General features: G+C 44.9%; 1 protein-coding gene and 1 long non-coding RNA gene across 2 annotated transcripts; both read left to right on the top strand.

Moving 5' to 3' along the window:
* The first annotated feature begins 40,830 nt into the window (after positions 1–40,830).
* LOC115395836 (uncharacterized) lies at positions 40,831–55,042 on the top strand. The gene is made up of 3 exons (XR_003932318.1): positions 40,831–40,872; positions 54,722–54,834; positions 54,998–55,042. It is a non-coding gene; the product is annotated as an uncharacterized LOC115395836 (long non-coding RNA).
* Positions 55,043–56,119: 1,077 nt separating this feature from the next.
* LOC115394987 (ribonuclease inhibitor-like) lies at positions 56,120–99,451 on the top strand (the record flags this gene model as incomplete). Its single annotated transcript, XM_030100328.1, has 10 exons — positions 56,120–56,217; positions 56,314–56,943; positions 57,476–57,649; positions 57,904–58,086; positions 58,360–58,542; positions 60,335–60,517; positions 63,756–63,929; positions 75,072–75,245; positions 75,500–75,682; positions 99,319–99,451. Coding segments are annotated over 10 exons (2,115 nt in total), but the record flags the coding sequence as incomplete, so codon positions are not given.
* Positions 99,452–132,625: the final 33,174 nt, after the last annotated feature.

The raw sequence follows: 132,625 nt of genomic DNA on the forward strand, positions 1-132,625 counted from the left end.
GAAATGAACAACTTAAATGAACAGATCAGCAGTGAAGCTATTCATTCTCAATCTGAGAACTGACAAATTTAAATGAAGAGATCTGCCGTGATGCTATTAAATCTGAATCCGGCAATTGACAAACTTGAACTGAATAGATCAGCAGTGAAGCTATTCATTCTCAATCTGAGAACTGACAAATTTAAATGAAGAGATCTGCCGTGATGCTATTAAATCTGAATCCGGCAATTGACAAACGAACTGAATAGATCAGCAGTGAAGCTATTCATTCTCAATCTGAGAACTGACAAATTTAAATGAAGAGATCTGCCGTGATGCTATTAAATCTGAATCCGGCAATTGACAAACTTGAACTGAACAGATCAGCAGTGAAGCTATTCAATCTGAATCTGAGAACTGACAAACTTAAATGAAGAGATCAGCCGTGATGCTAATAAATCAGAATCGGAGAATTGAACAACTTAAATGAACAGATCAGCAGTGAAGCTATTCAATTTGAATCCGACAACACAAACTTCATCACAAACTACATCTCTATTCTTCAAAATTTCAGTTTCCTTGTAGCCGATCTGCGATTTAAACTCTGAATTTGGTTGTACACATAGTCTTTGACATTTTTCCATGACCTCTCACGCAGGGCTTTCTCGGCTTGTACAGCTCGCAGACACTCCTCTTTGCCAGGAACTCTCTGGTCTGTCATACATTTTCCCAGGTGCTTTTTCACTGCCATCCTTTCTGCATCACTCCATGGTCTTCTCGCTGTAGTTTTGGGTGCCTCTACAAATGACAAAGAAGGGAATGTAGATTTTGTACTGTTCAAAAAATAGACCACTATACAGATTTCTTGACTTGGCTCGTGCACAGCTCGCAAACAGTCATGTTGAAACCAAGCGCCAACCTCCACTCATAAAAGTAGGAAATGCAAATCGAACATATATCTGCATATATGACAATCTGGACCCTGGGCTGTCATGGAGGAGAGGCGTGAGTGGACCATGATGAAATCTTGGTGAAACTAATTAGTTTTTGGATTATTAAAGCCGTTTTAGGAGTGGCGTTACTGATGCCCCGTTTGCTAGACATATACGGATGTCTACTGCTCCATTTTGGATCTAAATTTCACCCGAAGCACTGTTCGGATCAAAAAAGCTTTCTGGGTGAGGATATTGTTCTACTGCATTCTATAAACAACGTGAAAGCTGTTTAAACCATACTTACCCTTTAAACAAAGCTCTGCATTTATCGTATTCATAGCAGGTTTGTTTGATTACTCAGTGGAAGTGAGATTCAGGTGTAAAGCTGTTATATAAATCCTTATGTAATTTCCAAACTTGTTCTCCTCCTTTAAGGACATTTATCTTTTTTCCCCATGGTTGTGGAGATTCATTGTCTGTATAATACAACAGCCAGAAACTTACCATCCACATTGCAGGGGTCTGATCTCTTTCTGGGGGGGAACAGGTCCAGACATCCATCTGAAAACCAGAGCAAAGAACGATGTATGCGACACTATACTGTGGAGTTAAGAAAATTATACTGAAAACATGTAACTATCTGCAGATTGACGGCATGAGGTTTACTGAGAGTTGTGAAATGTTAAAACATTCTTTAAAAAAGTAAAGAAAAATTAAATTAAAAAAGAACATACCGTCAACCATCTCTCTGGCTCTTTTCCGTCCTTTACATGGAACAGTTGCTGAAGTTGACGAGGGATTTTCATCTGTGAAAGATCAAGATAAATTATAAGTGCTTAAATCCTCATGTTAAGACATTCGTTGGTCAATATAATTTTTGTCTTTTACTTTTTATTTTATGGTCAATATATTTTATTCTTCCAAGCTGTGCTGGCGCCCCACAAGAGCTTACTTCTCTCCTTCAGCTATCGTGGGAACAACTGTTCACGTTATATGGCCAGTAAAAGCCAACTTGAGTGTGTTGAAATAACTAGTATTTGTTGACTTGTGCATAATTAAGAAGAAATTAAATGATGTTGGAATGCATACCTTGACTGTTTTGAGACAAAGTGCCCTTTCAATTGACACTTGAAAACAGTGTCACTTAGTATTTATAACAAATCCTGACTTTTAATGAAGCTAATGTTTTAAATATACACACAGCTGATAAACTGTGATCGAAAGCACATAATGGTGGCTTTAGAGAAGAAATGTATGGAACAGTATTAGGGCAATGTTAGATGGAGGGCATGTTCACACCGAGTGGGGTCGAGCCAGGACCCCTTTTGGGAAGTGTGAATTTGTAAATCAGCCTCCTCATTAATAACTGAATGGTGTTCTCATCGTCAAACCAAAAGGGCGTCAAACCAGACAGAAGCAAGTCGGGTGCCGGAAGCAAACGCGATACGTGTTCCAAAATAAGCGATTTCAAAATAAAATCTGTCGTGTTCTTGCCTCAATATTCTATTTTTCTACTTCGTCTGCTAGAACACAGAACAAACAACGCAATGCAGTCATTATACGCTTTAGAAGAATGAACGCTTTTGTACCTCGTCACTGCAGGAAAATCAAACAACTCAAAAATGGCACAAAACGGCTCTCTGACCGGAGCGGCTCTTTGCTGCCAGATTGGGTGGGTTTCCGCCAAATCAAGGTTCTTTTTTGAACACGTCGGATGGGTTGATGGAATGATTACGTGTTTATGAAGTCTTTTTTTAATTATACAAATACGGTTTGAACGTGCATTTTCAACCGAGATGGCGGTTTGGGCTGCTTTCTATTGAGTTAAACGGGTTTATGTTGGGAGATCGACATATCTGACAACCTCCTCCAGTGGAGTGCAGAGGCACCGCAGACGGTGCTGGGGTGATTCCGCTCTGTAGACGGAACGCAGCCAGAGCGGTTGTTCTGTTGTACATGATTTTTCTGCAGGCCATACAAATCCCTGACTTTCAGAAGAAAGCACATAATGGTGGCTTTAAAGAAGAAATGTACAGAACAGTATTAGGGCCATGTTAGATGGAGAAAACATTTTTTGGGAAATTGAGATTAAATTCAAAATTTTGACAAACTTGGATACTTTCACTTTTGTCAGCAGACCTTCTCCTCCCTCCCGACAGAGACTGTTGTCTCTGTTTAAGAGTTTTTCACTCTCAGTGTTTTTCTGTGTGGAGCCATCAGGCTGTAGCTCTGTCTGCCGTCACTTTTACCATCATGTTTTGTTTGCTGTGGCGCTCACAAAAACCGGCGCAACCTGCGCACAACACAGTCACAAAATCTGGCTGCTGCGCGGATGTCCGCGGATCGATCTGCGCGGACCCTAGCGGACAGGAATTCATGACGATTTTTACATCACGCGGACCAACGCGCAACGCACACCCATGTGGACATGTGAAGCATGGACGGGCCATGCAGCATTTAGCCAACTAGTAAAATACTAAACGTTTAATAAATGAGTAGGCGGTTAAACAATTAAACGATTAGCCGTGCACATCCCTAATACTGACATCTACTAGGAAAAAGAACCAGCAGGGTTGTTTTGGTCCGAAGGCAGGACATATACAACAGAAAGAAACTTACCATCCACATTGCAGGGGTCTGATCTCTTTCTGGGGGGGAACAGGTCCATACATCCACCTGAAAACAAGAGCAAAGAAAGATATATATGTCACACTATACTGTGGAGTTACCCCTGATACACACTGGATGCGGTCCAGCTGCGCAACGGACAACGCAGCTAATCCGTAGTCATTAAAATCAAAGCTGTGGTGCACACCGGCCACGGTGCGGCTGCGGAGTCCTTGCGGTGCTCCGGAAACTTTCTGCAAGGATCCTATTTTCCCGCATGTCGCAGCCCTACCGCATTAATCTAGACAGAAGCAAGTCAGGTGACGGAAGGAAATGTGATACTTGTTCTAAAATAAGTGATTTCAAAATAAAATCTGTGTCGTGTTTTTGCCTTAATATTCTATTTTTTTGCTTCTTCTGTAGAAAACAGAACAAACAACGTAATATAGTCATTACACGCTTCAGAAGAATGAACAGTTTGTTCTTCGTCACTGCAGGAAAGTCAAACGACTCCAAAATGGCACAAAACAGCTCTATGACCAGAGCGGCTCTGTGTTGCCAGGTTGGGCATGTTTCTGCCAAATCAAGCTTCTTTTTTGAACACGGACGGGTTGATGAAATGATTATGTGTTTATAAGATTTTTATTATTATACAAATACAGTTTTAACGTGCATTTTCAACCCAGATGGCGGTTTGGGCTGCTTTCTATTGAGTTAAACAGGTTTCATATTGTTAACGCGGGGGGAAGCGACAGATCTGGCAACCTTCTCCAGCGGACTGCAGAGACACCGCAGACAGTGTGAATCACAGTGCTGCGGTGATTCTGTTCCGTAGACGTAACGCAGCCAGAACACATCCAGTGTGAACCCGGCGTTAAGAAAATTACACTGAAAGCATGTAACTGTACCTGCAGATTGATGGAATGAGGTTTACCGAGGGTTGTGAAATGTTGACATTCTTAAAAACAAAAAAGTAAAGAAAACATTAAATCAATAAAGAACATACCTTCAACCATCTCTCTGGCTCTTTTTCGTTCTTTACGTGGAACGGCTGCTGAAGTTGACGAGGGATTGTCATCTGTGAAAGATCAAGATCAATTATGAGTGCTTAAATCCTCATGTTAAGACTCTGATTAAACAGTTAATTTAACCATTAGCACGTTTTTATAAAGCCATAAAATCATCTAATGTAATTTAGAAATGTATTTCGTATTTGGAGTCTAAGTGTGGGACAAAAATCTTGACAAGCCCACTCAAGGACATCAACTGCCACAAAACCACTGCTTAGAGTGCATATTTAATTAAAGGGGGAGTATTACGTGTTTTATAGCCCTTTAGTATCAATCCACAGCATACTCAAGCAACAGCTTTGCCCAAAGTTGGATGGTGAAAACTGCATGTGTCCCAAAAAAAAAAAAAAAATTCAAATTTGCCTCAACCTCCTCAGCTTAGCGACACGCCCCCTCAGAGCATCCATCTTGGCTATATGCGGTGTATTTCCCCGCCCCTCTCTGAGAGTGGAGAGGGGCGGGAGAGAGAGCTGTGCAGACTACGTTAGAGCTGGGGCGGAGCCGTGCGGCATCGAGTGTTTCAGCCTCAACATGGCTGCCAGGGGAGATTCAGGGATTCAGGCTCAAATATGCATGAATGGTTCAGGAAACAACTCCATGAATCTTTTTAATGGGGGGAAAAACACTATAGCATTATACAAAGCTCATAAAAGTGGAGTTTGCATAATACCCCTCCTTTAAACTAATTCAAATATGAAGCCATTTATTTTGGATGTTGTTTTAATCTAAATTGGGTGGCTGTTATGTTTACCATTTTAGGATACTGAGGAGAATACGGATTTTTTAAGTGAGACATGGTTCCAAGATTGACCTCAATACATACCAATCATTTTCATATATCATTTTAACTCACCATCCATATCTGAGGTCCCATTCTCTCTGCAGGGACTGGGCCTCTTGTCAGTAGAGAGGTTAGAGTTTTCATCTGAAAATAAAAATCAACTAAGTGAGACATTATAGTGCTGAAAGACAAGACAGAATTAAAGCAGTCAACTGTATCTGCAAAAGAAGTTAAATTGGATCTATATACACAGGGTTCATACACATGTTGCAAATGTGTTATAAAAAAATCAATGCAATCAAAATAGCCGCACATTGAATTATGTGCACCTCTGACACAGACATGTTTAACATGAACAGAATCCTAAGACACATAGCCTCACCTTTCTCTATGCCTGGGATCCTTTTCTTCTGTGGGCCAGTGTCAGAAGTTGATGCAGGACTTTTGCCTTTGAAAGGATATAGATTTCCAGGGATATTGTGAGAATAATGTGCATGATGGTAGTGAAAAATCAGGACTAAACTGTGTCAGCTGTTCATGCGTGCATACATACCACTAACAGATACGTTGATGGTGTTGAGGTTCTTTCCCTTTAAAGTCCCAGTGCCTTGCTCCATTGCAAACAGAAGTTTACTTATCTTTGCAATTTGAAAGGTTTTGTCCGTCTGTCTGTAAAAGTCCCGATGAACTCTGATGTCATGCCCCATAAACCTTGCTACTTGCTCCAGCTCTTGTTCACTTAGGTCCAGAAGTTGGCAGAGAGTGGCAACCTGCTTTCTTAATTTTGTTGATCTCAGGAGCTCAGGGTTTTCTGCTTTGCTTTCCTCTGCATATTTTCGCAGGCAGTCACATCCACGTATGTTTGTCATTGCACCAGGTCTTGCAAAGAGATAAGGGTTTTCAGCAGGTACGCCAGCTTCATTCCTTCTTTTAATCAACAAGTCAATCGACTCCTTCATTCTCTCTGTCAAGAAAATGGGTACTTTCCGGCCTCTTTTTCCTCTGACCTCTATGCGGGTTAGAAGCTTGCTGAGCTCTTTCTCTAGTGGAGACAAGGTTTCATAGATGTCCTCGTTTATGGGATTTGTGCTTGCTGACATGTAGGTGCCCAGAGTCAGGCGTGATGCCTCCCCTTCACGCCGCTTGTTGAATATGATGACCTGTGCCAGAACTGTCTCATTCAACATCTTGTAGGCTGTTAGACTTGACTCCTTTGTTAGTTGCTCCTTTGCTTTATCTTCCTTCATCCTCAGATGATCCCTCAGAGTCATCACATTTTTGGTAAGTGGGATATCATCTTGCTTGTTCCATCTCTTTTCTTGAATTGTTTGATGAGCACTAACAGAAACATGGGTCCTCCAGTTCTTTTCCAAAAGTTCCAGAAATTTTTTTGCCTTCTTCTCAGCCAGTTCATCATCATTCATGAGTGTTTGTCCAATCAGGACCTCCGCCGCTCCTTTGAGACAGAATCCGATTTTGACAGCAGTGGATGGTTTTCCATACTCATTTTTGCCTGGACTAAACTCTGTAAGCTTCTTCGCGACACTGACAACAAACTTAAATCTTGATGGCTCACACAAGTCCTCCAGACCCTTTACAGTCTTATCCATGTCTTTAGCAACCAACATCAATCGGCCAAGCTCCCTCATTCTCTGTGCAATGTACTGGTATCTTGATTTCACTTGTCCATGTTTTGCAAACAGTGCTTCACCATAACTGCAAATCAAAGAGTCTGTCCTGATATGAAACGATACACCATCTTGACGCATGTTATTAATGATCTTCTGACATCCAGTTGAGGAAGTAGTGATTGGAAGAAGGCGTGCAGCACGACGTTGTACATCTCTTCTTTTCTTTGTTTCACTGTCTGTCGTACAAGATTTTTTACTTCCGCATGAGGACTGATGTTTCCACAACTCCTTTTTAATAAACATCCCATAACAATATGTGCAGGGTAAATAATCTTCAACCGAGGCCTTCTGAGAGGGCTGCTTGCATGTCACAAGTTGTCCCCTGCCTTCTTCCAGGACTTTGGCGTTGTGCTTGAAATCCCCTTTATTGCGAAGCTGGTCGAGAAGAACTTTTCTGTCTTTTGATCTCACTGGAAAGCTGAAGGCGTATGCTACATCCTTGATCTCAATATGTTTCCTCTCCAAATGCCTTGCGATCTTTGAGTGTGGCTTTCCACAGAATAGACAGTAATGCTTTTTGTCCCATGATCGTTTGCCATTCTCCTTTTTTGTGCAGGTTTTTACAGTCACACTTTTCACTTTGTCTTTGTTCATCTTTTCTTTATCGTTCTTTCTTTTCACATAAGTCAAGGGGTTTTTGTGTTTCTTAGTGCTCCACTTGCCTGTTTGTTGATGGTGTTCTTCTCCTGAATCTGTATCTGGACCTTCAAGAGCTTCATCGCTGGATGATTCCTCAAATGAAGGTTTAACATCCTCATCATCAGACGATGATTCAGTCTGAGCAGGGCTGTACTCTGTGTCCGATCCCATATGGCTGGAAAATTCAGATCCAGAGGACTCAATCTCCAACTCCTCACGGATATCATCCAACTGTAAGCAAAAATCATTTGCGTTGGAGAAAAAGTAGTTCCATACATTATAAGTGTAAGTCTCACATCTTAAAGGAATACTCCGAAGATTTTGGACCCACGCCCTATCCCTATCATTTACAAAGTGAGACAAGCTCATAAATACCTTTTTTGTGTCTGTGTGTCCAGTCGCTGGATCCCAGCTGTTAGCATCGTAGTTAGCTTAGCTCAGCTGCTGGAGGTGAAGAGGAAACGGAGCCGGATTGACGAAAGTGGACAAAATCCTCCTTCCAGTGGTCCAGGGGACGGCGTATTAGCACGCGAAGTAAATCTGAATGGTTATAAAACATTTAAAAGACATGTTTTCCTTTTCAATCCATTAAAATAGCGTGTTGATACACACAGATCTGCACAAGCATAGTGCTCTGCGGAAGGATATACCGGCGCTCAGCAGCTTCTACTGCTGTGCTCCGGTATATCCTTCTGCGGAGCACTATGCTTGTGTAGGTCTGTGTGTATCAACACGCTATTTTAATGGATTGAAAAGGAAACACATCTTTTAAAATGTTTTATAACCATTCAGATTTACTTCACGTGCTAATACGCCGTCCCCTGGACCACTGGAAGGAGGATTTTGTCCACTTTCGTCAGTCTGGCTCTGTCTACTCTTCACCTCCAGCAATTGAACTAAGCTAATTATGATGCTAACAGCTGGGATCCAGCGACTGGACACACAGACACAAAAAAGGTATTTATGAGCTTGTCTCACTTTGTAAATGATAGGGATAGGGCGTGGGTCCAAAATCTTCGGAGTATTCCTTTAACATGTTGTTGCTACCAAATTAACACTTCAAAATATAAAGTGATTCTTATCTGTGCAGATTACCATGCTGAAAAAAACATGTAGATATCATGAAACAGTTGATTTTCAGTAAAAATCCAAAATCAAATTAAAGAAAGAAACAGTCTTTTTCATGCCACACAGGTGAGAGTCTGATTTCCTCATTTAACCATTCTCTTAACTGTGAATAAGTATGGTAGATTGATTTTGTAAAGTTACTTACTTCAGTGGGCCTCCGGGTCATTGTGTTTTTGACCTGACAAGAGAAAAGATAGTATTTCAATGTGTCTCAAACAGTTTCAACAAATTATTACAATCACAAGTAACTAGTCACCTCTAGAAAGTTTTACTACAGTTTTACATTGACATCTTTCTGCTACAATCATCTTCATACAACCATAAAGAAAAATTGATCAAGGCTACATTGTTAAAAAGGCACCGTCTTGTATATAATATGTAAATGACTGTAAAAAAAAATAAAACATACTTGTCATCATCATGCAGTGTAATCTGCATGCTTTCATTTACTGAGTTTGCCTGATGTAATTAACATAATGATGTAATCCATCAGGAAATGGGCTAGTTCTGTTTATAAATTACAGATTCTTAATTTTCCATGCAGCCACTTTATGAGCCAGACACAGATCTGCCATCATTTAAATTTCTGAAGCCTTATTGAAAAACAGGTACATATAAATGTTTGTTTGTTGGTTAGCAAGGTTTGTTGGTTTGAAGTCTTTTTGTTCTGAACACTTCAAGGTGTTTATAATGATTTTGACCTGGATTGCTAATTTGTTTATCACACCAACAGCTTTTGTCTTGTCTGTGTAACACACAGGCCTGTGTCTGATTGTTTAGTTAAAACAGCAGCAGCAGCAGCATTGCATCTCCCTCAGTGTTTCAGAATGACTAGCATATTGTCCACACTATAAGGCTCACTGAATTATAAGGCACACAGTCAATGAATGGCTTTAATTAAAACTGTTTTCATATATGGCAGGGGTCGGCAACTAGATTTGGTCAGATGCTAGCGGTGGCAGTGGCTCACGGCGGCAGCGGCTAACGCCTGGTTCACACAGGACGCACGGACGCGCCGCGTACCGAGTTTCAGATCGGTGCCCCTGTTAAACCTATCTGACGGTTCACACAGGAGGCACGGCGTGGAGCGCGGCCGCTCTGCTCCTCTCTATTTTCTCCGCGCGCGCCGTGTAGCGCCAGTTGTCAAGTTGGACAAAGCAGATCGCACTAGACGGGAAGTCGGGAACGGAAAATACGAGAGAATCCAGTCAATTTTCAAATTAAAATAAAGTAAATAAATTATGTTGCTTTTCGGTTTTCCTTTTCAGATAAACACACACACAGGGAGAGAGAGATTGAGAGAAGGGGGGGCAGAGATTCACGTGATGTAAATGAGAAACAGGAGGAGGGTGGGAGACGCAGGAGCTCTCCACAGGTTACCAAAAGTCAGAATCACATCAGGTAGACAGAGGTAAAGCACTCGTAAATGTGGAAAACTGAAAAAAGGCGGAAACAACCGATCACTGCCGAGCTCGGTCGATTCTTGACCAGCTAGCAGAGCGCAGCAGAAATAGCTTCCTGTGTGAACAGTCAAGCGCCGCGCGCGGTGCCTCGGCGTCCTGTGTGAACCAGGCGTAAGGGCCAGCACCCACATACTGCGAAACGGCTCCGCTGCGCCGCGCAGTTCGCAGCACTCCGCAGCAATTACGCACCCATTGAAATCAATGAAGTCGCAGGCAGAGCGCGCCCACTGCCTGCGCGAGTGCTGCGTCGAGTGTCCGCCCGCCGTCGGACTGCGGACAGCTCTCCGCACAAATTCAGTCCAGGTCTATTTTTGCCGGAGGCACAGCGGAGCTGGAGTCAATTTCCCATGTCAAAGCAGCAACAGGAAACCAAAAGAGTGCAACATCCGTTTTATCAAAACAAATGACTACAAAAGTTGACTTTTTTTATATTCTTAGGCGTATTATATATATATATATATATATTTATATATATATATATATAAGCTGTCACGCATGTTTTTACATGTAAATAAAAGCGTAAATATACACTTTTATGGATGAGGGTTTTATTTTGAAACCTGAACACGCTCTGGCGTTGCAAAACAAAGGAGTAGTGGAAGTTTTTAAACTCCAGCAGCATGGTTGATGAAGAGAAACTGATCCTGGAGGAACAAGAGCATAAAATCCTCTCTGACACCAGTAATATTTTTTTATAAAGACACCAGCAGAAAGAAGAACACTCGGGCAACAATAGCTGAAGTTATTGGCGTGAGTGGTGAGTAAATTGTAACGATATAAAGTGCCTGATCAAACATGTTTTCATGGAGATCGTCATGGAAACATAATCCATCAAAAGGCGGAGTGCTGTGGCGCAGCCGCACCGCATCAGGTGGGCGCTCTAGTACGGATGCTTGAGTGCTGCGACCTGCGCGGCGCAGCGGAGCCGTTTCGCAGTATGTGGGCGCTCGGCGTCAGGTGGACGCACTCGTACGGCTGCGTGAGCGCTGCGACCTGCGCGGCGCAGCGCAGCGGAGCCGTTTCGCAGTATGTGGGCGCTCGGCGTAATGGTATAAGCGGCTAGCGGCGGTGGCTAACGGCGGTAGCGGCTAACGGCGGAGCTGGCTCACGCGAGCGGCAGCGGCTAGGCTAGCGGCGGCTAATCCAGACCGCGGCTTGATTCCAACACACGCACACACGCACGCACGCACGCACGCACGCACCCCCCTCAAGCCGGAGAGCCGCTAATGCTAGTGGCGGCTGGCGCTAGCGACTCTCTTTTTTTCCAGACACTCATATAAGAGCCAGTTTTACTAATATTATCCTGTCCACACTGAAGTTAACTTTAAAGATGTGTGCAGCCACACTGCTGAACAGGAACATTATGGAAACATCGCAACCGTATCCATTCCAATATAAAAGGGGAGGAAAAAAATCATCCACTTTCTGAACGAGCAAAATACATAGGCTATTTGTGATGTAGGTGGTTACATTCTGGGTTGAAATGTGTTCAAAAGTCAGGAAGGCAATATATCAAAGCGAGTTTGACTGAGGTGAAAGTGTCAAAGTCAAAGTCAAAGTCGCTGCTAGCCTAAAGCTAGCATAAAATGACATGTAAAAATTAAAATTTACAATATTTCAACACTTACTTGCTGGCTGATTCTTTGAGAAAAACGTGTTTCGCAGTCTTCATGATGCTGTTGTAGTCGCTGAAATCTCCTCTTGAACCGCTCCAGGCTGCTTTCCCTCTCCAGACTTCTGCCCCGCTCCTTCGACATGCTCCTTGAGCTAGCAGGCCCACAACACGTGCTGCAGAGAAGCTCAGCCGAGTAAAGGCGGCTGTCGCTCTGCTCTCTGCCCATCCCCCACTCAGGGGGTAAGCGACTCCTCCCTATTTAATTGAGGCCACAGACAGGCACAGTGCACCACAATATCAGCACTTTTCACCTCTGACTCTCAGGCCTCTTTACAGGCTGCAAGCTTCTACTCAAGTGGAAGAATTTCATTTATCTGCACAAAGTAGTGGAAGAACTGACATTACATTGTTTTGATACTGTTAGATTACTAAAAGCCCTGCATTAAAATTTTTAAGGCAATATAAAAAAAGCAAGTATCAAAAATAAACTACTGAGCCTCTCATCCTTTTACTATGTTTGTTTTCTGCTTTGTATTCATCATTTTATATTTTAGGATTTTTAATATTTTATTCTATATATTCTTATTGCATTAATGTATTATTCCAGTGTTTCACATGGAAAAGAGCTTGTAACTGCTGAATTCCTCCTAAGTTATAAATTAAATTTTATGTAAATTCAAGTATGATTAAATTTAATTAAACCCATAAAAAAATACCTGTGCTCACAACATTTATAAGTGATCAGCAAAATTTACATTTATCTATGAAGTGTGTTATTAAAAATACAATCCTAAAGTGTAGGTAATGTAAATCTTTAATACAGTAAAGGTGCAATAGTAGTACAGCCAATGGGCAATATCTCAATATTATATTTATTATATTATACCATTGTCGAGATATGAGATACTCTGTCTTAGGTTGTGGATACTGAGATATAGCAGTAATGGTGCACTTTTTCGGTTTTACAGGCAAAATAAAGACTGAAATACATTAAAGTAATGTAAGTTTCTCAACTTACTAGACTGCTCTGCCTCTTTCAATGCTTTCTTTGACACAGGTATTCATCATATTCACATCATTGATTATACTTTAGGCAATATCTGACAATAACTGACAGAGAAACAAAACATTTAAAATCATAATTTAAAATACATATAAAAAACAGACCAAAAATTACCAGTTTATGGGGCTTCATAGTGCAACAATTTGAAATTCTGACCCTGCGCCAGGGGTCACAGGAAGGCCATAGATAGTGTTGTGCCAGTTCATACTTAAAAAGAACTAGCTCAAAGTTCAGTTCACATATCTAAAAATGAACTAGTTCACGTTCATTTGTTACTTTTGTTAGTACTCAATAAAACCCTCTTCTTAACCATCCACCACAAGTCACTGCTACTCCAAAACTAAACAAAACTCTTTAACCTGGGTGAAGCGGATTATACAGCGTTTTGTGACAGGCACACAAAGTCTCTGTAGGAACTTTCAGGTCTTTAGCTCTGCAGCAGCAGTCCTCAGCACTGAGCTGAGTGTTTTTATCTGCTGATCTCTGCTCAAATAATGTCCCAACATCTCCATGAGACGCTGCTGAAGGAGCAGCTGCTCCCCCGGTCGGAGCACCGCCGCCGAGCGCCACGTCTCGGTGTGTGCTCTGCTCCGCATGCCGATGTTTCGAATTAACTGGTGCCCATGTTGACTTGTGACCAATACATGACTGAAACATGGAGTCGTTCTGGCGAACATCGGTTATCGACAGTTAAAGTGAGTATACGTTTAAAGTCTTTTGTGAGTCTTACTTTAACAACTGCTGTTATCAGCATGTGTTTACACAGACCTCCACCGTCATTCGTTAACACGAGAACCGGTTAATCCATAACACCGGCCGGACGATCGCTCGTATTCTGCCACGGAGCTCTTTATACAACTCGCTGTTTCAAAGTTTGCTTCCATCTCGTTTCTCCAGTGTTTGATCTCTCGGGGTTTTTATTAAAAAAGTGTTTTTCAACCACCGTCGTATTTTTCTGCTTGTTTTTGACTGGCCTTCTTCCCGTATACTTCACACGTCATCACGTCATTACCCGCAACGCTGCCCCGTCCCCGCTGCCCTCCTCTGTGCCGTAAAACCGGACTTTTCAAATGAGCGTGAACGTGAACTGTGTGTGCCACTCATTCTTGCCAAAGTGAGCGGCGCTCTCGTTCATGTTCATGATATGAAAACTGAATCGCTCAGTTCGCAGTTCACCGTAAATATGAACGTGTTCAGTGAACGCCGTTCATTGAACTCGTTCATGCACAACACTGGCCATAGAGACACCAAGCCACCACAGTTCAGCTACAAATATAGCCTAGTATAAAATACTAAAAGAACAGCCCCAGGGCCCCAGTAGAAAAATATGATCAAGTGCTCATGTTGGTAAATCAGTGTTGTTAGACTCTTAGACACTGAGAGCCTCATCCTCTGGATAATGGTTGAGTCACGTGGGTCTGCTCTCTGTTCTGCAGCTTAGACTGCTGTTTGATACAACAGTGAGCATGACTGCCTGGAGTGGGGGAGGGGTAAAAGGCAGCACTGAGATGCTTCAAGCTTGCAAGAAAATTGGAGGGAAAACTCCTTTTCTTTAATATTTCACAAACGCTTTGAGCCAGAAGACTGAAACCTCAGTATGTGCATCGTGACCAGGGTGTGATGAGTGTGCTTAATTTCAGACCCTAGCGACCTTCAGAAGTGTCAAAGGTCAGGCAATCAGGGTGGAGGAGAGACCTCATCCTCTGGATAATGGTTTAGTCATGTGGGTCTGCTCTCTGCTCTGCAGCTGAGACTGCTGTGTGATACAACAGTGAGCATGACTGCCTGGAGTGGGGGAGGGGTAAAAGGCAGCTCTCGCAAGTGGAGAAGAGTAACCCCTCATGCACACTGGATGCGGTCTGGCTCAATAGAAAGCAGCCCAAACCGCCATCTCTGGTGAAAATGCATGTTAAAACGATATTTGTATGATAAAAAACACGTCATAAACGCATAATCATTTCATCAACCTGTCTGACGTGTTCAGAAAAGATGCTTGATTTGGCACAAACCCGCCCAATCTGGCAACACGGAGCTGCTCCGGTCACAGAGCTGTTTTGAGCCATTTTGGTGTCATTTGACTTCTCAGCAGTGACGAAGTACACAACTGTTCATTCTTCTAATGCGTATAATGACTACAAGACGTTGTTTGTTCTATATTCTACCAGAAGAGGTAAAAAAAATAGAATATTAAGGCAAAAACATGACAGATTTTATTTTGAAGTCACTTATTTTGGAACACGTATCGCATTTCCTTCCGGCACCCGACTTGCTTCTGTCTGAATTGACGCGGTAGGGCTCTGGCGTCGGGAAAAATAGGATCCTTGCGGAAAGAGACTGGAGCTCCGCAGAGGCTCCGGAGCCGGACCGGAGCAGGACCGCGGCCGGTGTGCATCACAGCATTGATTTTAATGACTACGGATTAGCTGCGGTGTCCGGACTGCAGCCGTTCCGGAGCCAGACCACATCCAGTGTGCATCGGGGGTTAACTACAGAGTGATAGGGGGTCAGATGCTACCATGTAGAAGTATGCAAGTATGCCCCTGTAATGTCCAAAAGGCCAATTAAGGTCAAAATCTCACAGATTCTTAGATCAATTTGGACCAGTGTGCACATGCTTGATATTGGGTCCTAAAGCAATACTGGTGTACGTTTTCAAACCACCTGGACCTACAGCGCACAATAGGAGCAAAAAAGACACTGGAACAGGGGCCTTTTTTTAAGATGGAAATGTAAAACAAATGAAAAACAGTGTGAGAACATCAATCAAAGTGCACCAAAGTGCATAAAGTCATAGAACAGGGTGTGCTGAATGCTCTGGGAGCAAGTCTGCAGTGAAAACACCTTTGAAGGGATAAAGGGTCACTAAGTCTGAAGCTTTCAAATGAAGGAGACATTTTGTGCAACAATTCCAGTCTCATTAAAGTCATTCCCAGTGGAATTCAAGTCTGGTATTGTGTGGGACTATTCAGAGCAGTCACATGAAGCACTGTATGTGTTTTCAAGGGTCTAACCCCATGGGAACCCGCTTTTTTCAGCAGTGAGGCCTACTAGTAGTGATGAAGCCTGAGGGCTTCAAACATGTAAAAAAAAAATTTCTGCTCAGTCATTTTTGGGTCTAGTGACACCAAATCGAACACACTCCTACTAAACCACCCCCCGACCTTGCATTTTTTTTTTCATAGAGTTAGCTCAAAAGGGGCCCAAGCACAGGCCTGTTTCTCACTCGACGATTAACCCTTTAATGTCTAAATGCAGAGCCTCATCCTCTGGATAATGGTTGAGTCACGTGGGTCTGCTCTCTGTTCTGCAGCTTAGACTGCTGTTTGATACAACAGTGAGCATGACTGCCTAGAGTGGGGGAGGGGTAAAAGGCAGCACTGAGATGCTTCAAGCTTGCAAGAAAATTGGAGGGAAAACTCCTTTTCTTTAATATTTCACAAACGCTTTGAGCCAGAAGACTGAAACCTCAGTATGTGCATCGTGATCAGGGTGTGATAAGTGTGCTTAATTTCAGACCCTAGCGACCTTCAGAAGTGTCAAAGGTCAGGCAGTCAGGGTGGAGGAGAGACCTCATCCTCTGGATAATGGTTTAGTCATGTGGGTCTGCTCTCTGCTCTGCAGCTGAGACTGCTGTGTGATACAACAGTGAGCATGACTGCCTGGAGTGGGGGAGGGGTAAAAGGCAGCTCTCACAAGTGGAGAAGAGTAACTACAGAGTGATAGGGGGTCAGATGCTACCATGTAGAAGTTTGCAAGTATGCCCCTATAATGTCCAAAAGGCCAATTACAGTCAAAATCTCACAGATTCTTTGATCAATTTGGACCAGTGTGCACATGCTTGATATTGGGTCCTAAAGCAATACTGGTGTACGTTTTCAGACCACCTGGACCTACAGCACAAAATAGGAGCAAAAAAGACACTGGAACAGGGGCCTTTTTTTAAGATGGAAATGTAAAACAAATGAAAAACAGTGTGAGAACATCAATCAAAGTGCACCAAAGTGCATAAAGTCATAGAACAGGGTGTGCTGAATGCTCTGGGAGCAAGTCTGCAGTGAAAACACCTTTAGCCCCTTTCAGCACGGCGCAAAATGCAAGAAACTGAGGAGCGATTACATAAAAATAAAGGATCACAACAGCTGCAGTGGGATCCTGAGGAAGAACCGGCGGTGTTTTGATGCCATGGACCGAATTTATGAACATAGACCAGCGAGTGAAGCAGAGGAGGCTGTGAGGACGGAGCGGCCGCCCGGCTGAGGAGGAGCTGATGGTAAGTTTTAAAACTCTGAACTGTACAACCACCAGTGTTACCATGCAGTTATCTACCTCTGAAATCTGAGGTTTCTGTCTTAAATTTGTCTTAAATAAACGCAGCGCGCTAGCTGGTTAGCATTAGCACGCGGCTAGGCTAGTTAGCTTTGCACCCAGCTGGACATCATATTCTATGTAGCTTGTCTGTTGCATTATGTGTGGTTTGTGTAACGTTTCCGCAGGAGGACAGGAGTCACTCCTGGACCAGGAGTCGTCGTCATCTGGGCCCAGGGTGGAGAAGGGTGATGTAGCATCTTCAGGATGGAGCATCCACTCCACCTCCACCTCCAGCCAAACTGTTTTGAAGCCCCAGCAGCTGGGAGGTGAGCAGCAGCCTTGTTCATGCTGTAGTTAATGCAGGAAAGGATTCAGCATCTATACTGGTATTCTATCAAGTAGAATTCTATCAAGTATCACATAAATACGTTCACCACTGCTGCTCCAGCTGGATCCAGGGCCCAGTGTGCAGTACTGCTGATGCAGAGCACTGAAATAAATCTATGCTGCTGTTTCTGCAGCTCCAGTTTGCTCTGTGAACTGTGGATGTTTACGCTGAACAGCTGTCTCTCGTCCAGTGTTACAGTGAACACAAACTGGTGAAGTAGCAAAAACTGCTGGACAAACGACAATAGATCATATTGAATGAATTACAGAAGTGCAGAGCAGTCAGCTGATCGGCCACACTCTGCAATTACACCCTGGGAATAACATACAGCAGGGGTCGGCAATTAGCGGCCCGCGGGCCAAATGTGGCCCGCCGAACCGTTCAATCCGGCCCGCGAGAGGATTCCAACACGCGCGCGCACAAACCCACACATTCCGGGCCCTCCAGCGGACGCACGCACCCCTGTTGGAGTGCGATATCTGTCATTGTGTTGCAATAGACAATCTTTGAAAGATATGTTGTTTAGTTGTGGTTTCCGGTTTGTCACTGAAAAATAAAGAGGAGTGGCACCTCGTCTGGTGAACAGAGAGCGCAAGTGAGTGCGCGGCGAGCAGCCAGCAGCGAGCGTTTCCAGGGAAAAATCAGTGCGCCCATTGACTTGCACTGCCACTCGCTGCAGCCTGCCACCCACCGCTCCATTGCTCGTTGCTCGAGATGGTTGAAATAGTGAATTCGCGCCAGGCCAGCCTATCAGCGTGGAGGTCTTCACAGACGTGCTGACAGAGGGCAGCAGGACTCCGACCACGCAGAACAGTTGGCATGATGCCAAGGCGAGCGGCGTGCGCGATCTCACTTGTTCACCGCTTCTGGTGGAAACCAGGTCAGCCTGAAGCAGCGCTGGAACTGGCCGTCCGGGCGCAGCTCCTGCAGAAGACGGTGGAACTCACCGAGCTCTGACCGCCTCCGGAGGGCAGCAGGCAGCCAGAAGCGATGCCGGCGCCTCGCTGCAGCCTGAGGTGACTTCCTCATGTCAGATACAGAGCAGCGACGGTGGCAGGCGGAGCATCTCAATCTCAATGTTTATTTGTAAAAGCACTTATCATATTCATAAAAGTGCTGAACAGTAAAAACAGTCATAAAAAAAAAAGAGTAAAACCCGCACCATCGATCAGAATGTGCGCTCGCGCACACACACATACACAGAAAGCCGGGTGCACACAGGACTGCGGGACAAACATCAGAAAAATCCTGCCCACTGCTGCTGTACAGGAGACGTGATGAGGAGCTGTGATGTATGTGCAGGATGTTTTGTGTGGCATATTTGTACCAGCGTGACGCGTCCCGTGCCCCCCCCCAGCTCTCCAGTCCGCGAGCTGGAGACCCCTTGGCCCGCGATTGAAGTGCCCCCCAAAAAAGTGGCCCGCCGCCAAATGTAATTGCCGACCCCTGACATACAGCAATGTCACTGTCCAGGAACGTCTCCACCAGCTGCCACCACAGGGCCTGATGGGTGGAGGCAGGGTGTGGGTGGCAGTGTCTTGCTGAACTGCTCTCTTTCCCCCTTTGCTTTTTACCCAGGAGGAGGCTGGAGCACCAACCAGACCTGACGGAGCCCCTGAGAGAAATTCAGGCTTCAGGTGAGCTGGGAGCTGCAGCGTGATGAACGGCATGTCCAGCAGGAGCAGCAGCAGGAGGAGCGGCGTCTGAACCTGCAGTTCCTTGAAGGTGAAGCAGGGCAGCGAGGCTGAATGAGGCTGATTTGGCCTCTCAGCCAACGTAGCAGAGCCAGGCCTTCAGACGGGTCTCTCTGCTGGTCCAGACTCCCGAGAACCCACAGGAGCAACTCAACAACTGGTGGTGTCGATGTCCTTTCCAATAAAAACAGTTTTCACCCCATATGTGTCTGAATTCACTGGTTCCTGCTCAACACAAGCTCAGCAGTGTTTTTGCATTTGGCATTTTTTCTAAGTAGTGGTGCTGAATGGAGATGAAATAACTTCATTTGTAAAGGTTGTATGTGGTGATATTTTGAATATTTTATATGGTGATTATCATGATCTTCAGACATTTCTGCACTGTGACACGTTACAGTAACGGTGCTTTATGGAAACATACACTTGAGTCTGACTGCTGGTTGAAGAGCGAAAGGTAAGGTGGAGCCAGAGTCATCTCCATGTAGGGAGAAGCCAGTACTGACTTAATATTGCCCTGTTACGGCTTTAAACACAACTGTCACTAAATACAGCCTTATAAAACAATTCTCCCGTCATCAGCCAACTCTTCTGAGCTGGCCTCATGTTGACGAGCATGTAGTCTATGCACAATTCCTAAGACTGGTTTGAAACTAAACCTATAACCCTTTAAGCTCGGGGCCATTTTCCCCTAAAAGTTCAACTAAAGACGTACCCAAAGTAAACTGAATGCTGTTCTTGAACTGTTTGGAGTACATGCATGGTTGGGGTCTCATTTGAAAGCTAACAACCTGTATTTTCACCCAGTGCAGTCAGAATTACTCTAGGTGCTACTGCCACAGATTTATTTATGTTGCAGCACACTGAATTAGGATGAATTTCATTCTCGCCTGAATTTTTTCCCTCATAAAACACCTGGAAATAAGTGTGGAAGCACTGTAATAGCTTGAAAACACAATTTTGCTAAAGCCTGGGGTCTTACATAGTTCAGCTCAAAATGTCAGAGCAGTATTACAAGAAATGAGTGTTTCACACATGTATTTGTACTACTATCTCCCGGCGGGGTCAATTTTGGACATCCTCTGTATACCTTCTGGATGCCCTCTGTACAATGGTATATGTTGGTTTTTGGCCCGTTTTTAGATTATTTTCACTCCAAAAACTCATAAAGTACTCAAAAAATCACTTCAGACAGGCTTCAGTGTGGGATAAGGCCCTCAGACTGAGAGGAGCAGGGACAGACAGCAGGTGCATCCCTCAGCAGATGTCTGAGAAGTCACAAAACCCCGCCAGAGGGCCAGCCAGCCATTCAGCAAGCTCATTGGCTACCAGCCCTGTCAGTCAAACGTTTCTACCGACGTGATTGGCTCAGAATACGTTGATTACGAGTGATGACGACCGATGAGGTGGGTCCATCAGTTTCGGCAGCGGTTGGCTGGTTAGCCATCGGAGGGAGGGATAAGTCACTTGATTGGTTGAAATATGACGAATAAGCGACGGAAACAGATCAGTCGCCATATTGGATATCCTCAGAGTGAGGGAGAGACGTCTGGATGTTTTTATCTGATAAAAAAATGGATTATTATCGGACGCGCACGCGGAGAGACGCGCCGCGTGTGCGCGCGGTGGCGCGTCTAATTCTGGATTATTTGCTTATTTCAAGACATGTTTTGGACAAAAGGCTATACTTTCTAGCTTTGCCTGGATGCATACGTTTGTACTGTGGCAGTTTTTGCTGGATTATCTGGATTATGGATCATCTGTGATCAGTTATGAGCCTCCAAAGGTGAGTTGCGCTGTTTACTTAATTTGCTGTATGTTGGACAAATGTGTTTATATTACCCGCTGTGGTAATCACATCTGAAAGTGGTTTATACCAGAGGATTCATGAGAATATCAGCTTTCTAATGGTATATAGTACGTCTGTGGAATTTGCAAAATGCATCTGGATATTTGATAAATGCATCGGGAGAATTGAGCTTAAGGGGTTTTAACAGCAAACTCTTCTGTCAGAAAAAAATTAAGAATTTTACCCAGTTGTGAGCAGACCTGTGCTTCATATAGAACAGAATAGACTATTTATTTTCTATTTATCTCACCATGGAGGCTCGTAGAACAAATGGCTGCAAATAAATGAAATTTGCAAATAAGTAATAGAAATCTAAAAGACGAAAACATCTAACTTAATATACAACAGATCTAAATTATAACACTTATACTACTACCAAAATAAAACTGGAGCTATAATGTATAGAAATATGTTCAGGTATGTTTTAGAGCAACAGAATGCGTGGATAATGAAGTGTCCATGGTTGATTTGGGGTTCTACAGTGACCATAATATAATATCTATATAGTGTCAACACGGTTCAGACACTTTCTCACCTCTGATTTTCAATGACTTCATAATTTATTACCGAATTTCCATGACCAAAACACAGCCTCACGCTTCACTGAAATGTAATTTTATTCAGTACTGAAACATTATGAGCTGAGCAGAGCGCCTCAGAACTCCTCCGTCTTATGTCTTGTTTTGCCGGCGCGTTTACCGGTGCGTAATGACGTCACTTCCTGTGGCCGTTCATCACCCCGCCTACATTACAACAGGAACCCCACAAATGGAAACGCGACACGTGATTTGTGCCTGGTACGCTTTAACCGACCTGATCCTACCAGACCTGAACCGTACCGTAACCAGCTGCCCAGTGGAAAAGGGGCTTTTGAAGGGATAAAGGGTCACTAAATCTGAAGCTTTCAAATGGAGACATTTTGTGCAACAATTCCAGTCTCATTAAAGTCATTCCCAGTGGAATTCAAGTCTGGTATTGTGTGGGACTATTCAGAGTAGTCACATGAAGCACTGTATGTGTTTTCAAGGGTCTAACCCCATGGGAACCCGCTTTTTTCAGCAGTGAGGCCTACTAGTAGTGATGAAGCCTGAGGGCTTCAAACATGTAAAAAAAAATTCCTGCTCAGTCATTTTTGGGTATAGTGACACCAAATCGAACACACTCCTACTAAACCACCCCCTGACCTTGCATTTTTTTTTTCATAGAGTTAGCTCAAAAGGGGCCCGAGCACAGGCCTGTTTCTCACTCGACAATTAACCCTTTAATGTCTAAATGATTCAAAACAGGCTAAAAAGGTCAAAATCTCACACATTCCTGAACCAATTTGGACCAAACTGCTCAGGTTCTGGATATAGAGGCTAATGCAAACTCTCATGCATGTTTCCATACTTCCAAGGGCCCCCAAAAAAGAATGAGGGCCAAAAAGACATGTTTTTTCATTCATGTTCCTCTTTTGCTCTCATTTCACTTCTGTAACAGTTAGAGAGCTGAAACCTGGTATCTGGTACCTGTGAAATCTCAAAAATCAAACTGTTCTGGAACCGTCTTGCTAGCCTCTCCCAAACAGGAAGGAGCTACAGGAATGACCTAGAGACTTGTGCTTCAAATAAATTGTTCATGTAGGTGAGCTAAATCACTTTTTAAAGTTTTGGCTGTTTTAATACAAAAATGAAAGATTTATGGGGCTTCAAAATCTTGAAATGTGAAAATTTTAAATGGCGTCCGGGGTCACAGGAAGGTCACAGAGACACCAAACCACCACAGGTCCACTCCAAATATTGGCAATTACATTATACTAAAAGATCAACCCTGGGGTCCCAGTAGAAATAAAAAGACCCCTGTCCTTTCTGGAAATCAGGCCTTCTTAGCCTCTTACACCCTGAGAGACATACTATATATAATTGATGGATCTAAGTTTGTGCAATGTGCAAAAATACCAGAAGATATGATAACAGTTTTAAAACTAAAACACTGTTTTACATGAACAACTGTTTTTAACTTAAAGGCGTGTATCATTAGTCTTAGTAATCTTTGTCTTACCAAGTAGAGGTTTTGCATGTGTAATATTTAAGACATTCACAAAAGCAGTAGTCATATTGCATTTTAAATCATCGATAAACACTTCATGCATTTTCTGCCACATCATTTGAACAATTGGGTTAGTATTTAATTTCAAGTTATAATAACAGCATCACAATTGTTTGCCTCTGCACATCACTGAAGTTTGTTTTTTCTTGAGCTATGGTGATGAAAAACTTCTAGAACTTTTTTGTATGTCATAGGAAAGTTGACCTTTGACTTTTTGAATATGAAATGTCATCACTTCACTATACCTTATCAGACTTATATTACTCTTTGATATAGCCAAAAATATTTATTTGAGGTCACAGTGATCTTAACCTTTGCCCCATGACACACAATTCTGTTCAGTCCATCATTGAGTCTTAATATTTATGACTTTCAGACTTGGAGAAACTCCCCCAAACCATTTCTGATGCATCACATTCATGAGTTACGTCTGACCTGTGAAAATCTAATCAGTTCATCCTTGAGTATTAAGTAAAGTGGTCTCAGTTCCACTAGTTCTATCAAGACCCAAAATACTAACTATGGCTAACATCAGCACAGTGTGATGTTGACTGAAGACAAATGTGCACTTCTGTTGTGCAATTATTGAAAGCAGTTGCAAAATGAAGACTGAAACACCCTTAAGATCAGTTCTTACAGACTTTAATATCATATATAAATCAGGTAGGTTTGAGGCTTTATAATTAGCTTTATGAAGACAGTGACAAATTCAAGTAAAAAAAAGGAAGATATGCATGAAGTAGATGTCAGGCAGGGTCTATGAGCCTTTTTTCCTGTAAATTCATTGTAGTGACAAACCTAAAAAAATATATTTTTTTCAATTTTAAATATAACAATACAAAACATAAGTGAAATTATATATAATGAGTCTTATTTTACATTAGAGCACTTCAAAACTGTCATTTCTTTAGTGTAAGACCTTCTGTTGTAATAATCAAAAACTACCAGGGGGGGCGATAAAGAGCAAAATGTGTGTAAATTCGTGATGTGGTTGTGTGCATTTTTTTCTTAGTTTTGCATATTTCTGAGGACCTCTCTGAAACTTTGAGAGAAGCATGTTTCCAGGCTCTGGAGGCTATTACAGTGAAAATCTTGTGAGGACCGGCCTAAATGTCCTCACTTTCCAAAATTGTCCTCACTTGTAAGGTTATAAACCCATGACGGTCCTCACAATAATAGCTGTACAAACACACACACACACACACACACACACACACACACGTTTGTACTTATATTGTTGTGAGGACACTCATTGACATAATGCATTTCCTAGTCCCTTACCCTAACCCTAACCATCAAAAATAAATGCCTAACCCTAACCTGTGCCCTAAACCTAACCTAAACCCAGTTGTAACCCTAAATCAAAAACCAAGTCTTAACCCTCAAAAAGGCCAAAAAAGGCCTTTTGAAAAGTGAGGACCGGCAAAAATGTCCTCACTTTCCAAAAATGTCCTCACTCTGTTGGTGAAATTCGAATTTTGGTCCTTACTTTTGGGTATGTACAAGAACACACACACACACACACACACACACACACACACACACACACACACACACACACACACACACACATGCAGGTGTTACGACTTTTGACAAGAACCATTTATGTTCTCGCATAAAAACTCCACCCATGTTCAGTGGAAGATGAAGACCATCTTCAGATAAATTCTGATCGTTGTGATTTTGAACCACATGAGGGAATTGATTGTCATATTCCCTCAAGCAAGGCACTCATGTCAAAAATGTTGAAATACAGTGATTGTCATCCCTAAATATGCATCAGTCTGCAGGAATTATAAAGACACCCAGGGCCCACTATGATGGCAGTGACTCGTGTGACAGACATCAAGTCTATTTCAATAGGGCTCGAAAGGACATGTGATATCTTCCAATGCATTGTGGGCAATACGGGACAGCGCATTCATGTTTACAGTGTTTACCGCGTATGATCACGTACTGTGCTGTGACAGACAGAATTAAACACGAGGAAAAATGGACCGAAACAGAAAGGCGACGAACCGTACCGAGACAAGCTTGGCCCTGTTCAGACCCGGTTGGGCCCGGATGAAGGCATAAAGTGAAACATTGGCTTTGATTCAGCATACAACAACTTTATTTAAGTTAAATTGTTAAGACTGCACCAAACAGACAAACTATATACAATTAAGAAATGCAAATGCAAATTTAAAGCACATCGCAAATTTTGTGTTTATCCATCTTACATCAGATGAATTCTTCTATTTTGATGGTTGGTAGCAAAAACTTTAATAAACTCAGACCTGCCAACCTGTACGCATTTTGTGTAGCAGGTACGCAACTTGACATTAAAATACGCTGGTACGCTCCGCCTCATTAAACTACGCAAAAAGCTGCAGACATCTGTGAGCGCTGTTATAAATGTGGACCGTGGACGTCTGACAACACGATGCAGCAGCAGGGCTCTGAAGTGTCACGCATTTCGGTGTGTTGTCACGCAGTCACGGCACACATTGTATTTGTAACGCTGAAAAAAATACCGGTAAATTAGGCTGGTGCGCCGCAGCTATGGAACCAGGAGGAAACACATGTGCTGCCCTCATAGTGTTGCGACGTCCAATGAACGAGTCGTTCGTTTGAATGGCTCTTTCAAGTGAACGATGAGAGCCGGTTCACAGCTGTCTGAGAGCCGTTCCTTTGTGCAAACTGTCCACGCTCCCTTCACGTGTCTCCTGAGTGTCTCCTGAGGCCAGCTGTCACCGCTGCTTTCGTGTGAATGACCGAGTTTCACTTTTCTGCAGCAGCTCTAGTCACCTGAACGCAGCAGCTAACTAGCAAAGGAGAAGTGTCGCGAAACCGGAGAGGAGCCGGTGTTTTGGAAAAACTGATTCCCTATTAACTGGCGACTGGGTTTCTTTCACGTCCCTTGTTGCTGATAGATATTAAAAACCAGACAAAAAGCCACGTCAGACCTTTTATGAGTCTGATTTCAACATCTGCTGCTACTAGCAGCAGCAGCAGGAAGCGCTAAAGGAAGCCGGTCACCAGGTAACAAGGAAACCAGTTAATTTGAAACACCGTATTGACGGCTTTATAAAGGTTTTAGTAATGGAGCGCACGCGCACACACACACAGCATAAAATGCTCAGTTAAAGGACACGTAGCAGCATTTTGAAGCTCTTTTCTGGGGACAACGTGCAAGGTCAGCCGCAATGCAATGTGCAAATTAACAAATTAAAGAACTTAAAACTGACAGTGCTCCTGCCCCCCCACCCCCCTACCCCCACCCCCACCCCCACCCCCGTCAACAACTGTCCCGGCAACTATTCAATCTGTCATCAGTCATTGTGCACAAATGGGTCTTGATGAGTTTCAGAGCAGAGAAGCTCGCTGACATGCTGCACTGCTTACTGGGAGGACTCTGGCTATATTGCATAGATTGAAATGGTCCTGAAAAACATATTGTGTCACATATTTTAATTGATTTTGTATTGAGATTTTCTTTGTTTAGCTCTGGGGATTTCTACGTATTCACATATAAATATCAAACACAATTGGGCTTTTTTTTTTTTTTTTTTTACAGTAAATTAACTCAAGTATGAGAGAGTGACACAACAACTTCAAGTAACATGTTCATGTATGACCTCTGAACCTGACATACACCTTAGTTAGTGGAGTTCCAGTTCCTGCTCCTCTCAGTGTGGCTGGTCAACTGTGGGAATACAAGGATGGGTTAAAATGACAGATAGACAGACAGACAGACAGACAGGCAGGTGTACACACACACACACACACTCAAGGCTTCTTCATGTTCTAGATATTGAACACACATCAGCAAAATAACCCCGTTCTTCAGTCTAGAACCGTTTCATATTTGATTAACAACAAAACAGAAACCGACTTGGTTTGAAGGCTGCTGCTACACTAGCTTAGCCTCGTATACCAGACCCGCCCACTCCTCATCCACATTTGGATTTTGGAGTTGGGCTTACTCCCAAAATCCAAAAGTGGATGAGGAGTGGGCGGGGCTGGTTTACGAGGCACACACTAGATAGCTTAGTGCAGTATCTCATCTTTTAGCTGCTGCTACTTATATAAAGTTTGCTCAATAAAGTTCTCCTACATGTTCAGAGCAAATTACAACATAATCAAACATTAAATTACCATACCTCTCAATTGTCTGCATCCGTTTATATCCAGTTACAATGAACGTCGTCTGTGTCCTGTGTCGCCGGAGCTGCAGGTGACACGGAGCTGCAGTGTGTTCATCTCCACTGATCCCAGACCAGCATGGTCACTGGAAAAACTTCCACTGATCAGAAATCAGCTCTCTGCAGCCTCAGTCTGACCATATTATGGTAGTTCAAAGTGTAAAACTGACTCTAGATCCGTCAGTCAGCCATCACCATCAGTGGCATATTTACATAGCACTGGGCCCTCATGCAGAATTCTTATATGTGACCCCAATGCCAGAAATTTTACATTTTTCAGACAAAAAAAAAAAACACTCTCAGATGAAGGTAAAAAAAAAACAAAAAAAAAAGGAAAAAAAAAACGCCCATAAAAGTCAAATATCTGTCAGTCATTAGAAATGCTCTTGTGTGAAAAAAAAGTGGAACAAATAAAAGAAGATGAGCATTACAGCTCAGCTTCACAATCTGGTGATGGCGCACCAGAGCAACAGATTAAAAGCTCTTGATCATTTGAACACACAACAGCTCTGCCTGTCTCTGCTTACCTTACAGTTGCACCTTCCTGGCTTTTCTCTCTGCAAATTCGTCTATGAGGTCCTTGATCTCTTCCTCATCTTCTTGCACCCCTGCTGCCCCCTCGGCCGCATTGAAACTGTTAGCGTCTTTCTTTATAAAAAAAACAAACAGTTATTTTGGGGAGCTTTGCTCTTTTTTCTTGTTTGGCTTCACTTATTTTTCGCTTCTGATAGCCACTTTTCTGTCTCTGCTTCTCCATAGTTTTGTTTACCGTGTGACCTGTGTCCTGTCTTTCTTCCTGTATCCTTGCCCACTCAGGGCACACCGGGAGGCACCTGCTCCCACCGCCCCTCCCATAAAATTAGCACAGGATAATAGATCACAGAAAATTTAAAATATTATGTTGTGACATAAAATCAACCATACATTAAGGGCCCGTTCCCACCTTTATTTCTCCCTCTTTTTCTTTTTTCTCTTTTTTTTTCGCAACCTGGGAGTGCCCCTTGACTTCATGTGCCCCCATGCAACTGCGAGCCATTCGTCACACTAGTGGCGCGGCTGAGCACCATTGATTGGCCGCGTTTCTCTTGTTTCTTGTGTTGACGAACTTGGCCAACTACCTATCAGATCTGGGGTGGCCAAAGGGGTGGCCAATGAGATTTCAGGGGTGGCACGGGCCACCCCAGGCCACCCCCTAAAATTGGCGCTGAGCCCACCGTGGAAGCACCACAGGCGAAATAGGAGGAAGCAGAAAATGGGTAAGTGCGGAGGTATCCGAGCTAGGCTAGCTGCTAGCCCTCATCGGCCGGCTATCCCCACCATCACCCTGGCTAATGTACACTACAACAAACTGGATTATATCCGCCTTCTTCGGACATCTTCAAAGACTGTGAGTGAGTGCTGTGTCTTTATCTTTTTGGAAACATGGCTCAATGATAGCATCCCGGTCTGTGCTATTCAGCCAGATGGGCTAACATGTTACCGGGCTGACAGAGCACTCTTCGAGGGGGGAAAGACTCGCAGTGGGAGACTATGTTTACATCAGTGATGCCTGGTGCTGTGACGCTGTTGTAGTCTGCAAACACTGCTCACCACTGGGGGAATTTATGATTATTAAGTGCCGGCCATTCTACCTGCCAAGAGAAAATTACAGCTGTCCTGCTGGCAGCAATATAGCTACATCCCCCCTGGCTCCACCAACAACAGGAGTGGAGCACTGAATGAACTCCATCAGCACATCAGTGAGCAGCAGACAGCCCACCCTTCCTCATCCTGGCTGGGGATTTTAACCATGCTAACCCAAAAGGGCATGTTTCCACAACTCCATGGACATATTAATTTTCCCACAAGAGGAACCAATGTCCTGGTCTATGTTTTCCCAACACACAGTGAAGCCTACAAAGCCAGCCCCCTCCCCTACCTCGGGGCCTCAGACCACACTACTGTTATACTAATGCTAGAATACAAGCCGCTGGTTAAAGTCACCAGACCAGCGAGGAAGACAATCCGTGTGTGGCCAGAGGGGTCGTCAGCGGCACTCCAGGACTGCTTTTCCACCACTGACTGGAGTGTGTTCAGACAGGCAGCCACCTTCAACGACACCATAGACCTCCAGGAGTACACAGAGACCGTCACACTGCCTGCATGAGGAAATGCATGGACGACGTCACGGTCTCCGGAACCATCTCCACTCGAGCACATCAGAAACCATGGCTGACAGGGGAAGTCCATGGGCACCCGAGGGCTCGAAATGCTGCCTTCAGAGCTGGGGACGAAGCAGGCCTAAGGACAGGTAGAGCTAACCTGTCATGAGGATCCACCTTCCTGTTGAATCAACTGAATGACTTCTTCGCTTTGAGGAAAAAACACCCCAAAACACCCCAGCACAGAAAAACCCGACCTCCTCCTGACGACCAGGTGTTAACACTATCCCCAAATAGTGTGAGGATATCCCTCGGAGGGACCAACGTACAAAAAGCCCCAGGTCCTGACAACATTCCTGGTCATGTACTGAGAGACTGTGCTGAGAAGCTCACCGATGTTTTCATTGACATCTTCAACATCTTGCTGAGCCAGGCTGTTGTCCCCACATGCCTCAAAGCCACCACCAACATCCCAGTTAGTATGAAATTGTCTCCCTCCCACTACAATGACTATCGCCCAGTCGCACATAGGGCCAATCCCAATTCTACCACTTACCCCTACCCCTCTGCCCTTGGCCCTACCCCTATCATTTGCCTACCCCTTTTAGAATAGGGCTGAGGGCTAGGGCTATCTTTGCAGCACGATGAATTGGGATACCCCTTGGGCCTCATCAGAAGTCGGGTTTCATCGGGGGTCCCTGTGTCGAACATATTATGTTAAAAACATGATAAAAGATGATGTTAATACAGTGATTAGTGCTCTTCAGAAGTTATAAATTTACAGGGTTTCCACCAGACCTTTTCAGTCCGGGCGTCCCGCTCGTGCTAAAATCTGCAGCACCCGGAAAACGGACAGAAAAAAAAAAGAAAAATAATAGCGCCGCGTTTGCGGCTAATTAGCAGTTGCGCTCAATTGATTGAGCTGGACAGCCCGCTACGAGTGAGCACCGTGGAGCAGCAGCGGCGTGCTATGAGTGAGTGCCGTCAGCATTGCTCTGCATTGCTCGTCGCCCCCCCCCCAAACTTTTATCCTGCAGGAAACACTGATTTCTGATCAGAAACGGTGCTATGCAGTGCTGAAACGTTAATCCATGACTGGGACACTGTCACGCTGGTATATCTATAAATTTCAGTGAAGCAAATTCACTTTTTATAGCTTTTTATGTGAAACTCCGCCTACCCCTATTGAGAATAGGGAGCATCAATGCAGACTTCTCTGAAAGGGGTGAAATAGCCCTCCCCCTCTCCCCTACCCCTTTTCAAAAAGTAGAATTGGGATAGCCCTTAACCCTCGTGAACGCGCATATCATAGGGGTAGGACTGAGGGTAGGTGAAAGGGGTAGAATTGGGATTGGCCCTTACTCCCATTTTCATGAAGTGCTTTGAGTGGCTAGTCATGCAGCACATCAAGTCTGCCCTCCCATCCACCCTGGTCCCCAACCAGTTTGCTTATCGGTCCAACCACTCGACCGATGACGCCATCTCCACTACCCTACACTCAGACCTCACCCACCTGGAAACATAAAACTCACACGTCAGTATGCTGTTCATCTACTTCATTGCAGCATTCAACACAATCATCCCCCAGCAGCTCATTTGCAAACTGGACAAGCTGGGACTCAACAAAACCCTTTGCAACGGGCTGTTGGACTTTCTGAGGGGAAGACTGCAGGCAGTTCGGGTCGGCAGCAACACCTCCAGCACCATCATTTTGAACACAAAGTGCCCCAGGGATGTGTGGATGTGTGCTGAGCGGAAAAAATCTGACAACTGTAGCGGCCAAAGGACAGTAAAAACTCCGACCAATCGGAAGGCATGGACCACTCTTCAGGAACTAATCAAATCCCTTCTCCGTTCTACCAGCCCCCTGCGCGTACATTTCAATGGTGTGCACTGGCCCTGGTTCAGTGCGCGCGTGTGTTTTCAAGGCGCTCTCGCCGCTCGCGGCTCGCGTGAAAAATAGAAGGAAGCGGAGCGGCGCGCTGTGCTCCTATGCGCGTTGTGTGCGGGCAGTCAGAAAGGTTAATAACATTGGAGGCAATCACAAACTCTGTGCGAGTGGCGCACAGAGTTTGTGCACAGAGTGCAGAGGAGGTCTGCACATTTTCCAAAATGACGACATTAACCGGAAAGCCAGAGCAGCGCGCAAACATTAAATTCTGCTTTTTCCTGGGAAAAAAAAACAGCAGGAGAAACACTCACCTTGTTGCAGCAAGTCTACAAAGATGATGCTCTGGGGAAGAATCAGGTCCATGAGTGGTTCGGGTGGTTTAAAAAGGGCCAGATGTCCACGCGTCAGGTCCGCTCAGCCATGAAAACAATGCTGAGCTGCTTCTCCACTGTCCAGGGTATCGTCCACAGTGAGTTTGTCCCTCCAGGTCAGACTGTAAATCAGGACTACTACATTGAAGTCCTCAGACGCTCCGTGAGGATGTGAGGAGGAAGCAGAGCGTAGTGGCGGAGTGGAGCCGGTTGATCCACTACCACAGAGCGCTAGCGGACACGGCGCTGCGCCTCACGCAGTTTCTGGCGAAGAATGAGATGAATCTCCTCCCCGATCCGCCTTATTCGCTAGATGTAGCCCTGAGTGACTTTTTCTTGTTCCCCAAGTTGAAGAAAGAGCTGAAGGGACGGCGGTTTGCAGATGTGGAGGAGGTGACAGAAAAAACGCAGCCAGCCCAGAATGAGACTTTTACGCACAGGTGTCATGACACATTCGTGAGGTGGAAGACACGGCTGGAGCGCTGCAATAATGCGGATGGAGATTATTTTGAAGGCGACGGTGATGTTTTATTTTGAAATGTCAGAAATAAAAAGTTACAATCAAATTCCGGGAATTTTTGGGTACCCCCTCGTATAAACATTCGCAAATTTTTTGTTTTGTTCATAATGAATTTTTCCTGTTCTTTTATTCTGTTCATAGTAAATTTATTTTATTTAGTTCTTTAGATATTATTAGGCTATTATATTGTTTTTAATACTGCAGTTTAGTTTCTTTACTTGTTTTTAGTGTTGTCTGTTGCATCATGGGTCTGAGAGACTGAAATTTCATCTGTGCTGTATGTCAACCATGTATAGCATATTTGACAGTAAAGCTGACTTTGACTTTACCAAGCAGGGGCCGGTTTGGCCCAACCCATCCCAGAACCCAGAGAGGGGCCACAGTGGTCCAGTGCTTTTGAATACACAAGTTGTTGTCCTCCAGCCAGCCACCTTTCATTTGTAAATGCAGCCACTACGCAATGCATCATGCAGGAATGTGGCCCAAACAGAGGGAGAAGTGTAGCACACACGCCAATGTTCAGCTGATGCTTCTAAAACTCTCTTCATGTGATAGTTTGTATCAGTTCGACACAAATGACCATTTTCAGAAGAGAAAACTTTGTTGTGGATGTAAGGTATCAGTTTGCACGAGAATTGGGGAGTTTGCACATTTCATTAGCGTGTGTATTTCATAGTTACAAAAATAAGAGATTTTTCTTACGGGTCCTGTGTATGAAAACAATATTTGTTATAACATAGTATGTACAGTGCCTTGAAAAAGTATTCACCTCCTTTGAACTCTTTGCCCTTTTTCTTAAATTTCATACTTTAAACATAAAGTCAGAAAATTGGCATATTTTGTGAGGAACCAACATCAAATGGGACACAATTGTGCAGTGACATGAAATTTATACAATATTTTCAACTTTTTTTTTAGGAATAAAAACCTGAAAAGTGGGATGTGCAATATTATTCACCCTCTTTTCTCATAGTGGCTTCAGAAGTTGTCTGATTGTTTCCTCAATGATCAAATGTTGAGCTAATGACTAAACAGAGTCTGAGTGCAATCCAATCTTAGAACAGATGTAGCTGGTCTGCAATGGTCCCAATGGTCTGTCAGAGAAACAAACGCAAAACTACGCTCTTCTCTGTGCCACAAAAATCAGTCCTTCTGTTGAGGGGAGGTTTGAGGTGGCCTTTTCATAAGGCTACCTCCTGCACTGAAGTGCCTTCCTCCCCCTCACCCTCTGGCCCCCAAACCCCCACCACAAAAAAACAAATCCATTGTTTGGAGAAAGAATCTTCCTCCCTGGCTCTTCCCCCCCAATACGTATGCACGAGCCCACAACCTGGCAGGTATCGGCTGCATTTACAAAAGAAAAGCAGGCCAGCGATCGGCCGCTGAGCTGTGCACTGAAAATCAGGGGAAAAGGGGAAGAGTTTCATAGGCAGGAAAGAAAAACCTGGGATTACAAACAATTCATTGAGTTTGGAAAGAATCTTCCTTTCTGGCCGATTTGCCAATTATATATATATATTTTATATTCAAGGGGGATGAATACTTTTGCGAGGTGCTGTATGTGCTTATAGAAAATATAACACTGAATCAGCATCTAATCTAAAACTGAAGTAAGAGGTCGACGCAGTTTATGTTTTTCATTTCTTCCTGTGACATATTGATGATGCACAGAATTCAGTCTGCTTGGCTGATCTGGGCAGCTCCCGACAAATTTTATTCATTGTGCCAAGGATGGTGGTCTTCCATCAGAGGAGTTGTTTGGCGAGTGCCAGAGACGTGAAGAAATTATCTGTTGTTACCGTTCTGCCTTTGTCCAGAAACGGCTCCATCAGCTTTATCACCACATCTTCTCCCACTCTCACTCCCTTGGCATGGCTGGGGTCTTTCCCAACATAGGGGATCATGCTGCACACAGATTTAGGCTGAATCCCATTTCACCCCTTAGCCCTTCCCCTTGGCCCTACCCCTTAGCCCTCCCCCTATGAAACGGAGTGCTAAGGGGTAGGGGAGAAAGTCAACCCCTCCGAATTGGGACACCCCTCCGACAATCGCGTACGTCATCAGTAGTCGCCGCTGCCGATGACGTAGGCAGATGCGACAATTATTTGCCGAAGAAGAATGTTTTTCTTACATTTTAAAACTTTATTAATTGACAAAATACTGACATTGATGAACTTCTTTCGTTGCGGACGCCGCCATCTTGCCGATCTTGGAAGGCTTTCTGAGAAATCTGTCATCCAGTGGCGGCCGGTGGCGAGGGGCGCTTGTTTTGATCGCCTGGACCGTCAGTGGCGGGCGGGCTTAGTTCACTTCCGCATTGTCGGGGGCGCTCGTTTCCCACCCGCGCATTCCAGGCGGGCAGTGTTGAAGAAACCAGTTTATTGAAAATAATCGTCTATCTGTTGTGTTTGGAATGCGCCTGGAATGCGCGGGTGTGGAAACGATCGTTCCCGCCAATGCGGAAGTGAATTAACCCCGCCCGCCAGTCATGATCAGGGGCTGACAGAACAAGCGCCCCTCGCCATCGGCCGCCACTGCATCATACCCCTCCGTTTGGAGTGTGCCTCTCGAGAATCTCCTTTTGGAGGGGTGACTGGCCCTCTTTCGTGGCCCTACCCCTCCGTCATAATGACAATTGGGACACTGCTACCCCTCCACGTGAACGCGCAAAACGAGGGGAAGGGCCAAGGGGAAGGGCTAAGGGGTGAAATGGGATTCAGCCTTAGTCTTCAGGTCACATGCCACCCAGAACTTTATCCCAACCTTGTCTGGTTTTGTTGCAATGTATTGCAAGAAACAGCATTGAGACTTTGTTGGGAACAGCTGTTTGTCTGTGGTGATGTGCCTGCCTGGACTGTAGGACCAAATGCAGTTTGCAACAAAGAAACTCCAAACATTGGAGATTGTGGGAAACCTGACAGTCTCAACTGGGTCCCAGTCAAACCTTGGGAGTTACATCACAACTTGTGATGAGCAAGAAAGTTCATTGTGTTTGGAAAGAATCTTCTCTTCCAAACTCAGGAGGAAATCTCAAAGTAGTCCCTAGCTGTTTTCAAGCCTCCTCCTCCCCCTCAGAGGTATGCATGAACCAACTAGCTGGAAGGTATTGGCTGCATTTACAAATGAAAGGTGGCTGGCTGTAGGAGAATGACTTGTGTATTCAAAAGCACTGGACCACTTTGGCCTCTCTGGGTTTCCCAGGGAGGCCAGAAAATCCTGGTATTCCTAGTGTTAAAGGGGATGTTGATCGACCGGTTTTGCTCATTCATATTTAATTTCTAGCCCCCCCTAGAAGACCTATACAGGATAAACGGCACTGAAAGCTTCTTAGATCTGTGTCTTTTACTGCGCCGCTTCCTTGCATTTCCTCCCTCCTCCGAAAACACTCTGTTCAGTTGACTCCATCCCAGTCTCATCCATGTGCACATCCCACTCGCTGTGATTGGTCACACCCACTTTGCCGGTACGGAAGTGGAGATAACTGTTGCCATAACAGCTGGTTGTGAAATGGCACATTCTTCAGAAATCCAGCCTTAACTTTTGAACATATTGAGCCTCTTTTGTGTAATCACTTCCATTTAATTTCGCGTTGCGTTCAAGGACCTCCTCAGCGGTGTGGCGCATTCAAAGACAGTTGATGACTGCTGGCTCTCCTCTGTGACTCAGACGTGTAAACAGCTGATTGTAAAAATATTTATTTGCGCCTACAGTGGGATAAAAGTTTAGCCAGGGGGGAACGTGCGTTGCCGAGCGGCGCGCTGCTCACACGGAGTATCCAAGCGGCCGCCGCTGCTGCTCCGCGGTGCGCAGCTGCTAATTAGCCACAGACGCGGCGCTGTTTTTTTTTATTTATTTTTTTCCTGTCAGTTGTCCGGGTGCTGCAGAATTTAGCGCGAGCGGGGCACCCGGACTGAAAAGGTCTGGCAGAAACCCTTATGGGACGGTTGTATTTTCACTGACCTGCTGCAGTGACGCTGCTCTGATAATAAACATGCTACGTCTTGGTGTAGCATACGATGTGCTATTATGCTAGGATAGCTCCGACGCACCACAGACATGCTGCACTATGTTTTCGTTTCAACTTGTAGTGATCCCACACTTTGCGTCCCAAAACACTTACTATTATTATTATTATGATAGAAAACATTCACCCGCTTGCCCCGTGTGGCAGATAACCCTGCTATTTACTCGACAAACAGAAAATTCATCTGCCGTTTGCGGCTGTTAATTACGTTGGTGGTAATTGTAACTTTTTTGCGCTATTCCCCCATCAGCTGATGATTTCTTAGAGCACCCAACCTTACCATCTAAAATAACTTTTATAGCTAACACAAAATAAACACAGGACACTGAAAAGTTCTAACTTACCGCTTGCAAAACAGTGCCATGCAAAATGCCGTCTTTGTCTTCTTCTGACCCAGAAAAAGAAGTAATTTCCACTGCTGCCTGGCTGATTTCGTCTTCAGGAAAGCCAAATAAAACTGCCTTTCCAGGATATCCAAATAAACATTTTCTGGGAGCCATGTTCTCTGGATCTAACACCAACACACTCACACCAGGCACAGAGAAGGCAGGGCCGGGTCTCAGCATGACCATATAAGGAAGCCCGGCTCACATCTACGTCACACCGGTCCCGGCTTGAAAGAAACTCAGTGAAACAGAGCGTTCACAGCCAGGCAGAACTGTTTTCAGGGCTTGCGGGCAAAGACATGAACCGCATTACTCGACACTTTGGTGTCGTTTCACATTGGTATCAGACTATTTAATAGTGTTTACAGGTTTAAAAAAGAGTTTCACTGATCAACGTCAATCCGTGTATCATTCGTTCAATTGATATTCAATTAAGAATCCAAAAACAAAATATTGAAAAATGAGTCGTTTTTCCTTTTTTCCGTTTTTAAAATGAAAACAAATAAATGAAAATTGGTTTGTTTTTCAATATCCCGTTTGTTAAGACAGATCAAATAAAGGAAAGTTGAAATGCGGCCACAGAACAGACTTTAAAGTGATTTTTCAATTTCTTCGATCTCCATGACCCGGAAGTTCTATCGTCTGTGTTTTGGTTTTTGTCGGCGGGAAGGTGGGCGGGTCACGGGACCCTGTGGGTCAGTTTAAGGCCAGCACACACTACTATACACTACTACAGAAGGATCAGGCCGAATTTTGCCCCGATCTTCTCCTCCCGACCGAAGCCGACAAGGTCCGACTGTCGGGAGTAAGATAATGATCTCGGGTCTGATCTTCGTGTAGTGTTCGGGGGGTTCAGAGAGATGTTTTCCAGTCGGAGCCTCTCGGGAGGCGTCGGAAGGGGAGATCGTAAATTATGAACATGTTTCATATTTCTGATCGCAAATCCTGTGGTGTGTGGAGCTCTGAGAGGCGCTGATCAGCTCCGAGTAGAGCTGTCCACTCCCTCGAAATAAAGCTTCCTGATTGGCTGGTGCTGCTGCTTAAAAAAAAGTCCCCTCTCAGCTGTCAGAGATGGAGACATATGTGAAACATATTCACTATATGACAGTGAAAGAGAAAAGTCAGAACTCCTAAACTCAACAGTGCAGAAAGTGATGGTTAATCCTCAATACCTGGATCGCTCCTGGATAAACTGTATTTCCTCCATTCAGACCCAAACTCCGATCTGCTCATTCATCTGCATCGCCAGTCCTGCAATAATCCCGATGTTTGAATTCATGTCCACTATTAACCATCATGGAAAAAAAAAAAAAAAAACAACTTTCCCTGCCTTCAGAGAGACGAGCGACGCATAATGAAATTTACCTAATCGCTTAAGAGCAGTAGCAGACTCTGACAAAGCTACTTTTTTAGATCACCAAATATCTTAAATCATTCTTTTTGTCCCCAGATTGGATAGTTTACACCAGAATAAAATCTCGTTGAGCTTTGATTAGGTAAATTTCATCATGCGTCGCTCTTCTCTCTGAAGGCACTGAGTCAGGATATTAAAGTTGTTTTTTTTTTTTTATTTATTTTTTTCCTCATTCTTCCGTGATGGTTAATGTAGGACTTGCGATGCAGATCGGAGTTTGGGTCTGAATGGAGGAAATCCAGTTTATCCAGGAGCGACCCAGTTATTGAGGATTAACCATCACTTTCTTCACTGCTGAGTTTAGGAGTTCTGACTTTTCTCTTTCACTGTCATATAGTCAATATATATCACATATGTCTCCATCTCTGACAGCTGAGAAGGGATTTTTTTTAAGCAGCAGCACCAGCCAATCAGGGAGCTTTATTTCGAGGGTGTGGACAGCTCTACTCGGAGCTGATCAGCGCCTCTCAGAGCTCCACACTCCACAGGATTTGCGATCAGAAATATTAAACATGTTCATTATCGATGATCTCCCCTTCCGACGCCTCCCGAGAGGCTCCGACCGGAAAAAATCTCTCGGAACACACCGCACACTACACGAAGATCGGACCGAACTCCCGACAGTCGGACCTTGTCGGCTTCGGCCGGGAGGAGAAGATCGGGATTCTGTAGTGTGTGCTGGCCTTAAACTGACCCACAGGGTCCCGTGACCCGCCCACCTTCCCGCCGACAGAAACCAAAACACAGACGATAGAACTTCCGGGTCACGGAGATCCAAGAAATTGAAAAATCACATTAAAGTCTGTTCTGTGGCCGTATTTCAACTTTCCTTTATTTGATCTGTCTTAACAAACGGGATATTGAAAAACAAACCAATTTTCATTTATTTGTTTTCATTTTAAAAACAAAAAAAGGAAAAACGACTCATTTTTCAATATTTTGTTTTTCGATTCTTAATTGAATATCAATTGAACGAATGATACACGGATTAACGTCCCCTTTAACTTTGACTTTGTTGTACGTTTGCTCTCTGCTGCTCATCAGGATGTTGATGTATGAACTGATTGAATGTGACTTGAATTCTTTATGTAAATGCTGTTAATCTGTTGTCATTATCACTGAAACATGAGGGAGGAGGAGCAGCTGTGCTCAGGTGATCCAGGTCCAAGAGTCCAACCAGGAAACCAAGAAGTCCAGAGTGCAGCTGACAGTCCTCTGTGTCAGAGAAGCAGAACTGGGTGCATGTTGGTCCAACTTTGTCTTCTAATGTCAAAATGTGACTGAGTTTTGTCTCTTTGGATGTCTGTTGAACTGTTGAACAGGTTGTCCTGTTCTCTCCCAGCTGCCTGATGCTGAGTGATGTGGATGAAGAGGACAGATCAGAGTGTGTGGACAGGTAAGAAACATCAGCTGCTTCTGCAGAGTCCATCAACACAATCTACACAAAAAGCAACAGCAAAGAGACATGTTGAGATGGAGAGAGAAAGAGAGAGAGAATATGTAATGAAATGAAGTGCCAGTGACACTGCAGGTGCAGGTGTTGTCACAGAGACGACTCAAATTGAATGAAAGTCTTTGGGAGGAAAAATGGTGCTTCTTTAAAACAAAACCATTTTCAGATTATACAGACAACAGAGGCCCTTATTTGGAGCTGAAGACCTGCAGCTGCATTTTGATGAATAATATAATAACATTGAGAGAGAAATATGGCCATGATGATGAAAAACTATTTTAAAAAGGGTTTTTCCTGTTTTTCACGAAACCCCTTTGAATGGGACTTTTTTTTTCAGTTATTTCTGATTTCTGTTGAAACAGTTTATTGAATTGTGAACAAAAGACAAAGGACACTGTTTCTGAATTTTCTGTTTGGTTTGGTTCAAACCTGAAACTCCGTCAGAAGTATAATTATAGCATTAAACAGGTTTTAGTGACAGTAGTTTTACACCTCACCGATTTCTTGTTCAGGAACATAAAATAATGTTGAGTGAGAAAGTGAAGAAAACGTAGCGTGAGAAAAAAATGAAAGAGAGAAAGAAAGATACTGTTACTGAGTCCCGATATAAAAGACAGAGAGCAGGTCTAATGTTTTGTTCACTCACTTCTAATGTTTATATTTTATTAGATTATTTTTTGTCATGTTTCATCTACTAACAGTGTGTGTGTGTGTGTGTGTGTGTGTGTGTGTGTGTGTGTGTGTGTGTGTGTGTGTGTGTGTGTGTGTTCTCGTATTTCTATCCTTGTTGGGGCCAAATGTCCCCACAAGGATAGCAAAACGTGAAACGACGTGCCTTGTGGGGACCTTTTTCCGGTCCTAAGTAGGAGAAACAGTGTTTTCTTCACCATGTTGTTGTTACTGAAAAAAGTAAAAGTGCAAAAACATTTCTTTAGGGTTAGGCTTTATTGTGGTGTGGGTTAGGGTTAGGGTAAGGGTCAGGGTTAGGGGCTAGACATGAATGGGAGTCAATGGACGGTCCCCACAAGGATAGAAATACAAGACTGAGCGTGTGTGTGTGTGTGTGTGTGTGTGTGTGTGTGTGTGCAGACACATAACAGAGTCTTCAGGATCCAGCAGGCTGTCTCTGAAGAGTGACCAGTCCAGAGTCTTCTAGACTTCAGTGTTGAACCTGGACCTTCAGACACAAAGTAAGAAACTCTTTGTTTCCTTTGATTTCCTTCAAAGCAGAGTGAGAGATGTTGAGCTCACTTTCAGATTCAGCTCCAGGATTCAGAAGCAGTGTGAGAGTTGGTGTTGTGTTGCTCAGAGTAAATGTTGCTTGGTGTCCACAGAGACAAGAAGAGGACTGATGTCTCTGACTGACGTCTGTCTTCTTTCTCAAGTCAATCTTCAATTTCCTTTGAAACTGATGGAGGCTTTTCTCAGATTGCTCCAGTACTTTGTGGGACAGAGTTGAATAGAATACACTTAATTTATCTCACCACAGAGAAATTTACTGCCACAGAGGCTCAAAGAACACACAGGCTGGTGCAAAAAATGATTAAAGGTGCAAATCAAAATCAAAATAAGTAATAATGCAAACCTTAAGGAAGAAATAGAAAACTAAAAAAAACAAAAAAATCTATGTACAACATAAATCTTAAAATATAAAAAGAACTATAATAAATACTCTATGTACAAATATGTTTGTGTGCAGCAGAGTGAGTGGTTATAAAGTGTCAATGATTTCTTATGAGGGTTGTAAAGTGGGAATGACTGCCGGATATTATGATGTCCAGAGTTATTGCTCATATTCTACACAGTGGAGTTGTACAGTCTGACAGCGGTGGGGATGAAGGACCTGCTCTTTCCTGCACTGAGGGTGTCTCAGTCGGCCACTGAAGGAACTGCTGAGCTCCTCTCCCGTCTGGTGCTGTGGCTGAGAGCTGTTGTCTATACTGGATGTGAGCTTGGCCAACATCCTCCTCTCACCTACATCCTACACAGAGTCCAGTGGACAGCCCAGGACAGAGATGGTCCTCCCAATCAGCTGGTTGAGTCTCTTCCTCTCCTGCTCTGTGCTACCTGGGGCCCAGCAGGTAGCGGCATAGTGGATAGCAGAAGCTACCACAGAGTCATAAAAGGTCCTGATCAGAGGTCTGCTCCCTCCGAAGGACCTCAGTTTCCTCAGAAGGTGGAGCCACTCTGGCCCTTCTTGTACAGTGTCAGTGCTGTGAGACCAACATGTGATGTGTTCCCCAACAGGCTCCTGATGAGCGCTTCTTTGACGCTCAAAGATAGACAGAGATAATAGAAGATCTGATAGAAAGACTTTGGAGCAGCTGCAACTCTAATCTGTTCTCAAAATGTCAAGGAGCTGCTTTTCAGAGGAACAGAAGAGAGACATCCTGAGGAAGTGGAGATGTTTGTGTTTGTTAAACTAATGTCTTTGTGAGCAGGTTTCATTGGTACAAACAGAGGTGTCAAACAAAAACAAAAGGTATGTGGGCCACAAATGTGCCCAAGCTCCAAGCTGGCCTGTTAAACTTAATGACTCTTTAAACAGTTTGGAAGTACAACTGGAATTGAAACGCCATGTTTACCTCCGCCAAGGAGGTTATGGAATCACGTTGGCTTGTTGGTTTGTTGGGTTTTATTTGTTAGCAACATTACAGAAAAAGTTATGGACGGATTGCAATGAAACTTTGTGGAAAGGTGGGTCTTGGGCTAACTTAGAATCCATTAAATTTTGGTGATGATCCGGATCTGTCTGGATCCAGGAATCTTTTAAAGGATTCTTTATCATTGAGAGATAGGGCAGTCTTTCACATAGTTGGGCAGGCCCGCCGACAGGAGGCCTGTGCGGCATGTGCGCCGCACGCTGCACTGCACACCGCAGCGCTCCGCTCCGATCACACCCCCGATCACAGTGTTGTTTTATTATATTATGGTGTTCTTATTGTTGTTGGTGACTGATTTCACCTGTGGCGGAGGTCTGCGCTCTCTGAGTGCCAAATTCTAGTTTTGTCATGGTGCAGCTCGACGGCTCAGGCACAGATGCAAACAAAAGCAGAAATGAATACAAAGTCTATTAAAAACACAAATCAAGAACTAGTCCGAGGTGCAGAGAGGTGTGGGGATCCTCCAGAGCACGCTGCAGATCAGAGCTAGGCCTCCTGAGCAATGTTCTGGGTTCAGATCAGCAGGTGGACGGCCAGGGCGGAAATGAAGAGCAAGCAAGAAAAGCTGACTGTACAGGGGCCTTACCTATGAAACTCTGCAGGAAAATCTGACAATAATCATGCGTGGGAACGCAACGCAAACTTCTGTCCGCAAAAAAAATTTTGAAGCCAAAAAAAAGTCCATCGCACAGCTGTTCGCAATTTCCAAGTCATGGTTTTAAATCCTGCGGAGAACGTGACAGTGGCCAACCCAACCCACAATCCCGCCCCAACTCCACCCCTTGGAGCCATATATGGGTATGCAAATGAAGTCATGAATGAAATTTGGGTATATTAGAGGGTGCGGCGCAGCGTGGAGCCTGCAGATAACCCCGGATCGGACGGATGACGTGTCGAAAAATTAAGATTTTAATTACAGTCGGGCGGGTTGCGGTTGAGGCACTAAAATAAAAAAAAAGCAACATTTTAAATCTTATTCCAAACATAAAGAAACTAATGAAAAAGATAGAAAAACACTTTTTGATCAGCCAAACGAGCAAAAGTGTGCATATAATCATGGCATTTGCAATTTAATCGCACATTCAGCATGCTCAGAGTACAATGCAGCTTTTCCTTTTCAAGGGCGATCAGCATCTCGCCGCTGGCGCAGAACACAAGTGTCGGCCGGCAGGTGAGATGGATCTGCCACTGTGTGGAGGTTTGTGGTGATGCTGCGGGTCCCTTATTGATGAGGTGGAGAGCCGGTCTTCTGTCCTTTTCGGAGGATACAGCAGTGGAGGGACAAACGGAGACACGTTGAGTGGGAGCAGGTGCCAGCGCCATCGGGCCACTACTGCTGAAGTGAAAAAAAGTGGTCCGACTTGAAGGTGCGTTGTCATAATTCATAGTGTCTCAACATTGCAGAAACACCTTAAAAAAAAAAACAAAAAAAAACTTAACATAAAAATGTAGTGGAAATTCGTTGCACAATTGTGCTTCCCGGCATTATCACAACTGTTTTGCCTCTTGAGTCAATTTTAATGCGCTGCAGCACATAGAGGCTGTGAACCTGTGATGATTCGGGGTTCGGACGTCAGATATGGCCATGGCAAAATAGCAAACATTTTTTGTGTCAGTGTCTCCTCTCATGTGCAATCATCACCCACTCACCCACTCACCAACTCACTGTCTGTCTTAATTGTCTATTTAAATTACCGTATTGGCCCGAATATAAGACGACTCCGATTATAACACGACCCCTATTTTTCAAAGATCATTTTGTGAAAAAAAAAAAACAAAAAAACAGTGTTTCGCAGCCAGGACGAAAACCGCATTGTTCCTCCTAGATCCGAGGTTCGACTATTGGTCGAATCCTCCTCTCCAGTGCCCTGGAGTAGACTTTCCCAGGGAGGCTGAGGAGTGTGATCCCCCTATAGTTGGAGCACATCCTCCGTCCCCCTTTTTACCAAAGGGGGACCACCACCCCAGTCTGCCAATCCAGAGGCACTGGCCCCACTGCCACCTGATGTTGCAGAGACTTGTCAATCAAGACAGTCCCTGAACATCCGGAGACTTGAGGTACTCAGGGTGAATCTCATCCACCCTGGTGCCTTGCTACGGAGGAGCTTACCAACCACCTCGGTGACTTCAGCTTGGGTAATGGACGAGTCGACCTCTGGGACCTCAGCCTCTGCTTCCTCCACGGAAGACGCGGCGACGGGATTGAGGAGGTTCTCGAAGTATTCCTTCTACCGTCCTATAATATCCCCAGTTGAGGTCAGCAGCTCCCCACCTCCACTGTAAACAGTGTTGACCTGCTTTCCCCTCCTAAGGTGCCAGATGGTTTACCAGAACTTCTTTGAGGCTGACCAGTAGTCCTCCTCCATGTCCCCCCAGAACTCCTCCTAGACCCGAGTTTTTGCCTCCACAACCACTCAGACTGCAGTTCGTTTGGCCTGCTGGTACCTCTCAGCTGCCTCTGGAATCCCACGAGCCAACAAGGCTCGATAGGACTCCTTCTTCAGCTTGACGGCAAACCTTACTTCCAGTGTCCACCACTGGGTTCGGGGATTGCTGTCACGGCAGGCACTGGAGACCTTACTGCCACAGCTCCGAGCAGCTGCTTCGACAATGGAGGTGGAGAACATGGTCCACTTGGACTCAATGTTCCCATCCTCCCTCAGGATCTGGGAGAAGCTCTCCCGGAGGTGGGAGTTGAAAATCATGCTGACAGAGGGTTCCGCCAGACGTTCCAAGCAGACCCTCACAACAAGATTTGGTCTACCAAGCCTGTCCGGTTTCCTCCCCCACCAGCGAATCCAACTCATCACCAGGTGGTGATCGGTCGAGAGCTCTGCTCCTCTCTTCACCCGAATATCCAAGACACATGGTCCGAGGTCAGATGACATGACAACAAAGTCGATTATCGACCTCTGACCTAGGGTGTCCTGGTGTCAAATGCACTTATGAACACCCCTGTGCTGGAACATGGTGTTTGTTATGGACAAACTGTGACTAGCACAGAAGTCCAATAACAGAACACCACTCGGGTTCAGATCAGGGAGATCGTGCGTCCCAATGTCGCTGGGCGTTAAAGTCCCCCAGTAGAACAATGGAGTCCCCAGATGGAGCACTGTCCAGCACCCCTCCCAGGGACTGCACGAAAGGTGGGTACTCTGCACTGCTGTTTGACCCATGACCTCAGACAACAGTGAGGCACTTATCCCTGACCCGAAGGCACAGAGATGCAACCCTCTCGTTCACTGGGGTGAACTCCAACATATGGCGGCTGAGCTGTGGGGCTATAAGCAAACCCATACCAGCCCGCTGCCTCTCAGCATGGGCAACGCCAGAGAAGTTTAGAGTCCAGCCCTTCTTGAGAGATTGGGTTCCAGAGCCCAGGCTATGTGTGGAGGTAAGCCTGACAATATCTAGCCGATACCTCAGAACTTCTCTCACATGCTCAGGCTCCACACTGCACCCGACCCCTATGGTTCCCTAGGTGAGTGGTGGGTCTGCCAGAGGGTGGGCCCAGATTGCCCTTTCGGGTTGAGCCCGGTCGGGCCCCATGGGCAAAGGCCCGGCCACCAGCCCCAACCCAAGGAGAGACCCATGAGACACGCCTGTTGAAATAAAACAATAAAATTAGTGCTTTCTAACACAGCAGGTTGAAAGTCCACAGTAAGCAGATAAACAAACACACAATCATCAAATATTGAGACTGTGTTCACACTTTAGCTGCATGTTGACAGAAAGGTTGACAGTTAAGATCAACTTTCACAACTGCACACTGCTGTATTTGCATGCCATAAAATGCTCATCAGACCAACTATGATAGACTCTTTCCTCTGTGTATTTTCTTCTGCTGCCATGGTTCCTGTCAGCATGTTGTCTGTCAGTCCAGCATTTTTCATCCATTGGCAAGTCTTCTTGATACTGTCCACTTCCTCTTTCTGGTGGTGCTACATGCCATGTAGGAGCCTGTGTCTTCATGTGTGCACTGCAGGTGGCCCCAGGGGGCTTCAGGGTCCCACCACAGCCCCGGCCCTTACTGTAATGACAGCGCTGGGTTTCACCTTTGCCGTCTGACTCGTGTGCTTTCGACTCCTCAGTCCGTGTTTCCAGACAGGTGTGGTGTCTCACGCACATCGCCACAGAGCCCTTGGGCCTTCTGGGATGTGGGCCGGTCCCCGTGCTGGTGGGGCCATGTGGCTGGGGGCCACTGAGGACAGTCACACTGGGGTCGAGGGGCGCCTGGGGCCCCAGGGGAAGGTTGAGGTCCAGGCAAGGGGAGCTGATTGATGTGATTTTCTGTTCCTCTGCATGGTGAATATTGATCTGAATACTTATTTGAAGAAATATTGTGAATCAAACCTAAATTACAATATCTGCCATAAAAATCACAAAAAGAGCTTTTCCTGAAATCAGTCGTATGTGTGTGTGTGTGTGTGTGTGTGTGTGTGTGTGTGTGTGTGTGTGTGTGTGTGTTTGTGTTGCTGCTTTCTCTCTCAGTGACTGAAGATGTCTGGTGTGGATGAAGAGGATTGCACATCAGGTGTGGACAGGTAAGAGACGTCATCTGCTCCTGCAGAGTCTCTCTTCTCTTCAGTCTGTCGCTCAGTGTTTGTTCCTGCCACTACAGAGTCAACTGACATCTTCTGATGTGTGCTGTTTTGTGTGTGTGTGTGTGTGTGTGTGTGCGTGCGTGCGTGCGTCTGTGAACGTTCGTGAACAAGCAGCATATTTCACCCTTACACGTACATGTCAATAAGATACAGTCAAGTCAGCACAAATCTAAGTCGGCATTACCAAACTACCAAAACACTACTGTCCTTTTGCATTCATTTCTCTTACAGACCATTGGGACCATTACAGACCAGCTACATTTGTTCTGAGATTGAATTGCACTCAGGTGGACTCTATTTACTCATTAGGTCAACATTGGATTATTGAGGAAGCCATCACACAACTTCTGAAGCCACTACGTGAAAAGGGGGTGAATAATATTGCACATCCCACTTTTCAGTTTGCAAAGCTACCAAAACACTACTGTCCTACTAAACTTACAGGTCAGACAAGGAAAGCACTGATCAGAGAACAAGCCCAGAGTTCCAGGATGACAGTGGTCTGGCATAATGTTACTCCCCTGATCAAGTCCTTTACAGTCCTTTTGTATCGTGCTTAGTCCTGTGACACATTTTAATTTTCCTTCCTGTGGACGCAGGCTTGTTTGACATGTACATTTCAGGGAGACGTGAGGCTCAACAAGATGAAATGTGACTGAACTGAATTTATCTTAAATATAGTGGTCAAATTCTTCATTGAGAACTTCGTTAGCACTTACTAGAACCCTTTGTTGTTATTTTGGGTCTCTTCTTAAAATCTACACAGTTGAGCCTCACATGTCTCCCTGAAATGTACACCTGACACAACACTTGGGCCCAGAATAGGAAATTTGAATTTGCTCCTGCTCAGAGATATTGACTCTGATGCTTTGACTTTGATGCTTCTTTTAAAGTTTCTATTTTGACAATGAAAAATGCTAGAATCATGGGACAAACTGTTATACAAAGCTCTTGTCAAGTTTGACTTGATATTATCACCAGCAGGGGGCATTATGAAATGTGGTAAAAACTGAATTTCACCTATCTATATCAGTTTCATTTGATTTGAAAAAATAATCCAAAGGAGCATGTTCCTCATCACTCTAAACCCCTAAATGTACTCATTTTGTATATTTAACTCTTCTTTTTATGGAAAAGGGGTATTTTGAAGACAGAACTACAACTCCCAATAGCAGCATGATGCAAATCCATTGAACGGGTTATGACTTTGTTGTTTTTACTGGGGTTTAAAAATATAGGGTTACGTTTCTGAGTTTATGAATGCCAATAAATGATATGAACAGCTGAACATGTACTATTGGTAAAGTGTGATGCGTGTCTTATGAATTGAATGTGAAGAAGTACATTGCTCTGGATTTATTTCTGTGATTTGCCAGCAATAGTGTGACTGCTAGATGTTGCAATTCTCACGAGATCTAGTGTTCTTGCGATACAGACAATCCTGCTCTCTAAATCAATGGGTTTTTGTCAATTGACAGTCTATAAGATGATTTTGGCGCAGGGTCCCAGACAGATGTGGAATCCCGGATGATCTGGTACGTACACCTGTCGAACAGATGTGCATATGAGACGCACGCAGCAGGTTATTGGGTATATCAGACCACCCATGTTGTTTGCACTACGATTCCCATAATGCCCTGGGGACCAGTCACATGACCAGACAGCCGCTGCACTGCCGTAGCTAAGCCAGTTGGTTCAAACAGAATGGCAAACATGAAGCTTCGGGCACATTATCCACCTCTAACCTGTCAGTCACCATAATCGCACAGTTTGTCCTCCAGTCTCCCAAACAGGGAGCACAGCGCGTGCACGCAGCTGCACAGCCCAGCCGTCCATCCGTCCGTCCGCCCACCCGCTTGCCTGCCACATGGGCACAGCCGGCACGAAAAAACTGTGCAAATCGTCATAAAGAAAAGACGCTTTTGGCCAAGTTGGTAAGCAGCTTACAGTCAAGTCGACATCGAACAAATCGGCCAATCGAGAGCCCCCCCCCTGCTGTGAGTTTGCGTGGGGCCGACTTCACTATGTGCCGACTTGACTGTATCCCGGGGGTGGTGCCGAGTTGGTCAATGCCAACTTGGATTTGTGCCGACTTGACTGTAATCTCATGTTAACCAAGCCTGCGTCCAGAGAAGGGAGAATTGTAAATGTGTCATAGAACTAAGCATGATAAGTCACTGTAAAGGACTTGATCTGAAGAGTAAGATTAGTCCAGACTGGACTTTTGAATTTGCTCAGAAATGTTGACCTTTGAACTTTGGTGCTTCTTTTAAAGCTTCTATTTTGACAATGAAAAATGCTAGAATCATGGGACCAACTGTTATAAAGTACAAAACTCTTTAACTTCACTATCCTGTCAGGTGTGACCTGATATTACCACCAGCAGTGGGCATCACGATATGTGGTGAAAACTACATTTCACCTATGCAGCCTAGTCAGGGTATCCCGTCCCAGTGCATTGAGCCGACCAGATGAACCAGGTATTTTCAGTGCTGGCCATCTTGTGCCACCTGCTCTGCATCCTCCACAGCAACTCCGTGTTGTTGGGGTCTCCCACAATGACATTGACCCATCGGGTCCAGGGCTTCCCTCATGGTCATCTCCAGCCTGCAGCCTTCGGGTCAAACTGGAGAATGGCTCGTGTCGGATGTTCTTGGGGTAGACGAAGGACATGGCCGAACCAGCGGGTGCAGGATTGTGTGACCAAGGAGGATGCTTGGGGCTGGCCTGTGCGGGCTCTAAGCACTTCATTGGAAACTCGCTGGCGCCACCTCAGGGTTTCCCTCAGTGCTTTATAGGCCTGGTGGGCCACCAGGCTTTTCTTGCCCCCTCGCCAGGCTAAGCGTTGCTGGTTTATTTATTGTAAATATGTTTTTTTATGCACCAAAACAGCAATACCAAAGACGGTCTATAGAGCTTTTAGTCATAGCTGGTGATACAGTTGAAGGTGCAATGGCGATATCTTATGGTCAATACGTGAACACATAGGGGGTCAAAGGTGAGGTGTATTTTCATCACCTGACGCCTACCACTGCCTGTCTTTACCTGTCTGCATGCTTACAACTTTATCGCGACATGTAAAGGAGAAAGGGTCAAAAACGTTGGACACTTTCTTTTTCCGAAGTCAGAGGAGCACAGGAGGAGACGATGAGGCCGCTTGTTCACCCTCAGGCCAGGGGGGGTGCATCCATGGTGAGTCGACCGAGCCGCGGCTCGATGATGAGGCAGAGCCGGTGCTAGTTAGCATGGATGTTAGCATGTCGTCAGAGCAGCCTTCTGCGAGCCGCGATGGTAAACATCGAACTAGTGGATTTAATCCAAAATGGTTAGTGTCATATCCTCAAAATGATTCACTGTCCAAACGGTGGAATTGCATTGCTTCCGTTTCATGAACCAGCCACGGACAACATGCTTCATCAGTCTGGAGGATTCCATTCATTTGAGTTTATTAAAACTTTATATTAAGATTGCGCCTTCTTGCAAGACTCTGCAATTAAGTAATGTTAATGAATGCTTACAATAACACAAAATAGTAATAATTTCAAATTTTCTGTCAAATTTTAATTTTTTTTTTGTTTTTTTTTTTGCACATAAACACGGTGGGCTTCTCCAGTAGTCCAACCACCAGGCTTAGCGAGTTTTCTAGGGGAAACCCTGCACCTGAGGTTCTCGATGGGTCTAAGAGCCCTGCTATCAAAACCATCAATTCTTGCGGGCAATTTCACTTATTTATTTAGGTAAAACAGATATTTTGAAGACAGAAGTACAACTCCCAATAGCGTCATGATGCAAATCCATTGAACGGGTTATGACTTTGTTGTTTTTTCTAGGGTTTGAAAGTATAGGGTTACGTTTCTGAGTTTATGAACGCCAATAAATGATATGAACAGCTGAACATGTACTACTGGTGAAGTGTGATGCGTGTCTTATGAATTGAATGTGAAGAAGTACATTGCTCTGGATTTATTTCTGTGATTTGCCAGCAACCTTGTGGCTGCTAGATGTTGCAATTCCTGCGAGATCTTGTGTTCTTGCGATACCGAAAATCCAGCTCTCCAAATCAAAGGGTTTTTGTCAACTGACAGTCTATAAGGTGATTTTGGCACAGGACCCCAGGCAGATGTAACCTAGCATAGCAGATGGGCCTGCCTGATTCAATTCCTAAATCCTGCAGATCCCATCTTGTAGCGCTCCATAGACCAGTGATTTCACCGGGTTAAAATTTTGCCGGCCCAATCAGGGGAAAGAGGCGGGAGCTGCAGGAGGAGCGGAAGTGACGAGAAAACATGACGACAGCGGGAAGCGCATGAAAGTTTGAAAACAATGGCGGCATGCTAAGCGATCTCCGTGGACACGGCAATATCTGCAGTTTTATAAGAAAGCGACTCAATTTCTTCTTTGAAAGAGGAGCACAGAACATCACTTAAAGTCTTTTTGTCAGGAAACGACGTCTCCTGCTTCTCAGCAGCAGCGCACGTAAGCTACGTCACACCGTGGCTTGATGCGGATTAGTCTGTGGTGAGTGTGTCGCGTGTCAATCAGAACGGTCATCCAATCTGCTTCTTCTTTGGTTGGAACGGTCGTCCACTCGTCAACTACGGATTGTTTTGAAGGTCCCGCCTCTGAAATCAAATCGGAAGAGCGGCTACCCAGATGGACTTGTGAAATATTTCCGTGGCGGACATATGAAACTGTCCATCTGGCGTGTCAGGTTAAGGCAGATGTGGAATCCCGGATGATCTGGTACATACACCTGCCGAACAGATGTGCATATGAGACGCTCGCAGCGGGTTATTGTGCATATCGGACCACCCGTGTGTTTTTCACTATGATTCCCACAATTCTTTGCAGACCGGTCACATGAGCAAACAACCCCTGCTTGCTAAGCTCGTCTGTTCAAACAGAACGGCAAACATGAAGCTTCAGGCACATTATCCACCTCTAACCTGTCAGTCACCATAATCACACAATTTGTCCTCCAGTCTCCCAACCGGGGAGCACGGCACGTGGCTGCATAGCCCAGCCAATGGAAGCTACTTTACGAGCAACCGCCCGACACAGGAAGCAGGCGCCTGTGAGCAGCGGAGCAGCCGGCCACCTGTGGCTGAGCTTTCGGCAGCCAGTCGTGGCCGCACCCTGTGTTGCATGTCCGTTCGTCCCCGGTCAAACTCACCTTGTCGCTTTAGTCACTATTAAAGACATTTAAAGGTGCATTAAGCAGTTTTCTCGTTTTATGCGAAACACCGACCCCTGCAGGCCTTGGGCGTAACTGTAGCTTAGTGAAACGCTCGCGTATGTGGCTTGCGCCCATGTACATGCACAGAAGAGGGGAACTCCTTCCTCGCTCTTTAAGTAGCGCTCGAGAAAAATTTGAGTTTCTTTTGCCTGGTGGGGTCTGTGCTGGAGTTGTGGCAGTGCTAGAAGCCGGTCTTTTCTTTCTTTTTTGGAATCTCCATCCTCAGTACTGCTCAGTTGTTGCTGCTAAGCATCTGGTGGAGTAATGGTGGACAAAACGAAACTTAAGGATATCAGGCCAGCGGGAGTGCGCATTACGTCAGGCTCAGAGCGATTCGTACCCGAATCACTCATATTGCTGTGCCTTCCGTGCCTTGCACAGGAAAATAGGAGCGACTGCGATCTTGCAGAAATAGCTCTTGCTGCCCATCAGGCAAAGGTGAAAACGTGTGTGGGTGTGAATAATTGATAATTTAATCTTTAAAACTGGGCTATGCTCCTTTAAACTGAGAATGTAAGCACGTAGATCGCCAATATGTATTTCGACCATACAGGAAGTGGATGAATTTTTTTCTCAGATTTTATATTTGAATGGATATGATCGCAGTGTTTCCAGAATGTTCCTGTTCAGCAGTGTGGGTGCACTCATCTTTAAAGTTACCTTCAGTGCAGACAGGGCAATAACAGTAAAACTGGCTATTATCTGAGTGTCTGGACAAAAGAAACAATATTATATGCCTCATTTAACCGTGAGGGGGCGTGGCTAGGTGACTCTTAGCTTAAAAAGAGAGGCATGGGACACTAAAAAACTGTGCAAATCGTGCTCCTGGACGCGATTCAATATATTACCGTATTGGCCCGAATATAAGACGACTCCGATTATAACACGACCTCTATTTTTCAAAGATCATTTAGTGAAAAAAGTAAATGCTGAAGACAACAAGGTCACTCATAAAACAACTTTTCATTATGCAATTATTATAAACTCACAACTGAGATAACATTTCACGAGATATAAAATTAAAAAATATTACTACAGCATTGAGTAAAAAATATATTCTCTTTCTCAAAATAAGAAACAATAAGCAACAAATAAGAAGCCACAAGGGGTCCAAACTCCATAAATGATGTAAATAACTTTCCAGTGCCTTCAGCTGAATCAGGCTCTGGTGGTGGGCATTCCGTCTTTCCGTTTTTCAGAGACATATTCACTCATCCTTCTATCAGTCTCTCTGAAGCGTCGCTCTTGGGACCATGGAAAGCTTTTCTCATAGTGTTAGCATCTGTAGGAATTTTTTTCTGTGCTCTCCAATAAGAACGAGGCTCTGCTCCACCAGATCTCCTGGCGGCTTGGCAGTTGTTTGATGACTCTGCTGCGTTGATCACCATCAGTTTAAAGTTGGTATCATAACTTCGCCTCTGTTGTTTGCTCAGTTGTCCAGCGTTCAGCCCCTTTGTTCCAGATGATCCGCCATTTTTCATCAGATCATTTCATCTGATTTCATCGGTCCACTCGCTCTCTGGTCAGTGATACTTTGGCTCCATCTAGCGGCGCGGATGGGTACTGACCATCTACCGTAAGTCCGCGGTTATAACACGACCCCACTTTTGAGGATGCAATTTCTGGAAAAAACATCGTCTTATATTCGGGCCAATATGGTAATTTACGCGGCTCAGAGCACGAATTGCCATAAGACTGGGTTGGGTATTCACTGCAAGCACGAAGAATCACTTCCTCAAAAATCCATGCCGTCATGTCCACCAGCGTTTTCAAGCCAGCCCTCTCCACACTAAATGTTGTGTGCTAGCCACATTAAAAAAAAAAAAAAAAAAAAAAAAAACTACAGAGGCTTCCACAGGATTTGCAGTGCGGGATAACGTATGAAGGAAGAAGCAAGGCAAAAGTTCCTCAAGATGACAGTCATCTCTTTGAGCTGTGTGGATGTGACCTTTGACCTCTGTCATGCTGTGTTTCCAGTGAACTGACTGAACCATGAAAGCTGTTTCTGAATCGTCTTATTTCACTCTCAGGTTGTCTCTGAAGAGTAACCGGTCCAAACGTCTGTCATTACACTTCAGTGGTGAGCCTGGACCTTCAGACTCAGAGTAAGAAAGTGTTTCTCTTTCATTTCATCCAATGCATGTATTGACTGGGTTTTGGCAGGAAATTTTCTGTACTACAGCTGAAACAGTTCAATGTGTGATGATCGACTTTGACTCAGTAAGAATGGAGACACTGCTGAATTTAATTCTCAAAGTGGGAAAAGTGACAAAGTAGATTGACCGAACCACCAGATACGTTGAAAAGAAGATTTTCTGATTGATTCACTGTGACTGACCTGATGGTGGTGGTGATGGGGGTGGATGTTGTATTGCTACAGCACAGACATGAAGCAAAAACAGTTATTGATCCACATTAACATGAGCTGTGTTTACCAAACACTTTGTGTGTGTGTGTGTGTGTGTGTGTGTGTGTGTGTGTGTGTGTGTGTGTGTGTGTGTGTGTGTGTGTGTGTGTGTGTGTGTGTAGACATCAGCAGCTCAGACACACAGCAGAGTCTTCAGGTTCCAGCAGGTTGTCTCTGAAGAGTGACTGGTCCAACAGTCTTCCACCAGACTTCAGTGATGAACCTGGACCTTCAGACACAAAGTAAGAAAGTGTTTTTCTTTGATTTCTTCCAAAGCAGAGTGAGAGATGTTGAGCTCACTTTCAGATTCAGCTGCAGTATTGTGAAGCAGTGTGAAAGTTGAAGATCTTTGTGTCTCTGCTGTGTGTTGTGTTGCTCAGAGTAAATGTTGCTTGGTTTCCACAGAAAGAGGAGGACTGATATCTGTGAGGAGCAGCCAGAAGGATCCAGAAGTAAGAGTGGACATGTGCCTGCTGAGGAACTGGGACTTGTTGTTGTGTTGTAGAGACATGAAAGCTTGTTGTTTGTGTGCAGTGTGATTGTTGTTGTTGTCTCTGAGCAGGTGTGGGTCTGCAGCAGCTTCTAGAAGAACATAAGAAGAGTGTGAGGAGGAGATGTGAACGTGTGACTGAAGGAAGTGATGAAGCAGGAGGAGGAAGCCTCCTCAACAGGATCTACACTGAGCTCCACATCACAGAGGGACTCAGTGAGGAGCTTCAGAGGGAACCTGAGCTGCAGCAGCTGGAGACAGCTTCCAGGAAGGAGAGCCTCCACCACACTGTCATCAGGTGTCAGGACATCTTCAAAGCCTCGGCCCAGCAGCACACACACATCCGAGTGGTTGTGACCAGCGGCGTGGCCGGCAGCGGAAAAACCTTCTCGGTGCTCAAGTTCAGTCTGGACTGGGCCGAGGGCCTGGAGAACCAGGATGTCAGTGTGCTGGTGGTGCTCTCCTTCAGGGAGCTGAACCTGCTGGGAGAGCGGGCGTACAGCCTCCTCTCGCTGCTGGCTGTTTTCCATCCCACGCTCCAGAAGCTGACGGCAGAGGAGCTGGCCGTCTGCAAGCTGCTCTTCATCTTTGACGGCCTGGATGAAAGCAGACTTTCTCTGGACTTCAGCAGCAGCCGGCGGCTGCTTGACGTCTCCCAGCAGTCTTCAGTCAGCGAGCTGCTCACTAACCTCATCCGGGGGAATCTGCTGCCCTCGGCTCGGATCTGGATTACTTCCCGACCGGCGGCGGCCCATCAGATCCCTCCAACATGTGTGGACAGACTGACAGAAGTGCGAGGCTTCACTGACGCCCAGAAGGAGGAGTACTTCAGGAGGAGGCTGAGTGATGAGGAGCTGAGCAGCAGAATCATCTCCCACATGCAGACCTCCAGGAGCCTCCACATCATGTGTGGAATCCCAGTCTTCTGCTGGATCACTGCTACAGTTCTGGAGCACATGTTGAGCAGCGAGCAGAGAGGAGAGCTGCCCCAGACCCTGACTGACATGTACTCCCACTTTGTGCTGGTTCAGACACACAGGAAGAAGCTCAAGTACCATGAAGGACCTGAGACGGGTCCACAGGAGCTGACGGAGGCTGACAGGGAGATTCTTCTGAAGCTGGGCAGGATGGCCTTGGAACATCTGGACAAAGGAAACATCCTGTTCTACCAAGAAGACCTGGAGCAGTGTGGTCTGGATGTGACTGAGACCTCGCTGTTCTCTGGAATCTGTACTCAGATCTTTAAAAGAGAGTCTGTGATCTTCCAGAAAGCCGTCTACAGCTTCGTCCATCTGAGTGTTCAGGAGTTTCTGGCTGCAGTCTTCATGTTCCACTGTTTCACCAACAGGAAGACAGACCAGCTCAAGACCTTCATTGTAGAGGTTCATACTTTCATATCTCTCGATGTTTTCCTGAAGGTCGTCCTTCAGAAATCCCTCAGAAGTCCAAACGGCCACCTCGACCTGTTTGTTCGCTTTCTTCATGGCCTCTCTCTGGAATCCAACCAGAGACTCTTAGAAGGTCTGCTGGGTCAGACAGAGATCAGTCCAGAAACCATCCAGAGAGTCATCCAGAACCTGAAGGAGATCAACAGTTATAAAATGTCTCCTGACAGAAGCATCAACATCTTCCACTCTCTGATGGAGATGAAGGACCTCTCAGTACATCAGGAGATCCAAGAGTTCCTGAAGTCAGAGAACAGATTGGAGAAGGAACTCTCTGAGATCCACTGCTCAGCTCTGGCCTACATGCTGCAGATGTCAGACCAGGTCCTGGAGGAGTTGGACCTGAAGAGGTACAACACATCAGATGAGGGACGACGGAGACTGATCCCAGCTGTGAAGAACTGTAGGAAGGCTGAGTGAGTCCACAAGTCTTCATGATCAATGTCTCAGTGATGATTGTAGAAAGTAGTTCCTGTAGTTCCTCTGTGGAGATGCTCCTCAATGATCTGTCATGAAGAACCCATCAGTCCACTCGTCCCATTATTTTCTACATTTACTGCTGTTACTAAATGTAAACAATCCCCTCCAGAGGTTGGCTCAGTTCTCAGGATCTGTTCAGACTGAGGCTGTCAGTCTTCCTTCATGTTCTAAATCACATTCAGTCTGTTCTTGTCTGGAATGTTCAAATATATTCCAGTTTTTGAATTCCTCTCATCAGCCCTCAGATAAAGTGAAAGTAAAGCAGCAGATCTTCTCTTGATCTTCTTGAGACTGTTTCCATCTGATGAAATAATTCCTGTCAGACTCAGCAGGAACAGGACTAAAGACCTGCAGCTCAGTGCAGCGGGGCAGGTTGTGGAGTTTCTACAGGAGAGCAGGTCTGATGTCCAACAGTCCAACAAAGTGTCCTCTCTCATAGCATCCTGTCCTCTCTGGGTCTCATTACAGTCTTTCTTTCTGTGGACTCTCTGATCCTCACTGTGAAGTGATCTCCTCAGCTCTGACCTCTGACCCCTCCCATCTGAAACATCTGGACCTGAGTAAGAACTATCTGAAGGATTCATCAGTGAAGATTCTGAGTGCTGGACTGGAGAGTCCAAACTGTAACCTGGAGACTCTGAGGTCAGTTCACTGTCTGAAGGTAGAATCTGTTGGAGTGAAAGGACTGAGAGGAGTTTAGGAGGATTCCAGATGTTGTTTGGACAGAGAGTGGACTGAGCTCTGCAGCATGTTGATGAGAGCTCTTCTCCTCCTGGTGGCTTCAGCTGTTTGGACTTTACATTTCTAAACTCTTCCAGTCTGAACCTTCTTCAGCTCTCAGTCACTTCAACATCAAACTCTGTCCTCTAATCTCACTTCTTTCTCTCTTCATTCAGGTTGCAGGGCTGCAGTTTGTCAGAGGTCAGCTGTTCTTTTCTGGCCTCAGCTCTGAAGTCCAACCCCTCCCTGGAGAAACATCTGGAACATCTGGACCTGAGTTTGAACCCTCTTCAGGATTCAGGAGTTTCTCAGCTGTGTGGTTTTCTGCAGAGTCCACTCTGTGGTCTGCAGACTCTGAGGTCAGTTGATTGTCTGTTCCTGTTGTAGAAGGAGAAATGTTTGTCAGCAGCTGATCTGAGACTCTGATCCTGCAGTGAGAGAGTGGACTGAGCTCAGCAGCAGCTGACTGGTGTGTGTGGACATGAGGAGTGTGAATGTTGTGTGTGATGAAGATCCACAGCAACAGAACAGCTGATTGATCAGGACTCAGTAATGTGGAGCTGCTCATTTCTCCATCAATACATCTGATTGGTTCCTCCTCATTGATTCTGCTGCTTCCTTTCTTTATTTAGCTTGGAGAGATGCAGTATGTCAGAGACCAGCTGTTCTTCTGTGACCTCAGCTTTGAAGTCCAACCCCTCCCTCCAGGAACATCTGGAACATCTGGACCTGAGTGACAATTGTCTCTTGGATTCAGCAGTTTCTCAGCTGTGTGGTTTTCTGCAGAGTCCACTCTGTGGTCTGAAGACTCTGAGGTCAGTTGACTGTCTGTTCCTGTTGTATAAGGAGAGATGTTTGCCAGCAACTGTGATCTGAGACTCTGATCCTGCAGTGAGAGAGTGGACTGAGCTCAGCAGTTTGAGTGTGTTTCAGTAAAGTAGTGTTGACACTAAAGGTCAGACATCAGGCTGATCTGAGAGTGATCCACTCTGAGGATCTCCAGGAGAAACAGAGCTTCTTCTCTGGTCTTTAGTCCTGTGACGGTGGCAGAGCCGTGTGCAGCTCCACATTTCAAAGCTTGCTAGAAGAAGAAAGGAGCTGCAGTGGATCATTGACTGTGAACCTCTGACACGCTCCATGTTGACCTTCAGCTTTCAGAGCAGGCTGATCTCTCCTGGATCAAGCTGTCACTGATCTCCCAGCTGGAGCTCCAGACTCTCAGCAACTCTACAGACTCTGGACTTGTTGGCTTTCTGTCCAGGAACCTTGGCTGTTGACATGTCCTGCACTGGGCTCTGCTTCTGTTTGGTCTTCACATCAATTCAGCTCTCCTAAAGATCAAAGATTAAATCAGGGAGAAGAAGAACCCCAGTTCTTCTTTCACTTCCTCCTAAGGCCAGTACATGCTACCAAATTTTGCCCTGATCTTCTCCTCCTGATTGAAGCCGACAAGGTCCGATTGTCGGGAGTATGCAAATGAGTTTAGGTTCGATCATCCTTTGGTGTTCGGTGTGTTCAGAGAGATTTTTTCCGGTGGGACCGTTCAGGAGTCGTCGGAAGGGGAGATCGTAGATAATGGACATGTTTAATATTTCCACTCTCAAATCCTGTTATATGTGGTGCGCTCCAAGAGGAGCCGATCGGCTCAGAGCTGACCTGATCACACCCTCGAAATAATCCCCCCTGATTGGCTGAACAGCTCCGCATCACCAAGGTGTTGATGCTGCTCCCTTAAAGGGACTTCAGCATTTTGGCAAATTGGCCTATTTCGCGCAATTCCTTAGTCATGGTTCAGTGCGCACGTAGAAGGACGGAGCGTCGTTGCAGAATGGCGGAGATGAATGTTTGGGGGTTTACTTACCATTGAGAGCCCCATTATTTGGCGTAGTGCAAATAAAGAAAAACAAAGAAACAAAGCGCTGAGGACAGGTTACGCCAGGAACGCACTGGACGCGGAAGTGCCGCGCGGGCCGCGAACATCTCTGCATCTCCGCTCCCAACGGGAGCTCCTCCAATGGGGTGGGAGCTGGGCGTAGCTAGCTCGGCGGAGCCTTGGGGAGATGCTACATGCTAACGCTAGTTTTCCAAGATCGCCAACCCTAGCTTTAAGAAGCGATGTCGATATGAATGAAGACCTGAGGGAATGAATTCTCCGCTTATTATTTATAGTGGAGATAGAATGGAGGGAAACCGCACAAAGTCACGTTGGACTGGGCGAGATTTGGAGGAGTGAGGAGCCGATTCTCTGATGAAGAATCTTCTAGTGTGTGGTCTGCTCCAGAGCGACACCACACACTACAAGATCAGGACAGGAAAATCTGGGCATCTGTCCTCTGTTGTTTTCAGGTGTGTGGTCTTTGAATCGTGGAAGATCAAAAGAAATCATGTAGTGTGTACCAGACTTTAGCTCCAACCTTCTTAAGAAGAAGAAATGGATGTCAAGGATCAGTGTGATCAGTATCAGCGAAAGAGGATTACCTCATTTCTAACTAATTTCAGCTCACATTTACACAGTTTTGAAAGGGTTATTGACTGCATGGAAACGTAGTCAATCATTTCAACATCAAACTCTGTCCTCTAATGCCACTTCTTTCTCTCTTTATTCAGCTTGATGAGCTGCAGTTTGTCAGAGATCAGCTGTTCTTCTCTGGCCTCAGCTCTGAAGTCCAACCCCTCCCTCCAGAAAAATCTGGAACATCTTGACCTGGGCTGGAACCCCCTGCAGGATTCAGGAGTTTCTCAGCTGTGTGGTTTTCTGCAGAGTCCACTCTGTGGTCTGCAGACTCTAAGGTCAGTTAACTGTCTGTTCCTGTTGTAGAAGGAGAAATGTTTGTCAGTGTTATAGGCCTCATGCCATGTGTGGCCCGTAGCAGGTGTGATTTCCCGTTTTACAAAACAGAAGTAGAGAGTGAGTCCGTAGTTGTTTACATTCAGCAGGCTGTTCTGTCTCTTTATTGAACGGTTTCTTAAAGGAGAACTATGCAACTCTACTTTCACTTCACAATAGATCATTTCACAAAAATCAATAAGCCAGCATTTACACAACCACACAGGTCAACTGCAACCTGGCTATCTGCTTGTGGCTTTAACACTTGAATTCGCATACTGCACAGTTTACTTCTCTAGAAACACACATACGAAAAACATGAATAGCACAGGAACTATAAAAACAGATTTCAAGGATAAGTTCGTTTTAAACTGTTTTCACGTTGTTTATAGAAAGATGTCAAACAATATACTCACTCAGAAGGGTTTTCTGATCCAATCTGTGGTTCGGGAGAAAATTAGATCCAAAATCGAGCTGCAGACCTCCATATACTGTGAGCCAATGGGGCATGCGTGGCGTTGTCTCCCAAAATAGCTTTAATCGTCCAAAAACTCATTAGTTTCACTAATATTTCCTAATGGTCCGCTCACGCCACTCCTCCACGACAGTCCAGTGTCGGGAGAAACATGTTGTTGCGGTTTTGCTGATCTCTGAAGTGAATACGGTGATTGGAATGTAACCTGAAGTACATTCACCAAGAGATACAGTAGGTGGCGCTGTGAACCTAAGTTGTTGGTCGCCACCCGCTCCAAAGAAGGAGAAGCAGATGTTTGAGATGTGCTCCAAAGAAGAAGAAGCATGTATCTTTCTATAAACAACGTGAAAACTTTTAAAACCGAACGTATCCTGTAACCATACAAATTTACAAAGCAGAAAACATTTTGACAACTTTAACCCATTAAGTTCACTCAAACATGATGTACATGTGTGAATAATACATATATATACATATATATATATATATATATATATATATATATATATATATATATATATATATATATATATATATATATATAGATGCCAAGGAGCAATATTAACACAGAAACACAGCATTACCATAGCGGTTGCCATCTTGTTACATTACACCGCAGGCCTCTTTTATATTTTCATCCTGAACAGAAGAAAAAAATATCCATGTGATGACGGAAAGAGTTGCAAGTAGCCATGGTTTCATCTTTTGGTGTAAAATACAGCCAACCTCTGGTGTGCTTCTTCCTCAATGCCATGTTGGAAAGCTCAAAACCAAATTATGCCGGACTCACAACTGACACAGTTACTGTCAGTTATGAGTTTTCATCTGGTGCTTTAATTTGTTTAATGGCACAGATTTAAGAGATGTTTTTCTGATACACCTGCATTGTGGCTTACCTTGCTCATTGTCCCCAGAAAAGAGCTTCAAAATGCTCCTACGTGTCCTTTACCTGAGTATTTTATGGCGTGTGTGTGTGTGTGTGTGTGTGTGTGTGTGTGTGTGTGTGTGTGTGTGTGTGTGTGTGTGTGTGTGTGTGTGTGTGTGTGTGTGTGTGTGTGTACTTGTACAGCTATATGTTGTGAGGACCTTTTGTGAGGACATTGGGTTTTTAACCTTACAAGTGAGGAGAACTGTTGGAAAGTGAGGACATTTTTGCCGGTCCTCACTATTTGAGAGGACTTTTTTGGTCTTTTTGAGGGTTAAGACTTGATTTTTGGTTTAGGGTTACAATTAGGTTTAGGTTAGGTTTAGGGCATAGGTTAGGGTTAGGCATTTATTTTTGATGGTTAGGGTTAGGGTAAGGGGCTAGGAAATGCATTATGTCAATGAGTGTCCTCACAACATAACTCAAGCGGTCAATACGTTTTTTTAAATTAACTGGTTTCCTTGTTAGCTGGTGACTGACTTCCTTTAGCATTTCCTGCTGCTGTTGCTAGTAGCAGCAGATGTTGAAATCAGACTCATTAAAAATACGACACGGCTTTTTGTCTGGTTTTTACCATCTATCTGCAACAAGGGACGTGAAAGAAACCCAGTCGAAAATTAATAGGGAAACCAGTTCTTCCAAAACACCGGCTCCACTCCGGGTTCTACACACTTCTCCTTTGCTAGTTAGCTGCTGCGTTCAGGTGACTGGACCTGCTGCAGAAAACTGAAACTCGGTCGTTCACATGAAGGCAGGGGTGGCAGCTGGACTCAGGAGACACTCGGGAGACACGTGAAGGGAGCGTGGACAGTTTGCACAAAGGAAAGGCTCTCAGACAGCTGTGATCCAGCTCTCGTCGTTCACTTAAAAGAGCCGTTCAAACCAACGGCTCGTTCATTGAACGTCACAGCACTATTTTGGTCTCGTTTGACAATTCTACAATGACTGAGTACAACATCTTTCATTCTTCTAATGCGTATAATGATTAGATTGGGTTTTTTTATATATATTCGAACAGAAGAATTAAAAATACCAATGTTCAGGCAAAAACACGACACAGTTTTTATTTTGAATTCACTTATGTTGGAACACATATCTACTTTCCTTCTGGCACCTGACTTTCTTCTGTTTAGCTTGACGTGGGAGGGCTCCGGCGTGAGGAAAAATGGGATCCTTGCTGAAAGTTTCCTGACCGCCGGACAGGCTCTATTGCGATGCTGGAGCTGGACTGCAGTCACCGTGGCTGGTGTAAGCCCGGCGTGAGCCCAGTGTTACGCACCACACATATTACATCATCACGCACACAGCGGAACTGATAAGCGGAATCATCAAGAAGACAAACATTTCCTTTGAATCGAGTCAGTGGGAACCGGTTCGACAAAAGAATCGGTTCTTCATTGGTTGACACTGAGTTGGCACTGGGTTGACACCTCTCCTTGTGGCACAATGTTGAAACTGCACCTTTCATGTATACCCAAAAACACATTACAACAATACATAAATGTCACCTTTTTCACTTATAAAAACACAATAAAACTTAGAATTGTGATCATACACTTGTAGGCATCACACCAGCAGCTGATCTGAGACTCTGATCCTGCAGTGAGAGAGTGGACTGAGCTCAGCAGCAGCTGACTGGTGTGTGTGGACATGAGGACGAGTGTGAATGTTGTGTGTGATGAAGATCCACAACAACAGAACAGCTGATGGATCAGGACTCAGTAATGTGGAGCTGCTCATTTCTCCATCAATACATCTGATTGGTTCCTCATTGATTCTGCTGCTTTCTCTCTTTATTCAGGCTGATGAGCTGCAGTTTGTCAGAGATCAGCTGTTCTTCTCTGGCCTCAGCTCTGAAATCCAACCCCTCCCACCTGAAGGAGCTCTACCTGAATTACAACCAGCTGCAGGATCCAGATGTGCAGCAGCTGGTTGCTCTCCAGCAGAGTCCAGACTGCAGCCTGCAGACTCTGAGGTCAGTAGATGGTTGGAGTGAGTCCACGCTGCTTTCAGCAGGTTTGGACTAAACACAGTCAGTGTGAGAACAAAGATCCAGTGTTTGACTCTCAGTGAGGCTGTGAGAGGAGAACGCTGAGCAGCTTCAGGATTGGACAGCAGAGGACACACAGTCAGCCAATCAGAGGAGCCACAGGCTTGTTGTGTTGGTCTGACAGTGGTGGTCCTCCATGAGCTCTGAGCTGCTGACTGCTGCTCTGAACAGGACTGAAGTCCTCACTGCTTGACACTCTCTGACCACCACCTCTCATCTCTCTGCAGGTGGTGGAGCTGAGAGCAGAGAGGAGGCTGTGTGTCCTGAAAACCACCACAATGAAATACAAGAAAAGACAAATACCGTATTGGCCCGAATATAGGACGACTCTGATTATAAGACGACCCCTATTTTTCAAATATCATTTTGTGAAAATGAAAAATGTGTTCAAGACAAGAAGGTCACTCATAAAACAACTTTTAATTGTATAATTATTATAGGAAAACTCACAACAGAGATAATATTTCATGCAATTAAAGATCAAGAAATATTACTGCAGTATTAGATTAAAAACTATATTCTCTTTCTCAAAATGTGAGGCTATGACTCAGTGAATAAGCAACAAATAAGTTCCTCAAAGGTTCAATAACTGCATTAATGATGTAAATAACTTCATAACCATCAAATTCAAGTTCTATTCAACTTCATGAGCATTAATAATTCAGTCTAATATATTTTGGTGGCTTGGCAGTTGTTTGTTGACTCTGCTGTGTTGAACCATCAGTTTGAAGTTGGCATCAAAACTTCGCCTCTGTTGTTTGCTCACTTGTCTAACGTTCAAGCTCCTTCATTCCAGATGGTCACGTTCCTCCATTTTTCATCAGATCACTGTGACCACAGACGTCATATGACTGTGACGCTTCAGTCACTTTCTGGTCATCGGTACTTTGGCTCCATCTAGCGCGTATGTGTAACGACAATCTCGTCCTCGATTATAGTACAACCCCATTTTGGAGAAAACAGTTTCTGGAAAAAAATATCATCTTATATTCGGGCCAATACGGTACTACTACAAGAAACTCTTCACAAAGTGAAAAAAGCATAATATGACCCTTTTAAGGAATGATATGTTTCACCACAGAAGTGATCATAAGTCGATGAATTTTTAACTTCTATTCTAGTTTATTATAACATCATACATGGAGGACACAAAGACATAAACAGAATGAAATGAACTGAAACTGTTCAGGCTGATGGAGATTTTCATTGAGATAATTGGTTTAAGGATGTATATTGTACTTCATTGCCACTGATAACACGATTGTATGATTCTGATCCTCATCATTATCATATTGCATTGTTATATCTGTTATTATCACAATTTATTTAATATTGTTATGATATTTAAATTTTATAATCACTATTATGATTGTTCTTGCTATTATTGTTTTTTAATAATCACAGGATTGCTGTTAGAATAATAATTATTATATTTTATTTTGACTCATACTGAGTTTCAACATGATAAATACCATAAACAGTAAAGCCTCGGGTGCAACGTCTGTCTCATTCAGACCATCTGCATATCTACAAACCACTATAAACTACTAGAACTATAAAATACGCTTTTTATTTCTGGCTTTCTAGTTCTGGCCATGGTGTTCAGCATCAGTGTCTCTCTCAGATTTAGCTTGATCTTCCTCCGATCTTCGTCTCAGCATCTTCTTTTGGTCAGGTTTAGCATCCACTGACGTCAGTCACCTTTGGGGAAAAAAAGCTACAATTTTTACAATTTTAACTCAAAAAACAAAAAAAAAACTAAAACAGAGTAAATAAAACATCTTAAAACTCAAACTGTATCAGAATGAATAATGTGATGATTTCATGTCAGCTTTTAGATCGATAATTTTCATAGTTTATCACAAAACATGATTAGCAGGTCTCAGCAGTATTTAATGTATTTCAGCTAAAAGAGGATTTCCGGTTAATTATATCTCCAGTAAGCAATGTTGAATGATGTGAAGTGACCTGTATTTTATGTGAAGAACCTGGAGGCAGAATGAAGGAATTTAATCTGCCCTGTCTGGGTTTATTTTACTATTTAACAAGCAGCTCTCTCCATGTTATTCTTTATATACCCTTTGTCAATGAAAAATTATTGTACAGTATCTGGTTTAATTAGAACATCCATAAGAGTGACTAAAAAAGCATCTTTACCAGTTATATTGTATTGTATTTTGTTTTGAAAACATCCAAGCATCCTGTGTCATAGCCATGGTGTGACGTTTCTAACAAATCAGTTTGGAAATCTATGGAAAATTCAGTGAATAATTCTACTTTAAGATGAAAGAAAGCCTCGTACTCTTACGCCCTGTGCCCCTACGGCCATACGGGGGCGCCCGTGGCCATTTGTGAACTTCGTGCTTGCCCTTTCTCACCTGTCTGTCTGTCCCTCATGTTCTCCTACCTAGTCACCTGCCTGCTCGTATTCTCCTGCCACCCGTCTCGTTACCACCCTAATGTGTGGCACCTATGTTCCCTTCTATTTAAGTCCTGCTCCCCTTGTGTGTCTTGTCGGCTCTTTCTGGGTCTGTCCGCTTGCTCTGTCATGTGTCCCGGCCTGCCTCAGCTCTGCTCAGCTTATTCCAGCATTCCTTCGTTCCTGCATTCCTGTGTTCTGTTGCTCCTGTGCCCTGAGATCTTTGGTTTTGGAAATAAAGGAGTTTTTTGTTCAGCCTGTGATGCCTGCGTGTGGGTTCTTCGATCCTTGCACCGTGACACCCACCTGCGTAGATGCACATGCGCTGCTGCGGCTCCAGTCCACCATGGTAAGATGGCGGTGCTTTAGGCACGCCTCTCCATCCTGAACGTGGTGTCTACTTAAATTGTATTCTCAAAAATGGGGTGGTACTATAATCGAGGACTAGATTGTCGTTACACATCCGCGCCACTAGATGGAACCAAAGTACCAGTGACCAGGAAGCGAATGGAGCGTCTGATACCCCTTTCCCATTGGCCAAAAAAACTGTTAAAACCCGCTAATAATCGGCTTCTCATGGCAGTGGGAAAGTGTTTAAACGGCATTCTGACCAGGGTCGATCCACCCTGCAACCGCACCGGGTTTTAATTGGCACAACTCCGAACAACTTTTAGTGTGAGAGGCAGACCCGGGTCGACGCGGTAATTTACATGATGACGTTGACATAGCGTGCTGGTTGTTGTTTTTACACTAGTGCTGGGCAACGATGACATTTCTTTTTTGTGATTAATAATTTCTGTGACTAATCGCATTATGCGCAAAACACAATAATTAATTCAAAAGTACTCTGTAATGATCATCCTGCCCCGAGGGACAGGGAATTTTTTTTTTTGCAAGAATTCTGTAAGAAGCATAATTTTACAAGAAGTACTTTACAATTCATCAAAAAAGATTTATAATAACTTAAAATACAAGGTCTTTACCAAGATTCCCCCCCCCCCCCCACACACACACACACACACACACATACACACACACACAAACGTCGAGCCGGCAAAACACGTGATTTAAGTTTCACTTTGATTTTTGTCATATTTGTGCTCCTTAAAGCTAGGGTTGGCGATCTGAATGAGATACATTTTTTTAAATACTGGTTAAAATGATCTTTATGACCCGATGGGAAACAATTCATAGCGTGTTCTTAAAGTAGTTTGGAAAATATCCGCTATCTACAGCAGGAGTAAAACGGGAAAAACAGCAACCAATAGTCTTGACGGGACACCTTTTTTTAAACCAATCAAATCTCTTCGCCGTTCGACCTGCCCCCTGCGCGTACATGTCAATGGCGTGCACTGACCCTGGTTCAGTGCGCGCGTAGAAGGACGGAGCGTTGTTGCAGAATGGCGGAGAAGAATGTTTGGGGCTTTACTTACCGGTGAGTGCGCCATACTTGGCATAGTGCAAATAAAGAAAAACGAAGAAACGAAGCGCTGAGGACAGGTTACGCCAGGGACGCACTGGACGCGGAAGTGCTGCGCGATGCGCGCGGAATGTCTCCACGTCTCCGCTCCCAACGGAGCTCCTCCAATGGGGTGGGAGCTGGGCGGAGCCTTGGGGAGATGCTACATTCGTGCTACATGCTAGTTTTCCAAGATCGCCAACCCTAGCTTTAAATCAGTTTGTGCCTTACACCAGCCTTTTCCTTGTGATTTTTCTGATAGTTTGGCCGAGTTCAATATAGCAAATAATGAGGAATGGACCATGTTTCACCGCTAAAAGCGCAGTGGCCTGTGTGCTTCTTGACGTGTGTGTGTGTGCGGGGAGGGCGGGGCGTTAATGCCTGATAAAATGTTTGTCGGCGTGATGAAAGCTGTGCTTTAACGCGTTAACGTGCCCAGTGTTATTTTAGACACAGCGTGAGATATCCTTCGTCGAGATGACCCAGCACTGGCAAGATTGCGAGACCAGAGAGCTCCTCTTGATCCGTGGGAAAGAAGAGTTTTGTCTACAGGTAATGGGGACTGAGCTCTTGTGCATTGTTTATATTCGCTTTGCTCCGTCATGCTGATGATGTCATCAACGTGGGACAAACTCAACCACGCAGCCCGCCTGCAAGCGATAAGACCTGGGTCTGCAGGCAGTGCTTATTTTCGCTTATTTTGCAAAAGAGAATATATTTTTTATTTAGTGCTGCAGTGAAATCTTTTGATCATGTGAAATGTTATCTCTGTTAGTTTGTAAGTTTAGAATGATTGTACAATAAAAAGTTGTTTTTTGAGTGTATTTCATATACTCATCATATTTTTAATTTCACAAAATGATATTTGAAAAATAGGGGTTGTCTTATTATCAGAGTCGTCCTATATTCGGGGCAATACAGTATATGATGTCTATGACAGACATCATATAACTGTCACGTGCCACTTGCTTCCTGATCACCGGTACTTTGGCGGCTCCATCTAGTGGTGTGGACGTGTAATGTCAATGTATTCCTCGATTATAATACAACCCTATTTTGGAGAATACAATTTATGGAAAAAAATATTGTCCAATATTCGGGCCAATACAGTATGCATTTCTGTCAGTAAACAAACTCACATGAAACCAAAATATATAGTGACATACATTTACCATGTGTCTTCTGGCCAAACATTCAGGAGTGGTTGGGCCATTTTACAGTGTTTTCTCCAGAGAGGTTTTCCCGTGTCCCTGCAGTCTCATTCCTCCTTCCTCCTTGTTGTGGCCATTTTCTGATGTTTTCCTCGAGCTTGATTAAAGCCACATAGTGGGTGGGCAGGGGTCGTGTTTGGACTCATGCTTCCAAAAATCCAGATGTGTTGAGCTTGAAGGATGATTTATTACGATCCAAACTGAACAACATAGGCTTGTACAAAAATCAAAATGTTTCTGGTCCACTACCAGATCCACAAAAAAACCTTTCTTTAAATCCGCGTTCACCTTAGGTACGATATCTTTCCAAGCTTGTCAAGTTGCACTGTCAAAAACTTTTTCTGAAAGAGACCCACCCCCCTTCCTGAACCACTACAAATAAGTTTTAAGCTTGCCCTCTGCCAGCTTGGCAGACAACAGCAACCACAGTTCAACATAGCAAAAGGAAAGGAACAGCAACCTGTGGACAAATCAAGCTAATTACAAAAGGCAGGACACCAGATTAACATAAAATTTGCCTCCACTCTTACATGTTCATTTCTACTTTAATATCAACCCACTACCTAAATGATGCAATAAACACTGTGCAGTATATATTACAATGGTTCTAACAATTCCGGCCCCCTAATTATAAGGCACGAGGACTCATAAGTAACTGACATATTATATGGTTAAAGCAGAACTATGCAACTTTTTTTTTTTTACCTCAAAAAATGTTTTTCAGAATCTCTGTGGGGGTAAACAAAGACTTGTCAGGGTGATTCACCGGTCCCTTCACTCTCCCCGGGGTCTGTGACCTGAAAACAGCACTTGCAACTTTCAGAGGAGCGGACCCGACTACATCTCACGAGAACAAACCTGCTTTACGGCACTCATACGGGAGTACAAGAATAAAAGAATAAAACAGAAGAATAAAACAAACATGAAACCCTCGCTAGCGTTAGCAACAACACCCTTAGGTGCTCACGGATGGCAGAACCAAAAAGACAGAAAAAAACTTTGTCTGACGCACGGGAAAGACGGAAACAGGAGTGGGATACTCTCTGTGCGCGGAGGTGGGGGTGGAGGGGTGGGGGTGGTGATGCGGACAACGTTTACGACAGTGAGCTTTCACAGGAGACCAGTAGGGGGAGCGCTAAAGCAAATCTTGCATAATTTTCCTTTAAGAAGAGCCAAAACATACAACATAAGCAATCTAATCATCACTACAACAGAATTATGTACATTCCAATGCAATCTTAAGCACAACAAAAAAATGAATTTCCGAAATCCATGTCACACACAAGGCAAAGCTTGTCCACGGGCCTTTCCAGAGTGCTGAAAGGAGTCTTTATCAGCACTCTACGAACTAGTCCTTTGGCATCTGACATGGACTGTAAGACTTTTAGCAGCAACCACGAACTTTGGGGGGCGTTGTCATCCACTACCATCATGAATTGTCCTGGTACGAGGTTTTGCTTGACTTGAGTCCATTTTTGTCGTTCCTGCAAGCTAGGGAGGTACTCACGCACCCACCTCTTCCAGAACAAGTCAGCAAGATACTGAATTTGTTTCCATCTGCGTCGTGGTTGTTTCTTTAGCAAGAGTAGGTGCTTCGGTGTTAAGGCCTCAAGGTGACTGGGCTCATCAGATGATCTGGTCAATGGTCGGCCATTGAGAAACTCATAAAACAACTTTTCATTATACAATTATTATAAACTCACAACTGAGATAACATTTCACGAGATATAAAATTAAAAAAATATTACTACAGCATTGAGTAAAAAATATATTCTCTTTCTCAAAATAAGAAACAATAAGCAACAAATAAGAACCTCAAGGGGTCCAAACTGCATAAATGATGTAAATAACTTTCCAGTGCCTTCAGCTGAATCAGGCTCTGGTGGTGGGCATTCCGTCTTTCCGTTTTTCAGTGAGGTATTCACTCATCCTTCTATCAGTCTCTCTGAAGCGTCGCTCTTGGGACCACGGAAAGCCTTTCTCATAGTGTTAGCATCTGTAGGAATTTTTTTCTGTGCTCTCCAATAAGAACGAGGCTCTGCTCCACCATATCTCCTGGCGGCTTGGCAGTTGTTTGATGACTCTGCTGCGTTGATCACCATCAGTTTAAAGTTGGTATCGTAACTTCGCCTCTGTTGTTTGCTCAGTTGTCCAGCGTTCAGCCCCTTTGTTCCAGATGATCCGCCATTTTTCATCAGATCATTTCATCTGATTTCATCGCTCCACTCGCTCTCTGGTCAGTGATACTTTGGCTCCATCTAGCGGCGCGGATGGGTACTGACCATCTACCGTAAGTCCGCGGTTATAACACGACCCCACTTTTGAGGATGCAATTTCTGGAAAAAAAACATCGTCTTATATTCGGGCCAATACGGTAATTTACGCGGCTCATAGCACGAATTGCCATAAGATTGGGTTGGGTATTCACTGCAAGCACGAAGAATCACTTCCTCAAAAATCCATGCCGTCATGTCCACCAGCGTTTTCAAGCCAGCCCTCTCCACACTAAATGTTGTGTGCGAGCCACATTAAAAAAAAAAAAAAAAAAAAAAACTACAGAGGCTTCCACAGGATTTGCAGTGCGGGATAACGTATGAGGAAGAAGCAAGGCAAAAGTTCCTCAAGATGACAGTCATCTGTTTGAGCTGTGTGGATGTGACCTTTGACCTCTGTCATGCTGTGTTTCCAGTGAACTGACTGAACCATGAATGTTTCTGAATCGTCTTATTTCACTCTCAGGTTGTCTCTGAAGAGTAACCGGTCCAAAGGTCTGTCATTACACTTCAGTGGTGAGCCTGGACCTTCAGACTCAGAGTAAGAAAGTGTTTCTCTTTCATTTCATCCAATGCATGTATTGACTGGGTTTTGGCAGGAAATTTTCTGTACTACAGCTGAAACAGTTCAATGTGTGATGATCGACTTTGACTCAGTAAGAATGGAGACACTGCTGAATTTAATTCTCGAAGTGGGAAAAGTGACAAAGTAGATTGACCGAACCACCAGATACGTTGAAAAGAAGATTTTCTGACTGATTTACTGTGACTGACCTGATGGTGGTGGTGATGGGGGTGGATGTTGTATTGCTACAGCACAGACATGAAGCAAAAACAGTGATTGATCCACATTACCATGAGCTGTGTTTACCAAACACTTTGTGTGTGTGTGTGTGTGTGTGTGTGTGTGTGTGTGTGTGTGTGTGTGTGTGTGTGTGTGTGTGTAGACATCAGCAGCTCAGACACACAGCAGAGTCTTCAGGTTCCAGCAGATTGTCTCTGAAGAGTGACTGGTCCAACAGTCTTCCACCAGACTTCAGTGATGAACCTGGACCTTCAGACACAAAGTAAGAAAGTGTTTTTCTTTGATTTCTTCCAAAGCAGAGTGAGAGATGTTGAGCTCACTTTCAGATTCAGCTCCAGTATTTTGATGCAGTGTGAGAGTTGAAGATCTTTGTGTCTCTGCTGTGTGTTGTGCTGCTCAGAGTAAATGTTGCTTGGTGTCCACAGAAAGAGGAGGACTGATGTCTGTGAGGAGCAGCCAGAAAGATCCAGAAGTAAGAGTGGACATGTATCTGCTGAAGAACTGGGACTTGTTGTTGTGTTGTAGAGACATGAAAGCTTGTTGTTTGTGTGCAGTGTGATTGTTGTTGTTGTCTCTGAGCAGGTGTGGGTCTGCAGCAGCTTCTAGAAGAACATAAGAAGAGTCTGAGGAGGAGATGTGAACGTGTGACTGAAGGAAGTGATGAAGCAGGAGGAGGAAGCCTCCTCAACAGGATCTACACTGAGCTCTACATCACAGAGGGACTCAGTGAGGAGCTTCAGAGGGAACCTGAGCTGCAGCAGCTGGAGACAGCTTCCAGGAAGGAGAGCCTCCATCACCCTGCCATCAGGGTTCAGGACATCTTCAAAGCCTCGGCCCAGCAGCACACACACATCCGAGTGGTTCTGACCAGCGGCGTGGCCGGCAGCGGAAAAACCTTCTCGGTGCTGAAGTTCAGTCTGGACTGGGCCGAGGGCCTGGAGAACCAGGATGTCAGTGTGCTGGTGGTGCTCTCCTTCAGGGAGCTGAACCTGCTGGGAGAGCGGCCGTACAGCCTCCTCTCGCTGCTGGCTGTTTTCCATCCCACGCTCCAGAAGCTGACGGCAGAGCAGCTGGCTGTCTGCAGGCTGCTCTTCATCTTTGACGGCCTGGATGAAAGCAGACTTTCTCTGGACTTCAGCAGCAGCCGGCGGCTGCTTGACGTCTCCCAGCAGTCTTCAGTCAGCGAGCTGCTCACTAACCTCATCCGGGGGGATCTGCTGCCCTCGGCTCGGGTCTGGATCACTTCCCGACCGGCGGCGGCCCATCAGATCCCTCCAACATGTGTGGACAGACTGACAGAAGTGCGAGGCTTCACTGACGCCCAGAAGGAGGAGTACTTCAGGAGGAGGCTGAGTGATGAGGAGCTGAGCAGCAGAATCATCTCCCACATCCAGACCTCCAGGAGCCTCCACATCATGTGTGGAATCCCAGTCTTCTGCTGGATCACTGCTACAGTTCTGGAGCACATGTTGAGCAGCGAGCAGAGAGGAGAGCTGCCCCAGACCCTGACTGACATGTACTCCCACTTTGTGCTGGTTCAGACACACAGGAAGAAGCTCAAGTACCATGAAGGACCTGAGACGGGTCCACAGGAGCTGACGGAGGCTGACAGGGAGCTTCTTCTGAAGCTGGGCAGGATGGCCTTGGAACATCTGGACAAAGGAAACATGGTGTTCTACCAAGAAGACCTGGAGCAGTGTGGTCTGGATGTGACTGAGGCCTTGCTGTTCTCTGGAATCTGTACTCAGATCTTCAGAAGAGAGTCTGTGATCTTCCAGAAAGCCGTCTACAGCTTCGTCCATCTGAGTGTTCAGGAGTTTCTGGCTGCAGTCTTCATGTTCCACTGTTTCACCAACAGGAAGACAGACCAGCTGAAGACCTTCATTGTAGAGGTTCATACTTTCATATCTCTCGATGTTTTCCTGAAGGTCGTCCTTCAGAAATCCCTCAGAAGTCCAAACGGCCACCTCGACCTGTTTGTCCGCTTCCTTCATGGCCTCTCTCTGGAATCCAACCAGAGACTCTTAGAAGGTCTGCTGGGTCGGACAGAGATCAGTCCAGAAACCATCCAGAGAGTCATCCAGAACCTGAAGGAGATCAACAGTTATAAAATGTCTCCTGACAGAAGCATCAACATCTTCCACTGTCTGATGGAGATGAAGGACCTCTCAGTACATCAGGAGAGCCAAGAGTTCCTGTCAAAGAACAGATTTGGGAAGAGACTCTCTGAGATCCACTGCTCAGCTCTGGCCTACATGCTGCAGATGTCAGACCAGGTCCTGGAGGAGTTGGACCTGAAGAGGTACAAGACATCAGAGGAGGGACGACGGAGACTGATCCCAGCTGTGAAGAACTGCAGGAAGGCTGAGTGAGTCCACGTGTCCTCATGATCAATGTCTCAGTGATGGTTGTAGAAAGTAGTTCCTGTAGTTCCTCTGTGGAGATGAGCCTCAATGATCTGTCATGAAGAACCCATCAGTCCACTCGTCCCATTATTCTCTACATTTACTGCTGTTACTGAATGTAAACAATCCCCTCCAGAGGTCGGCTCAGTTCTCAGGATCTGTTCAGACTGAGACTGTCAGTCTTCCTTCATGTTCTAAATCACATTCAGTCTGTTCTTGTCTGGAATGTTCAAATATATTCCAGTTTTTGAATTCCTCTCATCAGCCCTCAGACAAAGTGAAAGTAAACCAGCAGATCTTCTCTTTATCTTCTTGAGACTGTTTGCATCTGATGAAATAATTCCTGTCAGACTCAGCAGGAACAGGACTAAAGACCTGCAGCTCAGTGCAGCGGGGCAGGTTGTGGAGTTTCTACAGGACAGCAGGTCTGATGTCCAACTGTCCAACAAAGTGTCCTCTCTCATAGCATCCTGTCCTCTCTGGGTCTCATTACAGTGTTTCTTTCTGTGGACTCTCTGATCCTCACTGTGAAGTGATCTCCTCAGCTCTGACCTCTGACCCCTCCCATCTGAAACATCTGGACCTGAGTAAGAAGTATCTGAAGGATTCATCAGTGAAGATTCTGAGTGCTGGACTGGAGAGTCCAAACTGTAACCTGGAGACTCTGAGGTCAGTTCACTGTCTGAAGGTAGAATCTGTTGGAGTGAAAGGACTGAGAGGAGTTTAGGAGGATTCCAGATGTTGTTTGGACAGAGAGTGGACTGAGCTCTGCAGCATGTTGATGAGAGCTCTTCTCCTCCTGGTGGCTTCAGCTGTTTGGACTTTACATTTCTAAACTCTTCCAGTCTGAACCTTCTTCAGCTCTCAGTCACTTCAACATCAGACTTTGTCCTCTAATCTCACTTCTTTCTCTCTTTATTCAGGTTGGAGGACTGTGGTTTGTCAGAGATCAGCTGTTCTTCTCTGGTCTCAGCTCTGAAGTCCAACCCCTCCCTCCTGGAACATCTGGAACTTCTGAACTTGGGCAGGAACCCTCTTCAGGATTCAGGAATTGAGCAGCTGTGTGGATTTCTGCAGAGTCCACTCTGTGGTCTGCAGACTCTAAGGTCAGTTAACTGTTCCTGTTGTGGAAGGAGAAATGTTTGTCAGTGTTACAGGCCCCGCTCCATGTGTGGCCCGTAGCAGGTGTGATTTCCCGTTTTACAAAACAGAAGTAGAGAGTGAGTCCGTAGTTGTTTACATTCAGCAGGCTGTTCTGTCTCTTTATTGAACGGTTTCTTAAAGGAGAACTTCACACTCTCTGACCATCACCTCTCATCTCTCTGCAGGTGGAACGACTGAGAGCAGAGAGGAGGCTGTGAGTTCTGAAGATCCTCCTCCTCCTCCTCTCCTCAGAACTTTTCACCTCACTGAATGTGACTCTATGGAACAATACATACATCTGACATGGGAACAAGTCCTTGTTTTTCAAAGACTGCTCTGAGAAGAATTTTTGACTGACATCTGTTCCCAAAGATTTTCATTTAGACAAGAGAAAGCCATGCTCCAACTGATGGTTTGGTTTGTATTTATTCTGTCACAGCAATTGGCAAACCTCCAATCGGTGGACATGACCAACAACCACCACCATGAAAAACTAAAGAAAAGACGAATATACATTGTTATCAGTAAACAAAGTCAAGTGAGACCAAAATTTGGCCAAACCTTCAGGAGTGGTTGGTCCATTTCTACATTCTTTTCTCCAGAGAGGTTTTCCCGTGTCCCTGCAGTCTCATTCTCTCCTTCCTCTTTTTTTGTCCTGGAAGTACATATATCCCCGTACAGCGTGACGAGCATGCCGCAAGATATTGCCTCAGGAGTAAATTAGGGTCATACCCGACAGGTATCGTGAAAATCGGTCATTCATTCAGAGATATAAATTTCCCATTTATAGAGCGACACCTAGTGGTCAATGTTCGCGCCATTGTGCTAATACACCCACAGTCACATGCCAACCAAGGATCTCAGGTTTGGTGGTGTTAGCATTTATTATGACCGAGAAATGCAACAGTTTGTGTTTACCTAGCTAGCCAGTAAAGTTTAGTCAAGAATAATTTGCGCATATTTTGACAACTTTAGATCAGATCCTACTGAAGACTGTAACTGCCACGTTTCAGTTAAGTTCGTTAAGTTTGTTCATCAAAAAAAAACGCCCCACAAAAAAAAAAAAAAAAAAAAAAGGGTCTACCCCGCCTTCGCCCACAGCAGCTGGGATCAGGTTCAGCCACCCGGGACCCCGAAAGGGGGAAGCGGTAGATAATGAATGAATGAATGAATGAATGAATGCACTTACATTAAAATGTCCTTCAAGTGCAAAATAAAATCTTTCAAGTTTAATTATTTTTTTTCCGAGTACAAAAAACAATTCCACAAGTAGGAGAAACAATTCTGCAGGAAGGAGAAACAATTGGCTCCCCACTGTCACGTGGCTTTTGGCAGTAATTTTGCACCTTGCTGATTCACATCCGCAGGACTGAGGATTTATTCACAACTGCCAGTGCACTTTCCGAGAACTGTTGTTTAATTTGCATGCCACAGCAGCAGGTGGCGCTGTTGATGCCATTTAAAAATTAAGAACTTTGTCAGCATCATTTGAAATTTGTAAATGAAATATATTCAGGGGTGCACATAAGCGGTGCGCAGGTGCGCATGCGCTACCAAATTAAAAAATGCGTACCTGATTAAACATTGTAACGCTCATTTGCATACCAAGATTTGGGGATAGCAAGGTGCGCATCTGTGTCGGATAGCCCAGTGCTCACCCGTACCGTCGGACCGGTGCTCACAAGACAAAAAATATTACGTGCACCCCTGACTGTAGCGTTTGGAGCTGCAGCAGGCAGTGAAATGATGAGAGCTTTTACAGATGAACACAGAGCTTTTATTGTGACAAGTCACCGAGCACCAAGACGGGAATCAGCAGCACACAGGCCCTGGTCATTTCCCCCCGTGACCCTCTCACTCACGGTGAAACCACAATGAAAAATAGAGGATGCCCCAAAACACACAAAATGAACACAGAACTGTGAAGCAGAACTAAATATCACAAATAACCATGAACATAACTCCAGTAACTCAAACAGGCCATAAAATAAGCCCCCAAATGTTCAGAATAACTCCCTCCCACAATGCCTTGCGGCTCTCCGGAGCAGGCTGCCCCGTGCAGCGACACCCAGTGGCCCCCACGGCCGCTACAATATGATACTTTTAAGACCCTCGTGCAACAGAATACCACACAGAGGAGACAGGAGAAAGACAGTAGTTTATGGCCCAGATCATTTACCCAGTACTGTATATTCTCAACATTGGTCCAAACAAACTGAACCGTTTCTAGAACCATGTAGAACACGTTGCCTCATAAGAACAACAAAATAATCTCACCCAAATGAATTGGATTGTTGGAGCCATATAACGTTTTCTGATGTGACCACTAGAGGGAGCAGGATTGGTGGACAGACAGGGAGCATGCAGGTGATGAGCTGCAGGTGTGTGAGAGAGGGACGCCAACCAGTGTTTGGACCGTGTTGGTGTGTGTTGGGGTGCGTTGAGGAATGTGTGGAGAGACTTATGTCCAAAGGAAACTGGATCAGTGAGCTCATCTAACTGGTTTGTACCTGTAAATAGTGTCTTTAAACACACCTGTGGGAAATAAAGGGGTCACTTCACCCAAAGACTCAACATGTGTGGAATATTGGATTATTGTCTCACTGTGAACACGACTCTGAAATAGTTCTCCCTCTCCTCCCTCAGTAGAAAAGACAAAATGTATCAGTCCCAAGAAGAAAACATCTCAAACCTGCTGAACAGGGGGCCTGAGGACCAGAAGTGAGGAAGTGCCAAGGCAATCAATCATCTCTTGATTAACTATATCACCAAATAACAACATCCATTCTAGATTTATTTTGGACCAAAGCAGAAGCAGCAATATAACCAAAAATAAAAATTAAAATAAGTTATTTAAAAAAGAAAAAAACTCTTGTTGATCCTTTACAGTTAAATAACTCTGATGTTAATGCTTGTGGGTCAAGAACAGCTGCATGATATGTATCTGTAATCAGCCAGTATCTCTCCCTGATCCTCCATCACAGGAATGAAGAAGTTCCTGCTGCTGACATCTGCTGCTCTCCTCCTCATGGCAATACGTTTATTTTTTTATGTGGAACTAATGGAATTTTAAGTGGAATTGAAAGTGAAATTGCTGTTGAAATTAAGTTGTTTTAATGCAAGAGATTTTTTTTTTAATTTATATCTCAACCACTTCTATTCTGTTCTCACCTGTGCAGACCCTGCATGGTGGTTTTGTTGCTGGTGTCTGCTCTCTCTATTGTGGCAATAAAGATTCCTTTGAACTAAGTGGAAAGCTTCAGTGAGCACAAGTTCTGAACAGAAATGGAAAGGAGTTGAGTTTATATGTATCATGGACGAACAAGCAAGGCATGTGGCATTGGTAACATTAGTACACTTTTTAAACTGGCTTAACATGATGTATTGGCATGTATTCACTAGTCATTCAGTGACATTATCTGCATGGAGCAGCATTACTCAACTGGCACAGATTGTTTAGGAGAAAACTCTGCTCAGTCTCTGGCTGGTTTGGTGAACATGGTCAGCAGCATGATGCGTTTAAAGACGGCTCGGAAAAAGACCTCACCGCTTGTCAATCGCGGATTATACGACTGTAACGTTTTTGTCTAGTTTCAACATGGACCAGCAAAAAGGTACGTGAAAGAAAGTCGGGCAACAATCAACAGGAAAAGTAATTAGTCTGAAACCCCGGCTCTACTCCCCATAGATCTATACAAACAGTTCTTATAATATGATGTCTATGCTACTCCCGTCTCCAGACGCTTCCTGTTCGTACGTTCCTGAACGTCCCAGCAGTCCTCCGGAGCAACGAGCTGCGTCTCCTTTAAAATAATTCTGCTCCTCTGGTGGAGAGAAGTTCGCTCCTCCAGCGCGTGACGCACTTTGGTTCTCTTCTTTTTCATCATGATTCTGATATAAAAGCGCCGTTCTGACTCCAGAGAGCAGAATGAAGTCTCCGTGTCTCCAGGATCTCTGCTCCATCTGACTGGTCCACAGGAAGAAATGTGAGTTTTAATGAGAATCACTGTCTCCCTGTGTCCCGATGTTTAGCTGCTTTTAGAGTCATTTCAAGCTGAAAACTGGACCCATGGGTTGATTTCATGCTTTATCTTCCACATTTGCTCTGAAATGCTTTGCTTGGTTTCCTTTGTCTCTTTTTCTCACTGAGAACTGAGACTTGATGGAAGTGAAAGTAAAACACCCATTTAAAGCTATAGTGCGTAACTTCGGTCGCCCTCTAGCGGAAACCGGGAGACAAGGTGCCTGCTAATTCTATCCGACAGGTTAGTGGATGAAAAGACCCAGTGGTCGTCAGCGGAAACCATTTGTTGTCCTTTGGTCTCTAGTTGCTGCTTCTTGATGAAAAACAGAGTGTTACACACAAAGTACAGTGTTTTCTGCAGGAAAAGAGTTTGGCGGTGGGGGGGGGGGGGGGGGGTCGCTGCTGACGCTGCTAACGGCTAATGCTGCCAGTGTTTGACTGTCGGAGAGTTGTTTTTTCCTCCCCTCCGCTGTCCGGGCGCTGCACAATTTAGCGCGGGCCTGAAAAGGTCTGGCAGAAACTGCCTGAGATTAGGTGCGTTCACGATGGCAGAGCCAGAGGTAGACGGAGCTGGACGAAGCAGACGGCGCAGCCGTGGGGCGGAGTTATAAGTTTGCCTCCAACTCGGACAACCATATGTTCTCCATGTTTGTGTTTCTCATGACTCCCACTGTGGGGGGTGTTTACAGGCCTGTCGTCAGGGGGTCAATTAGGGGGGGCAATGCCCCCCCGCCTGTGCCTCCTTGCCCACCCTGGCTGTCAAAGGGGTAATTTTTTTTTCTTATTAAAAACAAAAGAATTCCTAATTTCTTTTGTGTGTATCACATTGTGTTAATTCATATTCAGGTAACTGAAATATATAAAATTTAAAAAACAAAATAATGTGAAGTTATGTTTTGGCTTCTGTCATGTGACACGTGCATGCTGCTGCAAGTGCAGACCAGGCTTCAAGGGGGGGGGGGGGGGCAGCATTCGCCCCCTCAGTCAAAAAAAAAAAAAAAATTAAGTTTTCAGTGTACTATTTGCTTAAAAAACAACAGCAAACTCTGCTGGCTGGGTCAAATCAATATGAAGTGTTGTGCTATTCAAAATTCCAAAAAAAAGGAGACTCCAGCTCTGCTGAAGGTGAGGGCTGGTTATTTTATCATTTGTTTTGTTACTATTTGTGCTTTTTAGCAATGTGATTAATGATCATATGTTGTTGGACACGGCAGAACAGGCCTCTGATCTGTGGATTCTGTCTTTGTGTTGCTCCGTTACTTTATCGCCACTTTTGCGCTCTACACCCCCCCCCCCCCCCCCCCACCCCCCCGACACACGGTTTGTAGCCGCCGCCCCCCCCCCCCCCCCCCCCCCCCCCCCCCCTCCCCCCTCTACACTGGGCTGGAGCCAGGACTGGGTGTTTATTTATGTAAATAAAACGTGTTGTCATCAAACTGATGACGAGTGGGCTCGGGTCCAATCCCCTGCCTGTATGACACAGAGAGGTGGGCCAGGTAGCTGCGGTGAGTTGCTCTCCAGCAGCTCACAGTGGCTACCTCTGTGACCGCTCTCGTTTGGGTCTCGCGAGTTTTCGATGCCCTACGTAGGGCCGACGTATCAGTGACGCCGGGCCACATCTGGGCGGGGCGGCTCAAAAGTCTTAAGGGTCTGCCTCTGGCTTTCTCATGTCGAACGCACCTAATGTTAGGTGAGCCTGTTGCTATGAGACCCTCCCGTCCTCCCCCTCCCTTCTTGTTGTGACGTAAAATGCGTAATTTCCTGCGCGCCAGCGCGGGAATGTCGCCGGTCGACACGCAAAGCAATAATTATATATATTGAAAAATCCCGCAACATGTTAGAGGAGCCGATCGGCTTAATTTGCATTTTGTGATCTCCACTTGTAGTGACTTGGCTAAAACGGACATTCATAGACATTTAAAAGTTACGCACTATAGCTTTAAAGGCTTCAGTTCTGTCTTTAGTCTCTTTGCTCTCAGTAGTTTCCAGTCTCTGGTTTGTTCTTGTCCAGCTCCTGAACACATCAGTGGCAGAGCCTGAAACAGAGATCCATCATGTTCTGATCAAATAGAGGCAATAAGTCTGCAGCGCCGGAGACAGCGCTGTCAGGACCGCAGCCTGAGGACCGCACTTTAGCGCCCCCTATTGAGCCATAGTTGAAGAACCAGAGACCGCATCAGGACCAGGCTTTTTAGAACAGTGAGATGACTATAGTATTTTCTTTTTATCCATCCATCCATCCATTTTCTAAACAGCTTCTCCTTCCCAGGGTCGTGGGTGGCTGCAGCCGATCCCAGCTGCTGCGGGCTCGGGCAGGGTACACCCTGGACAGGCGGTCAGGCTGTCACAAGGCTATATTCTGTATATAATTTATGAAAAACAAAAGTTAAAACTTTATTTCTAGTTTTCCAAAGGAAAATATGAAAAAATCATATTCTCTGTAATGCAAAAAATGTTTAGACAACCGCTATAAAGAAAAAATTCCAACTCAAAAATATGCATCAAAGACAACAGACAACCAGAAAAAAACAACAACAACAAAAAAAATAGGTGCACCTAACAATCCTTATCACAGTCCTATCCAAGGGCAGCATAAACATTCAGAGTTCCAGTTCTAGACCAGCTAAACTGTTCACATAAGTTATTAGAGGGTCCCAGGTTTTGTGAAATTTGTTGATATGACCATGGAGGGTACATCTGATCTTTTCCAGCTTTAAGCTCAACATAATGTCTTTAATTCAGCGATGATGTGATGGCGGAGTGACATCCCTCCATTTGAATAGAATCAAGCGTCTGGCAGTGGCGGCTGGTGGTGAAATTTGTTGGGGGGGGGGGGGGCTAACAAATGCTTGCACAATACAGATTAAATAGTTAGACCCTCTAGAAAAACGCGATTATGCGATCACATGAATTCACGCATAAATCACCCTTTTGCCGCTGATTATGCAGAGGCCACATACTTTCCAAAAGGGCACATAATTCCCGCAATAATCTCACATTTACCGCGAAAAAAATAGAAACGGTCTCGCTTGAAGTGCTGTGACGTTCAATGAACGAATCGTTCGTTTGAACATGTTCTTTTAAGTGAATGATGAGAGCCGGATCACAGCTGTCTGAGAGCCGTTCCTTTGTGCAAATAGTCCACGCTTCCTTCACGTGTCTCCTGAGTGTCTCCTGAGTCCAGCTGTCACCGCCGCCTTCATGAATAATGACGGAGTTTCAGTTTATAGTCCAAAAAGGTTCATTGGTCTTTCCAATTTATAATCCAAAAACAAAGGTTCTTTTCCAAAGACCAGGGAGGTATTTTGTTATTTACCTGACGGTTTCATAGTGGAAAACAAACTCAGGACAGACAAAACACTCAAGAAACGCACCAATTTGACAGTAGAGGACATAACCCGACTTTTACATTTTGTCTCCACGTCAATATATTTCCAGTATAAACAAAACATTTACAGACAAAAAGAGGGTTTCGCCATGGGGGACCCCCTCTCAGCCATTATGAGTGGTTTTTTTCATGGAGGATCTGGAGGAGAAGGCCATCAACACTGCACCAGCTCAATGTGGACTTACTATGTGGAAGAGGTACGTGGATGACATCTTGGAGAAAATAAAAAAAGGACACACACAAGAATTAACAAAACATCTCAACACAATCGACACCACCGGAAAAATACAGTTCACACATGAAGAAGAAGAGAACCAGGCAATAAATTTTCTGGATATCATCATTTCCCACAAAGAGGACGGCAGCATTAAAATAAACATTTACAGGAAACCAACGCACACCGATCAATATCTCTTATGGACATCTGAACACCCCACAGCGCACAAACTCTCTGTAATAAGAACACTTTTTGACCGGGCCAATATAATCACAGACGAGGAGGACAGGAAAAAAGAAGAACAACACATCATCCAAGCGCTCAAACAATGCGGATACCCCAACTGGGCAATACAAAAAGGAAGAAGGCAGGTTCAGGAGAAGAAAAAGAGACCCAAGCCAAAAGAAAACAGCAGAGAGCGGATGGAGAGCAGCACGATGGTAACCCTCCCATACATCAGGGGCATCACAGAGAAAGTACAAAGAGCAATGAAAGAACAAAACATCAGTACTCCAGTAAAACCATATAGAAAACTCAGACAAATACTTGTACACCCCAAAGACAGAATACAACCGGAGCAAAAATGCAATATTATCTACGAAATTCCATGTCAGTTATGTAACAAAACATACATTGGAGAGACAGGAAGGACTTTCAGCACACGAAAAAAGGAACACAAGACAGAATGTGAGAAAGAAACCACAACAGCACTAACACGAGCAACAAAAAGAAAAGCTGAACAGGAACAACTCAAGTCGGCCATTTCAGATCATTGCAAAAGAGAAAATCACATTATGGATTGGGATGGAGCGAGAGTCATCGGGACAGAAGAGAAGAAACACCGACGCTGGATAAAAGAGGCTATTGAAATTCGGAAACGTGCCCCCGAGACAGTGAACCGGGATGAGGGGGCCTTTTTGCTTTCACACACCTGGGATGCTGTACTCAAGAAGTCGGACTGCAGATGGCGCTGTTCTCCCGCTTCCACTAGTGGGAGAATAGCCCAAAACCTGTATAAATCAGCTGACAAGATACGTCACAACAACATCACGTGACTCTCTGAAGAAGACAGCTGACAGCTGCCGAAACCGTCAGGTAAATAACAAAATACCTCCCTGGTCTTTGGAAAAGAACCTTTGTTTTTGGAGTTTCAGTTTTCCGCAGCTCGCTCCAGTCACCTGAACGCAGCAGCAAACTAGCAGAGGAGAAGTGTCCAGAACCCGGAGAGGAGCCGGTGTTTTGGAAGAACTGGTTTCCCTATTAACTGGCGACTGGGTTTCTTTTGCGTCCCTTGTTGCTGATGGATGCTAAAAACCAGAAAAAAAAGCCGTTCAGACCTTTAATGAGTCTGATATCAACATCCGCTGCTACGAGCAGCAGCAGCAGGAAGTGCTAAAGGAAGTCAGTCACCAGGTAACAAGGAAACCAGTTCATTTGAAACACCGTGTTGACGGCTTTCTCTCTCACACACACACACCTACACACACACACAATTGCTAAAACCTGTGATAAAGTGTGTGTGTGTTCCATTGATGACAATTGGTGAGAAACAATTTAAAGGAGCACAGCGCAGTTTGCTCGTTTTATGCGAAACACCGACCCCTGCAGGCTTTAGGCGTAACTGTAGCTTAGTGAAAAGCTCGTGTCTGTGGCTTGTGCCCATGTACGTGCACAGAAGAGGGGATCTCCTTCCTCGCTCATTTAGCAGCGCTCGAGTAAAATGTAAGTTTCTTTTGCCTGGTGGGGTCTGTGCTGGAGTTGTGGCAGTGCTAGAAGCTGGTCTTCTCTTACTTTCTGGAAGATCCATCCTCAGTACTGCTCAGTTGTTGCTGCTAAGCGTCTGGCGGAGTAATGGCGGACAAATCGAAACTTAAGGATTACCAGGCCAGCGGGAGCGCGCATTACGTCAAGCTCAGAGCGATTGGTACCCGAATCACTCATATTGCTGTGCCTTCAGTGCCCTGCACAGGAAAATAGGAGCGACTGCGATCTTGCAAAAATAGCTCTTGCTGCCCATCAGGCAAAGGTGAAAACATGTGTGGGTGTGAATAATTGATAATTTAACATTTAAAACTGTGCTGTACCCCTTTAAGATAAATAACAAACTAATATAAAATTAATGTGATTTAGTGGTGTGTGTGTGTGTGTGTGTGTGTGTGTGTGTGTGTGTGTGTGTGTGCGCGCGTGCGCGAGAGAGAGTGTGTGGGTACATATCTGGAATCCTTTCGCATATTTCACAGCATACTTCACAACTGTCCACAATTTTACTGCATAAAATGGAATAAAAAAACCTGCATATTCATTTGCATAATCAAGCATTTTAGCTTGCATAATCAGGGATTTAAGTACGCATAATCAAGAATTTTTGCTCGTGTTTTTCTGGAGGGTCTAAATAGTTCACAGAGCTGCAAAAGCAACATCACCGATGATACATAGTTACATCAATTACAGGTACACTGTACTTTTTTAATGCGGTCTCTCTTCCTCTCTCTTTCTCTGTCTCTCACGTACACACGTGCTCGCGCACGCACACACATACACATTTACGCACTACAAACGTGTTCTAATCCAACTTCAACGACTGCCCACAGACAGCCTGCTGCAGCTGTCTTATTACAGCTGTTTGGTGACATGTAGCCAAACACGCTTCACTCAGCAAAAACAAGGCGTCACAGTCCTTTAACAGGTCGACATGGGCCTACCTTATTTGAAAAGAAACTCACATCGACGCCTTTCTGGGACGCAAACAGGTTAATCACCATGTCGTTGAAGTCGGGTAACTTTTGGATGAAGTCCCTCTAGATAGACAGCATGGCAGGTGCATTCAATCAAAGCAAATAATCCACCTGGTTCATGCTGACGCCGCCATTGCTGAACTGTTTCTCCCTCCTTCCCAACTCTGGCACCAATAGCAGCCCTGCTGCGTTAACTCGCTGCTGTTGGTCAAAAGTCAGTGGCAGTGGGCCGACTGAAGTTAGCACAAAATGCTCAGTAAACCACAGGGGGCGGGACATGACGCCTGTCAATCACTTACAAGATCGAAATGAATGTATCTGCCAGGGCTGTAAAAAATCAGCCCATTTAGAGATATTCTATGTTCTTCTTTTGACTGATTGGTGCTGTTGCTTTTGTTTCACCTAAACTTAAAACAATCTGTTGTAAGTTATTTGAAAAATAATTTTCTCATCGTTTTTGTATGAGCTGTCTTTTTATGCTGGGAGGGCTTAGCCCTGCTCGCCCATTTATACTTGGCCTCCCTGGTTATGAGCATAAGTATTAGAGATAACTTCAAAAAAGGATGACCAAAAAGTGACAAGTTTGGAGCAAGACCAGAACATATAAGAGGTAGCTGCAGTTTGTTTACATCTATTGCACAAAGGGTCTATGTTCTGAAATGTCCTTGCTAATTTAGCTTTTGAGAAATACAATCTGTGTAATACTTTGAACTGTATTAAAGTATGTCTAGAACATATGCAAGAAGAGTGAACTCTGGTAAGAGCCATATCCCATTCTTCACCGGACAGCAGGACTCCCAAGTCGTTTTCCCACTTTTCTTGGATATGTGAAATAGAGCAATTATAGCTATCCATAATATGAGAATAAATAAATAATATTCTACTCTTATCCTGCATATTAACCTTTGAGAGGGAGTCCAAACAAGAGGGAGAGGGAACAGTAGAAAAACTTGCAAACTTTTTTTGCATGAAGTCTCTAATTTGCAAGTATTGAAAAAAATGATTACTTGCTAGTTAGTGCTGGACAAAATTTCGGTATCAATATATACCGCGGTATATTTTTATTCAATAACAGTGATATGAGTTTTAAACTCTTTTTCGATATTTCAGTATAGTGCATTACAGTATGTGTTTCACAATCGCTGTTCACGGCGTCGCCGATTCAAGCCGAACAGAAAGGGCCGCAGGAGAGTGATCACATACTCAGCAGCCACACCACAGCTGGCTGTCCTCAGCTCAGGCTACAAGCTAAGCTCCACCGCGGCAAGTTTGAGCTCCAAAATGAGAACTCGTGATGTAAACGCGACTGAACAAGCTTCCACAGGCTAAATTGTGGCCACTAAATAATAAATCGTGCACACGAAATACTAATTCGTGGCAACAAATTAGGCATATCGTTCACTGAACAGTCCAGTAAAGTTAGCAGCATATTGACAGATGCTGACTTTCGGTCTCAATAACTCTTTAACAAAACATCAGTAACATACGAAGGGCGCCTCCATCCCATCGTTGTGAGGTGGACGACATGCTACAAGCTCATTTTTATTAAAAGTATCTATCAAGCATCAGAAACAATATTGATTTCTATGAGCAGCCGGTGGTGCTGCGGGGTTCAGGGACCGTCTACAATTTACAAGACGCTGCAACAGTGAAGACAAATACCACAAAAGAAAAAAAAGTACAGGGATTAACTGCAATGTCACCATAATCACTACAACCTTAAGTAATTCTGTACTTCACCTTAGTAATTCTGAGCACTTTTATTTTTCTTCCTGGTTGAAGCACCTTTCATTAAATCTATAAGAAAAACTGTGTTGTCGTTTAAAAGTTAAAGCTATTAATATTTAAAAAGTGAGTGTATGGCAGTTATTTCAATTCCCTGTCCCAGTAATATTTGTTTGTTGTTGCTCACTCTTTTTCTGTTTATTGCAGTAATTCTGAGCACTTTTATTTTTCTTCCTGGTTGAAGCACCTTTGTTTGAATCTGTAACAATAACATAACTGTATTTAATTGTAAAGTTAAAACTATTTATATTGAAAAAGGTGAAACTTAAGTTTATTTGACAGTGATTTCATATTAAATTTAAGAGATATTGTTCATATGGATTGAGGCTGTTGGGCCAGTGTAAATGAGCTTGACAAGTTGAATGAATTTCGGCCCAAAACCAAATCAACCAAGCGAATAAAATAGATAATCCCACTCAATCGATGATCAAATGCCTTTTCGGCATCAAGTGCTATTACTGCTTCTGAAGATGTACTATTAGATTTAGTATGGATGATATTAAACAATCGTGTCAGGTTAAAGTACGACTGTCTGCCCTGGATCAACCCAGTCTGATCTTCCGAGATGACATGAGGAAGAACTGCTTCAAGTCGGAGTGCAATGGCCTTTGAGAAAATTTTGCCGTCACAGTTTGTCAAACTGATTGGTCTATAAGATGAGCAGTCTCGAGAGTCCTTGTCATTCTTTAATAACAATGTAATAGATGCCTGCCGGCGAGTAGGTGGAAGAATGTTATTCTCCAGTGCTTCTGCATAGACTGAGAGAAGAAGAGGAGCAAGCTTATCTTTAACTTTTATATAAAAATCGGTTGGAAACCCATCTGGACCAGGAGTTTTTCCACTCTGAAGAGACCTTATTGCATTGTTAAAGCTCGTGTCCGGAGTTTCTGTTCGTTTCCAATGTATGTATCATTTTTTTAACAGAGCTTAACTGTGTCAGTCTGGTCCGATACTATAATATAATATTAGCATAAAGCAATATAAAAATGTATTTATGAGCTCCGCCTTCGTCTCATAGACCCCCGTGTTATCTGAAAAACCGCCGGTCAGCTTCAGCCAATAGATTTCGAGCTTCCGCTTTGTCATGCTGTCAATCAACGTGTGCATGCAGCCAGAGAGCAGCGCACTCGCCCAGGCAGAGGTGAGTTAGCTATGCAGCAGCCGAACCAGTTTAACTCTTCTTTCAAAACTCCGGACACGAGCTTTAATTTCTTCTAGCGTCAGAGTTTGCTCCAGTCGTTCTTTAAAGTCCAAATCAATTACAGGAATGTTCAGATTAGAGAAAAAAAGCATCAAATTGGTTGTGATCTAGTGTGGAATCTGAAGAATATAATTTAGAATAGAACTTCTTAAAGCGGTTGCCTGATGCTCCTCTGTTGAGGAACCGTCAGTTAGCAAAAAGTTTTTTTTTTTTTTTTTTTTACAAAAAATAAAATTAAAGGTGATTTCAACCAAAATCTGACTTATCTTGATCACTTGGTTTCTCAGACTGTCATTTGAAGAAATTATGTAAATCTTATACCTGTTATTATCAGCTAAAATGTTAATGGAATCATAGTGTGTGTGTGTGTGTGTGTGTGTGTGTGTGTGTGTGTGTGTGTGTGTGTGTGTGTGTGTGTGTGTGTGTGTGTGTGTGTGTGTGTGTGTGTGTGTGTGTGCGCACGCGCGCATGTTTTTCTATCCTTGTGGGGGCCAAATGTCCTCACAAGGATAGGAAAACCTGGCACGATATGCCTTGTGGGGACCTTTTCCCGGTCCTAATGAGGGGAAACAGTGTTTTCTTGACCATGTGGTTGCTACTGGAAAAAGTAAAAGTGCAAAAACATTTCTTTAGGGTTAGGCTGTGTTGTGGTCTGGGTTAGGGTTAGGATAAGGGTTAGGGTTAGGGGCTAGGAAATGCATTATGTCAATGAGTGTCCTCACAAGGAGGAGGTTGAGGGAGGTGAGGGAGGTTGAGAGGTACCGGCTAGACATAGTCGGGCTCACCTCCACACATAGCCTGGGCTCTGGAACCCAACCTCTCGAGAAGGGCTGGACTCTCCACTTCTCTGGCGTTGCCCGCGGTGAGAGGCGGCGGGCTGGTGTGGGTTTGCTTGTAGCCCCACAGCTCAGCCGCCATGTGTTGGAGTTCACCCCAGTGAACGAGAGGGTTGCATCCCTGCGCCTTCGGGTCGGGGATAGGTGCCTCACTGTTGTCTCGGCTTACGGGCCGAACAGCAGTGCAGAGTACCCGGCCTTCTTGGAGTCCCTGGGAGGGGTGCTGGACAGTGCTCCGACTGGGGACTCCATTGTTCTACTGGGGGACTTCAACGCCCACGTGGGCAGCGACAGTGAGACCTGGAAGGGGGTGATTGGATCGCACGGCCTCCCCGATCTGAACCCAAGTGGTGTTCTGTTATTGGACTTCTGTGCTAGTCACAGTTTGTCCATAACGAACACCATGTTCGAGCACAGGGGTGTCCATAAGTGCACTTGGCACCAGGACACCCTAGGTCGGAGGTCGATGATCGACTTTGTTGTCGTGTCATCTGACCTCCGGCCGCGTGTTTTGGACACTCGGGTGAAGAGAGGGGCAGAGCTGTCGACCGATCACCACCTGGTGGTGAGTTGGATTCGCTGGCGGAGGAGGAAACCGGACAGACTTGGCAGACCCAAACGTGTTGTGAGGGTCTGCTGGGAACGTCTGGCGGAACCCTCTGTCAGCATGGCTTTCAACTCCCACCTCCGGGAGAGCTTCTCTCATGTCCCGAGGGAGGCTGGGGACATTGAGTCCGAGTGGACCATGTTCTCCACCTCCATTGTCGAAGCAGCTGCTCGGAGCTGTGGTCGTAAGGTCTCCGGTGCCTGTCGTGGCGGCAACCCCCGAACCCGGTGGTGGACACCGGAAGTAAGGGCTGCCGTCAAGCTGAAGAAGGAGTCCTATCGAGCCTTGCTGGCTCATGGGACTCCCGAAGCAGCTGACGGGTACCGGCAGGCCAAGCGAACTGCAGCCCGAGCAGTTGTGGAGGCAAAAACTCGGGTCTGGGAGGAGTTCGGGGAGGCCATGGAGGAGGACTATCGGTCGGCCTCGAAGAAATTCTGGCAAACCGTCCGGCGCCTCAGGAGGGGAAAGCAGGTCTCTGCCAACACTGTTTACAGTGGAGGTGGGGAGCTGCTGACCTCAACTGAGGATATTGTTGGACGATGGAAGGAATACTTTGAGGACCTCCTCAATCCCGTCACCACGTCTTCCGTGGAGGAAGCAGAGGCTGAGGTCTCAGAGGTGGACTCGTCCATCACCCAAGCTGAAGTCACTGAGGTGGTTGGCAAGCTCCTCGGTGGCAAGGCACCGGGGGTGGACGAGATTCGGCCTGAGTACCTCAAGTCTCTGGATGTGCAGGGACTGTCTTGGTTGACACGTCTCTGCAACATCGCGTGGCGGTCGGGGACGGTGCCTCTGGATTGGCAGACCGGGGTGGTGGTCCCCCTGTTTAAAAAGGGGGACCGGAGGGTGTGCTCCAACTATAGGGGGATTACACTCCTCAGCCTCCCCGGGAAAGTCTATTCCAGGGTACTGGAGAGGAGGATCCGACCGATAGTCGAACCTCGGATCCAGGAGGAACAATGCGGTTTTCGTCCTGGTCGTGGAACAGTGGACCAGCTCTATACCCTCCATAGGGTGCCCGAGGGTTCGTGGGAGTTTGCCCAACCAGTCCACATGTGTTTTGTGGATTTGGAGAAGGCATTCGACCGTGTCTCTCGTGGTGTCTTGTGGGGGGTGCTCCGGGAATACGGAGTCCGGGGCCCCTTGTTAAGGGCCGTCCGGTCTTTGTATGACCGGAGTAGGAGTCTGGTCCGCATTTCCGGCAGTAAGTCAGACCTGTTCGCGGTGCATGTTGGACTCCGGCAGGGCTGCCCTTTGTCACCGGTTCTGTTTATAATCTTCATGGACAGAATTTCTCGGTGCAGCCAGGGGCCGGAGGGGGTCCGGTTCGGGAACCACAGGATTTCATCTCTGCTTTTTGCAGATGATGTTGTCCTGTTGGCTTCATCGAACCCGGACCTACAGCATGCACTGGGGCGGTTCGCAGCCGAGTGTGAAGCGGCAGGGATGAGGATCAGCACCTCCAAATCCGAGGCCATGGTCCTCGACCGGAGGAAGGTGGCTTGCCCCCTCCAGGTTGGTGGAGAGACCCCAGCCCAAGTGGAGGAGTTCAAGTATCTTGGGGTCTTGTTCACAAGTGGGGGACGGATGGAGCGTGAGATTGACAGGCGGATCGGTGCAGCGGCTGCAGTGATGCAGTCGTTGTATCGGTACGTCATGGTGAAGAAGGAGCTGAGCCGAAAGGCGAAGCTCTCGATTTACCGGTCAATCTACGTTCCCACCCTCACCTATGGTCATGAGCTTTGGATCATGACCGAAAGGACAAGATCCCGGATACAAGTGGCCGAAATGAGCTTCCTCCGTAGGGTGGCTGGGCGCTCCCTTAGAGATAGGGTGAGAAGCTCAGTCACCAGGGAGGAGCTCGGAGTAGAGCCGCTACTCCTCCACATCGAGAGGAACCAGCTGAGGTGGCTCGGACATCTGTTTAGGATGCCTCCTGGACGCCTCCCTAGGGAAGTGTTCCGGGCATGTCCCACTGGGAGGAGACCCCGGGGAAGACCCAGGACAAGCTGGAGAGACTATGCCTCTCGGCTGGCCTGGGAACGCCTTGGGATCCTCCCAGAGGAGCTGGAGGAAGTGTCTGGGGACAGGGAAGTCTGGGCATCCCTGCTGAGACTGCTGCCCCCGCGACCCGGCCCCGGATAAGCGGTAGAAAATGGATGGATGGATGGATGGTGTCCTCACAAGGATAGAAATACAAACCTGTGTGTGTGTGTGTGTGTGTGTGTGTGTGTGTGTGTGTGTGTGTGTGTGTTGCTCTCTCTCTCAGTGACTGAAGATGTCTGGTGTGGATGAAGAGGAGGACAGATCAGGTGTGGACAGGTAAGAGACGTCAGCTGCTCCTGCACAGTCACTCTTCTCTTCAGTCTGTCTCTCAGTGTTTGTTCCTGCCACCACAGAGGAAATTGACTGTTCTGATGTTGTGTGTGTGTGTGTGTGTGTGTGTGTGTGTACTTACTAAATGTTTTTAGATGTGTCAGCACCATGGACAGTGCTAGATTATCTCTCTCGCGCTCTTTCTCTCTCTTGGTTTCTCTCTTTGTGTGTGTGTGTGTGTGTGTGTGTGTGTGTGTGTGTGTGTGTGTGTGTGTCTGTGTGTCTGTGTGTGTGTGTGTGTGTGTGTCTGTGTGTCTGTGTGAACCTTACTCTCCAGGTTGGACATGTACGTTTCACGTGTTGAATGAATGTGTGTAAACTGTCAGAACCTCCCTGATCTGTCAATGAGCCGACAGAACATTTGGACGTCAAACTCCGGATTGGGCTGTGTGGGTGTGACCTTTGACCTCTGTCATGCTGTGTTTCCAGTGAACTGACTGAAAAATGAAATTTCTGAATCATCTTATTTCACTCTCAGGTTGTCTCTGAAGAGTAAGCGGTCCAAAGGTCTGTCATTAAACTTCAGTGGTGAGCCTGGACCTTCAGACTCAAAGTAAGAAAGTGTTTTTATTTCATTTCATCCATTCCAGTGTGTATCGACTGTGTTTTGGCAGGAAATTGTCTCTGATACAGTTGAAACAGTTCAATGTGTGATGATAGATTTTGATCCAGTGAGAATGGAGACGCTCCAGAATTTATTCTAAAAGTGGGAAAACCAACAAAGTAGACTGACCCAACCACCAGATACCCTGAAAAGAACATTTTCTTGATGGATTCACTGTGACTGACCTGATGGTGGTGGTGATGGTGGGTGGATGTTGTATTGCTACAGCACAGACATGAAGCAAAAACAGTTATTGATCCACATTACAGACCTGCCAACCTGTATGCATTTTGCGTAGCAGGTACGCAATTTGACATCAACATGTGCTGGTACGCTCCGCCTCATTAAACTATGCAAAAAGCTGCAGACATCTGTGAGCGCTATTAGAAATGTGGACATGCAACACTCATGTCTGACAACACGGTGCAGCAGCATGGCTCTCAACTGTCACGCATTTCGGTGTTTTGTCACGCCACACATTGTATTTGTCACGCTGCAAAAAAAAGCGGTGAATTCATCTGGTACGCCACTGCTATGGGACCGGGAGGAAACATGTGTGCTGCCCTGCCACTTACCTGTCAATCAAAAATGGAAAGGGGTGGGCTAAAATAGCACAATAACCAATGACAACAAGCAGTGCTATCATCACGTGAACCTGCAACCTCCGAATCTGCAGAGACCGACCCCCCCCACACTGGCGACAACTCTCAGGGAGCGAAAAACTCTCTTCTCTTCCCACCCGTTCCACAAGTGTCCCGGGGGGGGGGGGGCAACACCACTACAGCAACACCACTCTGTTGCTGTAGCATGAGATGTGTTTACCAAACTGTGTGTGTGTGTGTGTGTGTGTGTGTGTGTGTGTGTGTGTGTGTGTGTGTGTGTGTGTGTGTGTGTGTGTGTGTGTGTGTGTGTGTGTGTGTGTGTGTGTGTGTGTGTGTGTGTGTGTGTGTGTGTGTGTGTGTGTGTGTAGACATCAGCAGCTCAGACACACAGCAGAGTCTTCAGGGTCCATAGATCATCCACTGAACTTCAGTGATGAACCTGGACCTTCAGACACAAAGTAAGAAAGTGTTTTTCTTTCATTTCCTCCAAAGCAGAATGAGAGATGTTGAGCTCACTTTCAGATTCAGCTCCAGTATTTTGATGCAGTGTGAGAGTTGAAGATCTTTGTGTCTCTGCTGTGTGTTGTGCTGCTCAGAGTAAATGTTGTTTGGTGTCCACAGAGAGAAGAGGACTGATGTCTGTGAGGAGCAGCCAGAAAGATCCAGAGGTAAGAGTGGACATGTGTCTGCTGAGGAACTGGGAACTCGTTGTGTTGTAGAGACATGAAAGCTTGTTGTTTGTGTGCAGTGTGATTGTTGTTGTTGTCTCTGAGCAGGTGTGGGTCTGCAGCAGCTTCTAGAAGAACATAAGAAGAGTCTGAGGAGGAGATGTGAACGTGTGACTGAAGGAAGTGATGAAGCAGGAGGAGGAAGCCTCCTCAACAGGATCTACACTGAGCTCCACATCACAGAGCGACTCAGTGAGGAGCTTCAGAAGGAACCTGAGCTGCAGCAGCTGGAGACAGCTTCCAGGAAGGAGAGCCTCCATCACACTGTCATCAGGGTTCAGGACATCTTCAAAGCCTCGGCCCAGCAGCACACACACATCCGAGTGGTTCTGACCAGCGGCGTGGCCGGCAGTGGAAAAACCTTCTCGGTGCTCAAGTTCAGTCTGGACTGGGCCGAGGGCCTGGAGAACCAGGATGTCAGTGTGCTGGTGGTGCTCTCCTTCAGGGAGCTGAACCTGCTGGGAGAGCGGCCGTACAGCCTCCTCTCGCTGCTGGCTGTTTTCCATCCCACGCTCCAGAAGCTGACGGCAGAGGAGCTGGCTGTCTGCAAGCTGCTCTTCATCTTTGACGGCCTGGATGAAAGCAGACTTTCTCTGGACTTCAGCAGCAGCCGGCGGCTGCTGGACGTCTCCCAGCAGTCTTCAGTCAGCGAGCTGCTCACTAACCTCATCCGGGGGGATCTGCTGCCTTCAGCTCGGGTCTGGATCACTTCCCGACCGGCGGCGGCCCATCAGATCCCTCCAACATGTGTGGACAGACTGACAGAAGTGCGAGGCTTCACTGACGCCCAGAAGGAGGAGTACTTCAGGAGGAGGCTGAGTGATGAGGAGCTGAGCAGCAGAATCATCTCCCACATCCAGACCTCCAGGAGCCTCCACATCATGTGTGGAATCCCAGTCTTCTGCTGGATCACTGCTACAGTTCTGGAGCACATGTTGAGCAGTGAGCAGAGAGGAGAGCTGCCCCAGACCCTGACTGACATGTACTCCCACTTTGTGCTGGTTCAGACACACAGGAAGAAGCTCAAGTACCATGAAGGACCTGAGACGGGTCCACGGGAGCTGACGGAGGCTGACAGGGAGCTTCTTCTGAAGCTGGGCAGGATGGCCTTGGAACATCTGGACAAAGGAAACATCCTGTTCTACCAAGAAGACCTGGAGCAGTGTGGTCTGGATGTGACTGAGGCCTCACTGTTCTCTGGAATCTGTACTCAGATCTTCAAGAGAGAGTCTGTGATCTTCCAGAAAGCCGTCTACAGCTTCGTCCATCTGAGTGTTCAGGAGTTTCTGGCTGCAGTCTTCCTGTTCCACTTAGTCACCAACTGTAAGATAGGTGAACTCAAGACCTTCTTTGGAGTGAATGATGAGGATGAAGATGAAGATGATGATGTTTTTGTACCTCTCGATCTTTTCCTGAATGACATCCTGCAGAAATCCCTCAGAAGTCCAAACGGCCACCTGGACCTGTTCGTCCGCTTCCTTCATGGCCTCTCTCTGGAATCCAACCGGAGACTCTTAGAAGGTCTACTGGGTCGGACAGAGATCAGTCCAGAAACCATCCAGAGAGTCATCAAGAACCTGAAGAAGATCAACAGTGGAGAAATATCTCCTGACAGAAGCATCAACATCTTCCACTGTCTGATGGAGATGAAGGACCTCTCAGTACATCAGGAGATCCAAGAGTTCCTGAAGTCAGAGAACAGATCAGAGAAAGAACTCTCTGAGATCCACTGCTCAGCTCTGGCCTACATGCTGCAGATATCAGACCAGGTCCTGGAGGAGTTGGACCTAAAGAAGTACAAGACATCAGAGGAGGGACGACTGAGACTGATTCCAGCTGTGAAGAACTGCAGGAAGGCTGAGTGAGTCCACAAGTCTTCATGATCAATGTCTCAGTGATGATTGTAGAAAGCAGTTCCTGTAGTTCCTCTGTGGAGATGATCCTCAATGATCTGTCATGAAGAAACCATCAGTCCACTCGTCCCATTATTCTCTACATTTACTGCTGTTACTAAATGTAAACAATCCCCTCCAGAGGTTGGCTCAGTTCTCAGGATCTGTTCAGACTGAGGCTGTCAGTCTTCCTTCATGTTCTAATTCACATTCAGTCTGTTCTTGTCTGGAATATTCAAATATATTCCAGTTTTTGAGTTCCTCTCATCAGCCCTCAGACAAAGTGAAAATAAACCAGCAGATCTTCTCTTGATCTTCTTGAGACTGTTTCCATCTGATGAAATAATTCCTGTCAGACTCAGCAGGAACAGGACTAAAGACCAGCAGCTCAGTGCAGCAGAGCAGGTTGTGGAGTTTCTACAGGAGAGCAGGTCTGATGTCCAACAGTCCAACAAAGTGTCCTCTCTCATCACGTCCTGTTCTCTCTGTGTCTCTTTACAGTCTTTCTTTCTGTAGACTCTCTGATCCTCACCGTGAAGTGATCTCCTCAGCTCTGAGCTCTGACCCCTCCCATCTGAAACATCTGGATCTGAGTAACAACAGCCTGGAGGATTCATCAGTGAAGATTCTGAGTGCTGGACTGGAGAGTCCAAACTGTAAACTGGAGACTTTGAGGTCAGTTCACTGTCTGAATCAATCAATCTTTCAATTAATCTTTATTTGTAAAAGCACTTTTCATATTCATAAAAAAAAAACAATGCAAAGTGATGAACAGTAAAAACAGTCATAACAACAAAAAAGAACAAAAACCGCACCATCAATCAGTATGCACACACATTCTCACACACACACACACACACACACACACACACACACACACACACACACACAGTCTTGTATTTCTATCCTTGTGGGGACCGTCCATTGACTCCCATTCATGTCTAGCCCCTAACCCTGACCCTTACCCTAACCCTAACCCACACCACAACAAAGCCTAACCCTAAAGAAATGTTTTTGCACTTTTACTTTTTTCAGTAACAACAACATGGTCAAGAAAACACTGTTTCTCCTACTTAGGACCGGAAAAAGGTCCCCACAAGGCACGTCGTTCCACGTTTTGCTATCCTTGTGGGGACATTTGGCCCCGACAAGGATAGAAATACAAGAACACACACACACACACACACACACACACACACACACACACACACAGATACAGACATAGACAGCCGGGTGCACGCACACACTTACAAATAGACAAACTCCCATTTTGTTTCGCACAAAAGGGGAGACATGGCCTGGCACTGAGTGTCATGGGAAACACCACTGGTGGGGCTGCCCACACCGGGAGAAATCAAGAGTCATTATTACTACTACTGGGGTTCCAGCGCCCGACCCCAAACCCCATCAGACCAAGGGAACCCACAGACCAAGGTGTGGAGCCCCCCGGGCCGGCCGGGACCAGAGGATCCAAGCACAGTAACCCCTGCAGTGGACCGAAACCAACTCCCGGTGTGAAGGACCAATGCATTATTATTAAGGACCCCCCTCAGGAAACACTGGAGTTAGACCGCTAAAAACTTCAGATGATATGATACAAAGTTAGTATAAAACAAGTGAGATAAGATTACAAAGTAAGAAAGTACAATAAGTTAGAAGGACATAATAACTTACTTACTTACGCTGAATCCCATTTCACCCCTTAGCCCTCCCCCTTTGCCCTACCCCTTGTTTTGCGCATTCACGGGTAGGGGTAGGAGTGTCCCAATTATCATTATGACGTAGGGGTAGGGCCAAGAAGGAGGGCCAGTCATCCCTCCAAAAGGAGATTCTCCCGAGGCACACTTCAAACGGAAGGGTATGATCCATTGGCGGCTAGTGGCGAGGGGCGCTTGTTTCGTCAGCCTACACCGTCAGTGGTGGGCGGGGTTAGTTCATTTCCGCATTGGCGGGAGCGATCGTTTCCACACCCGCGCATTCCAGGTGCATTCCAAACACAACGGATAGACGATTATTTTCAATAAACTGGTTTCTTCAACACTGCCCGCCTGGAATGCACAGGTGGGAAACGATCACTCCCGCCAAGGCGGAAGTGAACTAACCCCGCCCGCCACTGACGGTGTAGGCAGACAAAACAAGCGCCCCTCGCCACCGGCTGCCACAGATTTCCCAGAAAGCCTTCCAAGAGTGGCAAGATAGCGGCATCCACAACGAAATAAGTTCATAATGTAAGTATTTTGTCAATTGATAAAGTTTTAAAATGTAAGAAAAACATTCTTCGTCGGCAAACAATTGTCGCATCTGCCTACGTCATCGGCAGCGGCGACTACTGATGACGTACGCGATTTTCGAAGGGGTGTTCCAATTCGGAGGGGTTTACTTTCAGCCCTACCCCTTGGCACTCCGTTTCAAAGGGGTAGGGGCAAGGGGGAGGGCTAAGGGGGAGGGCTAAGGGGGAGGGCTAGAAAGAGAAGTGGGATTGGGTCTTACTTGAGTGCTCCAGCGAGGGTCAGGGTATCCCGTCCCAGTGCGTTGAGCTGACCAGATGAACCAGATTTTTTCAGTGCTGGCGATCTTGTGCCAGCTGCTCTTCATCCTCCACAGCAACTCCGTGTTGTTTGAGGTTGCCCGCAACGACGTCGAGCCATCGGGTGCGGGGTTTCGCTCGTGGTCGTCTCCAGCCCGCGGCCTTTGTGTCAAACTGGAGAATGGCTCGTGTCAGATGTTCTGGGGGTAGGCGAAGGACATGGCCGAGCCAGCGGGTGCGGCGTTGTGCGACCAAGGAGGATGCTCGGGGCTGGCCTGTGCGGGCTCTGACAGGACAGGGCTCTGACAGGATATAATAAAATAGAATAAAATTACATAAATAATGATGGAAATAAGAGGACTATAAAAGGTCGGTTAAAAGCCTGATTAAAAACAGATGTTTTTTACCTCCCTCTAAAAATATCAACAGTCTCCTGAGGTTCTTCGGCAGGCTGTTCCACAGGCAGGGGCCATAGTGGCTGAAGGTCGCCTCACCATGGCTCTTAGTTCTAGCTTTTGTTACGCTCAGTAAGCCACTGCCAGAGGGCCCGTAACGGTAGATATGGTAAAAACAAGTCACTCAGATAAGAAGGCGCATGGCCGTTAAGACATTTAAAAGCTAATAAGAGAACTTTAAAAAAGCGGACATATAGCCAGTGACTGTAAAACCGGTATGATGTGGGCCCGCCCCCTGGTCCTCGTCAGCGTAGGTGCGGCTGAGTTTTGTAATAATTGCAGGTTTGAGATATTATTTTTGGGAAGACCAGAGAGCAAGGCATTACAATAGTCCAATCGGCAGGAGATAAAAGCTGCATTAGCACCTCTGCACTGGCCTAAGAGAGAAACAGGCGGAAAATCCAATCTTAGTTTTATTTATAATTAGGGCTGTCAAAAATAACGTGTTAATTGCGCTAATTAACTTATGTAATCAATCTCGATAAAATTTTTAATGCAGTTTAACGCATGCGCATCATGACAAGGCTCACCTCTACCAGCGGGTGGCGGTAGTGCACCCGAGTGGAATGCAAGCTGCCTGCAAGCTGCCAGCAACGGAAGAAGAAGAAGAAGCCTCACCTCAGCCTCGGCTGATCGAGAAGCTTTTCCGGCACTACAGACTGTTTATCTGTTCCTTTATTCCGGATTATTTAGAGAAAATTAAGCACATACACTGTCAGTACATCATCATTAAGTATTAAAGTTTATTTAGCCTTTTTTTTCTGTTTCTGAATCGCGGGGGCGGCGCTGGAGCGATTAGTTTCCTTTCACTTCTGTCTGCAGACCTTCTCCTCCCTCCAGACAGAGTCTGCTCTCTCTTTCCACCAGTTTTTCACTCTTTCGGTGTCTTTAAGTGGAGCCATCAGGCTGGAGCTCCGTCTGCTTTCACTTTTGTCGTCATGTTTTGTCTGCTGCGCGGACCCTAGCGGACAGGAATTCATGACGTTTTTTACGTCACGCGGCCCAACGCGCAGCGCACACCCACACGGACATGTGAAGCATGGACGGGCAGCAGACAGGAGGCAAAGGAGGCCTGGAGTCAACTCATTTATCAAAACAGAAGAAGAAAGCAATATGGAGGGAGATAAGCCGGCTGGCCCCATGGATGCTACTTGTTTGATTAAAAAAATGTTGAAGCAGTTTTCCGTTTTCCACACAAAAAGGAACACTGGCTTAGAATGCCCTGTTTAATTGTGCAAGAATAAAGTGTGGTATCTCTTAGTTTTGCTTTTCTTGTGGTACTACATTTGTTACAGACCTAAAAATGTAACTGCTGCCAAAAGCCAACTTTAGAGGCACTGCAGAGGAAGCACTGCACACACACACATTATGGTGTGCATGTTTTAGTTTTTTGAATATTTATTTTATTTGGAGCCTTAATATAAAACACATCACGAGTTGAATATATATAATCATGTCCTGTCATTTTTTTGTTAATGCAATACAGGAAAAAAGGGTATATTTCAGACATAGTTAGACATTGCGATTATTTGTGATTAATCATGATTAATTAATTTGTAAGCTGTAATTAATCTGATTAAAAATTTTAATCATTTGACAGCCCTATTTATAATGTGTGGAATAAAATTTAGCTCAGAGTCGAAAATCACGCCCAGGTTTTTAACTGATTGTGCTGGTTTAAAATCAAGTAATTTTGGTAAAAGTTTCTCCCTCTAGTCTTCGGGACCAATAACTAAAACCTCAGTCTTGTCCTGGTTGAGCTGTAGGAAATTCACTGCTATCCATGACTTGATGTCTGAAATACAGTTAAAAAGGGTTTCTATTGGCCCTGAGTCATCAGGAGACACGGCGATGTACAGCTGAGTATCATCAGCGTAACTATGGAAACTGATGCCGTGTCTCCTGATGACATCCCCAAGTGGAAGCATATAGAGATTAAAAAGTATGGGACCTAAAATTGAACCTTGGGGAACCCCACACCTAATTTCATGGGTTCCTGAGGAACAAGTGTCCAAACTTACATAAAAACATCGATCTGTGAGAAAAGAACTGAACCAGTTAAGAACAGCACCAGAGAGCCCCACCAGGTGTCTCTGTCCATTTATTAAAATGTGGTGGTCTACTTATTTCAAAAATGGCACCCAGGTCCAGTAGAACCAACACTGAGTTTTTATTATCTGAATTCCTCCTGATGTCATTTAAAATCTTTAAAAGGGCCGTCTCTGTACTGTGGTTCACTCTAAAACCAGACTGATGACCTTCTAAAATGTTATTTGTCATTAAAAAGTCATTGACTTGGTTAAAAACCAGTCTTTCTAAATAGACCCTCCAGAAAAACGCGATTATGCGATCGCATGAATTCACGCATAAATCACCCTTTTGCCGCTGATTATGCAGGGGCCACATACTTTCCAAAAGGGCGCATAATTCCCGCAATAATCTCACATTTACCGCAAAAGAAAGAGAAATGGTCTCGCTTGAAGTGCTGTGACGTTCAATGAACGAGTCGTTCGTTTAAACGCGTTCTTTCAAGTGAATGATGAGAGCAGTTTCACAGCTGTCTGAGAGCCGTTCCTTTGTGCAAATAATCCACGCTTCCTTCACGTGTCTCCTGAGTGTCTCCTGAATCCAGCTGTCACCGCCGCCTTCATGTGAATGACGGAGTTTCAGTTTTCCGCAGCTCGCTCCAGTCACCTGAACGCAGCAGCTAACTGGCAGAGGAGAAGTGTCCAGAAACCGGAGAGGAGCCGGTATTTTGGAAGAACTGGTTTCCCTATTAACTGGCGACTGGGTTTCTTTCACGTCCCTTGTTGCTGATAGATGTTAAAAACCAGACAAAAAGCCGTGTCCGACCTTTAATGAGTCTGATATCAACATCCGCTGCTACGAGCAGCAGCAGGAAGTGCTCAAGGAAGTCAGTCACCAGTTAACAGGGAAACCAGTTCATTTGAAACACCGTATTGACGGCTTTCTCACAGGCAATTGCTAAAACCTGTGATAAAGTGTGTGTGTGTGTGTGTGTTCCATTGATGAGCATTGGTGAGTAACAATTTACGGTAAGATAAATAACAAACTAATATAAAATTAATGTGATTTAGTGGTGTGTGTGTGTATTTTGCGTGCGTACGTGAGAGAGAGAGAGAGAGAGAGAGAGAGAGAGAGAGAGAGAGAGAGAGAGAGAGAGAGAGAGAGAGAGAGAGAGAGAGAGAGAGAGAGAGAGAGAGAGAGAGAGAGAGAGAGAGAGAGAGAGAGAGAGAGAGAGAGAGAGAGAGAGAGAGAGAGAGAGAGAGAGAGAGAGAGAGAGAGAGAGAGAGAGAGAGAGAGAGAGAGAGAGAGAGAGAGAGAGAGAGAGGAACCAACATATCTGGCATCCTTTCGCATATTTCACAGCATACTTCACAACTCTCCCCAATTTTACCGCATAAAAACCCTGAATATTCATTTGCATAATCAAGCATTTTAGCTCGCATAATCTGGGATTTAAGTACGCATAATCAAGAATTTTTGCTCGTGTTTTTCTGGAGGGTCTATCTAAAGTCTTACTTAAAAATGGTAAGTTGGATACTGGTCTGTAGTTATTTAGAACATTAGGGGCTTGTGTGAACCTTCATCAGGTATCAATCACGTTAACATCAAACTTTATCCTCTAATCTCACTTCTTTCTCTCTTTAATCAGGTTGGTTTACTGCAGTTTGTCAGAGATCGGCTGTTCTTCTCTGGCCTCAGCTCTGAAGTCCAACCCCTCCCTCCAGAAGCATCTGGAACATCTGGACCTGAGTTTGAACCCTCTGCAGGATTCAGGAGTTTCTCAGCTGTGTGGTTTTCTGCAGAGTCCACTCTGTGGTCTGCAGACTCTGAGGTCAGTTGACTGTCTGTTCCTGTTGTAGAAGGAGAAATGTTTGTCAGCAGCTGATCTGAGACTCTGATCCTGCAGCGAGAGAGTGGCCTGAGCTCAGCAGCAGCTGACTGGTGTGTGTGGACATGAGGAGGAGTGTGAATGTTGTGTGTGATGAAGATCCACAACAACAGAACAGCTGATTGATCAGGACTCAGTAATGTGGAGCTGCTCATTTCTCCATCAACACATCTGATTGGTTCCTCCTCATTGATTCCGCTGCTTTCTCTCTTTATTCAGGTTGGAGAGATGCAGTTTGTCAGAGATCAGCTGTTCTTCTCTGGCCTCAGCTCTGAAGTCCAACCCCTCCCTCCAGAAACATCTGGAACATCTGGACCTGAGCTGGAATCGTCTGCAGGATTCAGGAGTTTCTCAGCTGTGTGGTTTTCTGCAGAGTTCACTCTGTGGTCTTCAGACTCTGAGGTCAGACTCCATGTTTGAGTGTGTTTCAGTAAAGTAGTGTTTACACTAAAGGTCAGACATCAGGCTGATCTGAGAGTGATCCACACTGAGGATCTCCAGGAGAAACGGAGCTTCTTCTCTGGTCTTTAGTCCTGTGACGGTGGCAGAGTCGTGTGCAGCTCCACATTTCAAAGTTTGCTAGAAGAAAAAAGGAGCTGCAGTGGATCATTGACTGTGAACCTCTGACACGCTCCATGTTAACCTTCAGCTTTCAGAGCAGGCTGATCTCTCCTGGATCAAGCTTTCACTGATCTCCCAGCTGGAGCTCCAGACTCTCAGCAACTCTGCAGACTCTGGACTTGTTGGCTTTCTGTCCAGTAACCTTGGCTGTTGACATGTCCTCCACTGGACTCTGCTTCTGTTTGGTCTTCATATCAGTTCAGCTCTCCAAAAGATCAAAGATCAAATCAGGGAGGAGAAGAACCGCAGTTCTTCTTTCACTTCCTCAGAGCTCCAACCTTCTAAAGAAGAAGAAATGGACACCAAGAATCATTCTGATCAGTCTAATCTAAAGAGGATTAACTCATTTCAGCTCACATTTACAACAAAAACTAGGAAATATTCGGAAGCAAATGGTGAAGGATTTGAGTTCTCTATAGAAGAGGTTAAAATTAAGTATTCTGACTTGAACAACAGTAGGATGAAAACAACTTCTTGAGTTTATAACAGTTATAAACTAATAAAAACCCACAATATGCAAGCTGCTTTGTCAAAGTGAGTAAATATCAATCATTCATCCCCTCTTCAATAACTGGTTTAAACAGCACTAAACCAGCGGCCGTGAGAGGCGGTGGGCTGGCGTGGGTTTGCTTATAGCCCCACAGCTCAGCCGCTATGTGTTGGAGTTCACTCCAGTGAACGAGAGGGTCGCATCGCTGCGCCTTCGGGTCGGGGACAGGTACCTCATGGTTGTCTCGGCTTATGGGCCGAACAGGAGTGCAGAGAACCCGGCCTTCTTGGAGTCCCTGGGAGGGGTGCTGGACAGTACTCCGACTGAGGACTCCATTGTTCTACTGGGGGACTTCAACGCCCACCTGGGCAGCGACAGTGAGACCTGGAAGGGGGTGACTGGATCGCAAGGCCTCCCCAATCTGAACCCAAGTGGTGTTTTGTTATTGGACTTCTGTGCTAGTCAGAGTTTGTCCATAACAAACACCATGTTCGAGCACAGGGGTGTCCATAAGTGCACTTGGCACCAGGACACCCTAGGTCAGAGGTCGATGATCGACTTTATTGTCATGTCATCTGACCTCCGGCCGTGTGTTTTGGACAATCGGGTGAAGAGAGGAGCAGAGCTGTTGACCGATCACCACCTGGTGGTGAGTTGGATTTGCTGGCGGAGGAGGAAACCGGACAGACTTGGCAGACCCAAACGTGTTGTGAGGGTCTGCTGGGAACATCTCGTGGAACCCTCTGTCAGCAGGGTTTTCAACTCCCACCTCCGGGAGAGCTTCTCTCATGTCCCGAGGGAGGCTGGGGACATTGAGTCCGAGTGGACCATGTTCTTCACCTGCATTGTCGAAGTAGCTGCCCGGAGCTGTGGTCGTAAGGTCTCTGATGCCTGTCGTGGTGGCAACCCCCGAACTCGGTGGTGGACACCGAAAGTAAGGGCTGCCGTCAAGCTGAAGAAGGAGTCCTATCGAGCCTTGTTGCCTCATAGGACTCCAGAAGTAGCTGACGGGTACCAGCAGGCGAAACGAGCTGTAGCCCCAACAGCGTTTGTGGAGGCAAAAACTCGGGTCTGGGAGGAGTTCGGGGAGGCCATGGAGGAGGACTATCGGTCGGCCTCGAAGAAATTTTGGCAAACCGTCCGGTGCCTCAGGAGGGGAAAGCAGGTCTCCGCCAACACTGTTTACAGTGGAGGTGGGGAGCTGCTGACCTCAACTGGGGATATTGTTGGACGGTGGAAGGAATACTTTGAGGACCTCCTCAATCCCGTCACCACGTCTTCCATGGAGGAAGCAGAGGCTGAGGTCCCAGAGGTAGACTGAGGTCTCAGAGGTGGACTCGTCCATCACACAAGCTGACGTCACCGAGGTGGTTGGTAAGCTCCTCGGTGGCAAGGCACCGGGGGTGGACGAGATTCGCCCTGAGTATCTTAAGTCTCTGGATGTGCAGGGACTGTCTTGGTTGACACGTCTCTGCAACATCACGCGGCGGTCGGGGACGGTGCCTCTGGATTGGCAGACTGGGGTGGTGGTCCCCCTGTTTAAAAAGGGGGACCGAAGGGTGTGCACCAGCTATAGGTGGATCACACTCCTCAGCCTTCCCGGGAAAGTCTATTCCAGGGTACTGGAGAGGAGGATTTGACCGATAGCCGAACCTCGGATTCAGGAGGAATGATGCAGTTGTCGTCCTGGTCGTGGAACAGTGGACCAGCTCTATACCCTCCATAGGGTGCTCGAGGGTTCATGAGAGTTTGCCCAACCAGTCCACATGTGTTTTGTGGACTTGGAGAAGGCATTCGACCACGTCCCTCGTGGTGTCTTGTGAGGGGTGCTCCGGGAATACGGAGTCCGGGGCCCCTTGTTAAGGGCCGTCCGGTCTTTGAATGACCGGAGTCGGAGTCTGGTCCGCATTGCTGGCAGTAAGTCAGACCTGTTCGCGGTGCATGCTGGACTCTGGCAGGGCTGCCCTTTGTCACCGGTTCTGTTTATAATCTTTATGGACAGAATTTCTAGGTGCAGCCAGGGGCCGGAGGGGGTCCGGTTCGGAAACCACAGGATTTCATCTCTGCTTTTTGCAGATGATGTTGTCCTGTTGGCTTCATCGAACCTGGACCTACAGCATGCACAGGGGCGGTTCGCAACCGAGTGTGAAGCGACAGGGATGAGGATCAGCACCTCCAAATCCAAGGCCATGGTCCTCGACCGGAAGAAGGTGGCTTGCCCTCTTCAGGTCGGTGGAGAGACTCTGGCCCAAGTGGAGGAGTTTAAGTATCTTGGGGTCTTGTTCACAAGTGAGGGACGGATGGAGCGTGAGATTGACAGGCGGATCGGTGCAGCATCTGCAGTGATGCGGTCGTTGTATCGGTCCATTGTGGTGAAGAGGGAGCTGAGCCGAAAGGCGAAGCTCTCGATTTACCGGTCAATCTACGTTCCCACCCTCACCTATGGTCATGAGCTTTGGGTCATGACCGAAAGGACAAGATCCCGGATACAAGCGGCTGAAATGAGCTTCCTCCGTAGGGTGGTTGGGCGCTCCCTTAGAGATAGGGTGAGGAGCTCAGTCACCATGGAGGAGCTTGGAGTAGAGCACATCGAGTAGAGCACTCCTCCACATCAAGAGGGGCCAGCTGAGGTGGCTCGGGCATCTGGTTAGGATGCCTCCTGGACGCCTCCCTAGGGAGGTGTTCGGGCATATCCCACTGGGAGGAGACCCCGGGGAAGACCTAGGACACGCTGGAGAGACTATGTCTCTCGGCTGTCCTGGGAAAACCTTGGGATCCTCCCAGAGGAGCTGGAGGAAGTATCTGGGGACAGGGAAGTTTGGGCATCCCTGCTGAGACTGCTTCCCCCGCGACCTGGCCACGGATAAGCGGTAGAAGATGGATGGATGGATGGATGGATGGATGGATGGATGGATGGATAAACCAGCGACCCTGTTCTTTCCTATTGTAGCAGTCCCCTGGCCCAACAGGCCAGCTGGACGGGGGCCTGACTTCCTTCATGCAGAGTGAAGCTGGATGAACAAAGCACATTTTCATTTCAGCAGTGGGTTCTATTTTTACAGGAATGATCCCCTTTTTAAGTGAGGCCCCCCCCCCCCCCCCCCCCCCCCCCCGCAGCTGTGACCCAGCAGCAGTGCTGAACACTACAGTTCCTCATGGTCTTCATTAATACAAGGAGAGAATGTGAAGAAGAAAGTGGAAATGGAGCTGGAGCTGTGCCATACACATCCACACCACCGTTTAATCAAGTCATTTGTTTCATCCTCACTCCAGAAGTGTGGTGCTGCGTCTGCAGCTGACTTTCACTGTGTTTGTTTCCCTCTGTGTTTGTGTTTCCGGTGGGTTCGGTACCAGATGCCGCATCGAACATGTGCAGAACACAAATGAATAGAATACAATAAACTTCATTAATCTCACAGTGGAGAAATTTACAGTTGCAGAGGCTTGTAGAACACACGGGGATGCATAAAGTAATGAAAGATGCAAGAAATGAATGATTGTGCAAATTGTAGTCAGGACAATAATAGAAAACTAAAACATGGAAGATGTATGTACAACATAAATATTAAAATATAACAGGAACTATAATACTGTATATACAAACATGTACAATACCTTTTTAGTGCAGCAGAGTGATTGGATTATAAAGTGTCATTGATTTCTTTTGGGAGTTAAAGTGACCGTGGTTGAGGGATATTAGAATGTCCATAGTTTTTGCACATATTCTACACAGTAGAGTTGTATAGTCTGACAGCGGTGGGGATGAAGCTCCTGCTCTTTCCTGCACTGAGGGTGTCTCTGTCGGACACTGAAGGAGCTGTTGAGCTCCTCTGCTTTCTGGTGCAGTGGCTGAGAGCTGTTGTCCATGATGGATGTGAGTTTGGCCAATATCCTCCTCTCACCCAAATCCTCCAAAGAGTCCAGTGGGCAGCCCAGGACAGAGCTGGACCTCCTGACCAGCTTGTTCAGTCTGTTCCAGTCCCGCTCTGTGCTGCCCAGGACTCAGCAGGTAGCGGCGTAGTGGATTGCAGAGGCTACCACAGAGTCATTAAAGGTCCTGAGTATTGGTCTGCTCACTCCGAAGGACCTCAGGCTCCTAAGAAGGTGGAGGACACTCTGGCCGTTCTCGTACAGAGCGCTGGTGTTGTGGGACCAGTCCAGTTTCTTGTTGAAGTGAACACCCAGGTACTTGAAACAGTCCTCTGTTTCAATGTTCTCCTCCTGGATGTTCATTGGTGGATTGGATAGCGAATGTTCCTTTCAGAGGGCGGATTCTGATATGTTTATATGACCAAATATTCAGGTAAGAAAAGGAGGAACCCAGCAGTCTTATTCAGGTTTTTAAAACCAGAAAATGAGCATACTCAGGATTGTGGCGATGTTTACATAACTTAGTGTAACCAGGAAGCATAGTCAATCACCTCAAAATCTGACTTTGTCCTCTAATCTCACTTCTTTATCTCTTTATTCAGGTTGAGGAACTGCAGTTTGTCAGAGATCAGCTGTTCTTCTCTGGCCTCAGCTCTGAAGTCCAACCCCTCCCTCCTGAAACATCTGGAACATCTGGACCTGAGCAGGAACCCTCTGCAGGATTCAGGAGTTTCTCAGCTGTGTGGTTTTCTGCAGAGTCCACTCTGTGGTCTGCAGACTCTGAGGTCAGTTGACTGTCTGTTCCTGTTGTAGAAGGAGAAATGTTTGTCAGCAGCTGATCTGAGACTCTGATCCTGCAGTGAGAGAGTGGACTGAGCTCAGCAGTAGCTGACTGGTGTGTGTGGACATGAGGAGGAGTGTGAATGTTGTGTGTGATGAAGATCCACAACAACAGAACAGCTGATGGATCAGGACTCAGTAATGTGGAGCTGCTCATTTCTCCATAAATACATCTGATTGGTTCCTCCTCATTGATTCTGCTGCTTTCTCTCTTTGTTCAGGTTGGAGAGCTGCAGTTTGTCAAAGATCAGCTGTTCTTCTCTGGCCTCAGCTCTGAAGTCCAACCCCTCCCACCTGAAGGAGCTCGACCTGAGTATCAACCAGCTGCAGGCTCCAGATGTGCAGCAGCTGGTTGATCTTCAGCAGAGTCCAGACTGCAGCCTGCAGACTCTGAGGTCAGTAGATGGTTGGAGTGAGTCCATGCTGCTTTCAGCAGGTTTGGACTAAACACAGTCAGTGTGAGAACCAGAGTTGTTTTTGGCAGCCTATTTTGATTTAGTTTTAGTCTTCGTCTTTTGGACGAAATGCTCATTAGTTTTAGTCACATTTTAGTCATTTCTACACTTCATAGTTAGGGACCGAGCCCAAGGGCGAGGTGGCCTCAGACCTGAGGCCACCTTGCCTGAGGGCAAGGCCTCTATTGTTCTTCGTTCGTTTCTTATTATTATTATCGTGCCGCCGCTATGAACCCAAATTTGACTCCTAAACATGCACGAAAACTCACCAAATTTGGCAGGCACATGTGGACTGGTGAAAAATTTGATAAAATGGAAAAATTAACCCCATATCTCCATCCGCACTCTAGCGCCACCTAGAAACGTGAAAAAAGCCCACCGTAACTCGCAGGAATGTCGCAGAGAGATCAAACCAACGCTCAAGCGTTCGTCTCCTCGAGATCCAAAAATAACGATCTGTTTTTTTTTTTAGCTAAATCCAACAGGAAGTCCGCAATTTCGAGTTATACGTCAAATTTTGCTGAAAATCAGCTGAAAATCACTCCTCACATAAAAATTATCTTGTCTGAGACCGCTTGTCATAGAGACGTCAGAGTGGCACGAAATAATAGAGGACAAGTTTCTCTTCCAAAGTTGTTCAAAACTTTTTCAAAAGTCTCAGGGTGTGGATGCTGTTAACCCTTAAAGTTTGAAGTCTGAAAATGCACTTGCAACACTACAATGGACACTGCGTCCCGCACGAATGTCGCAGAGAAATAAAATCAATATGGATGCGTTCATCTCATCGAGGTCTAAAATTCACCCACAGACATACCTATACCTAAATCCAACAGGAAGTCCGCAATTTCCTGTCAAATCAAATTTACCTCAAAACCTTCTTCACCCCAAAACCACTACAAAGGACTGTTTGTCTTTAGGAATGTCGTACAGAGATTAAAAAAAAACAAAAAACACATGCACGCGTTCGTCTCGTCGAGATCTACAACTTTCTCACTGACCCCCATGACCTAAATTGAACAGGAAGTCTGTTCTATCAACTTTCTATGCAAAATTTTGCTCAAAAATCTTGCCTTCTTCACCAATTAAGGCTTCTGCAGTCAAAACTATAAGTCTGACTGCTCTGAAAACTTGACAGACTGAAAGACAACTAAAATCCCTATCAACTGTGACAGTTTTTGTTCACTTTGGCAAAAGTTAATGGACTCAGTAGCTGTTTTTTAACCAAAGAGAAACTGTGTGTTTCTGGTCTCCCACTCTAACAACATGTGACAAATTTCACCATATATGGGCATAAGAGCTGATCTGACTGACCTCACACCAGCTGTAAAACATTCTGCATGTTGTACCTGGTTTCCACAGCAGATGGCGCACAGTAACCATAAATCACACATGAGTAAAGCAGGCCGGTGAATGAATGGATGGATGTATGTATGGATGCACAGAGACAATTGGAGGCATGGAATCATGGTGCTCTGACACTCACATGGATATATTGCTGTTTGCTATAGTTTGTTTGTTTGTTTGTTTGTTTTATTGAGATCCCCATTAGCTACTGTTAAAACAGTTGCTATTCTTCCTGGGGTCTAAACTTCATCAAAAATATTTCTGCACCAACACTTAGCAACGCGTCAACAACAGGATGTACAGACAACATTCATACCGACAATACAATAACATAACTATCAACAAAGACGACATTAACAAAAACAAAACAATATCAAAACAGACGAAATAGCTCACCATTAAACAATCATAAATGACCAGTTCCATATGTTATTCCTGAGTGAATAAAAATAGTCTCATTTGTTTACAAAAATAAGTTGTGTGCATCTGTGAAATCAAAAACTGCGGCAGACGATTCCAGGCCACCATTGCCCTATAGTGCACGGATCTCTGAATGTGACTGGATCGACAGACAGGTAACAGAAAACGTCCCTCAACTGTTTGACGGGTAGAATGCTGATGCACATCACTGAAAAAGGTCAGCTTATTATAGAGTATTGCTGGTGTTCTTGTAATTATAACATTTCTGATACATTTTGTAAGAGAATAATTTATTCTACTTTTTACTCTCAGCCATGCCAGCTGGTTATGCATGTCTTCAATGCTTGTCCTAAAAGAACAGTTTAGGACGAGCCGAGCTGCTTTATTTTGTGCAACCTGAAGTTTATTGATATTAGTTTCTGTAGTGGCTGACCAAATAACGGAACAATAATCTAAATGACACAAAACTATTGATTCAACCAAAATCTTTCTTATTCGGTGTGGTACACATTTTCTACAATTTCGAACTGCTGCCATACTTCTGCCCATTTTATGTAATATCTGTTTTATTTGATGGTTCCAGGTAAGCAGGCTGTCCACAGTCACACCAAGCAGCTTAGCCTCAGTGACTTGTTCAATGATTGTGCATCCTACAGACAAACGCAAAACAGGAAAATCTTTTAAATAATATGATGAACCCATGACCATGCATTTAGTTTTCTCAGCATTAATTACCAACTTATTTTCACTGATCCAATATTCTACTAATTTTAATTCATTATTCAGTAGCGTATTCAATTCTACAATATTGTCACCAGACACATAAATAGTTGAATCATCTGCATATAGAACAAGAGTGACATGCTCCAGAATAAAAGGCAAATCGTTTGTAAAAATGGAAAATAACAATGGTCCTAGACAACTCCCTGGCGGCACTCCACATGAAAGAGGCCTTGTCTCAGAAAAACTACCATTAAACAATACGGTATAATCTCTATTAATAAGGTAACTTTTAATCCATAGAATTGCAGAGTTTTTAAAACCATAACAACTTAGCTTTTCCAACATTAAATCATGATCAAGTAAGTCAAATGCTGCACTCAGATCTAGCAATACAGTCCCAATTAATTTCCCTTTATCAATATCATTTGACCAATCATCAGTCATCTGAGCTAAGGCAGTCATTGTGGAGTGCCCTTTCTTATAAGCATGTTGATATGGTGAATTCAAACCATTTTTACAAAAATAATAAGTGATTTGATCATAAACTATCCTTTCCATAATTTTACTCAAAATGGGCAAAATACTAACAGGCCTACTGTTTTTCCCAGAAAAGGGTGCTTTAGTGTTTTTCGGAATAGGAACGATTTTAGCTGTTTTCCATTTGACAGGGCATTTACATTTTTCTAAACTTAGATTAATAATGTGACACACAGGCATCAAAATTACATCAACTACTAATTTCAATAACTGTACATCAAGTTCATCAATCCCTGGAGGTTTTACTTTCATTACTTGCAACACATTTTCCACTGTAGTTACAGTTACTTTATCAAAAGCAAATGCACACAATTTCCCATTCATAATGTTATTTTTAATTGTTCTACATGATAAATCACCTTTAGTCTTTGAAATCAGGTTTTTCCTTAAATTCTGGATTTTATTTTTAAAATAATCACTTAAATGATCAGCTATATCAAAAGGTTTAGTCAAGAATGAATCACCTACTTCCAAGTAAGTTGGTGTAAATTTACATTTTCTTCCAGTTAATTCATTTAGAATATTCCATGTTTTATTACTGTCTGCTTTAGCCTCCTTAAATTTAGTTTCATAATAAGCCCTCTTTTTTGTTCAATTTAATTTGGTAACATAATTCCTTAATTGTCCGTACCTTTCCCATAATGCACTGTCATCTGATGAGATCGCCTCTGTCTTTACTTTCTCTCTTTGTTTAATATATTCTTTGAGTTCTAAATCTAACCATGGGGATGCAGTATTTCTCACCGTCATTCGCCTTGATGGGGCATGTTTATCAATAATTGGCATTATAAAATTTGTGAAAATCTCCAAAGATGTATCAGGATCATCTTCCAGTAACACGTGACCAATCAACATTTCTAATGTCAGCACAAAAACTAGCTTCACTAAATTGTTTAAAAATGCGTTTTATAATTATCTTCTGTCCAGATTTTGGTACTTTAGTTTTTCTGTTGATTGCAATTAAATTATGATCACTGAAACCAACACCAGTTGAAATTGCTTTTGAACATGAATCTATTGCATTGGTGAAAAGCAAATCAATACATGTAGCGGCTTTTGTCCTGTCAGACTTATAGGTGACTCTTGTTGGTTTTGTAACTACTTGTAACAAATTGCAAGTATCTGTCATAGCCCGCAACTTATTTTTTAAAGAGCAGTTGGTCAAGCTCCAATCAATATTTAGGTCACCTAAAAAATAGATCTCATTATTTATATCACATACTTTGTCCAACATGCCACAGATCCTATCTAAACAGACTATAGGTGCATTGGGTGGCCTATAGCAACAACCAGTCAGGATGGGCTTAATGTGTGGTAACTGCACTTCCAACCACAGCGCTTCAACACCAATGCAACCAAGGTCGAGTCTAGTTTTAACTGGTATTTGATCCTGTACATTAAAAGCCACTCCACCACCATTTATATTTCTGTCACATCTGCACATCAGGTATCCATTTACATGCAAAATTGAGTTGTCTATCGTTGCATCCAAATGTGTTTCAGATATTGCCAAAATGTGCAAGTTATTGTTTCCAAGAAGCGCAGTAACATCTTGAATCTTATTCCGTAGACTACAGATATTTAAATGAGCTATTTTCAAACCTTTTTGTGAAAGTACTTTATCCATCACCATTGCATATTTTACTCAAACCTTTCATCCAACAGTTATTTAATGAAGAGCTATCAAATAAACTAAATAAACAGCAAAGACAAACACACAAAGACACACATTGATACACATACATACAGCTACACACCCCTTTTGCCAACATTTTTAAATGACAACTAAATAGGATGTGTAACCAACCCAGACTTACTTTTTACTCTTTACCTATGTGGTTATTATTTTATCCTTCAAGACGGTCATTATTATCTTCTAAGATGACTGTCTGACATAATTTTAACCAAAATTCCAAAAGCACTTAGGCTGTATACATAGAAATAATGGAGCAGTCTTAAATAAATGTTTAAGTCACAGCCGCATGCACAATGTCAATACCTGTGTTTTGTCATCAGCGTTTATCACCTTGGTTACGCATTTCCGGTTCAACCACAGTCTTGAAGAAAGTCTCTGCGGCGAGATGGTCCGTAAACTTCATGATCCCTTCTTTAAAAGTCACGATCAGAGTGGCTGGGTGTATGATCCCATGTTTCACCCCTGCGCTCCACAATTTGTTCCTCACGTCACGGAAACGCGCCCTGGCCCTCGCCGTCTCCGCAGTAAAGTCAGGAAAGATGCGCAGCTTCATTCCACGAATCTCCAACAGCTTTTCTCTCTTTGCAACTCGCAAGATCTCCTCTCTCGTTTCCAGTCTGTACATCCTTACGATCATTGCTCGCTGTCCAGATTTGGCCACGGGTCCGACGCAGTGCGCATTTTCCACTTCAGGTGCGCGCTGTAGTTTATCCCCGAACAGATCCTTCAGCACAGCAGACACATAACTTGTCGGATTTCCCTTCTCAACATCTCGAGTCAAGCCGAGAATTCGGATGTTATATTTCCGACTGTGATTCTCCATACGATCGACTTTCTCCTTCAGGTCTGTGTTCTCTTTACGCAAACTTTCGTTGGCAGTCTCCAGCGTCGTCACTCTGGTTTCCATGCGGTTTAATGATTCCTCCATAGCGGTGACTTTATTGGAACACGCAATCACCTCATTTTTAACGGCATCAAGTTGCGGCTGGAGTTTATCAATCGCCGCATTGATTTCTTCTCGTATTATGGTTCGGATCAACACAGATAACTCGGCGGCGTCTTTACCTGCCATGTTACTTTGTTTGCGACCTTGTTTGCTTCTTAGACATATCACAGATCCCACTCACGATCTAAGCTTCTTTCGTTGTTGATTGGCAGTAATTGCAGCGCATCAAGATTTTGTTCTACCACAATATTTTGGATTTGAGATTGGCGTCACCCCGAGCTGCTCAGTCTTGGCGCATGCTCAGTCAGTGGAGCAGACATGACTATAAAAATAAGAGCCTCACACCCCTTCAAAATAAAAGTCACATTTTTGCAAAATTTGACGTTTTTAACAAAACACGTGAATAATTTCGGGCTCAACAGTGTTACTGGAAGCATGTACTACCTTTCCAAAATAAAAGCAAAAAAATTCCTTCAAAAGAAAAGCACGTTTACAACAGAAAATGAGGTAAAGTCATGACAATGGATGTTTATGGAGTACCAAGGGGTTAGCCGGTGATTATGACAGCATGTACTACCTTTCCAAAAAAAAAGCCCAAAATTCCTTCAGAATAAAAGCCTATTACAACCGAAAAAGAGGTCAAGTCACGAAACTGAAAGTTTATGAAGTAGCAAAGTTCCCAATGACCTGGACTTCAGTGCTAACAGCTACATGTCAGTGGATGAAAGATGCTAATAACTCTGTTAGTGGATGACAGATGCTAACAGCTACATATTAGTGGATGGGAAATGCTAACAACTCCATGTTAGTGGGTGAGAAATGCTAACAGCTACATGTTAGTCGATGGGAGATGCTAACAACTCCATCTTAGTGGATGACACATGCTAACAGCTACATGTTAGTGGATGGGACTTGCTAACAACTCCATGTTAATGGATGGGAGATGCTAACAGCTACATGTTAGTGGATTCTGAGATGCCAACAACTACATGTTAGTGGATGACACATGCTAACAGCTACATGATAGTGGATGGGAGATGCTAACAACTCCATGTTAATGGATGGGAGATGCTAACAGCTACATGTTAGTAGATTCTGAGATGCTAACAACTACATGTTAGTGGGTGAGATATGCTAACAGCTACATGTTAGTGGATAGGAGAAGTCAAATTTCTGCAAAAAAAGACATTTTTAACAAAGCAGGTTCATAATTTTGGGTTAAACAGTATTAGTGGAAGCATGTACTGCTTTTCCAAAATACAAGCCCAAAATTCCTTCAAAATGAAAGCCCATTTACAACAGAAAATGAGGTGAAGTCATGAAAATTGATGTTCATGGAGGAGCAAGGTTCCCAGTGACCTGGACTTCGGTCATCAACGTATGAGGACGACCTCAGTCAGGCCACCTTGCCAGAGGGCTCGGTCCCGTGCAATGCCGCCTGCGGCTTTATTTTAGTCTACTTTTAGTCGACAAAAACCAAACGGGTTTTAGTCCAGTTGCTGATACTTTCAAGCTATTTTTATAACGTCCATACTGATATAAAGGCTGAGATCTTTTAGTAAAACTGGTCTGTTATGCTTCTATGTTACTGATTTGAACTGGTCAGCGTAACTGCCCGTTATTCTTTTGGAGGAGCGATAAAACCAATATTAAGATGGTTAGTAGGAAAATACGACCATTAAAACAACTGAATTAAACAAAATTAATTCCTTGGCTACACTTGATGGTATGAAAAACTTGGAAGTCTTCAAAACTGAAATGACAAACATAACTTGAGCTTGATGAACTTTGTAAGTATTCCTTACCTGAATTTTCTCTATACAAATTTTTTAAAAAAAGTGAAAATACATATTCTTCAAGAGAAGACAATACCTGAATTATTAAAAAAGAAAAAGAAAAAGTAAAGATTTATTCGGTACTTGGGGAAAAGAAATCTTCACTAATCAACGGTGGGCTCCTATTGCAGTTTCACAGCAAGAACAAACAGTCAAATAGTTGGATTAGATCCTCTGTCTCCCACTATGAGGCATTCTGTTTTATTTTCTGATGGAGTCTGATTAAAGTACATCCATAAATCACTGCGTCTTTTCCTCCCGCCAAGCCCCAGAGAAAGTTGCTCCATGCTCTCTAGTGCGCCGGCGCATGCAGTGCAGGCGTAGTCAAACAGGAAGCAGCTCGTGAATTGCTGATATTTTCAGAGTAAAGCAGCCGACCTGTGTGAACCATAGACATAATAAAGAGTAGACCCCGCTTGGGGCGCTGCTCAGCGAGAAATACGGCTGCCATCTTGGTCCGGTCGAGAGGCTCATATCCTGCAGTCATTGGTATGGGGATTCAGCCGGAGCTGTGTGTGTGACACCTGTGTGTCAGACGGTAGTGAGCAGGGCTCAAGGAATAACTTTTCACAGACAGGATTAAACGTTTTTTTCAACATTACACCTGACTGTAGAGTCATTTGCAAACAGCTGGCTTATTCACAATTATAGAAACTTTTAGGAACAGATTTGCATTAAAACTAGGGTAGACGATGTTGTCCAAAAGCACTTTTTGTCATACTGAGTGAAATGCTCCTTGCCCCCTGGGAGAAGTCAATACATTATGTGTACGAAAAAAGGTGTGGAAAAAATCTGACAACTATAGCGGCCAAAGGACAGTAAAAACTCCGACCAATCGTAAGGTGCGGACCGCTCTTAAGAAACCAATCAGATGCCGTGCTCCGCTGTCTGAACAGCCCCATCTGCTCCGCTCCATCTGTGTGTGTGTGTGTGTGTGTGTGTGTGCGCGCGGCGCAGATCAGCTCACTAGACGCCTCTCGGTAATTACGTCGTGCAACAAAGTATCATAGTATTGTGTGCAAAGCGCTGGTCAATTTACGTTTATGTGGTATGAGAAACAGTGAACCCCGGACAGCTCCTTGAATTTAAAAAAAACCCGCCCGGACGCCCCGGACAGGACGTAAAAAGTGGACATGTCCGGGTAAAAGAGGACGTATGGTCACCCTAGGCTTAGAGCGGGGTCCCATTGAAAACATTAGTTGAGATGCGCGGTCACGTTCGTGGGGTTGTGGCGTTGGGCCAAGCACTGATTGGAGTAGGAGGAGCTTAGGGGGATGGCTTGAGGTGTGCGACTTTCAAATCTTGCAGGCTCTTCAACATCGTCTACCCTAGCTTTAACTTGAAAAATGAGAACCGAGAGGTTCTAAGAAATTTTAAGGAATAAAATAGAAAGAAAAAGGAAGAATGTGAGCTGTTTTTTGAGATTATTTTGTGGTGATCTCCTGTTTCATTTTGCAGATTTCCTAGAGACAGAAATGTGAGGAAGAAGTGGGAGATCACTCTGAGGAGGGAGAAATTCACAGCAATTGACGCATATGTTCTGTATAGTGAGACTTCAGAGAGCAGGATGTCCACAGGACAGGACAGGTTGTCCGCCTAGATATGGTATTATTCCATCCATCTTTTTAAAAAAAATTTTTTTGCATGTATAGTCAAAACAATATGACTGTGTGCATGGGAATAAAAAACCAGTCAAAAGGCTTGTACAAATGCCGCTCCTGCACAAGCTCAAAGTGAAAAAAAAAGAAATGACCATGTAAAAGTTGTACATAAGAAGATGACATAAAATCCAGCACAAAAATAGAAAAAGGAAAAAAAAGAGAAAAGAAAAGAAAGAAAACTGAAATCCTACAAGATATTAACAAAGAATAAACAAAACAGACAAGCTAAAGCAATTCCCATGTATCTCATGTGTCTGTCATTGTATTTGGATTAAGTCAGATATTGTAATATTGAATTGTTCTTTAAAGGTGCTGTAGGCAGGATTCGGCATCTCCGCCTTCTTGCTTACCTAAGCAAGATGGCGATTTGACCCATCTAAGATGGCGATTTGAAACCCAGCACAGCCAATCCTGTCCTGTTTTCTCTGACATCACGCCCTTACGCAAGTTAAGCCCCTCCCACAAGAACGTGCGACGAACGCCCCTCGACCAATCACAGTTAGAGCCTCAGGGGCTCTTCTGATTGGTCAAAGATACCTGGAGCTGTCGAGATTCCTTTTCAGCTTAGAACAGAGACAGATGGAAACGCTGCGCCCTCGCGGTAGTGCAATTATGCTACACTCCTAAAGGATTATCAATGGATACTCTAACATTTAATCCAAATAAAACACAGAAAAATTAGCATTGACTAGCAAAATCCTGCCTACAGCATCTTTAAGTTGCTTTTGTAGTTGAATATAGACGAAGTAGGGACAGGCACATTATATTGTCCCCCATTGGTGAAGAGAAATAACTGATTCCAGCGTTCACAATGATGATGAGAGAATCCACCCAAACAGATGACCCCCCCCCCCCCCCCCCCCCCCCACCACCAAACAAAAACAAAAAGACACAAAAAATGAGTACAAAAAAGAAAAAACAGTAACAAAAGAAAATGAAAAACAAGCAAAAAGACAACACGGAAAACATGCTTTAAGTGTGTTCTAAATCTTTAAAGGGCAACTCCGGTTTTTTGAGACCTGGACCTTATTTATAGGTGTATGTCATGCTCATATACTCACTCAGACAAACATTGTGCAGCTCAGAGTCCTTCAGAAGTTATTTAGATCCAACCGATTTAGCCGCACTTAGTGGGGGCCACGGCAAGGGACAAAATCTCTGCAAAATCGCTCATTTCGGCTATATTTTTTCATCCAGCGCCAGTGTTATTATAAAGTCGGGAGGGCGCATGCGCACGCAGCGACCGGCAGCAAGTGACAGCTCGGCGTCTTTGTCTGTGTCTTCCGTGTTTTTTAGCGTTTTTCTTTTAGCGTTTCTAACGTCTTTTACTGTGATTTTATTGCCCTTTTAATTACCTCGGATAGTTTAGCGCTCCTTGTTTTACTTATCAGCAATGGATCTTCTCTACATCGTCTCGCTGTGGCTTCTTCTCCTCTCTCTGCTCACCTGCAACACCGGCATGGCGGCGTGCCAGGTGAGAGCCGTGAGGACTCAATATACCAGGGACATGCTGCTGGAGCTAAACGTAGCCATGTTAGCTCAGCCGGCTGACCAGATATGCAAGATCCCGGAATGTCTCCTCAGAAACACTAATAAAGCAAACTGGTCTAGAATACTTAAGAGGAGGAAGCGGGGTAAACGTGGAGGTCTGAGACAACGCCTGAGGAAACAGCATCTTGACCGGATTCCACTGCCCTCTGTCATAATGGGGACCGTCCAGTCTCTGAGAAACAAAGTGGATGAACTCCAGGGAAATGTTCATTTCCAGAAGGATTTTATGAACTGTTGCATCATGGCATTCACCGAGACCTGGCTGGCTGACAGAGACTTGGAAGTCGATGGTTTTGGTGCACCCATACGGCTGGACAGAGATGCCGCTGCAACAGGCAAGTCATCCGGTGGGGGTGTGTGTTTGTATATTAACCAGCGTTGGTGTAGATCTGTCACCGTCCGGGAGAGGCGCTGTACTGCTGACCTGGAACTGCTCTCTGTGTCATTACGCCCTCCATATCTGCCTCGGGAATTTCCACAGATATTTGTGAGTATTGTGTACATCCACCCAAGGGCTAATGAAAAAAAATGCATGTGAGCTTATCCATCAAGTCACTCAGAGGCTTCAGTCTGTCTCCCCGGATGCTCCTCACATCATCCTGGGTGACATGAACCACTGCACCCTGAGAACTACGCTGAGAGACTTCTACCAGTACATCACATGCCCCACCAGACAGAACAAGACCATTGATCTCTGTTATGGAAACATCAAAGGTGCATATAAATCCATCCCTCTGCCTCCTCTCGGTTCCTCCGACCACAACTGCATCCAACTCATCCCTGTCTATCGGACTGTGCTGAAGCGAGGCAAAGTGCAGAGCCTCAGAGTGAAGACCTAGGATGATGATGCCTGCCTAACTCTGCAAGGGTGTCTTGATGCTACTGACTGGAGTACATTCACTGAGTCCTCTGCCAACATAGATGAACTTACTGATGTCGTGAGCTGCTGGGTTACATACTGCGAAAATTGTGTTATCCCCGTTAAAACGGTAAAAATATATCCTAACAACAAGCCGTGGGTTTCTAAAACACTCAAAGATCTGTTACATCAAAAGAAAGCAGCCTTCAGGGAAGGGAATAGATCATCTCTGTATAACTTGCAGAAAGAAATTAAATATGAGATCAGAGCCTGTAAAAAACAATATAAGGAGAAAATTGAGAGTCAGCTTAAAACTAATGACTTGGATTCTGTTTGGGACAGTTTGAAAACAACAACAAGTTTGAAAGAATGTAGCCGGAAAAACATTCAACTCAATGGCTACAACTCAGACTTAGAACTAGCTCAGAGCCTTAATGACTTTTATGTAAGATTCGATGATTCTGATTTCCATAGAAAATACACTGAGCTGAAAAACCGCCTCTCATCTGCTCCTCCTTTAAACCCCTTCTTTGAATAGGAAGATGTAATTAAGTGTTTCCAAAAATGTAAACCAAAGAAAAGCCCAGGCCCTGATCATATAAGCGGTCACCTGTTAAAAACTTGCGCTGAACAGCTTGGCCCTATTTTCAACTATATCTTTAACATCTCTCTCTCTCTTCAGACTGTGGCTTTTCTATGGAAAAAGTCTATTGTGGTACCTGTTGCTAAAACAAAAAATCCCAGCACACTGAATGATTTTCGGCCGGTGGCACTGACCTCCACAGTGATGAAACAGTTTGAGAAATTAGTTAAAATGGAGATACTAGCAAAAACCAAACATCTACTAGACCCCCTCCAATTCGGTGAGGAGAGGGCTCCAGGAGGAACGCCTTTGGGAGCTCCGGAGAGCCTCCGTGGAGCAGCTCTGGGCCGTTTACCCAATTGGCCCCAAAGTCAGGCACCCAGGCACCGTGACAGCCGAGGCCGAGCCAAAGTGCCTCTCTGCTGGGGAGAGGAGCTCCGCAACATTCCCATCCAAGCTAATTGTGGCTAAGTTAGCAAAAACTGTCAGCTGTCTACTGTCTTCAGGTGGGTCACGGAAAAAAGGGGCGTTGATGAAATATTTTTGTTGTCGTCATCGTTAACGTAAACAACACTGGTGAGAGCAAAGATCCAGTGTTTGACTCTCAGTGAGGCTGTGAGAGGAGAACGCTGAGCAGCTTCAGGATTGGACAGCAGAGGACACACAGTCAGCCAATCAGAGGAGCCACAGGCTTGTTGTGTTGGTCTGACAGTGGTGGTCCTTCATGAGCTCTGAGCTGCTGACTGCTGCTCTGAACAGGACTGAAGTCCTCACTGCTTCACACTCTCTGATCATCACCTCTCATCTCTCTGCAGCTGGAAGAACTACTGAGGGCAGAGAGGAGGACACGTCTCCTGAAGATTCTTTTCAGGACTCCTCTTCCTCCTCCTCCGCCAGAGTTGACGATCACTGACATTGGCTGTGTGTGTGTGTGTGCGCGCGCTTGTGTGTATGTGTGAAGGCATTTCAGCACTATGGCCAGTACCACTTTTACACTTTCTCTCTCTCTGTCTGTGGTTATCAATGTTTGCATGTGTGTGTTTGTGAGAGAGGGAACTAGCAATGTAAGTAGTAAATAATTATCAATGTTTTTTTCAGGACCATGGACAGCACCACTTTCTCTTTTTCTCTCTCTCTCTCTGTCTCTCTCTCAACTGTCAGCCTCTCTGGTAAAACATGAAGATAATGTGGAAGTGCAAAAAGGGGTCAAACTAAATATAAAGGTTGACAATGCCATCCAGGTTTAAAGAGCCTCTGACTCTATTGAAACTGGGTTCTTTTCATCAGGGGTGACACAAAATCAAAGTTTAAACTTTGTTTATTAAAGGTGTTGTAGGCAGGATTCCGCATCTCCGCCATCTTGCTTAGGGTTACCTAAGCAAGATGGCGATTTGACCCATCTAAGATGGCGATTTGAAACCCAGCGCAGCCGATCCTGTCCTGTTTTCTCTGACATCATGCCCTTACGCAAGTTAAGCCCCTCCCACAAGAACGTGCGACGAACGGCCCTCGACCAATCACGGTTAGAGCTTCATGGGCTCTTCTGATTGGTCAAAGATACCTGGAGCTGTCGAGATTCCTTTCAAGTCAAGTCAAGTCAAGTCAAGTCAGTTTATTTGTCAAATATGCCATACATAAACACATACAGCACAAATGAAATTACAGTCCTCTCGGACCCACGGTGCAACAAACAAATAAATAAAATAATTTACTAATAACACAGTAAAACACAAAAGTTCAGGCCTGAGGTCAGTGGCGGGGGGCAGAGACAGGGAGTGGGGGCAGAGCAGGGAGGGAGTTTAGCTTCCTGACTGCCTGGTGGAAAAAGCTGTCCTTGAGTCTGCTAGTTCTGGCCCGGAGGCTCCGCAGTCTCCTTTCAGCTTAGAAGTAGTGCAATTATGCTACACTCCTAAAGGATTATCAATGGATACTCTAACATTTAATCCAAAGAAAACACAGAAAAATTAGCATTGACTAGCAAAAACCTGCCTACAGCATCTTTAAAGAGAGGAAAGAATAATGGGTCTTGGCTTGAAATATTTTTCTCTGTATTGTGTATTATCTACTGTTGATACCGTGTGATCTTTTATCCATCCCTATATCTCAGATGTTCTGATGTATGATGGACTATTTATATGATTTACTATTTTACTGGTATACCTCTGATCTTCTGATTCTACAAAACTGTGAAGGACTTTGGGTAACACTTTATTTGAAGCCCTCCTGTATAACACAATATAAGTACATTTATAAAGCATTATAATGTCATTACGTGTAGCTATAGTTATAAACATTCATAAATGATCACAATGCCAGGACCTAACCCTAACCCTAATCCTATGCTGTAAATTATAAAGCATTGTGATAATTTATGAGTGTTTACAACTACTTATATTGTGTTATACCTGGTGCTTCAAGTAAAGTGTTACTGCACTTTGTGACAGCTGTTCTGTGAGAAGCGCGGTACAAAATAAATTTTACTTACTTACTGATTTACTTACCCACACACACAGATGCACACACATTCATAAACCAAGAAAGAGAAAGAGTGTGAGAGAGATAATCTAGTACTGTCCATGGTGCTGAAACATCTTCAAACATTTAGTAAGCACTAGGGATGGGATGGGATCTCGTGTCAGGAGATCTCGCGTGATCTAAATGCCGCAAGATTTCTCGTCCATGCGTTGAACGATATTGAGTATGTTTACATGCAGGCAATAACCCCTTCTTAACTGGAATATTGACGGAATAATACATTACATGGCGCACAGCCATGCAAACACGTGCAAAAACCTGAATAGCTCATATTCATATTTAAAAACCCGGTCGAAAGGGACATGAAACACTGTTCTGCGCATGTTCTATCCGCAAGGAATATTGGTCTCTTGAGTACACAAACTACTTGCGATACAGTTTAATTGCTAAGACGTAAATAAAATGAGCGGAAACGATCCTTCAGTTCTTCTCTTTTATTGAAAAAAACGGTGCATCGCATAATTGAACATACTAAAGTGTCTTGCCGGCGCACACTCTTTTTCTAACAACATGCAGAGAGTGCCTGCATCGGCTGCAGCGCCCTTCTTCTGTGGTGTCTGTGCAACCAAACCCCCCCCCCCCCCCCCAACATTAAAACCTCGTATCGTCTCAATCTTGTGAGACATCTTGTCTCTTAGAATGTGTGTCTCGTCCCACCACCCCGAGTAAGTACATACAGACACGCACCCACACACACACACACACATCGCATATACTGCTTCAGATCCCCTTACACCAGCTACATCTATATATATATATGTGTATATATATATGTATATATATATATATATATATATATATATATATATATATATATATGTGTGTGTGTGTGTGTAGATATAGATATAGATAATAGATATATATAGATATATATGTTTTAATCTGCCAAAAACACAATTATAAGCATGCTCTGTGTGTGTATTCACAAGTGAGGACTGGACTTGTAGTCTCCAGAACAGATTAAAAAAAAAAAAACTGTGTGCGACCCCTGGTCTGAAAAAGTGAAAAAGTGTTCCAGTCCAGCCCTGGCCGTTACTGAAAGGTAAAATTATTCACCATCGCTCTCCTCGGGTGAAACTAAATGTCACTGTGAGTTTGATAGGAGGAAAACTTGGGGGGATTTCCTGAGTTCAGGCTGATTTCTGAGAAATGCCTCTGCATGCCCTGTGAGCAGAAGCACCTACTGGTCAGATGAGAGAACTGCAGGGCAACGCCTTCCCAGAAGTCACGTGGTTTCATGGAAACAAGCCTCCAGCTCTCAGCAAGTCATTGTGATTCAAAGACCAAAAGAACGTATCTTTTTTTCCCCATTGGAATTGGACTAGATGGTTTTCTTTTCTTTGAGTTTTGTCTCTGAATACTTAACATTTAGATCTGCGATGTGTGGATGCAGAGCCTGCAGCTCTGAACATGTCAGAGTGTCGGCTCTCACAGGAGACCGTTTCAGGTTCAAGCATCCCGTGGCATCTGCACTTCTGCATGAAGAGGGATACCGTCAATTCTCTAATGACGGGACAGCCTGAAATCCAAGCAGTAGTAGTGAGATGTGTGAGGAACCGCAAATACTTTGGCTAAAATTTACTTTTCCTTGATTATCTTAGCTCGCAGCTGCAGGCACTCGAGGGAGTCTTCCTGTATCCAGTCTATGGCTGGGTGCCATCAAGAGGCCTCACTTACAGATGTTGCTGCTCTGATAACGGGTCCTGAAAGTGGTGTAAACCACTCCCTACACCAATGATGAGATAAATAAAATGACTTGACCTTAGAATGACAATTCTAGCCCTGGAGAATGGTGATTTGGGACACAGGAGAAGCTGACTGCACAAACAGAGAGGTGGAGAATAGAAGTCCCATTCATCTTTTACATTTCATTTCATCACTTACCAGACTTTCACGATTTAATGCAGTTTATATAATAATACAGCAGCATTTCTATTTTTAACAGCATCTTTAATTAAGCTGCATTTACAGACATCACACACTACTCATCATGACTTTACTGATCTGTTAGTCTGCAGCTCAGAGTTGGTCAGGATCCAGACACTTCAGGTTCTCCATGTTCTCCAGATACTCTGCTGCAAAGAGCCGTGGTGACAGGATGCAACGTGCCGCTGTTATGATGAAGATATTTCTCTCATTCAAAGTCTCTCCTGCTGTGTTTACATACAGTATCAGCTTTCTGCCCGAATAAAAGCTTTTGTTATATCCTGTACTTCCATGTTGCTCTAGTTGTTTTAATAGAGCTGCCTGACAATGTCTCCTCCTCCTCTTTCTTTTGATAAAATGTGACGTTGCACGGCGATCAGTCTGCTGCCCTTATGAAACAGAAATAAACTGCAGTACAATGGAAAATACCATTCAGTATATTAGGCAATATATTCCCTATTTAGGAGGTTTAATACAGTATTTAAAATTTTACAATATATTACAATATACTGGCATAAATTTTTTTGGTTTATTTTGAAATATATTGCAATACACTGAAAGAAATATATCGGTAAATGTGTTTTCCTTTCGTTTGAATTTTGAACTTTTTTCGATCATGTCAACACAGTTAAGCAAAGAATAATGATCTAAAAAGGAAAAAGAGAATAAAATAAATCCACGAAAGAAAAGAACATCCAAATACTTTATAAGTCTTCTTGTTTTCATGTCTGAACGGGAGTAGGAAGAAGTCAAAAGCTAATTGAATCCTCCCCCCATTCCATTTTTCTTAATTCCATCATTTCAGTGCCTCAATGAGCCAAAACTCTCCAGTTAAACCACACCCATCACTCAGTGAACAAAACAAAACAACCTCTCATCACAGAATCCTGTATCTTGCCAAGATCAGTTCTGTACATGTCAGTTTAAATTCAGTTCCATTTGAGACTTGTCTGGTCTCTACAGATAATTTGTTCTATAATTTTACTTCCTGTGTTGAGACACAGAAACTCTGCCGGGTGGTTCAGACTTTATGAACATTAAATAGACCCTCCAGAAAAACGCGAGCAAAAATTCTTGATTATGCATATTTAAATCCCAGATTATGCGAGCTAAAATGCTTGATTATGCAAATGAACATGCAGGGTTTTTATGCCATTTTATGCGGTAAAATTGCAGACAGTTGTGAAGTATGCTGTGAAATATGTGAAAGGATGCCAGATATGTGGGTTACACACACACTCTCGCCACCCCCTAAAATCGCCACAGCCTGTCTGGTTACTTTTGACCAGATCACAATGTCAGGACGGAAGTTGGTGTCAATAATCTCTCCCGGAAATTTAGGCTGTCTTCCAAGATCTACTCTCATATCCGAATCCTCTGCTGTCGCGAAAATTCCTGTAGACGTATTGTGTTTTCCGACAACCTCCCCAAGCTTGAGGAAGCTGATAAACTGAGGACCTTTGGCCTCATGACTGGTCCTTTTCTTCTTCCTTTCCCTCTCCAAACCCTCGGCTAGCTGGGCCAACTCCTGGTCATGTCGCCATCTATACCGCCCATCTGCCAGGCCAGCTTGGCATGCTGAGAGGATATGTTCCAAGCTAGCTGTTTTCCCACACAGTTCACACTGGGGATTCTCAGTCAGTCTCCTCTTCTGGAGATTCGCTGGTGTGGGTAACACGTCATAGACAGAACAGAGCAGGAATTTGATACGATGTTCTTCCATATTCTCGGTCCACTTCAGAGACCTTCCTCGGACACCCTCCCAACGTGTCCAGCGGCCTCGCTGCTTCATAGCCACTGCCCTAGCTAGTCTAGTCTCTTCCTCACCTGCCCGCACTTCTTTCTGTACCATGCTTCGCCGCTCCTTGCGATCTGCCCCCCTCCAACTTGATCTGGTAACACAACCGAATCCCAGCCTCCCTACGTTTACTGTTCCCACAACGTCACTGTGTTGCAGGCGTTCTTCTGCCTCACACAGCGCTTGACTAGCTGTCCATTTGCGACCTGTCCGAACTCTGATGTCTGCCTGTCGGACCGCATCATCATCACTGTCGCCTAGCATCATGGCAAGTCGCACCTTTGCTGTTTTAAATTCTTCAACGGCAGATGTTAGTGGAAGCTGTAACTTACTTCCTGAACTGTACAAGCCAATTGAGCAAAAACTTCTGGGCACAGACAGCCACCTTCTCAAATAGTTCTTAATCTTCCTTTCCAAGAGCTCAACCGTAGATAGGGGAACCTCGTAAATGAGCAAAGGCCACGAGAGCCTTGGAAGCACTCCATGCTGGTAGCCCCAGGCCTTATACTTTCCTGGAAGGTCACTCTTCTCCAGTTCTCTCATCCATGCTTCAGCTTGGTTAAGCATTTCCTTCACGCTAACTTTATAATTCAGTTCAGCTCGTTACCACTTCCCCAAACTTTTTACAGGCTTTTCCGTGACAGATGGGACAATCTCTTCCCCTATTCTGAATCCCCTTTTGAATGTTATGTGGTAATGAATTATTGTTTGCTTTGTTTATTATTTGATGAATATGATCCATCAATTTCACAGAGTTTGAATGTAGTAACAGTGGATTAGTGTGTTTATGGAAGCAGACCTTGTGAACCCTTCTTGGTAACACTTTACTTGAAGCACCCAGTATGACACATTAAAAGCACATTTATAAAGCATTATAATGCCATTACAGTACGTGTAGCCACAGTTATAAACACTCATAAATTATCACAATGCAAGGACCTAAACCTAACCCTAACCCTAACCCTTTGCTGTATGTGGGTTATAAAGCATTGTGATCAATTATGAGTGTTTATAACTACTTATAATTTGTTATACCGGGTGCTTCAAGTAAAGTGTTACCTAATTCTTGTTGCTTTTATCTGCAGGATAAAAAGTCTTTTTAATGAATTTGGAAATGTGTTTCCCCAAATTTCCACACAGTGAGTTAAATATGGCAAAATCAGTGAGTTGTATAGAATAAAGAGAGATTTCTGGTCCAGTATATCACGGGCTTTGGCCAGGACTGAGATGCTTCTTTAATACGAGGGTGGACTCGAATGAAACTGGAAGTTGGTTGTAACTTTTTATTTCTTACATTTTAAAATAAAACACCACCGTCACCTTCAAAATAATCTCCATTCGCATTAATGCAGCCATGTTTCCCACTTCAAAAATGCGTTGGCAAACTCATGCATAATTATGCCTTTAAGGGCCTGCTGTGCTTTTTTGCATCTCCTCTCCGTCTGTAAATCGCTGTCCCTTCAGCTCCTTCTTCAACTTGGGGAACAAGAAAAAGTCCCACGGTGCTCGATCCGGGGAATAAGGCGGATCGGGGCGGAGAGGCATCCAATTCTCCATTAAAAACTGCGTGACGTGCAGAGCCTTGTGCGCAGGCGCATTGTCATGGTGGATCCACCAGTCTCCACTCCACCACTACATGGGCCGCTTCCTTCTCACATCCTCACGGAGCCGTTTCAGGACTTTGATGTAGTAGTCCTGATGTACAGTTTGACTTGGAGGGACAAGCTCGCTGTGGACGATACCCTGGACATCGAAAAAGTAGATGAGCATTGTTTTCATGGCTGAGCGGACCTGACGCGCTTTCTTTGGCCGAGGGGCATCTATGGTGTTTCCACTGGCTCGACTGCTGTTTGGTCTCTGGATCATACCCGTAGCACCACGTCTCGTCCCCGGTGATGACCTTTGACAACAGCGCAGCGTCGTCCTCCAGTTGCCGTTTGATCTGCTGGCACACGTCCACTTGAGTCTCCTTCTGCTCCAGTGTGAGCAGGCGCGGCACCATTTTGGCAGAGCCCCAAATCCTGGCTTATAATCCTCTGGCAGGAACTCCAGGAGACCCCCGTCAGATCAGCCACCTCTCCAATGCTCCTGCGTCGATCTGCCATCACACCCGCTTCAATTTCCCCAACAATTTTGGCTGTGCGGAAGGTGGAGGGTCGTCCTGATGTGGGCTGATCCTCAATGGACATCTGGCCCTTCTTAAACCGCCCGAATCACTCAAAGACCTGAGTCTTCCCCAGAGCATCATCCTTGTAGGCTTGCTGCAACAAGATGAGTGTTTCTGCTGTTGTTTTTCCAAGCAAAAAGCAAAATTTAATGTTCGTGCGCTGCTGTGGCTTTCCAGTTAATGTCGCCATTTTGGAAAAATTGCAGAGGGGGGCGGCACTCTGTTACTATAAACAGTGTGTGACAGACGTCAGTGTCACTCTGGGATCTCAGATTTTTCACAGATATGCACGAGGCTTACCTGTAGCACATCTGACGGCCAAAAGTAGAAACTCATTATGATTAGTATTTTATGATCAGCTTCCGGTTTCATTTGGGCTCACCCTCGTATTTTGTTCTGAATGTGTTTTATGTGAGGTTTCCAGCAAATTTTGCTATTAATTATTACTCCAGGAATTTGTTTTGATTCACCCTCCCTATATTTACCCCCTCTATCTGTACATTTACATCCATCCATCCATCCATCCATCCATCCATCCATCCATCCATCCATTTTCCACTGCTCCTCCGAGCCCGGGTCATGAGGGCAGCAGTCTCAGCAGAGATGTGTCCAGACTTCCCTGTCCCCAAACACTTCCTCCAGCTCTTCTGGGAGGATCCCAAGGTGTTCCCAGTCCAGCCGAGAGACATAGTCTCTGCAGTGTGTCCTGGGTCTTCCCCGGGGTCTCCTCTTGGTGGGACATGCCCGGAACACCTCCCCAGGGAGGCGTCCAGGAGGCATCCTAAAGAGGTGCCCGAGCCTCCTCAGCTGGTTCCTCTTGATGTGGAGGAGTAGCAGCTCTACTCCGAGCTCCTCCCTGGTGACTGAGCTCCTCCCCCTATCTCTAAGAGAGCGCCCAGCCACCCTACGGAGGAAACTCATTTCAGTTGCTTGTATCCTTGATCTTGTCCTTTCGATCATGACCCAAAGCTCATGACCATAGATGAGGGTGGGAACGTATACTGGCCGGTAAATTGAGAGCTCCACGTTTCAGCTTAACTCCTTCTTCACCACAACGGACCGATACAACGACCACATCACTGCAGACGCTGCACCGATCCACCTGTCAGTCTCACGCTCCATCCAAGACCCCAAGATACTTAAACTCCTCTACTTGAGTCAGAGTCTTTCCACCAACCTGGGGTATATTTCACCAAGCAGGTTGAAAAAACTGTGAGTGAAATCCTGAATTCTGTGTTGATCTACTCTGAAAGGAAAAACGCTGGGTTTTCGGTTACACAACAGCTGATTTGAGTTGGATTACTCAACTTCAAGTAGTTTCACCTGGAGTTTAGCACGTGCACGACAACTATAAAAAGCCAACATCAATGGAGCGCCGATTTGACGAGTCACCATGGCAACAGAGACGCGGAGAGCGACATATGACGACTGGGAACATATTTTTAGAGAAAATGCAACACCGCTGCAGCAGCGAAGGAGAGGGAGATGCCGTGGCAGAGAATTGTTGCCCGTGTCAATGCGTAAGTTTAAATGTGGTCCTTTATATCAGAATATTAATAAATATTAAATATTATTCCAGGGAAACTGTGTGAATGGTCACCAGTTAAGGTATTTCATTTAGTTGTAATCCCGCGGGGAAGAAGCGCAGCAGCTAAAGATGAAATATAAAAACATTGTTCAAACAGGTAAGACCTCGGCATAATCTCATTGTGGTACATCATTTTAAGCATGTTTAACATTGTAAAGTAGCATAAATACTAAGTGGCTGATGGACTGTGCAGTTGTTTTATGTCACACATCATGTTATGTTAAATAATTAATCCTATTTAATCTAATATTATTGTCTATTATTTGAGTATAATATTTTAAAAATGTCATTGATACAAATGTTTATTTTGTCTTTTATGTTCTTTTCTTCTTTTGGCCCAGATTGTGAAGGTTCTATCTGCCTGCTGGAGCCCCTTCATGCTACAACCAACCTGAAACTGTCAGGAGGAAATACTCAGAATATTTTTGCCAAACGTTACTTTGGAAAAATATACACAAATATACTGAAAGACGTCATTTATCCAGGATGAGGAGGATGAAACCGTGTCTGCTGCCCTCACAGAGGATCCAGAAAGTCATATCGAGGTACGTTACTGATTGTTCTCTTC

The sequence above is a fragment of the Salarias fasciatus genome, chromosome 10 (assembly GCF_902148845.1).
Source record: "Salarias fasciatus chromosome 10, fSalaFa1.1, whole genome shotgun sequence".
Taxonomy (NCBI): Eukaryota; Metazoa; Chordata; class Actinopteri; order Blenniiformes; family Blenniidae; genus Salarias; species Salarias fasciatus.